Consider the following 144,179-nt stretch of genomic DNA (forward strand, 5'->3'; position numbering starts at 1 on the left):
ATGGGCCAGGTTAAGTAACTTTCTGGTGCCTTTGCTGGTTGCTTGGCAACTTCGCAGTGATGACGAGACTCTAAAATAATAGTCATTTTTGTATGGATTAAACAACGATAACCAATATGTTAATTCATTTGGATAGGTGGATTTGCAGATATTTTAATGACTTTTTTGCCTTTATTGACAGGACAGCTGTAGATTGATGGGAAATGTGAGTGAGAGAGGGAGAATAACCTGAAGCAAAGGGGCGTGTGTTGAAATTGAACCTGTGCCACTGCAAAGGCTTCAGAATATATGGGGCACACACAGATAAGCTACAGGGTCACCCTGGAATTTGTTAACTTTGAAATGAGCCAGACTAGCTGTTTCTCTGTTTCCAGTCTTTGTGCTAAGCAAAGCTAACTGGCTGCTGGCTGTAGCTCCATGTTTACCGTACACACAAGTGCTGTGTGACAGTCTTTTCATTTAACTCTGAAAGAAAATCTAGAAGCCCTTTTCCAAAATAGTCAAACATGTCCTTTAACTCTGATAAGTGATACTGCCGCTTTATTGACGATAATTTTATCTTTTTAACCTTCAAAATCCCTCTACTGTTTACTGCAGCATAACTATTTGCTCCAAAACATCTAATCTAACACATAATATAAAGTGATTTTACCATTTTAAGTGCAGGGGATTCAACCCCTCGAAGTTTTCTCTGGCAAACGAGAGACAGAAGCAAATATTTGGCAAACGCAAACCAAATGTGGGGCATATTACGACACATTTCAAAACCTAAATTTATGGTCTTCATGTGAAAGCACTTCACACATAAGAGGAGATGTGGACCACTGAAGTGATGGGTGTGCCTTTTAGTGAGTATCATTTAAGCCAAATCATATACATAATGGATTATTCCTACTAAATTATGAAGGATAACACCTGCCACACTGTGATGTTGGCAGTGTTGTTTCATACTTCAGAAACCAGAGCGGTGCTTGTTGAAAGATCTGGTTCTTTAACCAGTGTATCATGATACTCATATGCCATTGTGAACATGTTCGAATGATGTTAGAAAAAATGTATAAGATGAAATAACTTATAAATGATCGTAGCCTGTAGCCCATTGACTCCCCCCTAATGCAAAGCCTTGGTTTTCATGTGCATCTCTCATGCACACACACACTCACACACACAGACAGGTCACTGATGTCCTAGTGCCTTATCATGGTCTTGGCACTGAGGCAAATCAGTGCTTTCTGTCAACTAACACTCGACCTTTGATGATAGCACAACAGGCCGTGGGTATCTGTGTTGTGTATTTGTGTGTGTGCATGCAAGGGTTTATCTGTTTCCTCTTCCTGCTCTCTATCATCCAGTCACATTCCAAAGCCATGACCTCCCCTTTCATTCCCAAACAGGCTTATGTCTCTATTTGTTGTCCTTCCTCTCATTTATTCAGCGCTTCAGTATTTCTGTCTTTTACTTTCTCTCGAGAAGCTTGAAAACACCACTGAAAGTGAAGCTTACGCAAAGCAGCTCGTTCAAAATCCCAAATTTCCTGTCATTCAGTGCTCACATCGGTCATCCAGTAACCCAGCTTTCTCTCAAGGTCAAAGGCCATCTCTCGGCTATTCCGGCAACATTTTTCACAAGTGTCAAATGTCACATTCACGTGTTCGGTATGTCAGTCTCACCTCCTGAAAGGCTGACTCTTTAGAGTTGGAAGGCGATGATTTTCCCCCATCAAACATTACCCTTCAGAAGAGGGCACTCAGCACCACTTACTGAATTTCTTTACAAAGAAAACACACACGCCTGCATAATCCCTCTTTACACGCCCCCCTGTGTAGCACATCTTTGTTTTTGCCTGTGTAAAATTACAGATGTACAGGTGTCCAGGCGGCAAAGCGATGCTGACAGACAGGCACGCAAGAGGACAGCCAAGCACTTGTGTTCACCACAAAGATCTTTCTTGTCTTACAACTGGCTGTCCTGCCCAGCATGTGGCTTTGGTTACAAAAACCCGCTCTTCAAGCAGGAGCCCCCTTCATCTCCCTGAGGAACACAGAGGACGATTGGAAGGTGCTTTCTGAGATGAGCGGCAAAGTGGCTTCCTCTTTCAAAGGGCCGTGGATGTACATGGCTCATGGATTCCTGTGTTAGCTGTGAGATAGCGCGGCACCTGGAGAGGCCAGACAGGAAGAAAAAGGACTAGAGACCAGAGGAGAGAGATGAGGGGGGGGGGGCAGAGAGAAGCCGCTTAGATTCGATGCCAGAGAAGGGACCGGCAGCTCTCTCAGATTTCAAATGTCCGTTGTGTGAAATTGTGGTTTCAAACGCTAACAATCTGACTGCCTCCCACCCCCTCCTCATCCTGCTCTCATCATCGGCATATCATGAAATGTGTAGATTAGCGCTTTCACAAAAGCATGCCGCACAGAGCTGACTATTGTGAATTTACCTGTTGGACAAAATCCCCTCTGTGGAATAAATCTACAGTAGTAGCTTTTTTATCTCAGAGAAAAAAAAGTGTTTTCTCTTGGAGCCAAATGTAAAACAGAAAATTCATGTGTTTATATCGCACACAAAGACAAATAAGACAGAAAGGACACGTCTTTGTTCTTGAAGCTTGGGATGGGGGTAAAACAAAGGGCCTTTGGTGATTGACACATCCAGAGAGTCCCCCTGCCAATCTTGTGCACAATCCATTTCCTCAAGCCAAAGTGTTCTCTTTGTGTGTTGAATATGTTTTGGAACATGCCGGCCATTGATTGACACGGGCGCAGGGGCTGGTAAAACATTACTGTGGTGTGAAGCAAACAACAGTCCGTCTGTCACACGGCCTCAGATGTTTGGCCTGAGGGGGGTATTCTGGTATAATAGTGGTACAAAAATCTGGACATTCTCTCTCTTGTTCTCATTCTCTCACCTCCTTTTTTCTTTTGCTCATTCTTGCTGCATTCCCATTTGTGTTTTTGCCCTTAAATTATCTTTGAACTCTCCACCTGTTCTTTTGACTGTCAGCGCTGATCTGCTGCTGTAAGTCTTTCTCTCATGCTTTGCCTTTGCTTTCTTTTGTTTCAGCACGACACATTCGGTCTTTAAATTTCCTTCATGGCCAATTTTCATGAGCTGATTTGGCCACATGCAAGAAGCTGTTTCAATTTTGGATGCAGGTTTAAAAGCACATTGGCAGTCAGAGTACTGCATCATTCACATGCCCTGTGGGAAGTGGAAGTATACCAAATTCTCCCCTGACTTTTCCTAAAGCAATAAATCTTAGGCCACTTTTAATCATGATCACAACATTAACAAAACCCCCAAAATACATTGATAATTGTCCCATTTTTGGTTTTGCAACCGCCGTTCTTGTGGCTTTTGAGTAACTACTGTGAACAACATTGACAGTCACATATTTCTACTTGTTTAGGATATTGAAACTTCCCTTTTTTTCTCCCTTCAAACAGTTGGAAGGTATAGCAGTGACACCCAGTGCTAGTCACCACCTTGCACCTTTCTCTTTCCAAATGAAAACAATAGGAAAAAAATGCTGTATATATAAAAATGTCCTGATACTTGTGTATTTCCAAAATGTCATATGGATTGATTCAACACTGGCATTACAATTTTAATCAGCGGTGTAGAACCAGGTGTTAAAACGCATGCGGCAGCCCTCCGGGCCATAAGAAATTGGACAAGGCACCAGGAAATTGTGTCTCCTCCAGAAACAAGTGTTTTGTGATTGTTTACCCCATGTCTTTAAATTGCATTTCTTCCTTTTTAATTTAAGCACCCCAGCTATGGGATTGAGAGAGGGAAAGAGAGAGGGAGGGGTGTGTGCGAGGAATGGGGAAACCTTTTTCACAGTTTTTTCTCCTTTTTTTCTATCCCTCCATCTTCTCTAGTATTAACCCTGTCTGATGTGATTCCTGTCAAATGCAAATGTCACGACCTGATATGGTCAGCCCACAGGGCACTTTGACTACACGTTCCACACCCAAATTAAAATAAGAGGTCGAACGGCGTGTGTGCGTTTGCGTGTCTGTGCCGGCAGAATGTGCTGGCTGCGCGTCTCTGCATGTGTTTGACTGGCTGATCTTGACATTCTTGCAATTACAAAAAATGTAAGCAAAAACATGATTGCTGAGAGGACAAGGAGAAATCATGTGTGATAAATAAAGTACAGCTTCCAAAATACAGCAGCTTTGTTCACATCCACATGCTTGAGTACCTATATGAACATGTAGTCTAATCAATAGGTTTGTGAATGGGACACTTGGAAGACTGCTGCGCACGCACAGTTCAGCTTAGAAGCAATGGAGTAAAGCACTGTGGTAAAGATACATGCTTATGTTAGTTTTTCTTTGTCTTCAAAAAATGTGTTGAAAAAGTAATGCTAGGATTTTAAGTTGTCCTTCTGAACAATTTTTGTGTTTGATGAGCAGTTTCTTCACATACAGTGACAGCCAGGCTTTTGTAGTCCAACTGACAAATTTACTCTGAAATACTTGAGTTTTAGTGTCATATTGCCATGAGTTTAATGACATCCTTTCTAAACACACAATAACATTTACAAAACCTCCTTCACTTTCAATTCAATAAGAAACAAACTTGGCAAGGCAGTCAGTCAAGCAGGATGGTACGATATTGATTTAGTCAAAAAAAAGACAAAAAATTAGGTCACTGGTGGCATTTATGTTAGATTCCACTCAAAGAAAGGTAAAAAATTGCTAATACTTCAGGATGCAATAGATGACAGCTTTCATCTGTGGTTATTGTTCTGTAATATCTCTCTGATTAAAGTAAAATACTTTTGTGCTTAAGAAAATCACCCAGAATCAGGTGTGATAAATGCAATATGTTTGTAGCAAGCCATTAGACTAAAACTTAGTAGTAGTTTCATCTTACTTGATTTTTATTCCATGCACTGAGTAATTTTTATGCCTTTAAAATATATGTTTGTTTTTCAGCCGGATGCTTTAAATTCAGTTGCTTGTGTTTTGAATAAAACGTATGTCTACATACTTTGAAGGCTACAGCTGTTAAAAAAATGGCAGTATCCCATGCTTTGCTTAGAACATAAGGAAATATTATACCTATTACTATCAGAATTGCTGCCCATCTCTTCCATATTAATTAAGGTGTGACAAAATGTATGGTGAAGTGGATTGGTTGATCCACATGAGCATGCTGATATACAGTAGCTCTGCATGTAATGTCATATTTCCACCACTAGAGGGAAGCATATTATCAGTTATGAGGAGCCATTAAATTGAAATAAGATGCAATACTAGAAGTAATATGAGAAAAGGTATCAGGCCTCTGTGTGAGATAAGCGCAAATTGTCAGGTTTCCTAGGCACTATATGTAGTATACCAATCAGTGTGTTATATAGTGATGAATGCATCCATATTTTCAAATAGACTCCATAAATGTTTTTTTTTAGGGATAATCCATCAATTAAGACCTTATTTTGCTGTGAAACATTCATGCAAAAGTTCAAAGTCAAATGCCTTCATGTTTGGACTTTATCATGTAAGTTGGTTTCCACAAAGGCTGTAACGTCACAACTCCCCAGGAACATTCTGTAACAATTTGGCCCATATTAATTGAAAATGGAGTGATGTGTGTCTGTAGGCCTATCAACTCAGACACAAATAAGCTAAACATTTGGACTCAAGAAACTGCTGAATATCCTGTGGACGTACTATATTGCTCATTGTTGTTGTGAGTCATTTCACAGAGCCAGTGACTGCACACAGCATTACACCCACTCAAATACTTCTGTGTGAGCATACACACTCTCACACTAGGGGCAAATATAGCTCTTGTGGACCGTACAACCCACTTTACAGCACAATTTCACCTGAGCCAATAATAAACACCAAGTTTTATGACTCACACTCTACATAAAGAGCCGGACAGCAATTGTAGTCCACTAATAATAGATTTAACCTTTCCTTTTGTTACAAGTAAAGCAGGCTGCACTGCCTCCTCATTAGTGGCCTTATCCACCAGGGAGCTCTGCTAGTAAGTAAATGGATGGATAGATAGATGGACAGATAGATAGATAGATGGACAGACAGACGGAAAAATTCACAGGTATTCAATTATAGTAAAATTGTAATTTATATTATAGTTTATTGGGAATGCTTATTGTTTATATCTGCCTATATATTTGCTGTAGCAGATTATTATTATTATTATCATTATTTTACTATGCTGCGTCTGTTGTAGTGTCCTGTCAGCCTATATGAGCGAATGCCAGCACACAAAATAAAGACATCTGTTCACTAAAAAACAACACAATACTGCAAATAAATGAATGAATAAATAAATAAATAAATAAATAAATAAATAAATCGACTTTTAGTTTATAGTCCAATTAGGGTTATATTTCTGTTGAGACAGTATAGTAGGTTTTAATCCAAATGTTTTTTGTTTGTTTTGTTTTGTCTTAAAACATGTTAAACCTGTGCTTTGCAAATCTGTTTGTTTATTGTAGAGCCATTGTATTGGATTATGTAAGCCTGTTTTGTTTATGAGTTTCCTCTATTTTGTCCATGTCCAGGGCCAGTAGTAGGAAATTATTACAAATCTATGTTGCAGTCTTAAAATTACGATATTTCGGTCAACTCTGAAGGCAGCATCACACCGCTCTGAGGACAATACGAGGGATGTGCTGCGCATGCGCCCTCTCAGAGGAGCAAGATCGTGGCTCCGTTAGCATCCAGAGCTAGCGGACTGGTTGGGGAGCACGGTGTGGAGGAAGGCGTCCTGCGCACTGTAGGCAGAAAGATATCGGCGTCTTCAATTATCCCCAGCTAATCCTTGAGCAAACCATTATCCCTCCATGCTGTCCGAGAAAGGAAGATAACGGTAATAACCCCTGCACTGCCACCAAAATTAGCCACCGTGCAAGACAGATTAAGGGAAACTGCGTTTTGCGTGAGGAGTCTTCCTTTAAACCAGAATAGGTTTCCCTTTCGGAATATTGAAAAAATAGCTTCAACCTCGACCAACGTGACTTCTTGTGAGAATGAGGTTACCGACTAACAGACACTGTACGGTGGAAGGAGATGGGAAGAAGATGGACCAAGCGCCTCCGTTCAGAAACCCTTTTGTGCACGTCTTGAAATTCACCCCTCTGGAAAAGGCAAAGGTAATGTTAAAATTGTGTTTGCATGAAAACGATTCTCTTTCGTGCATGTACGTTATGAGGCTGTTTTTGTAGTTTGCAGCACATTAACACTTCAGTGCGACACAGTGGAGAGGCTGTCACCATCATTTGACTTGGTTTTTCCTGATTGCATGTAGTCAGCTGAGCTAGTGTTAGCTGGCTAACAGTAACGTTAGCAAGATACATGTTGCTTTCTCCCCTCCTGGCTTCTTGGCTTTCTAACTCGCTTTAACGTCGCTGGAAATGGCTGAGAGACTTTGTCAATTGACGTTTAGCTGTGGCAACGAAGTTTATGCCACACATGGGTGTATAACATTAAACCTCTCACACAGAAATCTGCTAACAAACCACTACAATTGAATAGCGTTACAGCTCTCTGAGCATGGCCGCCTGTCCAGGATGGGCCTAGCTTGTTGCTCTTTAACTGTTATCGTGGCTTTCAGAAAGGAGCATGTTGTGTGTTACCATCTACCAAGAGTTAATTCGGTTAAAAACGTGCCATTAGTTACACACACGGTACCGTTTTCTACCTTTCCTTGCATTTTTTCATGCTTTGTTGGTTATCACTGTGCGTCCCTCTCAACCAGCAACCAACACGTGTGGATGAGGAGGCTGGGGAAGGATGGAAATCTGACAGTCATGTTAATTTCCTCCCATCTATAACTTATTTTCCTCGGCTGTTAAGTTCACGGGCTTTTGCCATTAGTCGCTAGATAAAATTTTACAATGTTGTGTAAAAAAAAAAGAGCAGATATGCAGGCTAGCTATCCGTCATTGCTGTTAATGATCAGTTTTAGAGCTTTTAGTCTTCCCTGCAAAATTAACTTGCTCCAAGATTGCAGCCATTGGTTTTACATTTTCGAGCTTCATTGCTCAAGATTATTAAAATTTATAATTAGGATGCAGCCGACAGAGACATAACAAAACTGTAATTTAAAATGCTCCTTTACCCGATTGATATTGCATTGACAGTTAAAGTTGTCGTTTGTGCATATATTACAATATGTCGCATTATGAAGGAAACCTCAGTTCATATGTTCTAATGAGCATCATGATCTTGCTCTTTCAAACGGGGGCTGCTCTTAAATTTAGAGACACATAAGGGACCCATGTAGTTTAACTCATGTGACCTCTGAATAGCTTAAATAGTTAGGTAAGCGTGTGTGTATGTGTGTCAGCCCTGAGCCATGGGTTTACATCAATCATTGCACTGAGTAATAATGCCTGCCTGACTGAAACATACATTTATACAGCATCACAGGGATTCAGATGAGGTTTGAGAGAAGTTTTTTGTGCCCATAGGCTTAAAATCATAGTAGCCCACATTGACACTGAGTAAAATTGTATATTAAAAGTTCAAATAAAAATGCATTCTAAATAGTTTGATGAGTGTTCTTATCACACATAGCTCTAAGATAAACAAAACAATTATCAAATCTTGGCAAAAACAGTTTGTATTCCTTTTGTAAAGCTTCCAGATTTGAAATTGGCAGCAGCTTTCCAAAGTTGCTGTGTGATTGATGTTCAGTTGTGCCCGTGTTGTATTTTTTTTCTGTAAGAACAAAACAGTTTAACTAATTCATTTCTCGTACAGACTGTTACCTACCCAAATGGTTACCATATAGATAACTACATAGATTATAATGGACAGTGTTAAAAACATTGTGGAATTGGGAAACAGCTGTGAAGTATTTTCAGTAACAGAGTTCAGTCCAATGGGAGAGCCTAAGTTTAATGAATGGCGCTACTCTGGGATAGCAGGCATAAGCAAGTATCTGGTTACAAGTGAGAATGGTGACCTAGGGAAGTGCACACGTTCCTTTGGGCTGTTTTGATAGAACACATAAAGGTGGAGTTACAGGTGGATGAAAGCCAAGGGAAAAGGCAGACTGTGTTTTTTTTGTTTTTTAAATGCAACCTAATAAACTCAAGCAATACAGCAATCAACTGATTACAAAATCTTCTGCTCTGGAAGCTTGTTTACCACACTTGATTATGTGCAATTTACAGTAACAATTGCAGAATAAGTAATTTTGACAACTGTGCCAAAAATAAATGGCCAAATGTTACACATGGCTCCCTCATTTTCCCCTGCAGTTGCATTTAATTGTCATGTTCTTGGTAACTGAGCTTTTTTTCAGCACTACACACACATCTGTTGTAACTTTGAATTAAAGACATTTTAAACTTCTTTCTTGTAAACACTAAGGGCTGTAGCAAAAGTGGGTCATGACATGATGGAAATGAGTTTCCTAGTTGTTCTGATGTAACTAAGAACAACTGTTTCCAGCATGTTGCTGTGGTCTTGCTTTCGCATCCGCAGCAACATGAGGAAGACACAATCTGAAGTGAAACACTAAAGACTGGAGCTTAAAGTGATAGTTCTGCCCATTATTTAACTCTCCAACTGATCCCTCAGAATTCTTTTTTTATGGGTTTAATTAGAAAACAGATGGTTGTATGTGCCCCTTAAATGTTGTAAAGTTATGGTGTAAGTGACAGATTGTTACTGAATGGCATGCGATGACTCAGGATTGTTTCACCATTGTTGAAATACTTCAATGAAAGCTATGCATAGTAGGTTTTTTTGTGGTGTTGTGACGGTTGGTCGAATGGATAATATTGTCTGCACTGTATTTTGATGAACTAATGTAATTAGAGGATCCCCCATATTGTCTACCAGAAGGGATTACAGATTATCATAGGAACAGATGAGTTTTGTTGGATTAACCCATGCCATGAGAGTATGTTCGGAGTTAAGGCCCTGACACACCAAGCGGAGGGTTGGCCATCGGTCAATGATGAGCCCTTCTGTTCCCCTTGTAGTGTGTTCAGCACCGTTGGCCCTTGTTGGCCCTTGTCTGCTGTTTACAGTAGATTCAGCATGTTGAATCAGCGATTGAGACATTGGAGCCCTTCGCTGAATGAAACCACTGTTTGGCAGTTCAGTTCAACGCATTAGAAGAGAAACGGTAGTAAGGATTGTAAACAAAGGACCAAAGTCAAGAGGGTGTGAGATTGAAACAAACTTGTAAGGTAAGAATGTGTTACTTTTGGCTTTAAGCTCTTAAGCAGAAAGGTTTCCTGATAGTTTATGTTATTGTTCACTTCCACATGATAAATATGCTTTGTTCTTTCAACATCGGATTATGTTGTTAATGTGCTTACTGGCCAGCAAGTGTCAAGACAATCTTCTGGTTTCCCTTTCTGAATGCCATTACAGATCACCGCTGTCTGCTGGTATGAATGCATGCAGGTGCAGAACATACGTGCCGGTTGGTCAGTTGAAGTCTTTGTGGTGTGTTCACATGCAACTTAATGGCTGAGGAACAGGCAATGTGAGGCGATGCAACAGTTGGTTTGTTCAGCGCTAGTTTTTTAATGTCGGTTTGGTGTGTTTGGGCCTTCAGATCATAAAGCTACATTACTGCCTGTAAGCCCTGGAGGCTAATAGGCTGTACCTGAATTAAAAAGATCCTGTTTGAAACGAGCCAAACTGGCGTCGTTGCTCACAGTGAGGTGAGACTGTGCAGTAGACCCTATAACTAAGAGGAGCTTGGGACTGATTCGCTAATCTGTGACTTTGAGCTCTTTTTGAGACATAGATGTTTGCTGTTATGAAAAGAGGGCACAGGTAACGTGTGGATATGTCCGACTTACAGACATCAGTAAATTGACTCAGATTGTTGAACAACTGTGTAGACTTGCATTTTCATTAGTAGGCTACTGTATATCAGTATCTTGATCTTTCCATCCATATAAAGATGCCCTTGCAGTTTTGCGCCTTGATGAGCTAATTAATTGATCTACAAAGTTGATTATCTTAGACCTGATGCGAGAACATATTGCTGCATTTTTGTCCAGATTGTAGGTGTATCAGCAAACATTCCAGCCTAATCTAACCTTAGAGCCTAAATGTTGGAGATGTGTCAGAGGGCAATCTGCTAATGTTAAAGTTGATGAAATTCTCAGCTTAGGTTTGACCAGACTACTTTACATTCCTTGTGTGGTTCCTGGGGAACCCCACAAAGACCTAAATCTGTTTTGATCCTGCCAAAGCAGCAATGGATCAATAGCTTATTCCCACACTATATACATCAGTATTTCTGTTGATTGGCATCATAAGCGGGAAACTGATGTGTTCCTCACCAGTATTGTCATGCATATTCATCAGGATGTGTTTTGAGGCGCAGTTTGCTCAATTTAAAGCGCAAGGTTGAAAAAGTTCAATAACTCCTCCCAATATCAATTTGCATCGCTTGTCATTGAGAATTGAGAAAGGAAGGCAATCCTAAAAGGTCTCTACTATGAACTTGCCTTTTCTATTCTGTTGTATTTTTCTTTGTATTGGCCTAAGCCTTTCAAACTCATGAATGTATTACTAGTTTTTAACTCCTCACAAGGACTTGAAGCAACATGCCCACACCAGCACAAATCCTTGATTCTTATTTTCTTTTTCATTTTTTATTTTTTTCCTTTTTGACACAGTGCTGTTTTGGTCTGAGTGTCTGCTAATAGTGGAGTGACTGGCATTGATCAGTAACTGTTGTGAAGTTACTAATAATTGCCCTTTTAAGTGGATAGATGGAGGGGGGGCTATTTGCTAAATCTTTCTTTATGTGCTCCACTACCACACAGAATAACCATGCCAATGAGGTTTAGAAACTAAATACTGTACTGCAGCTTCGCCCTGACTTGTAATACACTCTTGACAGTGTGAAATATCTGCATTTTGAAAATAGAAAGCTCATACACATGTCTACTGCCAATAAAAAGGTTAGCACACAGTTCAAGCTTTCTGTCAGTTAGATATTCTTTTGCAGTTTTAGTGTGGATTTAGTCAAGAAGACATGAATGAATGAATCTTGATAGAGGGCATAATTTCTCGTCATAATTTATGTTTGTCATCAGAAAAACATTTTGTCAGATTAAAAGGAGGATAAATCGGCTACAGTATGAGTCCTGTTGGTCTGACAATGCACTCAGAATTAAAGGATACACTTGTAGTGTACTGGGAGGTCAGTGTGCGACTCCAATGAAACAGTTCCTTGTATTCACAAACAGTAGGTCTACTCTTCTAACATTTGGTTGCATATTAATGGTTAAATCTGCAGACTGGTTTCGAGCTTGCAGGGTCATCACCATCAGTGCGAACATAATAACAACAGACCAGTAACATCTGGTTTACAGTTGACTGCAATTGCTCGTTCTCATGTTGATGGTAAAACCGACAAATGGCTATGCTATGAACACAGAGTGGAGATCTACAATTTTGGAACTGCCCAAGATTTTGATACTACGAAGACCAAGTTAATTTGTACATTAACTGTATTGTTTCAATGTAGAACCTTCTTGGCAATTACAATACCAAGTTGCATCAGGCCAAATGTTGTTTTTGTTTTTCACTTTCCCTTTTAAGAATGTGACAAGCCTTTATTGCCTGAATTTAAAGATGCCTTAGTACAATGCCTGAATTCAGTCTAATTCCTAACTCTTATTCTAATTCTAAGTGACATTCATGCATTCTCATGCTTTGGGTCTGAATAAATCTTTTAACAGATGCATTATACAATGGCTCTCAAGCATTCCTGACAAGGCCCTTTTTATTATAGGGGAAAAAAGTACTAGCTGCTTGTTCTTTCTTGTGCAAAACTGTATTTACTTCGTATTTGTATGAAAAGAGAACTATGTCTGGTAGAAATGTTTAACTAATTTATGTATCTTAAGAGGAAAGTAAACAGTTGGGGGACTATGAAAAGAGGGAGAAACTAGAGTGGTGTGTCACTGCAATAACAATGGTAGGATTAGTGTGTAATGTTATTTTGTGACTCGCTGAAAACCCATAATAATGTAAACTGTGGTTATTTCAGACTAGCTGTATTTTTGGGGGATAGAAAAAAAAGTCACACCACTCTCCAGTTAGACTCAAAATTTGTTTACTGCTTTTTGTCAGTAGTTAAACAAGCAAGCTTCAAAATGATTGATTTAAATTGGCCATACTGTCAGACAAGAACTCTCCCCAGATAAGATAGGTGATAGATGCAGATAGGCCTCATGTTCTGGTTTGTTAGCAAGACAAATATTGACAGAAGATAAGTGCTGCTATCACAGAGTCATTAAAGCTGTAAAGTAAACAGTTACCATTAGACCCAAACAACACAAGGTTTTGTCAGAGCCATCTAGAATGAAGAACATGTTATATATAGCATTTACATGATGAGAATGTATACATAAATAAGAGCCATATAGTTACCTAGTAACCTCAGAGGCCATGCTGCAGGCTTGCTGCACTCTGTACTATGTAGGATGAGGAAAATCATCTTTCAGCTTCATTACACATTGAATGTTAAACTACATCCTGTTTTTATTTCTTTACACCAGATGCTTGCAGTTAATTACTTACTCACAAGTTGAAGGTACTATTGTCCTTTGATCTGCTTTTTTTTATGCGTTGAAGAAGTAATACAATCAGCTAAGTTCTTGCATCTTCCTTCCTGTGCCAACATGTCAGTCTATTTTTAGAGTATACTTTTGTGAATGTTGTGATTTTTGGCTTTTATGACAAAGCGTTTGTTGTAGAGCAAATTTAAAAAATAAAAGTTATGAAGTTGGCATCAGCAAAGGCTTAATACTGTGGACACTGAAGTTAAACTAAGACAGTAATGGTACCAAGATGACTGACAAAACATTTGGGGTGTAAATCACAAGTTTCATCATGAGACGATATTGTATTGATTCTTTGGAAAACAATAAGATATTTGCTGATATCTCGAAGTCTGCTGTGATACAGTTTTGATTCGTTTCAGGGGCCTACAATTGATATGAGATGATATTAGTCAATACTCCTAATTGTCTTTTTCTTGTGTGCTTACCTCTAGCCCGGTGGTAGGCATTAGCATTGTTTGAATGTTTAGGAAGTTGGTGTGCTTGGATGGAAAAGGTGACATAGATGTGTCATGGGAACATAAAAGAAAGTTGTATTAAAGATGATGATACATATCAATGTTACACTTTGCATTGATTATATTGGATTGTTGATCACTGAATTAATATACTGATCCAGATCTATGTGTCATTACACCCTACAGAACGTGTATTTTTGGATCTGTTTCTTTAACGCCTTTCATCCTCTCTTCTCCTCAATCTCTTGCAGATTGCATTAATGACAGTCACACTGTTCCCCATCCGTCTACTCATAGCTGCATTCATGATGCTGCTGGCTTGGCCTTTTGCCTTCCTGGCCTCAGTAGGGCGCTCAGAGACCACCGTCGAACCCCAGTGCCTCTGGAGAAGGTGGGTGCTTTGTTATGCATTTTTTGTGTCTGTCTGTTTGATGCTGAATTTTATATTTCAGGGAGGACTGTAATTCTTACAAGCAAGTAATACACCACATCAGCAACAATAGAATTTTAGGACCACTTAACCACAAAAGAAACAATTCTGCTATCAGTATGAATTGAAAATCACATGGCCTGAAGATTTTACTTCATGCATGGTTTATAACTTCAAACATTAACACTTTAGTGTAGTATTTTCAGTTTTTGTTTTTTTATATGCAATGGGCCACAGATTGATTTGTTTATTGATACATTAATTTAACAGTCTGTTTCAATAAGTCCTTTTTCATCTGTGACAAATACAGCTATGACAAGGGAGCTGAAATGTCTGATATGTACAAGCTTTAGGTTAAAAGAATCACTATTATATGTTACAAAGCTCAATTTTATTCTAAGTAATTCTTGAGCTTTTATAGTTCAGTTGTCTCAGTTTGTTTCTGTCTTGCGTGTAATGCTCCTTAATTGCATAATAGTCTGTCAGAGAAACTCAAGTTCTCCTCTTCTTAACCACTTCTTAACCACCACTGAATGGTTAATGAACATGCAGCAGGGTTTCCCACGCATTCATTCATTTATGTTGCACCACTACAGTATCAGCATGCACTGCAACATATGGATTTTTAATTTTTGAGCTGTGTTTCTCTCTTGTGCTCTCGCTCTCTTGCGCATGGCATTTTCTCTGGGCACAGACGAGGAAGCAGTGCACCAAACACACTTAAAGTAAAGCTTAATCGTTTGTTAATATTGTCAAATAGCTTTTGTGTCGTCTATGGTTTTTCCAGACCTACTTTAAATAAAATCGTCTGCATTCCCATGGAAACCCTGCAACCTGCAGTCAAGAGCTGGGTCCAACCTGTGCAGCAACAAAAAGTTTTCTTTACCTTACCACTGCAGCGGCTACTTCTCTTATCTGCTCTGATTGCTCCAACCACAAACTGATTGAAAGGAAGTCTAAAGTGTGATCATCACGCAGTTCGTTCCTCAATTCTCCACGCCACAGCTCAAAACTCAGCAAACTGCTGCTGAGAAAAAGAAGATTAATTAAGTATTCTGTCTGCATTTACAGACCACCAAAAACCTCCAAATTCAGAGAGGTGACACAGGATGAACACAAAGGGACACACACACACACACACACACACACACACACACACGCAAGCATGCACAAAGGCAAACAAAAAAAACCAAAACAAAGTCTGCTATGCAAGTTTAGCTTTTGACTTGCGTTGTAATGTCCAGTGGGGCAGAGACAGAACAGAGTCAATGAGATAATCTGCACTATTCTACACCTGGAATATAACTGTCTCACAGGGTGTTACCGGTGTTATTTCTTACTCTTAAATTCTTTTGTTTTCACTCTAGTCACAACTCACTGATCCTTTTTATTTTATAGCACAATTCATAACTCTAAGGCTAAAGAACCTTAACCATTTACTTGTCATGTCATGTCTTTGGACATACGCATCTATCAAATTTTCAGTGTTGGAAATTTTATCTCCATTTGGAGTTCAAATGAAAAGTGACCCCTCACATATGCGTGATCTTGTTTGCAGACTGGTGGACATAATTCTGAAGATCATCATGCGGGTCATGTGGTTTGCGGGGGGTTTCCATTGGATGACTGTGAAAGGACGAAGGGCGTTACCTGCAGAAGCACCCATCCTCACCCTGGCACCCCACTCATCTTACTTTGATGCCATCCCAGTCACAATGACAATGGCCTCAATTGTCATGAAGGCCGAGAGCAAGGATATACCTCTCTGGGGCAGTAAGTAACAAACCTAATCCAGGATATATTACTCTCATTGTTTTCTCCATAACTATGACCTAAATTGTGAGCAAGAGAACAGGTGTTTTAAAGACTCAAGTCTGGAAAAAGAGTGATCTCATTCTTCATGACAGCACTACAAAATCTATTTGATCAAAGTTCAGAGTCTCCATGAATAGGTATAGTTATTACCCAAACTTGTTCAGCCTCATGTGGGTTTCAGGGAAGGTTAAGCATATACATTATGCAACTTGTGTTGGGATGTGGTACTTTGTAAAGGGCAGGTCACAGCATTTCTCTGATTTGCTGCTTTGTCGGTAAGCAGAGGGGATTGCCCAATCAACTTTGCAAAGTGAAAGTCAAGTACAGCTTAGCTTATGTTCACAGCAGTGGTATGCCACAAACACTCATACAAAAATACACATACCTTGCTTTAGTTGGATCACAAGACATTTCCAAAAATAATAACATTGACTTGTCAACTCTGCATCAGGAAGTTAATTCTGTAAATCATTATGACCTTTCAACCTTCTGCATGGTTTTATGTTGTCCCAATGACATTGGTAAAACCATCCATGACACGAGGAAGCTGAAATCAGACATTCCTCTACAGTTAAATGTTTAGACTCACACTGGAAAATGAACAACAGTAACTCCCAACATCCCTTAAAGACTTAATTTTGTAGATCTCAGTATTAAAGGCTAGCCTATCAGACATGATAGCCAATCATAATGACAAATGATTTGACAAGGGATAAGAAAGCTGCTTCATTATGTCATTTAGGTGGACAGCATTAAGGCTGAAATCCTACATCAGCTTCACGGTCAGCACATTTTATTTTATTCCATATCTCTAGCTCAGTTCCTACAAATCAATTTATAATGTTAAAAATAAATGGTATCTCAAATATAATTATCCACCTGCCCTTGTTACCACTAAACTATTAAAGGAAGACTTAAGACTTAAGACTTAATTATGACTTTTATCAGCTGTTTTGTTATCACCACTGATGGACACCACCAATCCATTCAGATAGCTAACTGGAGTCACTGTCGGCGCACCAGATAATACTGACTGCTCAGTAGCAGTCAGTCGCTCACTAGTTTAACAGTAGATCCTATTAACTAGCTTGCAAGTTCAGTTACCTTGGTAGTTGCCAGGCATTTGTTCTTATGCCTCTGGCAGCAGGACATGCAGTAAATGTCCTAAGTGTGTGTGTTATTTTAGCCGTCCTTTCTCCTCCTCCTCCTCTGCTTTCTAAGTCAGTAATTAGCCACTTTGCTACCTCCAGGCCGAGTGAAGCTTGCCAAGTTTGCGCAGCCTTACTTGCTTATATTGCTGGATTGATAACTATAGTTTGGACACATTTGCTCATAGATAAATTGTCATTATTGTCAACATTATGTTTTGAGGGAACAGAAGTACACATAAAAAATGGTTACATCTTACATTTTCAGGGTTTAGTTCAAGGGTTATCCATTAATGTGTGTGTTCAACATAAGTTTGACTTCTCATGCTGGCCTTGAAGTAGGAACCAGTCACCATAGCCAAGCAAGTGAAATCCAGAATAGGCATTAAGACCTGATCAGCCACAGTGACGTGTGTAGAGTGTCTCTCAGGGTACCAGCTACAGCCCTAATCCCTTCCTGCCAGCAGACAGGCAGTTGGAATCAATTTCTTCTTCTCGTGGCCTCACTCCCTGCTTTATTTATTTCCTGTTATCCCCGGTCTCTTAAACCTGTGTTTCTTTTTGAATGGCTCTGTGTCTCAGAGCTACAGGAAACATTGCTTTTACTATTTTTTCTATTGATAAAGAGGGGACGTACAAGAAAAGGCTTCCACTAACTAATGCCCTCTGCAATTCTAATACAGACTTTTCACATCCTGTCTCTTCTGATTACAGGTCCTCTTTCATTTCCTCGTACATTGTTCCTTTGTAGTTGCGCTATGCAGATTAGTTGTGGCCGTTTTTTGTTTGTTTGGTTTTTTTAAAATATATTTTCATATCTTCCTGACATAACATTGCTGTTCAGTATATGACAACAACTAAACATGTAAAAGCTGGTCAAAGAAGACATTGCAGCTTGTATGTAACTGTCAGGCCTATAATTCTGTTTCTATGCAATTAGCCCACTTACACAAGTCTTGCTTAGTTTAAATGCTCATGGCCCATAGAATGATAAATAGATGGGAGGAACCAATGACACTTGTTGCAGTGGCGAATACCTACACATCAGCTGGCGAAACGCAGCTGATGTGTCTAATAAACTGTCTTTGTTGGTGGAAGAGGTCATCTCAAGTTAAAGTTATATAATACTCTCAAACAGGAGCTGCGGCATCTTTCTTTTTTAACCAGTCCTGCAACATAATCTTCACCACTTGCAGTCACAGTTTTTGTTAGCTCTGCTGCCTGTTTCATCAGAAGAGACTCACCTCTAATGGTGCATGCTGTGCACTGCAGTGCCTCAATACCGCATCTTCATATCAGTTTAAGAAAGAGGTGCATCTGTGTTTTTGCAGGTATTTAAGTTCAGTATTTCTAAATTCCACAGTATACCCTAATACCTTGATACTACTGAAGTCTAATGCAAATATATCTTAGTTAAGTTCTCCTCTCATAATGCACCAACTTTGTGTTAGTCACATTACTGACTGTTTGACCTTTAAAGAAGATTACCTTGGTGTAACACAATTAAGTTAATACTATGGGAAGTGAAATTGACAGAAGTGGTTTCACTTTAGTGAGAAAAGTACTATAAGGCTTCCACATTGCTCCTCGGAAAAATGAAAGTTGTATAGTTTTGAACTGACTTTTGTGAGTATGATTTTGTAAAGTTAGAAATCTGGTTGTTGCAATGGTGCGTTTGTTGTAAAAGTAAAATTTCTCAGGTAAGTACAGTTTGCTTGGGTGATAAATTGTTAATCAATATCACTATAAATCAGGTTTTTGTCATGTGTCAGTATCAATCATGCTTTTGCAAATGTGTAAAATGTCTTTGATATTAATCACTAAAGATTTAGTCTGTTGATGCTTAACCATTTTTACATTAGAGGGTCACAGTGTGAGTAAATCAACGATTTTTATGATTGATGATCATCAGCCCAGCCAGCAGTTTCAGACTCTACCACTGCTATTGGTTTTGCTGTGTCATTTATTTTGATTTGTTCGATCACCCCATTGGCCCTCAAAGCCCTGAGCATATTGTCAACATTGTAGCTGGAACTACATCACTCCTGTAATCAGAGAGGGAAGCCAGAAACTTTTCTTGCATTTGTAATCAACATGTGAGACTCATCTGACTTATGCAACCAGCATCAAGGAACGCATGATCCTGTGTTAAGTGTGATAGATGTAGCATCTAAATAAACATTTGTGGCTCATGTTTTGCCTTCATCTACAGCAGACACTGTTATCTATCCATATAACAGGCTTTTTATTCAACTGTGCTTTACAGTGACATGGATATCACATTAACACAGACGAATGTTTCAGGACAACCACAGTCTCCCACTCTTCGCTGCTTTGTATCTGTATTGCATAGTGATTTTGACTTAAGTGCTTTGTTTAAGAACACCATTAGATGGTGGTTGATGTAAAGAGGAACTATGCTGTCTTCCCTTGCTGGCTTTTTTAGCCTGTGCAATCGAGTTTGTGCTACTGGATATATCAGATTGTTTTAAACATATGATCATAATGTTAATTGCAAAAATATCTATTTCTGTTTCAGGCATTATTGATATGGCCTGTATTAAAGGGACGAAGTACAAATTTATATGTGACTGACTGCAATGTTTTAAAAATTGCAGTTTGAACTAGACATCTGAGCCCCCCCCCCCCCCACACCCCCCTTATGCATTAAATGCAGTAAATACAGATCAGTCGGAGGTGCTTTAGTTGCTGAGCTGTCAGAGGAAATAAAAAAGTGTTTCTGTATTCATTTGCATTTTCTCTTCTCTTTGTCTGCTTTCTTGCTTCTAGCTTTGATTAAGTACATCAGGCCAGTGTTTGTATCACGGTCAGACCAGGACTCCAGAAAAAAGACTGTGGAAGAGATCAAACGCAGAGCCCACTCTGGAGGGGAATGGCCTCAGGTAAACTGACAGAAATTTTTGTGTACACTTGTATATGCGGTTGTGGGCACACATACAGAACAGCAGCTGATTTTAACATTAACAGACTCTATTTGGAATTTTTTTACTACATTTATGCCTAAGGGAGGACAACAGTATAATGTTAACAGTTATCTTAACCGCTTTAAAATATGACTCAGTGACCTTTATGACATAACAAATGCATTATGTTATATTTATTTTATCTGTACAAAACACCCTTGCGGTTACAGCTGTAACCCTAGTTCTCTGCTAGCATATGTGACATATGGTAGGTCCATAGTAAGATCCAGAGAAAATGCTTAAAAAAGAGATGGGCATCTGACTGCAACTTGCAGTAGGATGCAAGCTGAAACACACATTTCTGCTTTTTAATGTTGCTTTTTTAACGTAAAATGCTTTCCTTTCTGTATGGGATATTATTACTCTTTATGTATTTATTTATTTTTGGGATAATTTATGAACCATTTTGTTTTTTCCTACAGATTATGATTTTTCCAGAGGGAACATGCACCAATAGATCCTGCCTAATCACCTTTAAGCCAGGTAAAGCTCTCCCGCCATAATTTTTCTTCTTAATGAGGTTTCCTCCTGTTTTTCCTCCTCTGAAGTCATGCTGCCAGCTTACTCGTATGGATTGATATTTCATATTTAATCTAGTGGCCATAGTGACATATCATTTAAATTAAATTACTCATTGAATTAATGCCTAATTTAGCTTTAAGGGTGATGTGTGGTCTTAATTGTTGTGGAGTACAGCTGGAAATTATTGTTGGGATTCCTAAGGTTTTAATTATGATGTGAAAGTTTTAAAGGTTCTGTATTCAACATTCAGAGCATTATTGTAGCAGCAAACCACTGTGTGCTGTTTGATTTGATTTAAATTTATTTCGAACATGTAAAAAAAAGAAATAGAGAAATTATTATACAAAAGCAGACAGACAAAAAAGTCCGATTTACAGACAATGAAAAACATAAAGCAGAATAAATGGTCAAAGTACAAACTTATTTAATCCCACCCCTTCTCTTAAAGTAATTGAATTTTAATTAATCACCATCATTATTAATTTAAACCTGTACTCTCATTAAACAAACATATATGCATACAACCACATACCCAACATCATATATTTACAATTTTTTATTATGATTTACAGAAGAAAAAAATAAATATTAAGTAACCAAATAAATAAACAGCTATCCTGAGCAGAGAATACATTTATGCTACCTCTGTGTATGTTGTAATATGAGCTTCTCTGTGGTTTGTTGTGGTAGACAGCCCAGCTGTGTGTGCATGTTAGTGCATAGACATAGACAATTGGTTGTAACTCTGATTTTATTTGGCAAACTTTTAGATCACCAAACAATTAATATTTCTGCAGTTGTCACACTGGTGTTTTTGACTTTACAATTGTTTTTTTTTTTTTTTACACAAGCCATTGCTATTCTAATTTGTGTGCTCTTGTCCTTAAACCAATGTATTGTTGACGCAGATATGTCAAATTGAGATGAATCTGTCTTTTTTACTCTTGCAGGGGCCTTCATCCCAGCTGTACCAGTGCAGCCTGTGGTGATACGTTACCCTAACAAACTGGTAAGATTGTTCATGGATAAAGTAGTTACACAGCTTAGTGGCACAACTATTTTTTAAAAAATCACAATCCCATTTTTCTTATAAACAAACACTAATCAAGGACAAAAGTACTTTTGTTTATTAAACTTGGTTTAAAAAAATGACCAATAAATCTGCCTTTTACCTTCTTCTACCCTCCATTTAAATGTTATCAAAACACTTACGGTATCCCAGCTGTATCAACATATATGCATGTTGTGTGAAGTATAAATTAAAAGCAAAATTGCGGTAGTGGTAGGAGATTAAATAACGCAAATAGCCCGCGACACTAAAATGTTAGCTCTCTGTGTTGATTTTTTTTTTAGACATTTTCATGGCCCATATTGTGTGTGTCTGTATGTATACTATGCATGCCCTCTAGCCCGTTTGGCACCTTACCAGGGTCTCACTCAGTGGGTAGGTAAAGATCTTGCCGGTCACATGGTGTAAAGAAAGAGATTGCTGTTATATATAGTATCATGAAGGAGAAAATGTTCTGAGTGATGCAGAAAGAATAGCAAACTCAGCAGAATCCTACACGGTACTGTGAGATCCTCCTTCAGTCAACACTGAGTGTCGTGGTCATATTGTGTAAATATTTTGAGCTTGATTGAAGAGTTAAGCAGAACTTGTTTGTATAACTTGTCAACTTACCTTTTTGGAAATCAAAAATGCAACGCTTATGTGGGTTTGTAGTCCTCTTTAAGGCTTTGTAGTCCTAATGAGTATAGTAATTATGAAGATACAACATGCCGTGGGCATATGGGACACAGCCGCAGTGACTACATTATTTTGTTTTATTTATGAATCAATGATTTACATCTGTTTATTGAATTTATGATTCAAATTTACCTCCCCTTGTGCTTCACAAAAAGCCCAAGGCAATAATTACATAAGCTTTTACTGCGAAAGCATGCGTTTAATCTGTCCTAGGTGCTATGATGAGTTTGTCAACTAAACTCATTTGTGCCAGACATTCTTTGCAGAGTGATGGACGTTTGATTCAGTGGACACCTACTGCCAGTCTAAAGAGGCTGATTTAGTTGACGTCATTTAAATCAGGTTATGAGAAGGAATCAGTGAAGCGTGCGGAGACACTTTCTGAAAGCTTCACTGGGAATCTGGCTAATCATGATGTGACTCAGAAGGCAAATCCAATGCATGGCTCGGGCTTGTTGTTTATGAGTCTGTGGAAAACCAACCGAGGACATTGCAAAAAAGAAGTGTTTCTCTCTTATAATCTTATAAATCCAGCAAGCACTTCAGTGTTCTTCAATATCTGAGGTTACTTGCAGACATCACAAATGTGTTTGCAGAACTTAAAGTTTTCCACTCCTTAAACTGTGGTTAGGCTATTGTAATCTTTTGAGTCTCATGGTTGACACATATCTTGAGTTTTAAAAAAGATTTTGCTGAGTCACTGTGTTCACATGCGTTTTAGTAACACTAGTATCCACCACTTTTTGCAGTTATCTGATTTCAGAAATGTCGATTTAAATGGGAAGTTAAAACCTGGTTAACCCAAGTACATTTCTGTTAATGTCTTCCTCATGCCTTCTTCACATCTTCTCATCATTACCTCTCCACAGTTTGTTGTGTGATAGTTATATGGATTAAATGAAGCTTTAAGGAATCGGCCCTACACCTGATTACAGACTAATCTGTTATTTGGTCACCAAATAAGGATAAAATGTTTAGTGGGAGAACAGCTGCAGGAAGGAGTTTAAAAATTGGTCTTGAAATGCATCCAACAAATATTTTGTATTATCATGTAATACATGTTTTTCTAATAATATATTTGCTTCATATATTTTTGCAGGACTCGATCACATGGACGTGGCAAGGGCCTGGAGCGTAAGTACACAATTTCTTAACTTCATATATGGTGGGCTTCAGTTTCTACTTGTTTTTAAAATACAGAAGAAAATATTTATGCTTTTTAAAATTAAGATTAAAAGCTGTAAATAAATACACCTTCATGTTACTGGAATATACAGAAGTTATTGAGAGTTATTATTACAAGATCTCTAAAATTATACATAGAAAGTTTTTTTTGTTTTTGTTTAATCAAAGCTCTCATTATCATGTATCACAGTAAAGGTTATCATTTATTACATTTTAAAACTAAAGTGCTACTATTTTGGAAATGAACATTGTGGTTTGAACTGGAATCTCAGTAATGAGATCTCAGACTGGGAGCAGATTAGTTATGGCTGGAGGAAAAAGATTGCCCTTGTTATCCGTCTGTGTAGTGTCCTCAGAATACTACATCCTGTTTTGGCTCAGCTTCCTTCATTATGGTGTGTCTTTGAATGCGGTTGGCTGTCCTCCCAGCTCAGCTGAACAAAATAAGGCTATAGATTTTTTTACTAAATCTCTAAAAGACACACATAACCTTTAACATATGCACATAGAGTATAAGGTGACATTTCCTTCCAAACATGTCATAGTAAGTGTGAGAGTAATACCACATTTACATATATTTTCCTACTACTTGGAACGTGAATGCATGTTCTTACATTTTTGAAAACATAAAAATACCTTGAGCTCTCTGTCCAGATCCAAAGCTGTGAGAAACACTGCACTAAAAAATCAATGCATATTCACACTGTCATTTTTGGTTTTAAAGTAATGGTAATAATAAATAATTATGCGAAACAATTTAATTCAAATTTGCAGAAAAACATATTTCCTTGTTATTGTAAGATGGCAAAAACATTGAAGTCAACAAATTTCTGGGGGGAAAAAAAAACAACAAAAAAATCCCACCGTATATTCTTGTTGTACATACTTTTTAATTCAAATGCGCAATTGACATGGACCACAAAACACGCAGTTTGTTTATTGTTGCTGATTATGTCCTGTTATTATCTAGGTTTGAAATCTTGTGGCTGACACTCTGCCAGTTGCACAACGAGTTTGTGGTCGAGGTAAGCTTGAAATTCTCTCGCCAAACTGCATATGTTAACGTGACTGCAAGTCAGGCCCTATTTATGAACATAGGTCAGTGCACTTACCAAATTAACGTGCGCTATGTGCAAGGAAGTCATGACTGGTTTCGTCATGTCATTTATGTTTTGAAAATGTTACCTGTGCAACAGTTAAACAGCAAAGACACTACAGATTTTTTCTCCTTTCCGTGTTGTATAAATTCTTAATTTCATGCTTGGGTATACGTTTTTTTTTTCATTTTACACAAAAGAATGAGTACGTTTTTGTAAATGCATACATCCCTACAATAATCAGATCTCTTTTAATGTCTGAGATTTTTCTGATCCATCATTTCTGACTCTTTCTGCAGTTCCTTCCCATCTATACGCCCTCAGAGGAGGAGAAAAAGAACCCTGCTCTCTTTGCTATCAACGTGAGGCGCGTCATGGCTAAGTAAGTAAAAATGTGTTGTTTAAGCGATATGTGGGAGTTCATCTCGCGATTTTAAAAAAAGTCAAATTGACCAAGATAAGTCCAGCGGGGGTTCCTGTGGATCTTCAAAAGTCTGAAAAGGCATTTAATTAATTAATCTAAAAACAAGGCCTTAATTGGTTTTAAGCGGTCTTTAATCAGTTTTCAAAAGTCTTAAAAATTCTAAGACATGGGAAATAGATTTTTTTCTCTGATGTTCCATTGTACAATCCCAAAATTATTGGTAACTTATAAAAAAAAACAACTCTCACAATAACTTGACCAAAAAGTCAGATTTAATGTCACAATAAATATTTGGCCAAAATTGTCCCTAAATCTAAGTAATAGGTGTCTGTTCATGTTTTGTTTTGTTTTTTTTGCCTGAATTTTGGTTATTGTAAAATTGGTCTTAAATTTTATTACAGGTGGCACTGAAAAAAGTTTGAAAAAGTCTAAAATCCCACTGGCCTTATTCTGCAGGAGCCCTTTGTAGAATTAACAATAACTCTCAACAGTTGTTATCCACTTAAAATCAACAAACACAGTATTTGTTACTTTTGTTTTGTTTGTCCATTTAAAGAGACATACACCTTTAAAGCTCATCTCTTGTGTAGACTGTTCACCGCTCACTTATTTCACATCCTACAACATGCAAGGGAGAAAGATCTGTTATTGACCAGGGAGCAGGATGGGGCCAGGGTTTTTTGCACGTTTATCACTTTATGGCTTTGTTCTGAAAGGGGTGAAAGGCTTATGAACATTTGGATGTCCTTGATCATTTCCTCTGTGTGAGTATTAATCATGTAGAAGATCAATAATTTCATCCTGCACTGAGCATAACACCTGAACCATTATTCAAATTCTGTTCCACCCAACATCTCTATCCATGTAAACTACCATATGCAATGCTCAGGTTACACAGGCTTTGCTTGCTACCTGTGTTCTCATTCACTCCCACACTGTGTGCTTCACTACTCGATGCCAGAGATGGGAGACATAAGTTTTGCAGATGGACAAAAAAACAAAACAAAAAACTGTACGCATTGTTCTCAACATCAAAGATGCAGTATCGGCTACTACATTGGCCTTTATGAGCCTCCAGCAAAGTTTGTATTGATTTGCACATACTGATGTCCCGTCATTGTCTCCTCTGTGCCATGCTCAGAGCCCTGGGGGTACCCATCACAGACTACTCATTTGAAGACTGCCAGCTGGCCATGGCAGAAGGCCAGCTGAGACTGCCAGTCGACACCTGTCTGCTGGAGTTTGCCAAGCTCGTCAGGAGACTCGGGTGAGTCACTCAAACCTTCCAATGCGATGCTCCCATCAAAGAGAACCAAGTAAGGTGCAAAAGGGTGAGACAGGGGCAAAATACTCAGAGCAAGCCACAGGGACCCGGATTCAATTTCTGGCAGTGGTACCTCCTGCATGGTTACATTCCAGCAAACGCAACTGGTCGTGTGCACAGGTGGGAAGGCAGTTTGGGATGATGTCCTTGTCGCTTTGCTGTTGACTCCCATTGGTTGGTCAGGTGCCTGCACAGGATGGGGTCTTGAGGGAGATAGAGTCATCTCCACACATGGTTTGGTTCTGTGGTGAAAACTCTTCGGCAGGTGAAAAGAAGCAATTGGCAACAATGTGTGTATTGGTGAAGGCACATGACTTTCTCCCCGATCCAACAATTGGCAGCGACAGGGACCACTGACAGTGCAGGGGAGAGAGAGAAAAGGAGAGGAGGGGAAGAATAATAAAAGAGGAGGAAAACATGTAACTGAATTGGACAAAATACTGCAGACAATTCAATGAAATGCAGCTCAACAAACTACAGTTTAAAAAAGTGTCAGAGGAGTTGTTACAACTCAATGATAAAATCTTGAAAAACCGAACAAACAATTGCTGTGTCCCAAATTTAATATTTCTGTAAATACACTCACATGCAGTAAACTGTGAAAACCGTGTATTAACTCACATAGTGCGCACATTTTGACAGGGTTGTGTTGTCTCAAATCAAACAGCTGTTTTGAAGTTACCAAAAATTACTGTCACAAGATTTGACAGCTTTTCCTCTTCTCTGGGATTTGATGATTGGCATTCCCAAAATATGTGCTTTCTATTAGGGCTGCACCCAATTCTGGATTATGTCAGTTGAATCAGAATGGGCCATTAAATATGGGTAATTGATGCTTTTTTAAATTTTATTTTTCTTACCCCCTCATATAAAGTTTTTAATTGTGAATGGGGCTCAGTGGGATGTTCAGTGTGACAGTGGCATTCATGTGATAAAGTTAACAAGCTTGCGGTGCAAACAACAGATCACAAATTTGCAAAAAAATTTTCCGTTACTATGATGACCACAATGTTCCCAGAAGCACTGTACACAGCACACTGACTAGCAAAGAAAAACACAAAAAAACAGCTGCTCAACTTGAAGCAGTCTGTCGACTGAGGGGTCTCTGACTGATGATTCAAGTCCCCGATTTTCAGGGGGCAGCCCTATTTGCTATATCTGCTTGTTTGCTCACTTGTCCTCTGTAGTTATTTATTCATTGTTTTAAAAATAAAAGTGGTTTCATGGTCACCAGCTGATCTACTGAGTTAATGATAGCTGCCACATTTTTCAAACATGAAACTTGTGAAGCATTTGACTGCAAATCTGATACTACAGTCTTCTGCAGTGAAGATGACAAGTTAACATGCCAAATGTAATGACACCCATAAATTGTAAAAATGCCAGTGCCTGATGAAAAAAGTGCTGCATAGTGTTACTATTTGCAGTACCAAATTATAAAAAAATTCTACCAATAAACAAACTGTTGGCTTGTATCTGATAACGGTATAGTTTGAAAGTTTGAAATGTGTTTGTGGTCCAGCCTCTTCCGCTACATCAACAGACAACAGGACGACCATTGAGGGTGAGAAGTGTCCAAATTTGCATGCTGAACTTTTTGACTGTTATGAGTGCACCGTTCAGGTACACATTGTGCACTGCCCTTTGCCATACTTCTCATTGTGAACACACTTACACGCAGTGTAAGTACAGAAGTACGTAGTTTAGGACACAGGAGTTGTCTCTGCTGTACTGACTGTACTGTTTACATTCTTTTTACTCATTGTGTTTGTGACTTTTCTAAGTTTCCTGGATTATGGCCAAGTTATTAATTAACAGGAGTTTCTTCCCCTTTGCCGACCCAGGCTGAAACCCCGCAACACTGAAAAGGTTCTGCAGGACTATGGGAACAGAGCCAGGAAGCTGGAAGGTCAAAAGCTGGACTTGGATGACTTTGCTCAGTTCCTTGATGTGCCAGTGTCGGAGATGCTGCGAGACATGTTCGCTCTTTTTGATGAGGTAAAGACTGGTTAGTTTCACTCACGACTATGAGAGCTCTACAGACATCCTCAGTGGCAACCAATTAATAAAGAATTTAGTTTTATGACTGAGATTATTTCATACTTGTGCTTACTGCAAATATAGAACTGCAGTACAATTATATATATTTAGAATATATATAACTAGAGATGGGATATGCAATGGAAATTATAGCAATATAATTTTCTGTTTAGGGCACGGACAAACTACAAGCATTCAGTTAACAAAGTGCTTCTGTAAAAACACTTTTAAGACTGGGGGCTGGATTGAATACCAAATGCTTTTTTGAAACTAATCACAGCACCTTGCTTTTCATTCGGGGATGCATTTGCAGCATAGTACCCAAACAAACAATAAAGGTTTTATTGCAGCCATGTGTTTATGACCTAAACAGCAATCACCCGCAGCTACTTTTGCAAAATAAATAAATGAGTGGCCTTGCTCACATCCTCTGTCTTCATCTTTTGCAATGTTGTGTTTTTTCTCGATTACCCAGCATGAAGATAACTGCATGGATATCAGAGAATACGTGATAGCCTTATCTGTCGTATGCAGACCTGCCAAAACTCTGGAAACGATGAAATTGGCCTTCAAGGTATGTTCTTGTTTCAAGCTTTCCTCTTATCTTACCAGCAGGCAGAATAGAGTTCTCTATGCTTGCTAAGGATCAGATTGACATTTGCTACGTTAAAATGCCACTTACTGTAGGTTGCGTTTGTGTTACAGAGAAATGATATTGTTTTAACACACTAAGATGTTTACGCTGTTTTTTCCCCCCATGTTCATGGTCAGATCTCCATTTCATAACCTCAGATGAAAACTGAATTTATGCGTTATCGTTGCGACCAATCTGTTGTGACTGCACGAAAACCAAATGGCACAAGCTTGTGTCATTTTTAGGTTTTCACTTCAAGATTCAAGATTCAAAGATTCAAAGTGTTTATTGTCATATGCACAGTATGGAAACATGTTTCCCTGTACAATGAAATTCTTACTTTGCTGTCCACAGAATGCCTAACGTTTAGCAAATATAAAAGAAATAGGAAATAGAAATTAAAAAATTTACAATAGAAGAAATTTAGAAATTTACATTAGAAGTAGAAAGAACAGTGCAAATAAAACAGTACAGTGCAAATTCGAACAGTGCAATTGTGCATGTGCAAACGGAGTAGTAAACTGTCGAGGTCGTGAGTGTGAGGTAGTTGCTGTGTGGACTCCTGTCAGCAGTTTAGGAGTCTGATTGCAGTGGGAAAGAAAGAGTTGAATTGTTTATTGAAATTCTTAAAGTTGAGCAGTATCTGTGACCTTAGGACTCATGAAACCCATTGAGTACCAATTTATTATTTATAATACCATCAGTTATTTGAGAAAAATGGAATCCATTTAAAGAACATTATCACTTTCCCCATCACTTTCCCCATTAGGCATGCCAGCCCTGTCGGAGTGGCATGCCTAATGGGGAAAGTGAAAGAGATGACACCTATTTCTTCCCATTGTTTCTTCTCCAGATGTTTGAGGCCGAGGAGGACGGTGCCATCACGGAGATGGAGTTGGCAGTTATCCTGAAGACGGCTTTAGGAGTGACTCACCTCAGTGTGTCACGTCTGTTTACCGCCATCGATCCTGAAGACACGGGGAAGATCACATTTGGTGAGAGACCGAAAAAAATAAACCATCCCTGGTTCCCTGGTCAGCGATTGACCTAAATATTTCTTTATCAAATCTTTGTTTTAATGTTGCTCGGTCATCAAAGCAGTTGTCTTGTTTCTGGCCTTTTTTCAGCCTCTCAGGGGAGCAGTAGATTCACCAACCAGGCAGTTATTAGTGCAGTCTTTCTCTGGGCATTATTTTTAGGCCTTTGTCTCATGTTGTGTTTGTCTCTGGCGCCCTCCTGTGGTCTTTCCACAGATAAGTTCAGATGCTTTGTGGAGCAGCACCCAGACTTTGCTGAGGAGTACCTGTACGCAGAAAATGCAGGCCTCCAGAGCGGCCCCTGCCACAGTCACCAAACAAAGCCCAGCCCGTCTTCCCAGGACCTGCAAGGCACTGCCATCACCAAAACAGCTAATGGTATCTGCCCCGACTTCAGCCCCAATGACCGTGGCGGCACAATAGATGGACTTCTCAAGAAACACAACTAAAAGGGTTAAAAATTGTAGTGGGAGGAAACAAACACCTCTCCTGGTGAGAGCGTGTTGTGTGGGCGACAGAGGGTAGTTGTAAGTAACTTGTTTGAACAGTAAGGGACTACATTTAAGTAACCACAACTACAAAAATGAAGACGTTTACCGTACCCTTTTTTATTAGTATTGTGTCCATGAAATTTCTGATGTTATTTTCAGCCTAGTAACAAGTTTATTTTGTTATTAATTCCTTTTTTTTTGTTAATTTTTTCATAGCAAGGATCGTCAAAATGCCAAATCATGGCTGTTTCAGAAACAATGCTTGAATACTCGAAGGGCAAGCACTTCTAAAAGTTCCTGGGGCGAATTTAATTTCTTTTATTTTCTCCTCAACATAGTGCTAACTGTGCATGTTTTCAACATGAGGTAAGCAAGAAAAAAGGCAAGCCCTGGACAGTGAGGTGAACTAATTTTAAGTGTAATCAGTGTTGGATTCTCTTTTATTTGTAACTTTTATTTGTTTCCTCTCTTTAATGGTAGCTGCCTTTTTATCTGAAAGTGCAGAATGCATGGGCTCACGTTATTTTGAGCAGTTGAGGATTATTTATCTATAGAAGGGAGGCCTGGAGGTACCAGTGACAATTGTGTGACTACTTGAAGTGCTGAACTACAGTAGCCACATTTTGAGGTGAACTCAGGTCTCTGTGAATTGACAGTCATAATTGCTATGAGCCTGTTACATATACAGTGATATTTGATTTAGCTCAGGGTTCAGTGACAAAAATGAAAAATTTAACTCGTATGATGTCATCATTTTTGACGCTCACTGGGTTACGTGCATGTTTTTGTTTTTTACAACATCAGTACTCTTCTGCCCAGTCATTCCTCATTCACATTAACGTCACAGATTTCTTTCAGGTTGGCAAATTCAAGTGTCTTTTTTTTATTGTTGAAATTACACAACGTGGACCAAAAATGCATTGGGTGATTTAATGTCACCTGTCATGTTTGTACTGTCCTTTTCAGTTAGTGGTGTAACGACTGTAAAGGCCGGGTGGATTCACAATGTGTGGCCAGTGAAAGCACATTCAGTCAGGTGGCTTTGTTGGGTATTCTAAAGGTGAGGTCACACTGCTTCCCTCTCTGTCTTACACCGCTACATTGTCATTCATTCCTACCATTTTCACAGCATATCCTCAGTCTTTCTACTCCTACTGTTTAGATGTTAAAGGATGTAATAATCCGACATTGGCCCCTTGGTCAAATTTTTTTTTTTTTTTTTTTTTTTTCTAATTGTGGACAAACTGGCACACAGAATTGTCACTGATTGTGATTTGATTACTTCTCAGTTAACTGACATGCAGCCAGTGGCCATATAGTGTGTCTATAATCACAGGCTGGATGGGCCTATTATAACTATTTAATATTACAAATTTTATCTCTAATTGGGCAAACAGTGGAGCTGTTCATTAATCTTAAGTGGTTTTTAAATAATTACCCTGATTCCAAAGAAGTTCAGACGCTGTGGAAAAGGTTAATAAAAACACAATGCAATGATTTGCAGAGCCTTTTAGATGTACAGTGGGGGAAATAAGTATTCAGCATGTTTTTTTTTTCTTATTAAAACAAAGTTCCATTGCAGCTGTTCACATGAAATTTTGACCAGCCATTAGTATTACTTCAATCAATCTACACTGATTTCAGAAATATTAACATTTCAATCCATAAAAATGATGTGCAATAAAGTAGAATGACAAAGGGGAAAAAGTATTGAACACAGCAACTAAAATTTGTTGTGATTTAGAGAGTCCCTTGTTTGCAACAATGACACCAATCTCTGTGTTTCGATGGGATTTTGGACCATTCTTCCACACAGACAGTCTTAAAATCTTTAAGATTCAAGGGCGCCTGCATGTGAAACTTGAGGAAGACATGCCACTTTCAAAGCGTGAACATCCTCTGTTCCCAAATAGAGAGTGTTGTAAAGAAAAGGTGATGTAACACCGGTCCAAATTTTTTGGAACGTGCTGAAGGCATTAAATTCAGAATGTGTATATATTAACAAAATCTTTAGAGGTTATTTTTTTGAACATTAAATATCTTGTCTTTTTATTGAATACAAATTAATATATTTCAAAAAGGATTCGCAAATCATTGCATTTTGTTCATAATTATGTTTTGCACAGTGTCCTGACTTTTTTGGAATCTGTTAATACTTTTACGACATAAGTACCTTGATTAATACTGGAAAAAAAAGTTGGCAGTTCTCTCCCTGACTTTTTGGACGTTATCCAGTGTTCTATTTTTTTAAAATCTAATTTTAATTCTAAAACTATATTAAATTACAATCAGTTTGTGGATATATTAGCAAAAAATTCACACAGTGATGCACATTTCAATCATTTGCCAACAATTAATTGGCTCTCTGAAAACACACAAAATAAAATAACAAGTGAAAAAAAAAAAAAGCAAAAAGATTATTCTGAAACTTCTCTCAAAATGTTAAGTGCTTTACATTATGTCATTTTATAGGACAACTACTTGTAAAGGGAATACCTCTCCTGAGCAGATGTAATGAAACACATTAGAATCTGTTTGTGGCCAGTTTTACTTGTGATCTTTGCATTCATGGTTTGATTCCATTGACTTTTTGTGTATGGAAATCACACAAATAACGTACAACTTTAAAGTGTGTTCTTTTCCCTATAAGTTCATCGTGTCGGTGAGCCTCACATTACCATCACATTCATGACCATGCATACTGTACATGTATCCCCATTTTGGCTTTCGGTGAAGCAATATTTCACATCTCTGAAGCCTTCTCAAGATATATGCTTTTGAAGAGTTCTGATATGTATTTTGAATATTCCAAATGCAGGACATTTTGTGAATTTTTGATATACGTATATGAATGATTTTTATTTTCACTGCCATGACAAAGATCTGTGATCTTCTCTCCTCTGCAGATTGTATTGATGGTGAAAAATGAGCCACATTTTCTTTGTTTCCTTTGTATAATACTGCAGTTGTTTTGTGCTGTATTCCTCCTACACAGTGTAAAGTTTTATTGTTGTTATATTATTACTATTATCGCTGAGTTGACTGCTTAGAAACAAAAATGCAGATTTCTTATGGAAACCGATAGCCTTGAATCTATAGAATTTTTTGCTAAAAAAGAGAATGTATAGACAATCTTGTCACAATCAGAAGCTACTCAAAGCGCTGATCTACAGTGGACGTTTTCCGAAAAAAATCATGGTTTTCAATTGTACACTTTTTATCCTGTTTGAGCCCTCTCTCCATTGATTTTTTTTATGTTTTTGTGTTTAAGGCATGCAGGTTGAAATAAGCAAAGTGGGAGTGTGTAAGTGCACAAGGCCTTGAGGTGATGTCTGCCACCACATGACGGGCCGCAAACGCACAAATACTCCAGACTGTATGCACATATAAACTAACATAAGTCAAATTACAATCTTTTAGTCTATCCCCCCATACTACCTTGTCCTTTTTAAATTATACGTATTTGTGCTTGCACTTTAGATTCTTTTCTTTATTTTTTGTTTGAGAAATATCACATTGCTGTAAAGCATGTTAAGTTTGTAGGTCACAGTATTGTAGCTCAGTTTTGTTAATATGAATAGGTTTTGCATTCATATATTTGCTGCAATAATGGGAGCACAGAGGAAATTAGGGATCACACATTTAAGGAAGCTGTCTCTTATCCCACATTTGTTTTTGTACTATAAGAAAGAGCTCGGTTAGTTTAAACATCTGAAACATTTTTTAGACCTACTTTTCTGCCTTTTCTCAGGATTGTGGAATTTTTGTAGCTTGAAATGACTTTGTAAACTTGTAAGACTTGGCAACAATATACTGATTTGAATGAGTAAAACTGCACCGTGGAATCGCTAAGTATTAAATGTACTCCTAAGTGATGTGAATTTTCAGCAGGTGGTTAATTATACAAATCACTTTGTTTTTATGAGGGAGACCATACTGTTTTTGTATATAGGTGGGGAATCTGTGAATTTCAACTGAAACAAAGCATTGATATTTAAGATCTGACCCGGGATGAAATGTATTGAGCCACTGTAACTCTTCATACACTTTTGTTTATTTTAAACTAAAATTTCCATGTGAAGGTCTAAAGTACTATACCATATTTCATCAGCAAGTGAAATATTTACATTTATATATGTTTAATTTTTACATTCAGAACAATTTGGCTTTGGGGTTGTGTAAAAACACAGGGTCCATTTCTTTTCACACTTGTTTCACTCCCCTTTATTTCAAATACCTCTGTAGAGGTGCATCTCCAGTTTTTTGTACTTGATATCAATCTGATAAAATGTAGACCTGCAAGAGATAAACCTGTATTTATGCTACTGCTGCCCGCTTACCACAGTTTGTCCAGCAGCGTGCCTAAGACGAAAGACTTGTGTACTCTTACAGAGCGATATTGTCTTTCTGATGGCTTGTTGTCTAAGGACCAAGAAACTGAACTCTCTGTTTTCTCTGTAGCTTTACTTCCTGTCTTTTTCTATACTCAACAGGTTTTATTTTATTAATGCATTTTGATGATAAAGAGTCATTACCGCAAGCTACTTTGAATTGTCTGTTCAGGACTGCTATGATATAACTTGTTGATGTGACTCTTGGATTGAATTAAAAAAGAAATGTTAACACAGTTGTGTCACTGTCACAATGGTGATTGATGATGTGTGTGTTTGGTTGCTTGATGTAGAGCTAGAATGTATGTGCATTTAAGTGTGCTGTATGAGAAAATTAATCCATTGTGCTGAAACTGAATTTGTCTTTTTCTATAGAGTAGTGGAACTGAATGTTAATGAAAGTACGAATGCTTTTGTTGCTTAAAACTTCAGTCGCTCTGCATCCTCAGTTTTTCCCTCAGTGCTTGCTGTCTTTTTGTAGAAATGTCTCCCCCTTGAGGTAACATAGTAGCAGTGCAATCTTGAGTGTTGAGTGTAACTGCATCAGGTTTGTTGAATTTTTTTTTTTGCCTACAAGTCTTATCCAAGTTTTTGCTCTGCATCGAATTCCTATTTAAGGAAATGTATGGGGCAAGTGGTATTGGCAAGACCCTGGCAGCAGGAATCCATGTCATCAATTTTAGTGGACGTGACTATCAATACCTTTTAAACGAAACGTCAGTGATGTAAAGTGTGGATCTCGATAAGCAAATTAAGTTTACCATCATCAAAGTTGTCCTTTACTAGACTTGTGTTTGCTGTCACTGATTACATGTTGATGTCTATAGATGATGAATCTCACTGGCATGCAGAGGGCCGTTATGCGGCATTGGGTGGAATTGTTTTTATATTTTTATATTTTATTTTTTATGACAGTGATGGGAGGTGATGTTTCCACTGGTAATGTAGTATTTTATTTCTCATTGAATTTGTGTTGATCTCTTGGTTGCCTGGCTGTCATCGGTTTGTGTGTCTGTTGTGTCTCTTTACCTGCAGGTTTGCGTGAGTGGCAGACTCACTGGCATTATATTCATGGCTTTTTCATCAGAAGTGCGATTTTTCCACCGCTTTAGTCTAGACTGAAATTTCTTAGCAGCTACTGGCTGGTTTGTCAATAAATTTTGTGCAGCTAATCGTGGTTCTCAGAAGATGACTCCTATTAACGTTGGTGAAACCCTTACTCCTCCTGTATTGTCACCAGCAGGTCAAAATTTTCATGTGAACAGATGATATATCCTAACATTTTTGGTCAGCACTACAATCAGTGTCTCTATTTGTGGTTCCTTGAAATGTCTCAACAGATATTGGATAAAAATAAATATTGTTAATATGGTTCTGAGGATGACTCCTATTGATGTTGGTTAACCACAGAATCTTCCTCTAAGGCCACCGGCATGTGTTTTCACCTATCCTGACAAATAGCTTCACATTTACTACATGGATTGTTAAAACATTTTTAGAGACATTCCTGGTTTCCAGATGATGTATCCTAACAACTCTGATCATTACCTGCCTTTTCTCTAGTGTTACAGTTAGTGTTTCTATTTGTGGTATGTTTAAAATGTCTTTAGAGTTATAGGATTGTTTGTCATTAAATTTTGTGCTGCCATTCATGATCCTCAGGGGATGCTTTCTATTGACCTTGTTGATCCCCTGATTTTTCATCTAATGCCACCAGCAGGTCAGGTTTTAATTTTTGACAAATATTTGTACGTCCTCTACATAGATCATTACAATGTTTTGTAGAGACATCCATGGTTTCCAGATGATGTATCCAAACAGCTTTGGTCATCACCTGACTCCTCCTCCAGCCCTACAATCTTTAAGGCTTTTGGTGTCTCACAGTTATTGCATGGATTGTTCTGAAATGTGGTTTTTCATGTCCCCCTTAGGATGAAGTGCAATAACTTTGATGGTCCCGTAACTTTTCCTCAAGCGGCATCATTATCGTTATTCTTTGGTTTATGACCGCATAGCCTACCTGCAAAACATTCTTATCAGCAGCCTCACAGAGCTGCTTGCATGGAGTGTGTATAAGTGGAATGTGATCACTAATATTGCCTTGTGTGTTAACGGGCCTTAGCTGATCTCATTCTTGGCATGTAACTTCAAACAAAGCCATTGTGGCGTTCTCTTGTTAACTCAGACAATGTAGACGATGTAGTGAATGTTTGAAGCGAGCACTTGCTAATGAAATGTTTTCTTTTAATCAAGAACTATTCTCTCTTGCAGATCTTATTATGCATCATTTATGACTGAATGTGATTTCATTAAGAGTCCCCACAGCATTGCTCAGCAGGTAAAATGTTAGTCTGTGTTTGGGGTAAAAAGGTTCTAATTGTCTAGAATCACTGGTTATGGTCATGACTCAATAGACAAAGAATTTGTCCTCATTCCTCTTTTGTGTCTTTTTCTTCTTGCAGGAGTAAGCAGACATGCTCAGACAAAGCAAGACGGGCAGAAGGAAATCGTGTGGTACTACACTAATTCTCAAAATATATTTGCTGCCTTTTTAAGATTCAGTACTAACAGCTTGCATGTGCATTTCACTTCTTTTGAAGGACAGCAGATGACAGGGGGGGTACTGTATGTGTAAGCTAGACAAAGCTTTAGTTATTCACTTATAAAAGCTTTTGCTTTGAAGGACAGATCATTCTTAAAGGCCCAGGATTACATTATTTGTACCATATACAATGCACTCTCACTTTTGCCTCCACTTCTTGCCCTTCATCCCTCTCCCTCCCCTGCCTCACCCACCTCCTGCTCGTTCCCCACCTCCTCCTCACACTCCTTCTCTCTGGGTCTCAGCTGTTGCATTTATGAAAACAAGACACTCGATTATGTTCACCTCATCGTTCTCCGAGCTCCATCGGAAAACCCATACATCCACTGCAGCCTACATCGACCCAACAATTTCTGATATGTGCCCCAAGGCTTGATGGATGATTGCACTTTAGAGGTGTGTGTGTTGTGGTGGCAGCGGCGGTGTTGGTGTTGGGTATTAGTGGCCGATTGATCGCTGCAATCGGCTCGGAAACAACGAGCTGTCATTCTAGACATGAGGGCCATAAATCTGTCCGTGGGGAGCAGGCTGATTGGGTTATTTAAAGCCCTGGTCCTGTTTTGGTTGAGTTTGAAATGGGAGAGGTCTGGGTGTCGGAGCTGATTGTGTTTAGGCCTGTTGGACATTACAGGTAATAAGATTTCTGCCTATTGACAAGGTAGGTGGATGGGTCATTGGGGTCTTTTGAGGGGTGGAGCAACAGGAGAGGGACAAAAAAGGTAACTGTGTTTTATGTAGAGTGGTAGGAGGGACTGTTTGATGTTTTACAGAGTAGATTTATCAGAAATGAAAGGCCCTGGAAACATATTTTCTCAGTGTCTTAGCATCTTGCTAACAGTGATGGGGTCTTACTGAACTCTCAAAGTTATTTTTTTTATTTCAGTTGGGCAATTTCTGTGTTTTTGTTTTGACGAGGTCACAGAGCGTCACTGTGACCCTGTTCGTCTCATTCTTGTGAGCGTGATATCTTGAGAACATCTTGAGGGAATTTATTTAAATTTGGTACAAACATTCGAGTACACTCAAGGATGAGCTGATTAGATTTTGGTGGTCAAAGATCTCAGTGACCTTTCATTTGTCTCATTCTTGTGAACACAATATCTCAAGAACACCTTGAGGGATTTACTTCAAATTGGGCACAAATGTTCGAGTAGGCTCAAGGATGACCTGATTTGATCTTGATGGTCGAAGGTCAAGGTCACAGTGACCTCACACAACATGTTTTTGTCCATAACTCAAGAACCCTCGGGAACCACTTTGAAACTGTGCCGATTGTACAGATCTTTTGTATGTTAAGGATACATGTTTTCACAGACAGTGATGTAAACTGTAAGTACATCTTGAGTGTGGTGTGGAGGCATACAACCCAGTGGTGGTATATCTAGTTTTTCCAGGCTTTTTTCATGGGTTTGAAGTGGGCAGGGGTCAGTGGGGAAAAGTTGTTCACCTAATCCCACAAACTAATCCTAAAATTTAACCATATTTAAGTGAGAATTAGATCAGTTGTTGGGTAGTTTGCTGAAATTGCTAGGACACTGTCAGTCAAATTGAGCACACCACACTGAAACCACAATCCAGATTTATTTCATGTTAAATGGGGTTTTATTTTATTTTTAAATATAACTTTAACTGCAATTACTGTTTATTTAGTAAAAAGTAGTTCAAGTGACTACTGAGAAAAATTCATTTTATAAACCAAGTCCTTAGTGTCATTAAATATTTTTCAATTCCTTTCTTACACTATTTACAGCTAAAGACATAATTTATCACAGACAACATCCTACTGTATTGATTATTGATTGAAGAGTTTATAGTAGTTAACTACTAGCCCTGCCACAGTGAGACACATTACTTGAGGCACTCTACATGTATAAATACCAAGAAGATTAAGCCACAACTCTCAAACCTGTGGATTAATTGTGAATCAAATCAATATAACATTTGATTTAGAAATATATGTATTTTTCATATGTTTGCATCAAATCCAAGAACAAGTCACTATCTTTTACTTGTGAGTAAAATTAGAAGGATTAAGATTACCAAGGAGTAAATTGAAACTACAAACATTGTTTAATTTTTCAAATGTAAGATGTATTTGTTCTGATTTGCCAGTGAAAGTTGCTTTAACCTTAATGAAAACATATCATCAAGGGACTAACTGGATTTATGTTTTGTTGTTTTTAAAAAAAAAAAAAAACATTGTCAGGTAGATTTTCACATTATATCATGTTATGAACACCTTTCCACTGGTCTTTATGTTATGAATATAAATTCCTAATCCAGCCAGCTAAGCTTCCGCTACAGTAGATATCCTTGGGTGAACATAGATCCATAATGTTCATAATTTGTATACAACTTAGAAAAAAAGCATCATGGTCAGGTCGCTGATATTTCAAATATTACACTTGCAAGGAGTCTCGCTGTATCTGGGTGGTCATGTTTGAATATATTTCATTATAGATTTACTTCATCCAGAAAAATGCTTAAATCAGGTGAGGAAAAAATGCAGTGATGGGAAAGAGAGGAGGAGGAACAGACGAGGCTCGGGTGAGGAGGGAGGGAGGAGAGTGACGGCGATGGGGGGGGGTGATTGATTCTCATACAAGAGTGGTATCGCAGACAGATCTCCATAGCAGACCACAGGGTACTCTGGGCTCTGTGTGAGACTCTCACTGGAGGGCTTTCTACAACTCCTCATAGATCACCAGTTCCTGTTTTTTTTCTGTCTTACTTTATCTCTCACCATTTTTTTCTTTCAGTTTCCCTAAACAATTTTGCCTCAGTCTGGTTGTAACTTGTCAAGGACGGTCTGCGTAAATATGGTCAGCACCAGTTTGCAGCGCACTGAACAACATCAGCACAACTGGGATTAAATTGCCCAAATTGACAACTGGAGGAGCTTTAACCTGTCATATTTCAAAGGTGAGTGTTTCATATCTGAGAAAACATTTTTATCTTCTCTAGTATTTTTTGTTATGTAGCACTTGGCTTTAACCTATAGTGTTATCTCTTGTCTTATGATGACAGGAAAATTACAGAATAAATTGTAATCGGGTAACATATTAAGCAAATCAGTTGAGTAATAAAGGTTAAAGTTATGTTGAAATTGTTCATATCATCCTTGCAAGAGCAGATGGCTATTCAGATTTCTGCAACAAATTTAAGACTTCATTGAAAAAAACTCCCAAAAAAACATGTTATCACAAAAATGCATTTTTTCCCCCTCTGTTATATATTTTTAAAACATTTAATTCTGATCACTTTCTGAAAAGGGTCCAATACTATCAGTTTTGTGAAAAGTTCAGAACAAAAATTTGGCAAAATCCGGTGGAAAACGTGGTGATGAGACAGGGTTAGTAGACGCTGGACAAATCTGTGAGCAAAATGGCGATCAACAAGTGTGAATTGAAAGGAGCACACTGTGATGGCCTGATGGAGACTGTTACCCTCAGCCTGGAGCCCACTCTCTCCACTCATCACTCTCCTCTTGCTCTTATGTTTCATTTAACAACTACATCTTGAGATGAATTAATATATTTAATGACCCATACTCCTTGTGCAGTTATCTCCCATATAGTCTGCTTAACATGTTGATTTTATCAGGCTTTTTTTATTTATTTTAATTACAGCTTTTAGTGCTGAATCTCTCCATATTTGTTGTGTTAAACCCCATTAAGTCTCAGTGTGTTTGCAATGAAGGTCCAATTTCCCAATCACAGACTAATAAAATTCCACCATATGTTTTTCTCCAGACACCTCAGCAGCACCTACCGTCCTTCCTCCTCCTCTGCAACCACTGGCATTTCATTGCCGAAGGCTGTGCACCCCTCCGTGCTGACAGAGAGAGTCCCTGTTGGCCTCATGTCCTCAGTTGCAGCTCTGGAAAAACCCACCTCCAACACCATGGGCCCCAAAGAGGTCAGTGCAGATGTGACACACGCAGTGGATTAATAGCATGCAATTCAGTCTGATTAAGAAAACTTAATTGAATCACAGCATGGGGTTAGTGTCTTAATTAAGTGCATTTCTCTCTGATTTGGTCTGTCTGAGTCAATTCATGCAGGCCAAAAAAGCATTGGGTGGGAAAAAGAGAATCATAACGCTAAAGAAAATTCCAATTTCCTGGAGGCTAAAATGGACTTAATGACTTCTTGAGTAGAATTTTTACCATTTACTACAGAATATAAAGCCTTTGCTGCTGCATGAACAATTGATGAAATGAAGGTGGTTTTTATCTTCTGTAAGGTGTGGAATGTGAGAGAATAATAAAATGATGGTGAGACTTGGGTTATTTAATGACTCTTCTAGTGACTAGTGACTAATCACTAATCACAAGTCATTAAATAACCCAAGTTTTCAGAACCTTTGCATCCAATTGATTATTAACTCTATGACCTCTAACTTTTTAGGTGGAGCTGATCCTTGTGAAGGAGCAGAATGGGGTTCAGTTCACCTCGACCACCATAGTGGCTCCCACTCCTCCTCAGACTAACCCCAGTGGGGAGGAGGAAAGGGAGACCTGGGGAAAGAAAATCGACTTCCTCCTGTCTGTGATCGGATTCGCCGTTGACCTCGCCAACGTCTGGAGATTTCCCTATCTCTGCTATAAGAATGGAGGAGGTGAGATGGATTTAAGCGGTGAGGGGAGGAGACTAATGTTTGCTAAAGAGGGTGGACAGAGAAGGTAGAAAGGAAGGGGAGGAAGGATTATGTAAGTTTAAGATTGTTCTCCTCTCCTACAAGAGTCGTGAAGGAAGAAAGTGAAGGGTTGAGGGTGGAGTGTTTGTGCATGGTTGTTTTGAAAGGAAAGACAGGAAAAAAAGTAAAACATTGGAAAAAGGAGAGAGGAAGGTGGAATTTATTCACATACGCTTACATGCTGTATAGTCTCAGCTGCATGTTTATGTGCATGCACTGTATTTACACATGTATGCAGGTGTGTGTGAGTTCCTTGTGCTCACTGGTTGTTGTTGAGATATTTTTTTTTCAACCCCTTCACAGAGATCAAAATAGGGGAAAAACCACCACAGCTGCTCTGAATAGATTAGCTCTAACAATCACTGCCACTAATTATGGCTGTTTAACATAGAGCTTTCTCCCCTTTTAAAAGCTTTAAATGATACTGTAGCCTGAGTCCAGGCTGACTATATGCCCCTATATTTCCCCAAATCCCATATGTTGTCATTTAGGGAAAAACATTACTTTAATTTGGGGCTAATAACCCACAATATTATTTTTATTATTTTGGGGGCATTTTGTATGCTTATAGTAATAGTATAGTATACAGTAAATTAAAGAAGAGAGAAATGTGAAATGACATGTAACAAAGGTTCCTGGTTGGATGCAAACGAGGGGAATTTTGGGTCATGGACGGCTTTAACCCCTGAGCCACCAAGGAGCTCTAAATCTATATTATTTTTAAGATAGTAGATCACAATATCCCCAGTTCTGTCACTGTATTAATGCTATGTAATCCAATAATTTGTGGAAATATCTCCATAAACCCTGCAAAGGCTGCTATACCTCATCTAAAAAAGGACCTGTTCTATTCACTACATTGCATCTACAGATTCAGTTTTACTTGTGTGTCTGTGTGTGTGCAGGTGCGTTCTTGGTGCCCTACCTGTTCTTCATGGTGATAGCAGGCATGCCTCTCTTCTACATGGAGCTTGCTCTGGGACAGTATAACAGAGAGGGGGCGGCAGGCGTGTGGAAGATTTGTCCCATATTCAAAGGTAGGAAGGACACATTCTTCCACAGTCATGAAATTTCTGGAAAATGTATTAAATTCGAAAAAAGAACTGTTTTCCAGGGCTGGAAATGGTTTGGAATTATTAGAATCTTTTAGAAAAGTTTTGAATATACATTTTTGGCTTTTTAAAAAAATATAATAATAAAAATCCCTAAATATGTACAATGTTAAATTAAAATTTGTTCTTTTGTTGCCAATTTCCAATTATGTGCTGAGTTACTGTTGCAATGTCACCAGTATCACATAATATACATGGACAAGACCAGCGCCGGTGTCGTTGCCATGGCCAAACCCCTTTTTTGGGGATAAAGAAAACAGATGAAAAGTTGTTGTGTAGTTGTTTAACAAAGGCTTTCACTCTGAGATTTGAGGAACATAATATACATGAATATTCAGTGTCAGTGTGGAAAATTACTAAATGATGCTCGTGACAGTTACTACTGATGGATCGTTAACATTAGTGGGTGGCTGCTGTTCTTTTAGTCATACAGAACAGCAGCATCAGACTGGTGTCTCCAACTAAATCTCAGCTGAGATCAAATAGTTGGCCAACAACAGGTTGGTTATTTACACACAACACAACACAGACTAACGATACTTGGTGATTCAATCAAATGTACATAGTTTATTTAATCACCAGGTTTTATGATCCAAACAGATATCTATGAAATATCCACCCATTGTGTTGGGTCGTTGATTCACTTGGAGAGGGGAAGACAGACAGGACTTGACGCAGATCGACGTCAATTTATTGAGGTATTACGAATGCTCAGGTACAAGCAAGGTTACAAAACAATTATTTGACATGTCTACAAAACAAACGTTTGTTTAACAAGAAGTAAATCAAATGTGCCAAAATTATAATCCAAAACATGTCAAATTGCATTACCATCTACAGGAACTTTGGTTTTCTATTCCCCAAAAATGGGCACAGCTTTGGCATTTTGCTAAGTACCCACAAGTGGCAGAGCAAATAAAGTTATTTAGTGCTTTGGCACAAGATAGTTTTAAATAATGTATGGTTGTGTTGCTATATAGTCCTACTCATTTTAAACTACTTAACAGAAGCCATGACAATGTTATAAATTGTGGAAAGTTCTGAAAAGTTTTGAAAGTTTGGTAAAACTGTGTGGGAACCTTGACATATATAGACTGACACATGCCCACGCTGGGCGGACGTACACATGCCAATTCTTGACCAGGAGTGCCCCACATATATTTGAAATCTGTCTGTCATGGTATGTAATGCCTGTCTGTCTGTCTGATGATAGACCTCTAATATCTACATGTCTTTCTATCTGCTTGTCTGCCCACATTGCCTGTCTGTCCACATGCCAGTCTCTTTTGTCTGCTCATCTCCCGTGTTGAGCAGGGCGACAGGCATTGTTTATCCTCCCCAGAACATCAGGTTCTGTTGGCACTCAGATGGAAAGCAAATGAAAATTGGGCTTTTAGACTCTTGTCCTGATTGTCCAAATTCTTCTGTCAGACACTCTCTTGGGGTACTTTTCAACACATCGATAAGCAAAGCGCAGTTTAGGAAAATGGCATCCAAACGTACACTAATGGAGAAACAAATATTAGGAGCAATTCACGTTTCAGAACAAAGTCATTGGTTGAAAATTACACTTAACTTGGTTCAACTTTTTATTCTCTATACACAGTTTACAAGCTGTGACTGTGTGTATTCATCTATTTCTGTATCTGTATATCCTGCTCTGGTAAAGTTATAGTCTCAGTTAAATCCATATTTAACACCTCACGATGAATCTAAAGATGAAACATAAGTGCAACCTCAAATACCATTATTACCCACAAACCAGCTGTCACTTCACAGCATGATCCTGTACTGCAGTGTTTTGTTAAATCATGTCCCTGCTGGTGTGAAGGTGGTCCACAGTGTGGACTGTACTGTGCTCCTTCGTGGTGTTTCTGTTTCTCTCTCTCTGTGTGTGTGTGTGTGTGTGTGTGTGTGTGTGCGTGCGCGTGTCTGTGTGTGTGTGTGTGTGTGTGTGTGTGTGTGTGTGTGTGTGTGTGTGTGTGTGCGTGCGTGCGTGCGTGCGTGCGTGTGCGTGTGCGTTTGTCTCCGAGCGTGTGCCTCCTGTGTGAGAACATGTGCCGTCTGTCAGGGACCACACTGAGTAGGTTGACGTTCTAATCACACGCTTCACTCTCTCTCTGTCTCTCAGCGGGGGGATAACAGTAATTATTCAAATACACACACACACACACACACACACACACACACACACACACACACATGCCCATATCGACAGTAATTATTCTGATCAACAAGCTAGTTTCCTCCTCAGGATCAATGCATTTGAAGAAAATGACTGAGAAAGGCAGACTGGAGAGAGAGAGATGGCACATGGCCGCATGTGGCGCTAATAAGAGGCATCGCTCGCTGAACAAATATCACATCCACATCACAAAAGGAATCAATAAGGCACACTTGTGGTCATGGTTCTCAGAAAAGGTTAACAATTAGATTCAGTCTTAGAAGAGTGGACTCGTTTTGGATTTACAGAAAGGGTAGATGTGTTGATAATTAAGGCATAAAGAGGCAGTCTTTGGAAGTTTCTGTGAGACTGCGGGCATGTTACAATGCTACTGTCCCCATACTGAGCAAAAGATTTTGTGCTTTCTAGTGTGTGCTCTGGTGGTGGAGTCTGTCAGGAAGTAGTCACTGTTCAATACAGCAATGCCTAAGATTTAATCTTGTGTGGAATCTATCACTTGTTTGACTTGCAAATGTTTCTTCACGTCTAAATACCAAAACAAACAAACAAAAAAACTCTCAAAACTTGATTAACTAGCACTTTCTACATCAAAGATTTGTAATTGGGTTCACTGCATGATGAAACCATACATTACGCTAAAGCTGTATGTGTGAAAAGGTGAAAGGTATCATCCAAGTGTAGTCAAGTGTAACATATGGTTGTTTTAGCAAGAAGGCACATTACTTCCTGATCAGCTTACATAAAATAAAAAAGACATACAACACTAATTTGTATACTATTTTGATTGTGTTTTATATGTGCATCCTCTCACCTTTACATCCTCAGTGGTGAAAGGAGTTTTCAGGTCTTTTTCTTAAAAATACCACTATAGCAATATATGAATACTTCATTTCAAGTAAAGTCCTGCAATAAAATACTACTTGAGTAAAAGTGCAGAGGTATTATTAGCTTAGTGTACTCAAAGTATCAAAAGTAATGACACTAGTTCTGTAGAAAAATGAGACCTCTGTGACAAGTGGTGTAGTGTAGCCCTCTTTTTCTGTCCGTTTGCAGTATACTCACCTATCAGCCAAAACGCCTGGTGACCTGTCTACTTAGTAGTAGGCCCACTTCGGCTACTATCACTGCACTGCCAATGGCAGATTTGTCATTATATATATTACATAATTAGTGTTGATGATGTATCAGTGTGCAAGCAGCTGTTTACTATTGTAGCTGGCCACGGTTTATCTATTTTTACCACTTTGCATTCAAGTACGTGAAATGAAAGAGGAAAAATTTCATTTGTATGTATATTCTTGACTTTTCTTTTCTTTTCCGATTTATGTGAAATAATGGAAAATTTTACCCCATTGGACCTCAAACAGTTATCTAAATGTAGCTGTCTGCAAAGTTAACAGCTTTTTGGGGGTGTTTTTTGTGCCACCATTTGAACAATAAAAGTAGAAAGATGTTAGACAATGCGGAGAGGGATGTAACCTGGCCTTTTTTGTAAGGGATTGTAAGACAAGAAGGTTGGAAATTGTTGGTTCAGGTTTAAGCAATGCGTTGTATCTCATAAGCTTATCATATGTTTATCTGAAAACTAATAGTAGTAGTAGTACTATGTAATTGAGGAAAAGTACATGTTGGATTCCACCCAGGTGTCCATTTTAGTATCTCAGGTGCTAATATGTGCAGTAAGCATATCTGTGTTTCTGTCTTTTATGGCTATAAATATTGATTCATTTGTTTCCTTCTGACAGGTGTAGGCTTCACAGTGATCCTCATCTCCCTCTACGTTGGTTTCTACTACAATGTCATCATCTCCTGGGCGCTGTTCTACCTCTTCTCCTCGTTCACCGGCGAGCTGCCGTGGGTCCACTGCAACAACACTTGGAACAGTCCCAACTGCTCTGACTGGGCCGACAACAGCTCAGTCAGTGACATTTACAAGGCCACCCCTGCTCAGGAGTACTTTGAGTGAGTTGGCCTAAGGCTTAAACATTTATTTATCATATTTGTTTAGTATCGTTAGTTGTAATTTAGGAAATGCAGTTCGACAGATTTGTAGCAGCTAATTGTAGGGGGTCATGTGAATTTTGGGACCTAAAAGTTGGGTGATGAAAAAGAAAAGTTTGAGAAACCCCGCCATAATGGTTCTACAACAATGTGACTGTTTTGATAAATGGAACTGCCTTTCACTTGTATTAAGGTAACTTTAAGAATATATGTTTTAATAAGAAGACTTTGCAAAACTTTATGCTCATGCCTTCAAGTTAAATCTGTAATTTTCTACTGTAAATTCTCTGTCTTTTCTTGAGGTGTTTGAACTAGCAGCAAACATGAAACTTCTAAATCAGTGGAGCCAAACATACTTTGTCAAACTAAAATATTGGTGCAAAGCTTTACTGTATATCACCCACACATTTCCACTGCAGGAAGTGCGCATGAAAGCGCAGTACTGGCGTGTAATGACATGGAGGTGGCTGGGCACTCAATCTACAGAAGAACGGAAGTTACTGCAATTACTATTGGCCCTACACCTAGATTTAGTAATGTCTTATATAAATATATATCTATGGACACTTATGAGATAATTAAATGTTCAAAAATGAACATCAATATTTCTTTCCTCAAAATGGATCCAGAGTTTGTCTGCATTGAGCCGATGCTGCCTCCCACACTGTGAAGCTGACCAGGTGTCTTGTATTCCAACAAGTGAGGGGTTGTTCTGTTGTGACAGATGAGACATTTGATCCATGCTCGTTGAAATGGCAGTGTGCTATTGACACAGAACCACCTGCAGACAATTTGACCACAGCGGTTGATCTTATTCAGTCTCAACTGTTGGGCTTTCTCTGAAATTATCCGAATCAAGGCGTCAACAATGTCCAGTCTTTCAGGTGACACGTTATTCAACTGTATAGAATATAATAAGAAGGTACACTTTTAAATCTGCTACCTTTTATTGCCAGCTCGGTTTTCCTGTCTTGGCAAGGCTCTCATGATTTGTGAGACCTTTTTGATTTGCTAAAATGCAAAATTGTGTGCAACAGATGCTCCAACACATCATGGAGCATCCATCTTGCCAGTTTGCCATAGGGTCTTACATGTCACCTGTCACTGATGAACCCCCAGGTTCCAACAGCTTCCAACAAGGCCAGCCTTTGATTGTTAGGCCAATTTTATGCAGGATATCAAGATCCAGGTGTATAGCTCAACTGATGTTGTGAATAATAATGTAGGGAAACTACACTTACTATTTCATGTTCCTACTATGGTACCTTTTGTAGCCATGGGAAATATCCACCATCTCTCCGATTGCTGTCCACACATTGGGTTAAAGAGCCCTGAACTCTGGAGCACACTGTCCTGTAATTGCCTCAGAGATAATGCATGTGTGATGATGAACTGTATGCCCTCTCATGAATATATGGAAGAAGGGGGACAACATGACATGGGGTGAAATTTGGGATGCCAGTTAGGGTTTGGCCGGGCGTTACATTCAGTGTCAACAATCAGTATCAGTGAAACATGTGAAGTCAAAATTCAGCAGTGAAATGTATTATCTTAGTTCCATTTCTTAAACATTTTTCATATTCCAGGGAGAAGACACTCAAGCCAAAAGTGGGGGTTTTACTTACTCTTTAATTTAATTAATGTGTTTTGGAGCCAGTAGTGACCGAATTTGGATGAGCCGTGGAGGCTGATCTATTACAGTCCCTCTTATTTTTTTTTTTTTGTAAACTGTAAATGAAGACTTAGGACTGGTCTTGGCTATTACTAGATTATTTTTTTTCCCTAGACGAGGGGTGCTCCACATCCAGGACAGTAATGGTATTGGTGATCTGGGTCGTCCGCGCTGGCAGCTGACTTCCTGTCTCGCTGTGGTGATTGTTCTGCTATACTTCAGTCTCTGGAAGGGAGTCAAGACCTCTGGAAAGGTGAGTGCAGGCACAGTGGCCATGTTTCTTTATGTGAAAACCACAAAAGTACTATAATTATCCAAGAGTGGCTCAATTTTAAGCTTTGGAATCACCTTAAAGAAAAGGAAATCCTGTGCCCTCTAGTTCCGTTTAAATCCACCAAGCAGTTTAAGATCATATTTTGTGTGTATATAAATGTATGCGTACATTTTCACTTTCTTGGATGCATGCATATGTTTAGATCTGACTCTGTGCGTGTGTGTCTTCTTTCTCTGTGTAAACGTGCGGTTGTTCTGTTTGTGTGTGTCTGTGTGTGTGTGTACCTCGTGCGACCCTTTCAGGTTGTGTGGATCACAGCGACAATGCCCTATGTGGTCTTGACTGTGCTGCTGCTCCGTGGAGTCACTCTGCCCGGAGCCATCGATGGCATTAAGGCCTACCTCTCCGTGGACTTCCTGAGACTCTGTGACGCCAAGGTGAGTGTTGACCGGAGAGAAGGTGAGAGTAGTGGGGGATCAGGAGAAGAAGAAACAGAGGCACTGGGAGGCAACTGTGGCTGAAAGACACATTAAAGGAATGCGCAGACAAGTTTCATTAAAATATTTTACTAACATTAAAGCAATTTGTGAAGAAATCTCCAGAAGTGGGTTTACTCTAAAAAGATTTGGCTTGTTTCTTGTAGCACATCTAGTCAAATAGAATAGAGTCGACCTCATATGTTACATAATACAAATATAGATATACGACAAAGTCACTATAATGCTAATGTGCTAAGCTAGACATACAATGGCTATAAGTACATCACAGCATGCATGTACATCACAGACCAGTAACAACAGCAATAGAAAGCAAGCATATAGTGTAGGTTAATATTATGTCATTACAAATGCATATTCAAGTGGGATAGAATATATTTTACAGTAATGCTTTGTGTAAATTCCCTTCAACTATTTAGAGTGGCATTATTAATCCAAAGTACAGGTACAGTTTGAACTAACTTTTGCATTTACACGTGAAACTTTTTGAAGGAATGGAAATGGTCTTCACTGTGAGCTGACAACAACCTGTGTTCAGGATTTTGCTACCAACAAAGAGTTGCTGCTAAGGAAGAGCTAAAATCATACCGATGTTGTTTTCAGTGTTGATTGTGCAGAAGGTGTTTGATGATTACATGCTCAGGAAAAATATGTACCCCTCAAAGCCATAGCCATGAAACGTTGGGGGATGATATATCTGCCGGGGGATCCTAACCCACAGCAGTTGAGTAACAGCTTCTGGCACTTCGACAAAACACAAACAAAACACTGTAGCACTGGATCTGGTAGTCATAATAATGGCCATTTGTTAATTTTATTTATGTCCATAATTACATTTGTTAGTGATTGTTTTTTGTTTTTTAAAGTGCATCGTTAGCCTGTTGAAGCATACATTGCATATATAGTAAAGATAATGAAGTGTAGAAAAGTTATGCCCAGACAACACACAACAAAGCCACAGACAGCACAAACTGCACATCACTTCCCTGGCAAAACGAAACATCTTTGATTTAGATCTAAGGGGTTGAATGACAAAAGCTTGAATGTTTAACTATTCCTGTGAACTCAACTTACACAACTGTTGTGTTAATGCATCAAATCTGAGAGATGTTAACGGTCCGTCTCCTCTAATTGTGTGCTTCAGACTAAAGATTCAGAATTTCAAGTATTGATAGAGAGGCATTTCCTGAAGCCTTAAAAACAACTGAGATTGTTTGTCTAAACGGTTTCTAATATGTTCCCTGTGTGTCAAAGCTGCTATCACAGCGCTGAGGAGCTCAATAAGTAAGCACACTGGACTTAAGGGCTCAGTTATGGAGACTGAGAGAGAAAGAAGGAGAGAGATAGAGAGATGCATGGCAGCAATTGGAGAATTAGATTAGATAGATTCATGGAGCAGTAATTTGCAAAATTACCCCCCGTATTCACTAGCGTCTTTCATCTACTGCCGTTGAATGAGTTTCCTGCAATTATCCCTAATAATGGCTTTTTTCCTCTCCTGTGCCTTTTGTTTGCCGCTTCACACAAGTGTGCTTGTTCTGTCGCTCCCCAGGTCTGGATCGAGGCAGCGACACAGATCTGTTTCTCTCTGGGAGTTGGGTTTGGTGTGTTAATTGCCTTTTCCAGCTACAACAAATTCAGCAACAACTGTTACAGGTAAAGACATACAAGGGGAGGAAAGAGTGGATTCACGGAGACACACATACACACACACACACACACACACACACACACACAGACATACACACAGACATACACACGCATACACACGCATACACAACATAAGCAGGTGAATTACAATAACCTTTGAAGCTCCTTGAAACCTGCTATGTCTTTGACACCATGCTGTGCAACAGACAGCCCTAACACCAATCAAAACTGTCGCCCTCTTTGAAAATCATCAGCGTCCCACAGGAGGCTTTTATCCGCTTTTTTTCCCTTTTTAATGTTTCTAATAACTGACACATGACACCATCCACCTTGAGGATTCCTCCTTGAGCATAACACTAGATCACTGAAAATATATTTCAGCTAAAAGCAAAAAATAATCCAACCTTAAAAGTAATAAGGGATTGCACATTTCCTATAATGTAATATTCCTAGAGCTTTCCCCAATTCTTATTTAATGGTGAACAACTCATTTATTTGTTGAATTTCTCTTCTCACTTTATCATTTCTGCCATTGAAGGAGGTATTTCCCAACAGAAGGCAGGAGGTTGACCTGCCAGTCTGTCACATAATAGGCAAATTACTGACTACCTGACTAATCCATAAAATCTATTAAGGGTATTAAAAACTATTCTGTGACCCAGACTCCTTCCAATGTTCTCGTCATTTAAAAGCCAAGAGAAAACAGGCCTTAAACCATCCATGACACACTCTTCAATCGACTGACTGGTCAGTTATGCTGATATTGACTGTTTGCTGATGATTGATTGATGAACTGTTTAATGCCTTTTCTTTTTTTTTTTTCTCTTATTTGATTTTATTGATCCAGAGACGCCATCATCACCAGCTCCATCAATTCTTTAACCAGTTTCTTCTCCGGCTTTGTGGTTTTCTCCTTCCTCGGGTACCTGTCCCAGAAGCACAGTGTAGACCTGGACAAAGTTGCCAGAGACGGTATGGTATTATGTGTCTGTATTTGCAATGTGGTTTTTATATACAATATATTTATATACAATATTTGGAGGTAGGCACCATCATCAAGTTTGGGCTTTTCCTCCAGCTTTCAAAAATGTATGATGAGAAAGAACACAATTTAAAAAGATATTTTAGCACGTCAGCTCTACCAGATAAAGTTTAACAGAACACACTGAGCGTTTCAGGAAAAATATCATATTTCCATGAGCACATTTATAGAAGCCATGTCCCATAGGGGTGGGGGGAGGGAATCAATACACCATAGTATCGCAATATTTTTTGCTTGGTAATATTGTATTGATTTAAAGACACAGACTATCATTTTTTTCATTCAGAAATTGTAATATTACAAGTTCAAATTAAATTTTTAGTAGCATACTAAAACAATAAAATAAATTGCTTTTTCAGTCAGCTAGATACATTTTGCTGCACCTTAAAATGAAATTAACTGAGATAAACAGACTGAAAAAATTATCTTACTACATAAAACAACAAAGTTTGCCTTTGGGGACACAATTTGCGGTACAAAAAGGGTGCTAAATTGAAATATATAATAACGTATATTATCACAATACTTTGCATATCACAACACGTTTAAAATCACAGTGATGTTGTGTCATGTGTCACAATGATATCGTATCATTGGGCCTCTGGTGATTCCCACCTGTAATATTCCATGGCATTTGTTGTTGCACTTTGTACATTTGACTCAGAGCCTAACCTACTGTTGTAGGTTCTCATCACATCTTAGTAATGTGGTGTGTGTGAAATAAGAGAATGGAGGGTTTATATTATGATATATATATATATTCCACAGCAGGCTTTTGACATCATTCTGCGATGGGTGCTATTAAATGACACTGCAAATTTAATCATTTTGCATAAACTCTTCTTCTAATATACCATTCTTTTTTCACGTGATCTTTTACAGCATGTTTTTATATCTCTTTAACCATGTATTTTGCTCTTTTGCCTTCTGTTCTTTAATGTCTTCTTTTCTCACACAGTTTGTGAGCTTATGCGCTGTTTTTTTACTCTCCTTGTTTGAATGTTTTTTTCTATAGGTGCTGGTTTGGTGTTTGTCATTTACCCAGAGGCCATTGCAACATTACCGGGATCATCAGTGTGGGCAGTTATTTTCTTTATCATGCTGCTGACACTGGGCATCGACAGTGCTGTGAGTGCACGCGCCCACACACACACACGCACACACACAGTTGTTTCAATTAAGTGACGTGCCTTTTCCTTACTTTTGACATAAATTCTCAAATTAGCTAGGGTGTTTATGGGTATTGTAGTCCATATACTATATTTTCATGGTAATAGGGTAAAATGTGAAACGGACAATTTCCATTTGTAATATTTATGTTTTGGAGTGTATGCAATACAAAAGTGAGATATGTTCAGAGTTTTGCTGACTTTGTTTTTTGTCTTCTGTTTTAGATGGGTGGGATGGAATCGGTGATCACAGGGCTGATTGATGAGTTTAAATTCCTCCACAAGCACAGGGAGCTGTTCACTCTTTTCATTGTTGTTGCCACCTTCCTCATGTCCCTCTTCTGTGTTACAAATGTGAGTAATGTACCGGGCAAACACACAGTTCCATACAAACACTTTCCACAAACTATAGCTGTAAACTGTCCCTCTTATCAAATGATAATAAGTATCTGCAAATGCCATGAACTGAACTATCAGATTTTTTTCTGCTTGTTTTTATTGTGGCCTGTATTTAAATATTATTATATTAACACAATTTATACATTCATCTTATTGACTCTCTCGCTCTCTCTCTCTCTCTCTCTCTCTCTCAAGGGTGGGATGTATGTCTTCACTCTGCTGGACCACTTTGCCGCAGGAACATCGATTCTCTTTGGAGTGCTTATTGAAGCCATTGGCATCGCATGGTTTTATGGTGAGAAAGATAGACAGGAGGGAAAAAAAAAACAAAAAACCAGATGATTCGTGTCTTCATGGTCGCCAAAGCTGATGCTATATTAAGAGTTTGATGAGAAATCTCTAGGTAGAGCTGTGCTGTGCCACAATGCAACATAGTTCTATTAGATGTAAGGATACTGCAGCTATAAGGGCTGTTCTCATTAACGGTTTCAGCCTCCTCAGTCTCTGTGCATGTGTTGTTAAGGTACAAAGGATAAACTGCAGCTGTGGTGCTCAAAAGAGCTTGGTGAGGTTAAATGGCCCGTGTTTTGAAAACTGCCGGTGTTACCTCTGTACGCTGCAGTAGTGAGCCGCCACATGAAGAAAACTGCACCTGAGGAACACGCAATTCATGGAGTCAAGGAGTCAGCTGTCTAATAGCTGGGTTGTAGATTGTTGTGGATGGCGAATGGTGGTGACCTCAAAGTCAGTTACTCTCCAGATGTCTAAATTATATTGACACTTGATTTTGCACAATTTTGTCATCATTCCTACAATGCTATATGTTTTAGAATCTATCCTTCCTCCTCGACACAGAATCACTATTAATTACTGGTTATCTCTACAGGAGACACAAGAGTTTTCTCAAGTGAATTACATGCCTCCACAGTGATTATTCATGTATATGCACTTTCTTAACATGACATGAAAGAAATACTTCAGTTGTGTAAGAGTAAAAACCTCTTAATACTATGTGTTAGGGCCTCAGAAATAAATTCTTAATGTGCTGATGGTTTTAGAAATAATTACAGTAGAGTTAGCCATTTGGGTTCTTCTTTACTGTTTCATTTGTATATTAATAGCTGAAGACCAACTGCTTCACGATAGATTATTACCTTTGCACATATTTTCACATGCTGCATCACAAGCTGAAAACAAGAAAATTTGGCTTTTCTTAGAGTGTGAAACCCCCCGTCATGAAACTCCAGCAGGCACAAAATATTATAAAAAACAATCTAAAGGCCAGGAAAAATGGTTGACCTGAACTTCCGTATTGAGTTTCTTGTCTCATATCTACTGAATCTGACTGTGGAGGGATCCATAAAGGGCTAAATACTAAGCAGGCCCCAGGCGGTGGGGTCAGCATATTGCCCCACTTTGGTGGGTCCTGACCTTGGCAAGCCAGATAAATCAAGCCTTAGGCTTCAGTGGGCCTTTTTTCCCATCCTCATAACTGCTGACAGGAACCCTTGACCCCTGGCCGCTGTGGTCTTTCGTTCTGCTGTCCACTACGTAAGTGCATTTAGCTGTGCTGAATACCTGGTCGTCAGTCTGGATATAGTCCTCTGCACTGAGAGATGCCTTCAGGCAGAGCGAAAAAAAAGCACAGCCAGGTTTATGAGAAAAAGAAAGTCATGATCAAGTTAACATGGTGCAAAAGCTTATCACAGTTGGCTTTGGGGAGCGATTTTACTCACTGCAAATGGTTAAATTGTGAATAGTAGCTTTCAACCTATTGTATCATGGGTTTCTATATGGCCAATTTTTGATTTAAACTTTTGAGTAAGGACGAAATGCACTGACCAACCACAACATTTTAAAACACTGACAAATGAAGTAAATAACATTGATAATTTCATTACAATTCAATGTTCTGCTGGGAAACCCCGGGTGCTGGCATTCACGTGGAAGCCACCTGACGTGCTGCACCAACCCAAACACTGTTGCAGTCCAAAGTACAACCCTTAATGGCAACAGGGCTCTCTTATGGCAGTGGCACCTCCCAGCAGGACAACACCACACCACAAACACTGCTCAGAAATGGCCGAAGGAATGCTCAAGGAGAGCTCAGGGCATCAACCTGGCCTCCATCAGAGAGTGCATTTGCCTTGAGGGGTTACTTAGTATGGAACAGTGTTCTGGTAGGTGGAGCATGTCTGGTGGCATCCACATGAACACCAGTTCACCAGTTTTCCAGCAGAGCATTGAATTGGAGCAAGATGATCAACGTTATTGGCCTTATCTGTCAGTGGTGTAAATGTTTTGGCTGATCAGTATATAGATGCACCAACTGCCTTGATAATATGGTGATATATAATTTTAGCAAAGGCTGTATTTAACCATGTCTTGAAATAATATCAGGTATTTCCATGTGTTTCAGGAGTGGACAGATTCAGTGATGACATTGAGGAGATGATTGGCCAGCGACCAGGCAGGTACTGGAGGTTGTGCTGGAAATTTGTCAGCCCCTGCTTCCTCCTGGTGAGTCTGTGCACAGACTTATTGTACATTGGAGCCAAACCAAGGCAAGTTGAAATAGTTTAACCTCACTAATATGATTTTGGCTCATGCACACCATATTTGCCGTGATGGCCCAAGGACAGAGGGTTGTTGTATGGTTTAAAGCCCTCTAAGACAAATTGTGATTTTTGATATGGGCTTTATGAATGAAATTGACTTGAATTGACTTGACTTGGAGAAGAAACAGCTAAAAAAAAACAAACATTTTTTTTCACCATGACTCCAGTCTCCATTGTAATTACTTTTACTTTTTTTTTTAACTTTTAGACTGACAAATGTATAAAGTCATTTTTTTACTTACAGTATATCCAACAGTTTGCCAATCCAGTGGTAACAGAAGAAAGATCAAACACACCAGCCCAGATTGGGTTTTTTTCCTCCACACTTTTTTCTGGTCTGTACACATTAGCAGTTATATCTTTGGTATAAAAGACAGCATATCATAAGGATCAGCTGCAACCAGTACCTGAAATGCTTTGGCCAAACATAAAAAAGTATTTGGAAAAAATACTCAGAATTAGAATTAGAATCCTCTTTATTGTCAAGTAAGTTTTCACATACAAGGAACTTGCTGTGGTGTATTGGTGCCTTACAGTACTTATAGTAAGTAAAAATGAAAGCATTCAGTCAGATTCTTGTTTTTGCATATTTGTGTGATGTATTTCTCTGGGGGACTGAGAAGTGTGATTTAATGATATTTGGAATACATCTTGGCATTCAACACACCCACCACTTCTTACTATGCACTGTGGATGACTTTATTGGTTTGCCAACAGAAATATTGATACTGCTTTTAGCGGTAGTTGAATATTTCTCCTCCTGTATCAGAAAATACATTAGACTGCTGAGATAATTCGCTTTAAGAGGACCTGGAATGAACAGTGTATCTCTTGAAATGATGGTTTCTAAACTATTAAGTTTTTTTTTTTTTTTTCCACCACAGGTTGTCGTGGTGGTGAGCTTTGCCACATTCAACCCTCCAAACTACGGCACATACATGTTTCCTCCCTGGGCTAACATGGTGGGGTGGTGTCTGGCCATTTCCTCTATGTCCATGGTGCCCCTCTATGCCATCTACAAACTCTGTACTCTGCCTGGAAAGTTTTGTGACGTAAGTAATAACTTTGGCAAAAAATGGAGTGAGAGGAAATTGGTTATTAGAATTTCTAGTATAAATGTTAATGGTTCATCTTTAGTCAGCTTTGCCTTGATGGAGATCTTTCATTATATTGTAAGTATTCTTTGAAATATTTAATTTAGAACTTAAATAAATATTTCTTCTGCCTTTCCTCTGAAACAGAGACTGGCTTATGCTATCAACCCAGAGACAGAGCATCACTTGGTAGACAATGGGGAGGTTCGGCAGTTCACAGTAAGTACTGACTTAATTATTAAGTATTTTTATTGTATCTAAAGAATAGTTTGTCGCTGTTGCTGAAACCTCACGTCTGCAGGTTTTGGACAGATATTCAGATATTTTGCCTATTTCCATTAAAGCTGGAGTGCGGGACTTTTATATATAAAGAAGCATTCGTAACAATCAAGCTCTTAACAAACAAATTTGCACAATGCTATTTAAGCCTGTTGCCACCAGGGAGTGGCGTAGCGGTATGAAGTATACCGGAGTTGTGGTATCTGGTGTCCCAGGCGCTTGCGCACCAGAGGTGATGGGTTTTATGTTAACCAGCCTGAGCTAATGGGGGGCAGGAAGAGGGAAAAGAACACATGCCACGTCCTATTTTCCTCTGAAGTTGGCGGTCAGAGCTGGGACTGATGTCACACCCATTTTGATCATGTTCTAGTACAACAACAAGGAAAACCAAGATGTATCTTGCAATACCAGTTCCAGCCATGTTAGTAAATGTTAGCGATTCCAGTTGATAACAACACATTAAGCTGTATTTTGCGCATATAAACACTGTAGCCACATGTCCACAGATAGAAGCTGGACAAGACTGCGTGTATGACTGTCTCAATGACACACGCATTAAAGACAAAAATGCTAATAAACAGTATATTACTACAGTCTGCGCAGAGCAAAAATTTGAGGCCTGTGGCTGGTGAGCAGTAGCACACCAGCAGGCATATGCAGGAGTTGTATGAAGTACGAGCGCTGCTGCGCATCGACATAGCCTTAATTTGTCATTTTTATCTCCACTACCCATACCTACCTTAATTACTAACATTGCATTGTTATAGTTTAGTTTAAAAGATAAACAGACCTACCGATCACAACACAACAGAGTGACATTACAAAAATGTAACACATAGCTTCAATGCTTTATTACAGAAATTGTTCCCCCAAAAATAAGAAGTCTAACAGTAAATATAAAATTTATAAAAATAAGAGTCAAATAAATAAATAAATGAGCCTGTGTGAAAAAAACAAACATTTTTAACAGTTTTATAAATTTGTTTGAATGCAAAATTAGTAAGGCTAGACACTACTCTGGCACATTACTGTATCTCAGGTTTAAGACTGAATTGCACCTATAAACAAAAATTCAGTTTATATGTCAAACTGACAGATGTCACTTGGGGTGGCCAAAAAGATGTCAGGGGTGGCTTGTGCCAGCCCGGGCCAGTCCTTAGACATGTCCCTGCTGGTGACGTTCCTCTGACAATCCAAGTTAGAAATATGACTGTAAAAGTTCTGCACTGCGGATTTAAGTAGTAGAATGATATTTTGCGTTATTTCATGGGCATATTTTCATTTTTCCCACAGCTGCATCACTGGTTGGTGGTCTGAAAAGCACTGAGAGATAAAGAGAGTGAACGTGTGTGTGTGTGTGTGTGTGAGAGAGAGAGAGAGGGGGAGAGAAAGAGAGTATGGGCACTGGATGGATGAATGCATGTACAGCAAAGGTCTGAAGAACTAGGAAGAAGTAACTCACGGCCATTTAAATCGATCACGGTGGTAGTGAAGGTTCGAGCAGTTTCGAAGTGCAGACACAAAAAACCCATAGACATTGTAATGTGCTTTAATTTCAACAGTGGATGTGTGAAGCTGTGCATTGACCCTCTCCAATATTGTGTTGAAACTGGTGGATGGGATTCAGTCAAACATGTGACGTGGTGTTCAGACTGCTTCTTCCATAAATACAGAACTCTTCCTGACGTAAATTAGAATTATATTTCTTTGAGGCAAGAACAACAAAAAGATTTAAAGATTTGTTTGTGTTTATAAGGTGAAGTTGTCGAGCTATTTTCGTATGGCAGTATTTGTTTTTTTAAGATAATTTGTATTTATTCTGTATCTACTTTTTAATTTGTCATTCCGTATGAAAACACACAAACAACATAATAAACATTTTTGGCAGTCAGATTTAATGACTGCCACATATTTTACTGAATCCCACTTGTTTATTATATTTTTTTATTTGCTTGCTCTCCTTTAAGACTGTTACATTTTTCACAGTTATACAAAAAAGCACCTACTTTCGTTTACAGCAAAACTATTTATACATATTTATATAATCGTAAAACAGATTTATCAATAGGCAAAAACAAGACATCATCTGAAAGTAAATAAAAACTAAAATGGTTTCTAAATAAATGTTACATAAGCTGTCTCACTGAGCAGATTCCAATGTTTTCATTAAAAATAAATCCCCACTCACAAATCAATAGTATTGATTATTTGAAAATGAAAGTTGCTTCCTCTCACCATGTTCCTGCTTTTAGTAATGTTGGATGTACCAACAAAACACAATCTGACCCGTAGTGCCATTGATGTGTGTTGCTGAGTGCTGGTATATGAAAACACTGTTGTGCCATCACATGGTTAAATACATTCTAAAAATAATATTATTAATAATTAAACCTAAACTTTCTGTAATCAGACTTAAATCAGTTTAAACAGCTACTTTGAAGCCATATCAGTCTAATAAGTGAACAAACACTCCGTTCTAAACTTGTAAACTACAAAGTTGTTTTTACTGACACAAAAGCATCATCCTTCATACTGCTGATTTAATCAACCAAAGACGAAAATAATGTTCTTTCTTTTAATCAATAGACCACTTGATTGTTAACATCATTGTATCGGGTCAATCCCTTTTCCCCATTATAACAAATATGTACTAATGCACATTTCATTTTTGTTCAAGGGGGAACACCACCTAAATTAAGACATACAGTATGTTATTTCCGTTGCAGAGGAAAGTTTGATATTTGTGGACATGAGCTACTCTCAAAGCCAGAAATCAGAGAAATAAGTCTCTAACTTGTGATGTCAGGGAATAAAATCTGGCATTGCTCCATAGAAAATAAATAGGAATGTGATTTTGTGGACCCACTGACTGATTTTCTTTATTATACCATCATTAGCTTTATTCTACTGTGTTTTCAGCTCTGAAACAGCAAATGTACTATATAAAGTGAATTACAATATTTGCTGGCAATAACTTTTGAGTAGAAACGTCCGGTCCAGTCATGTTTATAAAATCAAATGGCTAAAATCAAAAGTTTTTAGCCACCTAAAAAATGCCAGCCTAAAAAATTTGATATTACTTTAAGTGTGTGCTATATCTACAATACTTTTACCACTTTACCTTGGTGTCAGATAGCCCCTGTTGACAGGGAACTGAAGTTGAAATCTCAGAGCCACCAGACTGAAATTATTTTTTGTTAATGGATAATAATAATGGATAATAATTTTACTTCTGAAACACACGAGTTGCTGGTCTCACGTTGCCTCGATTGGTTAGTGTGTAAATGCTAAAGTGGTGAAAAATATTTATGAAAAATGTAAATTTCTTTAATTTGCAAACAAACGTTTTGCTTCAGATTGACATTGACCAGCTTCAGTGTTGCTAGATTTGGTTTATGAGAGATGCTTCCAAAGCCACACAGTCCATAAAATAATCACAGCAGAAACATAAGTTTGGAAGGGTAACGGTTGCAGTTACAGCTGAAAATATTTTTGCCAATTTTACTTATCTCCAAAGCCAAAATCACTTCCCGGTGTTCTAAATGGAAGTGATCATTTTTGTTTCTGTGACATGTATTTGTTATAAAGTCTATACTAAGAACATTCCCCTGGATGCTCAGTGTCATCCATAACATCTTTCTGCTTCTATAGAGCAGTTTCAGACTTCATACCCGATGACATCACAAATTTGTGTGTTACCTCTCTAGATTTTGGATTTTGAGAGAGTTGTTTGTGTTTACTAATATTTATGGACTGTCTCAGACCACTGGAATAAAATGTGTGTTTTTTGAAAATGGGTGTAGTTTCCCTTTAATTGAACATTAGCTGTGTGATTTTATCCCCACAAAACTTCCTGTGGTGATTTAAAAGCTATGACTGTCACATTTCCAGAAAGCATAAAGCTTTAATTTTACAACTTACAGAATCTTAAGTGTTTCAAGACTGTTTAAAAAGCTGCTTTTTATTGAACTGCAAATGAATAGTGTGTTCTGTAATATATGAAGTAATTTAAGTTATATATCTGTGTAAGTAAATGTAATGTAGAGGGGCTTGTATCGTATTGTACTGTATTATATTGAATAACAAGACCACCAAGATTATATACTGTAAATATATGGATTATTGCTTTGTTACTGTGAAGTTGATAAATATTAAGAATCTGGCAAATTTAAATCTTATTCGAGTACGAATCTTAAGAAGTATGTGGCAAACCCATATGAACTTCCTTCTCATAAACTTTTTCTGTCAAATTTGAGACCATGAAAGATTTTTTTCAAACTAGTCAGCAATGGCTTGTTGTCACTTTGTGGTACGTGTAACTGATCACTGAAGGGTTAAATATGTCCCAAATTGTATGCCTGTGCTGCTGTACTGTGCCTTGTGGTGTTTCTGACTGTATGACTTTGTTTTGTACTGTCAAATAAAGTATCATTAATTAAATTATTACATTTAAGATGTTAAAGAAAAGCATTTTCCTTTATTTTATGATGTCATTAAATTAACATTCACAGTTGGCTTTCTTTAGAAGCTGAACAACTATACTCAAAAGTCTCGAAATATCTCCGTCAACATGCAAATACGACCCAAAACACTGGGACACTCCAGACATTCAAAAGTTTTCCTTCCTTTCCTCATTAACAATAATTTCACAGAGAAAAGTGTTCTACCATCTGCTGGTTTGACTGTGCCTGATCCAAAACTGTAGTTTCAAGTGAATTTTAAATCACAGACGCTGAGGTGGAGCAAAAACATTGGGTGCAGCAGTTTCCTCTGCTGACCATGAAGTTCTGCAGAGATACTAAGTCTAACTGTAAATTAGTTATTAGACCAAGCAGTGCTAACAAAACATCAGCAAACTTGTGTTTTGTCATCACACAAAGCAACAATGGATGTGCACAAATTGAGGATATGAGGTCCTCATTTCCAAACACTCTGTTTTAGGGCTGATAACCACTGTTATGCTCAGTGTTGGAAATATACAGACACACACACTGAACCTTTTGTCTGTGATTTTGTTCATGTCCTCCATATTTGCGCATGTTTTCTGAGAGCTTATGGATAGGAATAAAATGGAGCAGTACCACCGGAGATCAGATGGCCAGTGTTCTAGCGAGAAGCAACAGTATAGGACAGCTACGACATTTTAAAAAATCGTGGAACGTAAGGACTTAGTAATATAGTGAAAAGGATTATCCTGCCGCATGTTGTGATGAATTTAATGGCCTCACAGACCACCACAACCTACAATGACGCTTCCGTTAAACTTCAGACTCTGCTCTCTAGGGCCATCTACTGGCTGTATTGATACTACAGTATCAAAATGGACACAAGGAAGTATGAGAGCAGTGATGTTTACAATGTTTGAAATGCACACATCTATTTTCAAATGTAAAGGTGGTATAAATTAGCCTTTACGTGTCCAGACAGATAACCGCAAGCAGGGTTTTGGAATTTCTGCATCATATAAAAATTCCCCATTTTAGTGACCTAAAATTGCGTTTGTGTGTGGCCAAAATGTAGAGGAAAAAAATCTGTTTATAAAAATATCTGTATACCTTTAGAAATAGCCAGAAAGACCAATAATCCATCATAATGTTATGCAGCATTACAAAATGAGAAATTGGTCGTGGAACCTCTAAAAAGATCTATATGCGTGCCTAATGTCCAAGCAGAGTAAGCACAAATGGGGAAACATAAGGAAAGTATAATGTAGTGAAGAGTTGATAGAATTGTTATGAGCTTTTTTTGAGATTGGTCAGCATGACCCTGAATCAACAGTGTTCATTACAGTAACCAGAGAATCAAAACACAGTGTCTCTGAGACAATCCGCACAATAAGAGAACCCGATATCCACAGTACACGACATTTGGTGGTGATTACTGTCTAAAAAGCTTTCAGATATATTGACATTTGTTCTAATCAGTGGGTGACCTGGCTATCACTCTTGAGTTTGGTATTTTTAAGGTTTTCACTATTGACCTTATGCACAAAGGAATCAGTCATATTTATTTAGGGCACGACAGTCTTACCTCCTGTTGTGTGTGTAGGTGTAGTGTCCTATAATAACAGTCCAGCTCAGTTGTTACTAATTATAGGGATATTTTTTTTTTATTGGACTCTTAAAAGAGGAAAAGACAGGAATAAATACTTTGCAGTATATGCGTCATCATTGTCATTTCACCCTATTTCATCCTTGACCAAGCGCAAAATCCCCCCTTCACAATTTGTCACTGTGTGACCACATTTGTTTGATCTCTTTGCAGTATCCTTAAAACACACTGCAGCTGGGAAGGAGGAGTTATTACTGCAACAAATACATTTGTATTTAATTTTGAATTATGTATCCTCTAATGAGGGTTTTTTAAATGTAAATATTCACTTTGTAATTGTTCTCTGTAACCCACAATAATTACCCACTCAGCATGTCTCTAATGTTGGCACACTACAGCTTTCATAGATGAGATCAGATGAGCTGAAAATGGGCATTAGCACTGAGCTACAGTCAAAGAGAACAAATGTTGTAACAGCAGATATACAACTTACAAACCTGTCAATGTCACTCATACCATCTTCTTCCAGTTTATATGACATGGAAGGGGCTCCTTAATTAATCTCAGTGTGACTTTTTTTTCACCTTTCCTCCATTTGTTGACACTTGTAAAGGGTTCTGAAGGCTGTGTGGTTTTTCCAAATGTTGTCAAGCTGGGACAATTGCAAAACAATTTTGGCCATGCAAGGATCAGGAGTAAAAGGTGCCATTACCACATCCAATAAACAACAGCAATTATGTATAATTTCATGCCTTGCCACAGACAATGAAACTGAAAGGATATACACAAGGAGAGATGGGAGGAAATGGGATTTTCTTATTTAGAGGTACACAGCACTGTATGGTGTTAGCCTTGTTTTAACATTAACCGGGTTCTCATACAAATTTAGGAAATACAGAAAACTGGTCAAAGACAATGCAAATTTTTACACGTTTCAATGCAAAAAATTAGGAGTTGGTTAATTGAGATAAGCAGCAGGAGGCACTAATTCTCCAGTCAGGTCACATTACACTATTGCAAAAGACAAGGGAGCAATAAGATGACGTAATTAAAGGGGCATCAAAAAATGTAGACAACAAATGGCATTTATGCTTGATTCACGCATTAATTTGATAAAAATGACAGTCTACTTATCATACGACATATGTTTTAATCTGCCACCAGTTTTTGTCTCTTCAGAGAAATGGGACCTTCAGTGGACGTTGAAGTCACATGCTTTATGCGTTTGACAAGTTTATTTCAGTGCACTCACATTTTCCACCTCATCATGCATTTGTTGCTCCAGGTGCAAGGCACAAGAATACTGTTCTTTTAAAGTTATCGCTAAACTTAAACTATGACTGTTTCTTGGACTTATTGGACTTTAAGATCTGTGAATACTGCAAACATCTTCGTAACACAGCACAAGACACACTTTTACAAACTTGCTTTTATTACCTTAAAAAAAAACCTTTTATGTTTTTTCCGTGTTTATTTTTTGCATTTTGTGTGTTGCTCTGTAATTTATGTATTTTTTTTAATCTTTTATTTTGAAGCACTTTGTTAAGTTTGCCCTTGAAACGTAATTACTCACTAGATACCATATAAGCTTAGATAGGCATGTCATTTTGAGAAAGAGACAGGATAGAAAGAGAGCTCCAGAATTTAAGTTTTTGACCTTCAGACTGATGAGACTTTGGCCTGTTTGAGGGTTCACACTTGTTTGGTTAATTTGATAATTCAGGTGAAAAGGGGGAAAGCATTATGTCCATGAGGTTCCTCACCGGTAAAAAAGTACAGAGTTGTGTCTGTTGACCCTGTATGAAAGCTTGTTTATTGTTGTTGTACACTGCCCTCTACTGACAAAACACCTACATTAAACATCACTCCTTGAGAATATTTTTGCAGTCATTGTCACACATACCTAAATAGTCAAGAAGTTCATGCAACACTGAGTCTTGAGTCCTAAAAGAGAACACTCTTTGAAGTATCTTTGCCAAAGGAGGCATGAATAGAAAATATTTGTCAAGCTACTCTCTAATAATCAAAGTTCAATCAGTTCATGAACTGTGAACGTGACATAGACCTACTTATTTCATATTTCTTCAACTATGAGATATCCCGATACAAAACATAATAACACTCACACTTTAAAGCACATTAAAAGTGCATGCATCAAAATATACAGCAGCAAAATGCCATCCAAAAATCCAAAAGGAAAAAAAAACCAACAACAGCATATACTTCCCCCAAAAGTATGCAGAGGCTAATTATTCACAACGTTATCCATAACTGTATGATTGATAATTCCTTTACATATATGAGTTGCAGGATCAGGATAAAACACAACCCCATATTTCTATCACTCTCTGCAAAAAGAAGCTCCATAAAAACACACCTTAGCCTCATCAACAGTATCTTATGATCAAAATCCAGTGATGCATTCCTGCTGCCCCTCTACCTACTTTTACTGTGCACAACTGTCTTAAAAGTAGCTCCCTCAAAAGGCATGACTACAACTTCTAAGGCAGGCAACACTTTAGTGTTGTATATATTGAAACATTTCTGTATGATCTTTAGAAATAATTTATTTGCAGCTGCTCTCCTGCTTTTTTTAATTCTTGAATAGTATATACTATAGCACCATCGTGTGGGCTCAAGAGAGAAACGCATTTTAAAAATGTACAGTAGTTATGGAGTGCAGCTGTGCAGTTTATCCACTGTGTTGCTGCTGGCAGAGCTGCTATAGGTTAACACAAGCCAGATAATAAGTATACATCATATACATTATACACTATACTGTATTACAAGGCTATATATTGAATTTCAAGACTGACCTTTATTGTTAGCAACACGCAAAGCAAGTCCCAATGGAGCAGTAATTCTGCTGCTGATGACGATAAAAGAGGCCATGACGACAATAAGGTGAAAGGGAAGGAAAGAGGTCAGAAAAGGTTTTGTTGATGATTTGATATCTGGCACCAAACAGCAGCTGACACAACTTAGAAGTTCACACTGAAACAGTCTTGTCAAAACTATTTTGTGCAATAAATAAAATCAAATAAACAAATAAAAGATAATATTAATTGGGAAATATGTACAGGCATTCGTGCTGGGAAATTTGAATAAAAATAGCTAACTGATGCAGATGTTTATATTAAAAAGTCATCTGGCTTTTAGTTGCTGCCAAAGCAATCGTGCCACATGACAATAATGTGTGAAAGGACATAGAGTACAGATCTTCCTGTTGTTATGCAACACAATTATAGTGCACAGAACAAACATGTTTTTAGTCCCACTTTCGGGATGTCACCGCCGGGTTTCCAGTTGGTCTCTTGATGCCCAATTAAGCTTCGCACGTGGCTGTCGGTGAGTTTCACACCATCTAAGTCTTACAAAAGTTTTATTTTCTCTCCGCTTCAAGAGCTGTTCGTGCATCTCTGATTATGTCTCCCACATCATATATAATACATGCTTTACTTTTTAAATTTGGCTTTGTTTCTCATCACTTAATGATTGACTACCTGTTGATTGCGGCTGTGTGGGGTTCCTGGTAATCGGTGAGAGAACAGTGGCGTGTTCCCATAGATACATCCCAACAGATGAGCTCCCATGATACCCAGCCTACATCGTGAGGAAACTACTGAGACCCGTTTGGCTTTTTTTTTTAAACCATCGCCTGCTGCGTTGCGGTGCACACGAGACGGACAACTCTGCACCGTTTTCTCTGTAGTGCTTTCAGGTCCTGCAAAACCTATGGATATCGGGTATTTATAACGCTGGAACAAAGTGATATTTTCATGCACGTGCTTGTATTTTTATCCAGCAACCTCCTCCTTATCCAGTGAGGAGTGTTTTTCCCTGAATGCCCCTGAGTCCGAACTGCTCTCCTCCACTGCGTGCAGCGCTCACCTCCACTTATCCCTCAACATTTAACCAGGATGGAGCAGCTCTAATGTAATTATAATGGCCTGTAAGCTTTTGTCTCGCAAGTGGGATCAACGTGTTGTGTGTTTATTATAACAAAGATCTCTACTCCGCCACGCGCCAGTCTGCTTTTACGCGCAACCATGAGCTCGGAGAAGCCAAACTTTCTGTCACAGCCCGTCGTGAAGAGCATTTACATGTACCGAAACGGCGACCCTTACTACGAGGCGCGCCGGATTGTGATCAACCAAAAGAGGGTTTCCAACTTTGAGACTTTGCTGAGAGAGGTGACCGGCGGGATACAAGCCCCGTTTGGAGCGGTGAGAAACATCTACACCCCGAAAGGAGGCCACAAGGTGGACTGCTTGGAGAGCCTGCACAGCGGGGAGCAGTACGTCGCTGCTGGGAAGGAGAGATTCAAAAAACTGGAGTAAGAATATTTTGCATAACTTTCAAATGTTTTTCCCACGGTGACTAAGCTTAAATACTATGTGCACATATCCTTAAATACCGATGTTTTTCACAGATACAACTGTGGTTGAGGTTTAACACATCTCTACCAGTGGGCTAATTACGTGCATAATGGCACGCTGCTCAGGTGTAAATGTTTAATTTAATTGTCAATAATCTCCGTTGAAATTCTCTTCATACACTCACCTGGTTCGATATTGTCCGCCAGCCAGTTTTTCACATACATCAACTCACTGAGTATCAACACCTGTTGACTCTTAAAGTTTATGTGACTCAACATTTTTGCACCAGCGCTGAGTCCCAGCATGAAGCAGATGAGATCAGCACTCTGCTCTAGCCTAAAAATAAGTGGACTTATACTGCAGATAATGAGATTTGTGCAGCGAGTTATTTGTAGAATGAGGTGGAGAAGGAGATGAGTGGGAAAGTGTTCTGGGGACACAGTTTTGTTTACTGTCACCATGATATTTGACATTGTTATTTTTAAACTGCCAGGGAGAAATGTGGGTACTATACAGTATTCTCTGCTGCAGAACTGATTAAATATAAAATGCACCTCCATAGTCATCACCACTCTGTTGTCCCTCTCTCCTGCATACCAAGTTCTTTGCTTCAATACCCAGAAGATCTGTGTGGAAAATCACAGATGATAAACACATAAATGATTCACCAACAAACCATTTACTTACAGTAAATGTTTCCTTACTTTTGTATTATGAAGTCCTACACACTACCTACACTAATGTAACTAAATTAGAGATAGCTATTACTTTTAGTTGTTATGTCAGCACAGCTAGCAGCAATGACAACCCAAATTTGGTGTATCGTACTATAAATTAACATGTCCCTACATTCACATCCCTAACAGAATATTGTAATATTTCTTGTGTGTTACAAAAGAACTGTTAAAAATCAGAGTGATGTGTATGATTAACTTTGACTAACTTCACTTTCTATTTTGTCCGTAGTTACCTACAGATTGGCTCAAGAAGGAAGAGGATGATGCAGACTCTTCCAATGCAGGTGAGGCAAAAGTGCTGCTGAGATAGGCACATCCTCTTTCAAGTCATTCATTCATTCATGTGTCAAATCAGTCAAGAAAGATAAGTTCCTGTTGGATACAATAAAATTTGTTATAGTCCTTTCCACTCAAAAATCTGTGTGTCTTATGTTTATGTCTAGTGTTGTAGCGGTAGTTGAGATGGATGTACTACCAGGAATTGGTTGGTCGCGGAGATACTGATATATAGCTTTGAGGCTAGTATGTGGGTGTACTGTTAACAGCCAGAAAAAGAAATGGGTATACTCAGTAAACTTGAGTATACCTTCCACAACACCACTCTTTATGTCCCTTTAAATGTCTAAATGTGACTATAATGATTGGTATCTATGTTAAGGATTCATGTTCCTCTACTGAAATGGGAAAAAAAATCTGTACAGTTCTGTAAAATTGGAGATTCAGATGTACACGTGGCCAATGCTGGCCCATTGTAAGCTAATCACTGTCTACTACTGGACACACATACCGACGGGGTAACTGACTTCAACACAGTGCAGGCAAAGAAACCTGAAATCCCCAGCTCGCAGTGGACTTGTCAGGATAGAGAGCTCAGTCAGCATGCTTCCTCTAACGTTAATGCCAGCCATCTTGATGCGCACTACACTTTTACTGGTCAACTGCATGAGCAGCGCTGGGGAGAGTAATAGCGAAACATACGCAAGCGGTGGACAGGGTGGAGACCAAATCTACAATTTCCCAATAGGGGAGAAAGAGTAGATCTGCCTTTGGACCCTTTTTGAAAGTTTTTTTTTTCTTTTTTCTTTTCTCACTACTATGAGGAAAAACCATGTTCACCAAAATACAATTTTTATTTTGAGTATTATATGTAAAATATGTAAGGTGGACTTAAAGAAAATAGTGCATTAGCTGTAGTGAATAGTAGTGTGCTCACGTGTGTATTTGCTTGACCCCAGACTTGACCCCAGCTTCAAAAGGTGAATCCATACAGATCAAATAGGCTACGAATCACTATTTACAGTGAACTGTTTCCTAGTGGAATGTTTAAGTGCAATAAGACACGTGTGTAATGAGAGAAAAATGATGCCTACTTTTAATACTTTGAATTCCGGCATTATGTACACTCAATTTGCAGAGATGGAGCCTGTTTACAATATTCATATTGTCTTGTCAATAAGCCAGACAGTCTTGGGTTGTGGTACATCCTCACATGCCCTTGACAGAGATGATCCTCAGGTTCCACTTCACCTCCCGATTCTTTTAGTTTTAGCAGTAAGAAGCATCTGCAGCTTCACTAGACTGAATCTGTCTGTCAGTCACTCCCTCACTGTGAACATTTTCACAGTGAGCTCGTATGTGCATGACGGAAATCCAGTATTCAGTAAAGTCTTTACCAGATCACAGAAACACAGATTATGCTGAATGGGTTTCCTTTTTGTTCATTTTTGTCTGTGTGAGCTCAGTTAAGGTCTGAGAATGAATGCCTCAATCACAGACACATTGTTTAATTTGCTTTTCCTTTACTCTATTTTAATTGTTTGCTTTGGAGATTAATAAAGCTCTCTCACAGGCCAGTGTTTGTTACAATATCCTCACTCAATCCAACTCTTCAACATTTGAAACTGCTACTAAATGCAAGATACATGAGGATTCGCCTCTGCACTCCTTCCCCCACCCACAGTGTAAAGGTTTTCGAAAGATCATTTAAGCAAGGTGTTATGTTTAGCATTCCCCTCTATTGTTCTCTGTGAAGAATCACTTTGTTGTTGTCTCAATGGCCATGCATTATTGATTTATGGATCATAATCATCCCTTCTTTCAATGCATCTTTAATCACCAGCTATGAAGTCACAGCCACAACAAGAGCGGCTTAAAGCCTAGATCCAGGGTGTATTGTTTCTATTTTGAAAGTCAACTGCAGGTCGTTTTTCCAAATGGGAGGTGCAAGTTTCATAATAAAATTAATTCTAGTGAAGGCACAGATATTGGTTCTAGCAACAGTTACCAAACCTAATAAACTCTGTTCATATTCTGGACACAATATGCCAGAAAGTAGGGAGGTGCAAAAGTTTGACATGCTGATTCTAGTCTAAGAAATTATTGGACACGTTGAAACACAAGGTCTTTGTCAGGATACTCTTTTCTTCAAATGTGCAGTCCATTTTATTCTTTAACTTTACCCTTTCGTCTCTGGCCAAATGCAGCACTGGCTATGTGTGCCCTGCCTCTCTCCATAGTAACATGTTAATCATACAAAGTGAATCAGAGACTGCTCTCTTGATTTCATCTTATCACCCCACTATAAGCTCATTCATCACAAGTAACCTGGAGGGCTTGTTGTTCCTGCTGTGATTACGTAGCAAGCATTAAAAGAGCCAATTTAGTTTAGAAGGACCCTGCTTCCCCTTCGCTACCCCACTTAACCTGCCTGATTGTGTCGATTAATGATGAGAACTCTTAGCCGTCTGGATGGTGATTGATTTTGTTTCTTGTCCAGATGATTTTGGAGCATTGTAAGAGCACTAGGAACGTGCTTGAATTTATGCTTAAACTTAATGGTTACAAAAACGTTGGTTGGTATACAAATGGAGTGTTAAAGTGGAATGATTACAGGTAATAGGGATTTCCATCACCAATTGACTTTATAGACAGTATAAAAACAATGAATGTAGCCATTGCTATGATGTGACATCACCCATTGGTTTGTGGGCTTCTTTTAAGCAATTTGATCATCAAAAACTTAACATATGTCTTAGAGGGTCTTTTAGTTTCAGTCAGATGCTGAACAGGACTTTTTTTAGGTTATGTTTTAATTACCTTTCTTGATCGTAAAACACACTGAAATAGCAGCCTGGTCTTATTGCTTGGGCACTGTCCCCGGTGTCACTATATTACAGCAGAGCCACCCTTCAGTGTCTGTAATATGTACTTGGCTTTAAACCAGATCTAATGTAAACACATCTGCATCCTAACTTGATGGAGCAACTGACACAGTATAAAAAGTGCAGAAGTCTGCTTAAGGTCGGTGGTTAAGCACAGGATGTCAGGATGTGTCTCAGGGTTTGTCGTGTCAGTCATTAGTCATGTAAGTTGTTAGTAACTTGTTAGTCAGTCATTAGTCATGTTAGTTGACTCTTGTGAGTCAACTACAATAGTTTCTTTACCCTAACAAAGTAGTTTTGTTGCCCTAACCTAATTGCAAACCCCTTTTCAGTCATGTGTGTCAACTCATTTGTGTAAAACAGACCCCTTCTGCATCAAAGATACATCTCAGAAGGCTTCCCTGGAATTATTGTAGTGATGCCAGGATCAAAGTATGACAAGTAGGGATGAGGTGACATTGGAAATTACAACAGCTATAGCTATGCCCGTAGTCAGGGAATCTCGGATTATGGCACTATGTGGGGAAATTAGTTATAGTGACCAAAACCGTTTTTTGGACAAGGCTGTAAATATGTTTATTTTGGCTTTGAAGTCAGGCATCTTAACATGGGGGATCATGGAGATCGAGCCAGCCTCAAGTGGACATTTGAGGAACTGCACAATTTTTTACTTTAGCCCCGGAAGATGTAGAAACTATGCACAATCCTTACATCATAAATTAGCCCTGGCTTTTTGCCTTTTTATTTAGCTGCATCTACCTTCTGCACTTGGATTGAATCAAGTGGGTGTGAGCTGCAGCAAAATGCATGAGCTGCATTGAAAGTAAGTTTTATTTTCCTGGTCTTACTTTTCTGTTAAAGGTTAAAAGTACCTTCTTTGGTTCAAAGTAATTTTATTTTACCAAGTAATGTGTACCTGAAGCATGAGGGAAGGGGGATTTCCCTTTGGTTCAATCAAAGATCATGTGCTTATAAAAATAATTATTAAAAGGAAAAAAAAATAGTTATTGTCTAATAGTCTAATAGTTCCACAGAGAGTGAGCCATGCCTCACCTCGCTTGTTTCAGTTTGTTTTCAGCTTAGTTAACTTTGTGGTTTGTTCTAGTCTGTATCATTTGTAATGCATATAGGATTAGATTAAAAGTGCTACTGCTTTTTTGAATGAGCAGCACTGATACTTCAGCAATTATGTAACTTAAATAAACTTTATTAATAATAAATGGTCTTCTGTGTTATAAGAGCCTCACTATAGTATTTTATGCAGTCAGTGTATGTGTCCTTCATGGCTTTATGCCCTCTTATTCGTATACCTCCTGAATATGTCCCACGCCTTGCTTAAGTTTTTGAATTCTACTTCACATCTCTGTTGCTAGGGTGCACTCACAGGCCCCCACAAGACTTTCAATATACCACCTTATTTCTCTCTCTGAGGATCCAGATCATAGTCTTAGAGTCACAGTGGGTTAGGTGTTATGGGGCGGGGCCTGCAGTGCTTGCTCTTTGCAACCTCAAAACCTCAAAGGATTACAGAGGGCTCATTCTTTTGCTGTCACAGAGATGAGAGACAGATTCTTTTAGGGTGTACAATAGCCCTTTATCTTTGCCATCAGGGTCAAAGCTTTTCATGTCATGCAATCTTGTTTTTTTTTCTACTATGGACTGCAATGTCTCATGTTAAAAGAAGAAAAAAGTACCAAAACAACTTGAAAAGTGGATGGATTTTTAAACAAATAAACATAATTGTCCACAATTAACACATTATGCTACATCAACTTGTTACCACTTGTGGTGGCTCTGAGTCTCAAAGCAGTTTGGCAACACAGTATCTGTTGACCGCCGTGACATGGGAAGCTATATTTAAGAGCTTAAATCATGTCCTTATTAAGTAGAATATCATCGGTGACCCCAGTGTTTAGGCTGGTCCCTAAGTTCCTGAATTTTGCACAGGTCTGTTGCTCTGAGTCTCTGCTTGTAAAACCAGAGCTGTCCTAAATCTGATCTGATAACAAGCTTTCAAAGCACTCTTTGGTTCCCTGTCAGCAAGACGGAGAAAAAAATGTCTTATATAGAGTTCCCACACACAGTTCCCACACATTTTCATGGACAAAACTCCAAAACTTTTCCATGACTTTTGAAGGAAGAAATAATAAAATTTCCATTTTATAAAAGCATGTGCTTTACTGTGTCTGCAGCACTTGCTAGTCCAGTTACGGTACTTTTCCAGCGAGCAGATGAGAAATAAATAAATAAATTTATATATATATATATATTATATAATATATTATATATATATATATAGAGAGAGAGAGAGAGAGAGAGAGAGAGAGAGAGAAGGCAAAATGATGAACCAGAACTGGCTTTACTTTCACTTTTACTGGCAAGCCTGTTTTCAAACAGTAACTAACAGTCTGTTAGTTACTGTCAGCTGTATAGCTGTAGGATTAACGTGCTTTACTTTTTTTATCCCACTTTTTCAGGCCAAACCACTGCCACCAAATCGAATCATTGTGTCAGCTCGATTCCTGAAACCTATCAAGGAGCCATGTGCGATATTGTAAGTTTGATTCACAACCATTTTACAATGCTTTGATTTTGCCCTCAGAGATTTCAGATTCCCTTATAAATATACATTTATTAACCCCTTCACTCCAGTATAATGAAAAATGTGTATGTAACTTTAAACTCTTATTTTGACTGTGTACCCAAGTGCCAGATAATGCTACAGACTGCTGATTTCTGAACTCAGAGGATACACTTGAATTTAAATAGATACCATTGACTTCAGAGGAATACATGTGACATATCTGTGACAGTGTTTTCTTTAAACACGTGTGTTCTTGCTGTGTGTAGTGTGGTAGCAAATGGTGACGTCTTGAACCCTGCCATGAGGCTGTTGATTCACCAGAGGATGCTTGGCCAGTTTGACAGAATACTAGAGATGATCACAGAGAAGATGGGTTTGAGAGTCCTGGGTGGTGCCCGAAGGTATGGCTCAGTAAAATGCTTAAACTTCAAAGTACTTACTGTCAGAATAAAGAAGTAGATGACGATTATTATTATTGCTTTTTGAATTATTATTTTAATATTTACTTATTTGATTATATCTAGAATGGGCTGATGGTTATTGTGCTCTTCGTTTTTTTTTGTTTTGTCTGCGTTGTCCTACAGTTAGGCCTACTACAGTAACTATAACATTACATGTTGTCTGTGTGAGGTGATGGTACAGAGAAAGATGCAAGAGATGAATTATGTTTGAGACTAATATTGTTTAAGGGTTGCACTGGTGAGAAGCTGGTTTCAATTTTTGGGGTTAGAAATAGGAGGACTCATTTATATGCAAATGAATTGCTAGAATTGTGTTTATTTTATTTTTCTGTTTGTGAGTCAGTTAAAAATAATGATAACTGGATAAGTCAAGAATAATATATAACAGAAGTTAAAGACTTTTTGTAGCACTTTTCTTTATAAATTTGAAAAAAAAAAAAGAAACAGATTTTCCACAAACTGCTTCATGTTACTAATGTTAACATGGTCTCTTTTTTTTATTTTTATTTTTTAAATTTTTGCTCTTGTGGTATATGGACACAGTAGGTTGACACACAAAAACGTGAAGATATTCACAAACTCAAGTATTTCTTATTTTGACAAACTGGTACAAACACATGATGGAAATAGTGGGGCTATTGACTTTGTGTCTGTTTTCCAGTCTCTACACCTATGAAGGCCAACAGATGACTGATGGGAATCAGCTTGAGAGCGGTCAGCTGTATGTGGCTGTAGGAAGAGAAAAATTTAAGAAGCTGCCCTACAGTGATCTTCTCTTCACTAAACCCAGAGGGACACGGAGGGTTAATGGGTGAGAAAATAATCCTAGAGTAATGTGTTGTCAGTCACACATATGCAGTTTTCTTATTTTATGTCATTAATTGCCTAAAAAGAAAAACTTCTTTATCATATTTTTGAATATCCTTGAAAACTGTTTTTTTATTGGTTACTTCATACTGACCAAGCTGTCTTCCTGGGTCCTTTGTAATGAGTTGGGGAAATTTAAATATAGAGTACTATGGCTACCAGTGATGGTTCTTGGAGACCGTTCAGTTTTTGTTTGTCTGTGTTCCAGTGTAGCAACTAATTACACCTCCGAGGCCAATATCTGCCTCTCCTGAAACCAAATAACCTTAGCTCTGATACTATTTTAAGGAAAGATAATTTGCTGCATGTGAATTAAAGAGTTGCCTTTCTTACTGCAGTGTTTGAATATTTTTTTACACCATAGAAATGAACAAAATCAAACAGAAAATTTATATTTACCATACCATGTTTATATACAAAGTTAAGAATCCGGCATTGAAAGTACGTGGTCTTGAAGTTTGCAATATTATGTTTGGGATAATGTTGGAACATTATGTATTAAACAAATATCAAACAGTACAGTGTTTAATCCTCCAACTTTTAATTTTCAAATACCTGCACTTTACCTGCACTGTGGTTTATATAACCACATGGTTAATTTTAGTTGCCTTTGTTGATAAATATGTGTTGTAACTTACTTGTAAGGAAAGCACTTCACATAATGTATGCTAATAAAATTAATTTTGTCTTTTTTTATTGACAGAATGAAAGCGTACTCTCTGCCACCTATCTACAGATTCTCCAAGCAAAATGGAAATGTGAGAATCGCACATGGCTTTCGCATAGATTATTTAGATAATTCCATTGATTTCTCTGCATTTTGTTGCTTACACACTGTTCACTGCTCACATTAACCACCTTGCATTTTTGCACATACAGAAAATAAAGGAAACTATTTGTTTTTCTCTATCACTTTATTGCTTTTAGAGAGAGAGCTAGTTAGTCTTCAAATGTTTAAAATCTGCAGTGTTTGACCTTGTGTTTTGAATGCTTAGTTAACATAGTTCTCATTTCAACAGCTCTTGTAATATGTAGTCTCAACTGTCAAAGTCAGCCTGAGCATTTATGTCAAAATTCCAGTTCATGAACTGATGATACAAAGAAGCACTGTGTACATTTTTTTTTATCTACGTTTACTGGTTGTTGGTCTTTTTATTTTACACTTGCCGTTACTTTTTCTCCAAGTCTCTCACCAACTGAATTAGATATGTATTTCTTGCAGAGCAAATCTATGGTCCGATGCAGTGATAGTGGAGACTCCAAGGGCTCTCCTCCAGGCCACAGTAACAGCAGTAACAAGGATCACCTGTCCTCCATCGTCAGAGAGATCTCTCAGGCCAGACTCATGTCCCTCAGGAAGAAGAGGAGTGGACAAAGCATGACCCTGGGCATCTCTGACTATGGTAATGCAAAAACAAAAAGACACACAAAGAATGTTATATTTCTACAACAATTTGTTAGCTAATTTGCCTATTTCCATATTCTTTTGTTATTTATTTGATTTAGATCTATATCAATAATATATCAGTAATAATTATTAGGCCACTCACTCCACATGAGGATATAATAGTTGTGATGTTAAAAACAAAAAATTGCTTGACAAAGTAAAAAGGATTAAAAAAAAACTATTGTATTCTCATTATCCTAAAGATTCATCATCACTGTTTTGTTAATATTTGTCTACATACATACTCCAGTTAAACTGCGTGTGTGCGCGTGTGCAATAGTGTATGCTTACATGTGTGGTTGCATGTGTTCATGCAATCAAGAGGATTGCCTGGCTTAAGGACGCCTCTCAAAACAATGGCACACACTGGCCCTTTAATTTCTGAATTAACGTCTTGCTTAGAAATACCATTCCATGTGCACAAACAGAGCTTATATACAATTAGATTTATGAGCTATATAGATATATGATGTAATGCATGACCTTTGAAATCTTATGTAACCTGCTGCATTCTTAAATGCCCACACAGTGGCACTGTTGCTCTGCAAAAAAATGTAGCAAGAAATATTGAAAGTAGGTCTAGCATGATGACACTAACTACTACTACAAGAAACACATTACGTCATCTCCTGGGCTTATGATCAGTGTGTTATAATGCCCTGCAGAAACTCAGGTTAGTTTTTACTTTTGTGCTACCTGGCAGCTGGCATTCCTCTGAACATTATGGTGGTTTGTTGCTCTGGAACCCTAACAGATGTTTTCCGTGAATGATATTGTATATAAGACAGTGAGGGGGAATTGAGAGCATTTTTTTTTCAATTAAAAAAACTACAACAAACTTTTACAGTAAAAGGGATTTTGATTTTCTGCAGACTGCCGCTGACCTTATTATAACTCCCACTGCGGTATGAACCACATTACGTCATCTCGTCATGATAGATGTTGCCTGTTTGCTCCTCTGGCAGGAGAGTTGACAGCAGAAGCCCAAAGGAGCGTGGAGAATTGTGTCTGTGGTTCAGGGGAGCTGGCATTTTGCATCAAAAGAAAGGGATGAGGAATACGTGCGCGTGTCTTTTGTCTGTGTGTGTGTGTTTGAGACCTGTAATGTCACCCTCAAAATCCTCTGCGCATCAGATTGCATGGCATGTCGTATTATTATAGGCAGAGAAAAAGCATGTTGCATTATTGGTCCCCTTGGGTGACATTGACCAAAGATTAAATTAACAGACAGACAGCTCAGAAAACAAGATCAGGCATTAGAAAAGATCGTTTGAGTGGCTTGGAGAGCATGTCACATTCTCATGCACCCTTCACAGTTTGACCTATGAAGTCTTTTTCAAGTGCTGTCATGTTTACAAGAAGCAATATTTCTTTATTTGTCTGGCTGAGTAGTGAGGTGTGTGTAATGCAGTCTCTGCATGGCAGTTAGACTGTCTCTGTCCATGGTGCTGAACACACTTTTTATACAGCAGGTTTCCCAAACGTATCTTTACTCTTTTAATACATCTTCTCTCCCAAAGCAAATCAATGCTAACATATTATTTGTGCATTTGGCCTCTCAAAAGTAAACAAGAGCTGAATTCATTGCTGTCTATTGCAACCAAAAAACAAAAAAAACTTCTGTACCCATTAGCTGCTAAGTTAAGTGTTGTGGTCCTGTTTGCCCAGTCTCTCCTCTCAATAGGGACACAGTGTTCATATCTCCTTTTGTTTAGTGATTCACATCAGCACAAAGGTGTTTTTTTGGTGTTATCTTCCCTTTGGGAAACCCTGCCCTGGCTGAGGTAAACACACTTCATGCCAGTGCCAAAAGGAGCACAGCCAAAAAGTTATCTGACTGGCAGAGGCTGTGGAAAGAACACAGCATGAAAACCACACTTCAGATCTCTGGTGTGCTGGAACGTTGGAGTGAAAACAAAAAGATAATTATGAAGATGTCATGTCATTATCAATGTATTTGTGAGAGAGGGAGGGAGAGGTAGAGAGATGTACAGACTTAAAGGCTTTGAAACAAATGATAGAGTAAAGAAAGAGAGACAAATGAGACAGAGTGACCCCGTAACTTGAGATTCTCCCTCTGTTCTGCGGCGACTCTGTTGTGACAGGGAGGTTAGATTTTGTGTGTGTGTCCATGTGCATGTGCTGGTACGCCAGTCCCCATTATTCACTGTCTATCAGCTGCTGGGAGCCAGACTGAGTTTTAACTCCAGCACTTTCTGTCTGGTGTATTGTAAAGCTTCTGACTTTTCTGCTTCATTAGAGTGAACACAGCAGTGAGTGACAGCAGAGACGAGGGGGGAGGCGGTGCGACAACTCATGCAGCAAAGGTCATGGAATGAATTTGAACTTACTATAACAAAGACATTCGGCTTAAAAGACTTAACCAACAAGATGCATTGCCTGTCGTATGCTTCGCCTAACAGTTATGGAAGCTCTTTTAAATAGAGTAAATTATAGGTCCAATTTGGCCAGTGATCAAAACACATCCATGTTCAGGCTGTATGTAACCAATCAGCTGTTGTTGCTAACCTCGAAATAGTAATAGGATGTTTATCAGTGTTCTCTTTCTTAAAGGGCCTTTGTGACCAGTTCAGTTAATGGCTCCCTTGAGAAGAGAGGAGAGAAGAAGAGGAAGGAAAAGAAAAGCAGTGGGAGTTGAAAAGAAGGAATAAAAGGTGGATGCAAAGAGAAGGGATGACAAAAAAGAGGGAATGAAAGGATGAATTGATGGAGGGAGGAGGACATTGTAAGAAAAAAGAGGTAGACTTAAATAGTGAGCATGATGAATAGCCTAGAATGGTGAAGCATGATCATTGAGTGGAGGCAAAGAGAAGCACAGAGATATTTAAGGGTAGAGGGATGGGTGGGGTTTTGGATAATTGCCTTTCATTTGGCTAATCTCTCCATTTAGAGTCATCAAAGCAGAATTTTACTTGCCTCTGCCCCTTGCTGAGGCCAAATTGCTATTCTAAAAATCAACAAAAGAGCCATGTACTTCAAGAAGGATGGACAGACAGAAAGGTATGGACAAGAGGAGAGGGAGAGAGGGAAGGCAACGAGAGAGAGAGAGAGAGAGAGAGAGAGAGCACAACAGAAGGGGAAGGAGAAGGGGGTCTGCTGATTATTTGGTTCCTTACATGCATTTTAGATGCATCTGTGCATGCATTAGTGAAAAGATTTGATTTGCAAAATGATGTGTGTATGTGTCCTTGCCAGGTCATTCTGGACATGATTGGTATCTGCCAAAATAAACTCTCTTTAGATAACAGCAAGAATTCAGCCAAAAACTCTACAGCATTGATATATGACATACAGGTGTTGCTTTAAGACACATAATTGCTCAGCTCAACTTTTGGCACAGACAAACATGCGGTTATTATAATTGAACTGAACAATGATTCCTGAGGCACAATGCAAACAATACAATAGACATATATCACAATGTTGAGAGCATTCTGCAGTGATTGCAAAGTGTGTGAATGTACCTCCATACTGCCCTGCTGACACTACTCCAATATGACGTCAGAAAGACATTGTTGACAAGCTCCAAATAACTCATTTAACTCTGCCCAGGCCTGCGCTGAAACCACAAGAACATCACTTTATACGAGATCTTATGTTTGATGTACCTTGTCATCTCTTTTCATCTACAAGGCTGCATCTTTTAATGAAGCGGGCACCAATTTACTTGCCATACAATGGATCCACATTATATCCATTCTTATTATTTTACTTGAAGGGACTTTATTTTGAAGTCAAGGAAGTGTTAAGTTTAGGTATTTTTCAGGAAAATAAATTTCTCAAAACGCACAATGGAAACAGTCTTGGTATTTTTTGATAATTTAATGTAAAAGGAATGAAAATTGCCCCATGTGGTCATGTTTGTGTGTTTTCACATGCTTTTGCACATGCACAAGCCATCCAAGCCAGATCAACCTTCTGCCTCTGGTGTCATAAAATGTGATTCTGCCTTGGGGAATTAGCGCTGTTAGCATATGTAGCTATAACGCCTGTCAGAGTGAAATAAGGTTCAAAACAGTGTCGGGAGGCAGGAGACATGTACACAAAGAGGCTGCTTGTCTGAAAACGTGTGCCTGTGTCAAAAAAAAGAGGCTCAGCAGCAAAGGATGAGAGATGGCAACATTTAAAGAAAGTTTTTTTTTCGAAGTTATTATAAATTGTGGTTTGTGAGCACTGCGTTGAAAGTATTTATGTGTGTGTTATGTGCGTGAGTATTTTTATGTGCACACACTCGCAAGTCACATTTCAGACAACACGGCCTTCCTTCCCAATCCCCTCCTTCATTCTTCCTCTCCTTTCATCTCTCCTTTTTCACTAGAGCAGTAAAAAGGTTCTTCATGACCCTTTGATGCAGGATTACTGGATTAAAGTGCAGGGTAGCTGTACTAATCTGCTACATTAATCTGTTAACAAGTGTTTCAGCTGTGACATACAACAGTGCCAGCTGTGACATGTAAAGTATAGGGTTAGGGTAGCATGTGACACTTTCAGTGACACAAAATTTCTTAATTTCTGTCACTTTTAATCTAGCCTGCTTTGCGCGTTTTACCATTTTTATTATTTTTTTTTAGGTTTTGAGCGTATGCGCACATCTGGAGTAGCTGTGATAGGAACATCAGCATTTGCAGGGTTTGTATCAGCCTGACATTCAACCTAAATGGCACAAGGAAATATCTGACATTTGTGGAGATCTGAAGTTTACATCATGTGTTGATGCTGAGCTTAGGAAGTTGCTGTGTTGCCAGAGCAAAGTGATTTGTGTTCATGACTGTCAGTTTATAATGCGGTCACACATGCACTTTGAAATGCTGTACATTTCAGTCAGTCATTTCAGTCAGTTTTAGTCCAAATAATGCTGTTTAGGGTGCAAAGAAAACATGAAAGCACATAGCAAAAATGTAAATGACTGCAACACAATGTATATTTTAGATGATAAATGGTTAAATTAACTAACTATAGTTCACAGAGGGTTCAGCTTGTGTAAATAAACCTAAGACATAGTTTTTTTTTGTTAGTCACCATTTTTGTCAAGACCTATTTTATTTGTGAATTACACCCCATAATCAGTTATTCTGATTCTGATTACTGGATGTTACCCAAATTATTAGTTGGTAAGACTTTGGTCCATTTGCATTTATTATAACAACTTGAAAGCATGCAATCATATTTTTTGTGTTAAGAAAGAAAAATCTAATTTTAATATTCCCTCATATTACACTGATTAGACAGAAGCCATTTGGAATAAACCTTTCATATGATGAAGACACTGGATGGTAAGGTTTCAGGCAACTGTGGGAAAAGTGAGAGAGAACAAACTCCATGAATTATTAAAATATTTAACTGAAGCCATGACCTTTATAAATATTACTCTATCTGTCTGGCTGCAACATCGTTAAGCAGAGCTTTTCCTCTGATTTAATGTCAAAGCCATCTAAGCACACGGCTGCACACTGCCGTAGATGAGAGGCTTTTTCTACACTACTGAAAAAGTTCACTCTACAACTAATGACGCACAGTGTTCATATTATTCAGATGCATTTTGAAACAAACCTTAAAGTATATTATGCACTAGAAATACTTCACAGTATAACTGCAAATGTCCTGCCCACACACAATATAAAAACTGTACATCTGTTTTCAGCTCATTCAAGATATTTAGAAAAAAATATGTGTTTTATAATTTAGTCCTAACCACCACAGTTTCCACCAGGCTCATTGATTAAAAGCTTTAAAGGGACAATCTCTCAATTTAGCGGTGCACATCCATAAAGTTTGGGGACTCCAAAGAAACATGTTTTTTAAAGAAAGGATGGTTCTCATACTTGTGTACTTGCACAATGTAGTCTGACCATAGGCTGTATTTGAAGAGGGACCACGTGTCTCTACTTACACCCATTGTACAAAAATGAAGCCAAAATATCTGGAAAATGGCCACTGCCATCTTGTGCTGTTGACATTATTTGGAGCCACATTCACAGTAGCAAACTCCATGGTGTTGAGTTCCTGTCTCCGACCGACCATTAGCAGCGCTATTAACGGCTAGCACACTGATTTGCATACACAGCTGTCAATCATAACATCAAACCCACCTTTTATACGGTAAAATAAATACTTATAATCAGACTTATCAGATGAACAATCTTGATCATACATCAAGGTGATACAACCTAAAATTGGAAGAAAATTATTCAATGTGTACTCTGTGTTTTTATTTTAGCCAGGTCCCTAAAGTTTAGCTATGCTATGACCTGTACTGCAGCCAGCCACCAGGGGGTGATTGAGATGTTTTGGCTTCACTTTTGGGGAGCTGTCATGTCATCCATCTTTTTAGTACAGTCTGTGAGTGACATGTAGATCTGTTTTTCAACTCTACACTGATATAACTTTTACCTCCAAACTAAGTGATCACAGTACTCTTTCATCCTTAAGTTGGTTACTTCACTTTTTACCATCAGCTTTGTACACACTGTTGTACAGCTGGCTCCTTAAAATGAGTGCTAGACTGACTAGCTAACACTGCTAAAGATAACCTGGTACTGTTATTTTTATGCATTGAATATAATATGAAATATTCATAAAATATGTCACTTAGCGGTTGGGCACCACTGATCTAAGACACTGAGGTGACTATCCAAATTATATACTGTATACAAAACCCAACAGTAAATACTGTAGCCAATATGTTGAAGCTAGCAGTGAAAAGTAAAGTAACTTGCTAACCGATGAAAAAGCACTGCGCTCAATAAGATCAGAGGCTCTAGTACTGACAGGAAGTTAACAGAAGTGCATACTATATAAAACAGATATATATGTCACTGTCATTGTGCAAGGACAGAATACAACTCAGTGGCATTTGTGATTGGAAAAGGCTTCTTCCAAAGCCACAGAAGGCCATTTACAACTGCAAGTGGTGCTCGTAATGACAATCAAATTTAACTTGTGTAAAATTGATGGCGTGCCCCTTAGATAGAGTTATTATGGTGACCCCTGAGTCAAAAATGTAGAGTCTACGCAGCATTAGCATTGCAAATATAAGTTGGATGTGCTCAATTGTGATTCGCCAGATTGTTGATTGCAAAACATGCATCACCGTAACCCCAATGATTCTCTTGATACCTTCACTGTGTGCCACTTTGTCTCATAAACCTATGACTTACATTAAAATATATAGTGTGTATGCATAATAGAAACAGATGAACAAGCAAAATGTGCAGTCATCAGATTTTAGAAAGCAGCTTGATAGTTTTTCTGTGTGTTACATTACCATAAACCCAATACCAACTGGGCCTTTCTGATGGTGGCCGGCCATACAGTCATTAAATGTTTTAACAGGACCCTGCCAGTGACTGGAGCACACTTGCTGAGTGGCAACATTTCATAATTACCATTCAGAGTTACTACCCATGTTGTTTTACACCCCGCCATAACTCAGCCATGTGCTGAGTGGGTTAAATCAGCTGGGTGTAAATAAGCAATATACTGTACTGTATGGTGATATACAGGCAGTGTTGTGTGAAGTGATTTAGGTACATTAAGTAGTACGTCAAGTGTTCATTTAACACAGCATGCCTAATCCGCTGAAAGTGGAGTTGGCTTGTGAAGGCCATGTCAATGATTTTCCATGCTTTGCTTTATAAGCATTAATACACTGATTATTGAAATACGGTGGAATAAGAATTACAACCTTTGCCATTTAGATATTGATTTTTCAGGAGTGGCTTTGAAAGACTAAAGATTCTGCTCCTCTCCAGCCAGGGTTGTTGTCATTTTGTGTGTGTGTGTGTGGGGTGGGGGGGGGGGTCACTTTGAGGTATCTATAATTAATGTAGGTATGTGTATGTGTAATTATAATAATTTTTAAGCACTTTTACAGGTAATTTACTTGTTTTGTTTTTAACTTCATTTTTTCTTTTGTTTTTAAAATTAATTTACTTGTACTTTTCACTTATTTCTCTGCAATTTTTTGGTCATTTCTTCTTTCATTGCTCATTGCCTTCTTCTGATTTCAAAAAAAAAACATTGACATTGTAAACCCCCCCCCCCCCAATAAGTAATACACTGGCAAAACAACTTATTTTGATTAACCTGAACGTTGGATGGTCAGTGCACGTTTGCAAAGTAAATGCTCAGTGCAGATACTTTCCTGATGATTTTCTTAAAAGTAGTACAATAATAGGAAAACATACAAAAGAGGCAATGTTTTCCATTATTTGGTGTTTTTTCTTTGACATTTTCCATACTCTCTCTGAGCTGAAATGCCTCACTAATATGGTTTTCTAGCAGTGTCTCCAGAATAAGAAAAGCTTTATTCAGTTCAATAGCTTTTTCCCAGAAGTGTCAGAGCACTGAGAGCATCTTATAATCCTAGAAAAAAAAGACCTAACAGCTTCCACAGAAACTGGAAAAATGATTTGCACAAAATTAAAAACACAGTGACTTCACAGCTGTTAAAAGCAACATACATCCTCAACAGACCTATTTGCGGTTCCATTTGCAATGAAAAAAAAATTGTATTCATGTCCTTGGTCTGCTACACATTTCCTGTGGAGTCAAGAATTTGATTGCACTGTGGGTTTTACTCAGAAATCCTTCCTGCAGGAGTGGAAAAGCTTTTAAACATGATATTAGACCCTGCGAGTCTCTGCTAGACATTATTGCCCAGTCCAACTCGACAGTAGAGGACTGAAGAAAACACTGATGTAATGCACATCAATATTGTCACATTTGCCTGCAGAATTACAGTTTTTTTCATGGAAACAATATACAATGCAGCTCTTTCATTCTGTCCAACAAAAGAAAAGCTTTATTCACAGGTCGGTTCATTACCCAAACCCCCTGCTGAGTTTAAAGTCATTGCTAAAATTTTTGTAAACAAGAAAGAGATTGTCAACAATACTTTATACCCTGTGGAAGAACTGAAACAATGCATCTGTTTGCTTACACTGTGCAGGGAGATGGATTTAAAAAAATAAAAAAATCTCTTGTTGACAGTGTAGTTCAGGTTTAGGGTTCATCTGAGCACAGGAAACCACGGGGGGGTTGTTTCTACTGTGATACATATTGTTGTTTTATTAATTGAGTTGATGAATATAATCCATACATATTTCATGGAATAGTATTTACATCATGTTACCTGGTGTAAACTGCACACTGGATTCCCCCAGCGTGTTCTAGGGCTACTAGAATTGGATGAGCACATCAAATGGAAACACAGATCAAAGCAAGGCTGCACAATGTAACCGTATGCAGCCGACATGTGGAGACAGGGATCACAAAAGTCCTGTTTTTTTAGTTTTACAAACCAGTCCCCAAAAACTAAAATCCTGCAGCAGTGTGCCAGAATGTGTGTGTGTAAAGAGAGATGGAGTTTGCTTGTCAAGGAGTGGGAGGTTATTGTAGTTTACTGCGTGCTATCACTTCATCTTCAGTTGTGCTTTATTACGTTTCTGTGGAACAACAGTCATTTATAACTTTACCTTTCATAAGAATGGCAGGGAGAACCATTTATATGAGTAATTATACACACTTACAGCTGCATCCTTGTTTTACTTCACACTGATGGATGACATAGCATTACCTTGGAAGTGTGGGTGTGCTCTGTTGGAGTTTGTGTGCCAGTAGTGTGTAAGGGAGTGTGTGTTTGCCCAATTATAAAAAAAAACCCCATTTACATTTACACACACACACACACACACACACACACACTCACTGTCAAACCACACCAGAACCCAAATCTACTGGATTTAACGAAGAGCAAGAAGGGGAGATTCTAAATATTGTGTTTAATTTGATTTAGCATTTTCATGAGCCCGCGCCTCATCTTCAAATCACATTAAGATGTTTAGAGTCGGCTCATTCACTGCTCGCTGCTTACACTCAATCGTCCAGCCCTTGCTGTTAATGAATGCGGGGAATTTCCATAAAATATTCTTAAAGAGGTTCGTTATTATTACCATAACGTTTCATCTCCCACCATAGCTAAACTTCAATCAGTTTTGCATTTGAAATGCATTAAATGTCTCCATAAACTCTTCTAATCTCTACCCGAGTCATTTTTCTTCTTTAACTGGGATGTGTAGAAAGGGAAACTAATATTAAAGACATTAATTACACTGTTCTCTTTTTTTTTCTCCCCACTATTTTTGCTGCTTATTTCTGATTGGAAATTTCAGTCTCATCCAGTGTTTCAAAACAAGTGTGTAATTATGTTGTTTATCAGAGCGTATAGTTGTATTCCTCTTATGATGTTTAGGGTTAATTACTCAGAGGCCTTTGATGCACATGCTCACATGGAAACTGAAAAAGCTCATATTAATTTTGCACTCCAACAAACCTGCCTTGCAGAGCTGATTGCTTCAATAGAAATGCGTTTGTAGCTGGTGTTGAGTTGTAGTATGATGTCTTCATTTGAACAACAAAATCCACAGTATCACTATGCAGTGCTTTAGACAGTAAATGATGACAGGTGTTTCCTCGAGGGGATGGGGCAATATATGTTCTTGTAACCTTGCAGACTATTATTAAAGCAGATTTTTTTCTTATGTTCAATCTGTCTCTCCTGAAGTACTTAATGCAGTCTGTCTTACACATTGTGTCTTCAGTAGAGTAATATTGGCTGAAGCTTGAAACAATGTTGATATAAATGTAGGAAACTGAAAAAGCTGCCAATTAAACTGCTAATCTCTTCAAATTACAACAAAAACGTGGGGCCCATTTCTTACTTCAGGTCAGTTTGAAGTGCCTAATATCGAAAGCCGATGCCAGGGATCATCATCAGCACTACATGTGGGGACCTGAAGGATTCTATTGAATGTTTGTGTGTAGAACAACATCTACCTCAATTCCTTTGGAGATTATTAGGATGATAACTGTGATAAAAATGATGATTTAATGTGACATTTGTATTCTAAATCTTCTCATGACCTTGACCTCCCTGATTAGATCTTTCCACCTTATAAGCGCATCAAAAATTTTTCCTGTGGCTCTCTCTGCCACATTTCCATTGTCTGGGGAAGTTGTTTACTTCCCTGAAATAGTCTGAGGTGTTTCTCATCTTCACCACCAGGTGTCACTCTTGTGCTGTGTCTTGCTCGAGGGAGACTGAAAACACAGCTGTGGTATAAAAGACGTATAATTTCAACAAGTCACTTACCAGAGGATGAATAAAAGCTCCCTTATTTATTGGAGAGGTTTTTTATGGATTTCTCAAATGATGTAATGCACTCTGACTGGGTTTAGGGTCTTGAAAAGTAGTCAGCAATATTTCTTATATTAAAACTGTAAATTTATATTAGAGAATGAAAAACAAAATAATGGTGTGAGGATTTTACATAACAAGACTGGCATTAAATTAAGCTGGATAAACTCGCTCATATGTATTTGGGATTGTTTTACGTTAAAGTCATACACAGTAATGTATTGTATTATTTTCTGCTTTATTTAGTCTTGTTGAGCTTCTACAAAACAAAATGTTGAATTAAAGTAATATATTTCTGATGCAATTCATATCATTTTATTACCTCAATGTGTCTGTTTTATCCGATTTGGCCTTGTCTCTGTCTAAACCTGTGTGAGACAGAATGACTGTCAATGTATTTACACCAGGATGACACCTATCACTCACCTTCATGTTATATTGCCCTTAACAAGCCCATTCAAGACACAATATATCACACATTTAGATGAAACACTTCGATTTCTATATGTCATATTGTCACTCTATTTTAAAGAAACAGGCTCCTTTTCTGTGATTTCTCTTCAGTTATTTGCAATCAGTGTAGTTGCTTAATATAACTGAATTTTCTATCTTTTTCTAGATGACGTGGAATCAAAGGCTGGCGAAGAAAAAACTGAGGACAAAACCGCCCAACCAGCTGATGAGGTATAAACACACAGACCTGTACATAATAGATTGTTATGGAGCAAGCAATGACGTCTGTTAAGAGATGTAGGTGCACAGTCTGTGTGATGTGGCCTCTCATTAGGGCACACAGCAGGCCTTTGTCCTGATATAATTCTGTGAGATTAGTGCTGTCGCATTGTACCAGGAGAAAAATGATGTGTGTTTAATAGTTTAGAAGATGCATATGTTTCTATAAACGAGCTAAAACATCAGTTTCAACTACTTAAACTTAATGCTTTAAACTTTTTTATGCTTTCCCCTATCTTCTGTTAAATACATCTATATGTTTAATGTTATGATGTCAGATGTTCATATTTTAACACGGCAAAAGTTTTAGATAATGAGGAAAATGTGTAAAAATAAACCCCGCGAGTCAAAACCTCAGCTGCAGACAATTCTGAATACTCTGTTCCCAACATATATATGTATATATATATAATTTTATCTATTTATTTATTTTTCAATTTTTGAGACAACCTGATGTTAAGTCATTACAAATTTCTGTATATGGTCACCGCAAGTGTTTACATTATGTTGCCATACACTGCTGGATGTAGCTACATGCTAATGTCAGGGAAACACAGTCTTGGTTGCCGATACTTTAATCTTTCGCAAATTTTGGATCAAATTCCCGTTGGAACTTGTCTAGTTGTGACAAATTTGGTATAGAGGTTTATACTGGTGATTTTTCATGTTAGAAAGAGTCGCTATACTCTGTTAAAGTCACTCCCCTGGCTGTAAATGAGTGGTGTAGGAATGAGTTCTAAAACCTGGGAATGTGTTGGCACGTTAGCACTCCTGGGTCCCTTATTTGAAATCAGTGGGTTTTATGAATTCACATGTGGTTAGATGCCTTAAATAAGGTCCATGGTTAACACATGCTTGTGGGACTTTTGTGTTTCATTCTATGGCATAAAATGAGTCAGTAAATATTCCTTTTGTGAATTTTTAAGCTCTAAAGTGTCATGTTGTAACAACGGTTGCTAACAAGTGGCTAAATGAGACTACGAAATATCATCGCGCAGAACGCGTCCTAACAGCTTTATTGTGGCAGGGATGTTTGGTCATGCAATAGAGTTGCTTGATTATAGCCTAACATTAGCTTTTTACCTCTGGTGATTGTATTTATGCTTCAAAAATCATAAAAGTGGTATTAATTTGGGAAGATTACCTTGCTGAGCAAAACGTGTAAATATCATAAACTTCTTCTTTTTCTTATTTTCTGCAATAATCCAAAATCCAATGGAGAAATTAAATTGGCATTTTGACAATGAAAGGAGGGCAATCCTAGCTTCTGCATTGGCACACAAAAAATCCATCACCAGTATTTCCAGATTGAAAATTTTAAACTATACCACCAGAGGCTAAAAATAATCAGATTTTGAGAAAAAATCTTGTACGCCAGTCACAATCACGAAAACAAATAGGTTAAATTTATTTAACTAAATGACCTTTTTACACATCTACAAATCCTTCCATACCCACTGCCTTAGAGAGGAGGCTTTTCTCAGTCTACATGGCTCAGACCACAAATGAAGTCTGTTTTTGTTCCAGCATGCTGACGTAGTATTGGCTGTAAGGAGATCATGTTAGAAGTGATACGTAAACACAAATGTAGCAGCCAGGAAATTAGTTAAAATGAGGCGTGTAAACTATAAGTGCTTATTGTAAGAGTCACAATGATCAGGTCGGTTTTTGTATGCTCCTGCGGAACTTTTTGGCTGAGACATGGCGCATGAGGTGACACAGCAACGGTATTTCATCGCTGCTAGTTCTCTGATGTCGGTTTGGTGCGTCTGGGCCATAAAATAGAGTATCTCAGACAGAGGGTGAACACAGGTGCTCCAGCACAGACAGTATGAAGAAAATTGTGTCTTTCTACCTTTAAATCACATATACATATTCTAGTAGAAACCTAAAATACAAGGATAAAAGGTATAAAAGGGATAAAGGCATAAAAGGTCTACTTTAACATACAGAACTGTATACCAACCATATGTTATGTGATTAGTTTAATTCATATATGCCAACTAATGGATTACTCCATTTACTTGTTGCATATTGATTGACATGCCATAAAAAGGGTTTTGGAAAAAAAATGCTTTGGCTCCACTTGATTTGTAAGTGCTCATGACTCAACAGGCTGTTTCTGTCTTTCAGGAGAGTGTAGGTCACAGCGAGAGTTATTGTAAACAATCCAATTACACTGTGTGCCTGTTAAAATATTTAGAGCTATAAATTGTTTCTGTGTTATTATTGCATTACAGAAACCTGCAGATGATGATTCAAAAGCTGCAGAGGAGAATGGTGAAAGAGCAGGAGAGGCGGAGGAGGCCGCTGCTGAAAACACAGCAGAGGAAGACACGAAGGAAAGAGACCCAGAGACAAGTGGAGAAAAAGAGGGAGGGGAAGAGAAAAAGGAAAATGACAAGCAGAATGATGAAAAAGAAGAAGCAGCAACAGCAGGATCTGAAGAGAAAGAGGAGGAGGTAAAAGAAGAAGTAAAGGAGGAGATTGTGGAGAGTAAAGAGGAGGTTAAGAGTGAGGAGCAGGGGTCCAGCAGTAGCAACAGTGATAAGACCCAGGACGGTAAAGACAAAGAGGATGGAAGCCATCCATCTTCAGAGGCTGAAAAGGATGAGCCAGACAAAAACATAGAAGAAGAAAAGCAAGATAAAGGCAGTGGAAAGGAGGAGAAAAGCAGTGAGGAGCAAGTTAATGATGTAGACATGGGGGAGAAACAGGGAGAGACAGAGAACAGTGATGACCCAGGGAAGTCAGATAACGAGACAAAAGAGAACGATAACAGCAGAAGTAGCAGCAGCGGCAGTAACCAGGAAGAGGATGTGAGCAAAACCAAAGAGGGAGCTACCAAAGAGTCAGGAGTAGGGGAGAGAAAGGTGAATGGAGAGGTCAGCAGAGGAGATGATGAGGTGGAAAGTGGAGCTGAGCCAGACGTGGACCAGAATTCAGCCAAAGATGTTGCAGCAAATGAAGAGAAAGGGGTGGATGGTGAAAAAGACAGTCAAGATAAAAAGAAGATGGGGAAAGAGACGGATTAGGGAAGAGAGAGAATGTTTATAGATGAGCAGTGCTGAAAATAGTGAGCAATACTTAACAAAAAAATCATGAAGGTGGTAGAGGTAATTCTCAGCAAGCAAAACAAAGAACAAGATGCACTGCACTGAAAGGAAAACTACCCCAAATGTTGAGCAAATAATGGAAGCTTTGAATATCTGCTACATAATGCCAGGTTCAAAAACAGTATCAACATTTCGGGTATGTATTCCACAGCTATTTATTCAAAACATTCATGAATATCATATCTGAAACAGACAAAAGCTAAAGTGATGTATTCTTATTTTTCATTCACATATACTATTACCTCTTGGCCTGCTTTATAATTTTAGTATACACTGTCTAACAGAAATGTAGTGAGTGATGCCAGTGAATTGAGATATAATTATAATCATACATTAAATATTTTCAAAATACATGTTCATTTTTAACAGGTATGGTCTAACTAGTTGTTTTTAAATGTTTTTTTGTATGTATGATATTTTTATCTATTTCCCAAAGGAAGTTATATCTATGGACTTTTTTTTTTAAGTTGAGTACAAAATGTGTATGGAAAGCATGTGCTATTTATTTAAATGTAATTTCAATCCAAATCATAATCCTTTATCACATAGTCATTATGTCATGCATATTTGTTCATTCATATCTATCTTCTACCATAAAACATGAGACAGAATTACATTGAGGCACATGTAAACAACACACAAAAAAAAGCTTTAAAACAGACTTTGCTCGCTGTCACTTTATCATAGAATGACTGTAATCAAATTTGTCAAAATATAATAAAAATAAAACTTAAAGTGTGATAATGCTAAGTTGTTGTGGCACTGGATATGGTCAGTATTGACTTTACTATAGTCAGTGTCTGTCAAAGAGAACATTATGTAAAATGGGTGAATAGTAAATATTTGTTTTCACTTCAGCCATGACTGCTACAAGAAGGTGCTTCCTTGGTAAGTACTTCTTTACATTTCATTAAGCTTCACTACAGCTTGATTATTGGAATTATGTACTTTCATTTTGGGTAATTTAAATCAACAGTTTACCCCAAAATTACAATTACATATTTTTCCTCTCACCTGTAGTGCTTTTTATCAGTCTGGATTGTTATGGTATAAGTTGCAGAGTGTTGGAGATATCAGTCATCGAGATTTCTGCCATCTCTCAATATAATAAAACTACATGGCACATATAATGGTCACATTATATATTCCATAGATAATGTGACCAATAACTTCAAAATTGGGCAACACGCAGCAGAAAATCTTGATATAGCACCATTTTTGATTACGGGTGAATTGTCCCTTTAAGACAAAAGTAGTGAGCCAAGAAAATTATTTTTGCACTTTGAATAAAATAAAATTTGCTACCTGTCATTACTGTACTTCTGTTGTGGAAAAGTAGTTGTATCCCTAAAGAAAAAATATCAATATTTCAATTGAAAAATGCTCCACTAAATTCATCATTTTCTTGCAAAAGTGGTGCCGACAAAATTTATTCAGAGCCTGAAATTCAAAAGTACTTGTCATGTGATACGTCATTTTAATGTTGTAGCTCACTGATGTGAGGCTGCTCTTATATTTTGCTGTAGATAAACTGTATTACAATAGGTCATGTTTCATATGCACATAATAGGTTTCTAAAATGTCACTGTGCAAAGTAACTTCAGCTACAGTGATGTAGCCCATGTTGCTAGGACAACTATTTGATTAATTGAATACAAGATAATGATATGTGCACAAAAACTTGAATGCTAGTAATATAGTAAAATGTTGCAATGCTTATTGTACCAATCAATACAATAATAACGCGCATTAGCCAGATCTTATTTAGACATAAAATTAAATTAAAGGAAGCAAGATGCAAAGGTTGGTAAGTAGTCTTTACTTAACACTTTTCTAACACATCTCAGTCATTTTAACTCTCTGTTTTCCAATGAAACAAGGTTGCATAAAGCCACTTTAAACAGCCTCCCACAGGCAGGAAACTATAGTGTGAACTGTGATCTAATTCAGTGTCTGTGATGGCCTCGCTGCCTTCTCATCCCTGCAGCTGTTCAAATTGGGATTCATGTAGTGAATGTGTTTGTGAGTCACCATCCCACGAGAAAGGGAGAGACATTGGTGAGAGAGAGGGTGAGGTAGAAGGAGAGAGCAAAGAGCAAGGGACAGAGGCAGAGGAGGTGGGTGTGTTAATGTGTGTTTGTGCGAGAGTGTGTGTGAGTCATATGGCCTGACTGGCTGGGGTGATGATCCTCAAGCAGCTATTTCTGGAGTTACCATCAATTCTGTCTTAACTCCTCCATTGGCTCCCTTGTGCATGTGCGTTTGGTCGTGTGTGTCTGTGTGTGTGTGCGTGTGTGGGTGTGTGTGTGTGTGTGTGGGTGTGTGTGTGTGTGTGTGTGTGTATGTGTGTGTGTGTGTGCGTGTGTGTGTGTGTGTGCGTGTGTGTGTGTGTGTGTGTGTGTGTGTGTGTGTGTGTGTGTGCGTGCGCGCGTGTGTGTGTGTGTGTGTGTGTGTGTGTGTGCGTGTGCGTGTGCATGTGTGTATGTGTGTGTGTGTGTGTGTGTGTGTGTGTGTGTGGAGGGTGTTAATAAGCCCTTACACCCTCCTGCACTTCCCTTACCTAAATGACTTTACTGATTGATCACAGTAAAGCTTCTCCACAGTGTAATGAAGGCTCGGTATGTTGGAACACCATTGACAGATTGAAGTGTTTCATTAATGAAAACCAAATCCTATAATTACTCATTCTGTCTCTGTTTTTCTCAATGACGCGAAGGAGATCATCTTTATCTCTAAGATATTGATCAACTAACCCTGTTGTTTCATGTACTTTCAAAAGGAATAAAAAATATTTTTGGCACACTACCACATAAAAACAGTGATTTTACATTGATCAAAAATGTAAACACGTTTTTGTTTTTGCTCTCATTTTTCATGGTTTGAAGTAAAAGATCTACTACTTTTCCTATGCACACAAAAGACTGAGCTCCCCAAATATGCTGACAAAATCCATTCCAATGAAATTTCAGAAAATTTGGCAGCACATTCAGTATAGTAAGCCAGCCCAGGCCCTCCATATCCGGCTTATTTACCTGCAAGATGGTCTGAGACCAGCCACTGAAGTTTGTATTGAAATTCTCTGGTCAAACCTACTGCTGGTCTCAGATCATCTTGAAAGTAAATAAACCAGAAGTAGATGTCCTGGGCTGGCTTGCTAGTCTGATTGGATTCTGCCAAATTATCTGAAATTACATCTGAGACTGCTTATGGTAGTGAAATTAAAATTCTGTTCACAGGCAACAACTCTGCTTCACATTCCTGCAGTCAACATGCAAATGGCACTCTCCCTCAAAACTTGTGACATCTGTGGCATTTTGTTGTGTGATCGAACTGCACATTTTCGTTTGGCTTTTTATTGTTACCATCCCAAGGCACACCTGTGTAATAATCATACTGTTTAATCTGCATCTTGATATGTCTCACATTTCGGTGGGAGAATTATGCTTGCAAAGTGTTTTTACAAACACAGATTAAATCAAATTTGTGAACATTTTTTTTTGTGTGCATAGAAAAAAGTATTTGATTCTTTCTTCAACTCATGAAAATTCTGAGCAAAAATGAAAGTGTTATGTTTACGTTTTTAAGTTAATAATGACAATAAGTTTGAGAGAGCTGTACTAAAGAACAAGAATAAAAAAAATAGAAATATATAAAATAAATATTCACAATGAATACACTAAATTTGAGACATTCAGATGACCTAATATGATTACTACTTAAGAACTTTGATTTCTGAAGTCGAATGTATGATGCATATCCAGCTAAATTGATGGTGTAGAGATATGGTTTTGTGGATAGTTAATTGAGTTTTAATTAAAAGGATAAACACAATAGCACACATTTTGAGCTGCGGATATTTCAATTTTATTGTGTTCTTTGAAAAATAGACATACTGTATATAGACACTGATATATTTGTTCTTTATCCAATCCAGCCTCCAATAAGTACGGTACATTTCATTTTTTTTAATTTCCCAGGAGAATCCACTGTTACATCAGGAGACACTTAAACTGGGGAATGGTCAGATTAAGAAAAATAATATCTATTTGGGATTGTAATGCAGAACTTTGGTCAATGTAAAGATAAAAATTAACTCACAATTCACAGCATGGAGCTACAAGTCAGCACATTTATTTATCACTTAATAACGCTCTGACCACATATGAGGGTTTGTTTTTAACAGCTTGGTTTCTTCTCTAAAGTGTAGGTTTGCAGCTTAACAGTGGTAGTTCCTCGAAAATGTCTGAATTATTAGTATCTTGTTCTTCATAGCTATAGCTACATGTTTGTGTTGTGTTTGAGACCAAGTGTGTTAAAATGACATCACAGAATAAAGTGGAGGTTGTCAGAATAATATGAAAAGATCAACTTACATGAACATAAGTAGCCCGCATAGCTATAGCTTATATAATGTATTTTTATATAAGCAGTATATAAAAACATATTGTTTTAGACAATATGTATCTGGCATTGTTTATGCATGGATTCGACGAGGATAAATTGTTTGCTAAAACCTGCAGCCTTGATGCACAGTAGGAGGCATGTTGCTTGATGGCACTTGGACTGTGACTACCACAAAAACATTGTTCTAACCAAGTACAAACAAACAACCAAGAACAGTAAAATGCTGTATTTTTACAGTATTTGTTTTGTCTGTGCAGTGAATTCAAAACATAAACAAACAAACAAACAAACACAAAACAACAAAAGGACAATTTAGAGTGCTGTGGTCAAACTATTTTAAAAAATATACTTAAATACATATAGACACATTTTAAAGGCAGCAAAACATAAGTATTAACAGCTTATGCTTGTAATTTACAGTGCATGTCAGTGCCAAGCTTGTATGGAATAAAAATTAAACTAAAAAACCTTTTTGATGTATGTTTCTCTGCTAAAAAGCAATTGAAGACACAATCAGTTGAAAACAAAAAAAGCTTGGTGATGCTGTTTGCTGTTCACCCTCATAATGAAGCTTCAAGTTTTGTGTGTGAGCACAGGAAGGCAGTTATTGTGTTGAAAGCATCTGCGGATCCAGACAGACTGTAAACAATAAGCGCTGTCAAACACGATGTATCTGATGTGATCTCACTGGAGAGCTGAACGCTCTCCCCTCATCCCCCTGTTATGTAACATAATCTGTCACATTGTCTGCCTCCCTTGAAACGCCCTTGCTCCATCTTCATTTTAACACACAGCACCTGCACATGTCTTGTCTTGCCAAATTATGACTGCTAGCTGAAAAAATGCGCATGCTTGGATGAAAAGGTGTGTGTATAAATACTTGCGTTTGTCAAAGGGAGAGAAAGAGATTAAGAAAAGAAGAGCCCGGGTAATGAAGTGTTTAGGAAATCACACTTTTTCCAGGATGGAAGGAATGATAAATGACGTCTGTTACCTAGAATGTAATCTGTTTGATAATGATATTGTTTAAGTGGAAACAGAGAAGATTTTTGATTGATTGATAGATTGATGACACAAACAAGGTGCGTAAATCATTGTGCAAACAAATCAGGAAGAGGATAATGTATTTGTTTTCCTTTGTGGCTATTGGTAGCTGTCTCACATTACCAAAGACGATCAGTCTAACTTCTTTGCAGTTACCATTCCCGGTAGCTGGCAGTTGGTGGAACATCCAACTTTGGACTATGGTGGCTGCTAAGCTCAAAAGCGATGTGGTTGTCTTTGCGACAGTGGTGCCAACAATAATACCACTTGGAAACGTCTGTTTCCATTTGATGTGACTGACTATGTTGTTCTGCATGTTCCATCTGGTTCAATGTACCTTTCATCAGTCTGTCTGGTCTAGGCTATTGATCTTGTCTGAAGATTCACTGAAAGAGACAAGGTCAGAGGCCTAATAAGACAGATGAAAATGTCAGTGTGAAATCTACCCTGAAGGTCCGTTCTAATGTGTGTTTATCTCTAATCTGTCCTGATGATGTGTGAACTTCCAGCAAATCATCTGTCAAGACTTCCTCTGGCTTTTTGTTGCATGTAGCACAAAAGAAGTATTCCTTTGCTAATGCACACGTCACCATGTTGTGTGTTTGTGATTGCCTGCTCTCCCCGTGTGTTGTAATGAAGTTGTGCTCCACACAGCACACACAAAATATTCTGCACATAGAAACACTCATCCTCTGATGTCCTGTTAGACACCAGGCAGAGATAATGCTTGTTATGTTCAGTGCTTCTTTTGATCATTTTCTGGCAATAGGGGGGCAATCACCAATAACTTCAAACTATGCTGCATCTGCTGCCCTGCACCCTCCAGCTGTAACAACATCCTCTTTTACAAAATGTTAATCCTCGCGACAGAAACACACTTTGTGGTGTTGTTAAGCAGCTGTGTTCTATTGATTTGTTTCTGTGGTTTGTGTTCTGGGTTGGGCTCAAGACCTGCATGTGCTTTGTCAGATCAGTATAAACTTCACACAACTGATGCTGAAACAGACGGCTTAAACTTTGCTTAGCTATATTAACTCTGCACCTATATAACCTTAAAATGAAGCTTTAATGTCAAACACAGCAAATGAAGATGAAGAACCAATACTATCAGTCATGTGAGTTGACCTTTCAAGAGAGAAAATGTACACGTAGGTCGACACACGCACACATGTTTGCACTCACGCACAATCTGCACACACTCACTTCTCATCACACACTTCTTCACTTTATGCCTTCATCTGGACTTCTGTCAGGTCTCTGACTTCACTGGCTGGATGTTCTGGACTTTGGAAAGTGTGACTGGCACCTTTCCCTCTCCGGGGGTCGGTGCCCTCATTATAGGGTTACCTGTGACAAAAGCAGTACTGCTATGTGGTATATTTATACAAAAAAGCTCAAGTACAGGAAATAACTCTTTCATTTACTCTTTGGCATGTATTTTTTAACATCCATTCCCTGATGTGTCATAACATCATAGAGGAGAGTGAGACCTTACCAACTGTTGCGTGCAGATCCGCCAACCTCTCCTTAAACTTCTGCTGCAGGTACAGTTCTTCTTTGGAGTAGCTTTTGGCAAAGGCAGACAGTAGGAGACCCGCAGCCATGGAGGTGCCTCCCACACAGAACAACACAGCGCCAGTCAGCTTACACACATCCAGCGCACGGTTGAAACTGACAGCGTGGCTGTTCAAGAAAAGGACAGTTAAGTTAAAAGCATTAATCAAAAGCCCAACATTGATGTTTGTGCAAACAATAACCAGAGGAAGGATGCGCCCAAAAGTTACCTAGTAAGAAAGCCTTTTATTTTTACAGTTATCTTAAAATAGTAAACTCTCTGTTACTTTATTGCAATTTTGTTGTCCTATAGAATCTGCTGCATGTGCATCCCTCTGAAAACAATGTGCTTATAAGCACACGTTCAAGGAAAATATAGAACATGTAACAACTGTTAATGTTAGATATTCAAGAATAGCTGTGTAAGAATATACATTAATCATCTGTCATTAATAACATGCATTGTTACTACCTGTCAACAAATAGAAGATCATCTTCACCGAAGGCTTCGATCCTGGCAGGAGTGGCATATCCCACCAAAACAACAATAAGGCCCGCAAACAAGATCAGGGTGCCAAACGCAAGACAGACCTGGCAAGGTAAGAAGAGGATATTTTGCAATTACAGTGTGGGTTACCCAAATATAGCAGGGGAAATGTAGTTTGGTTTGAGCCTGCTGAACATCAACCTCACCTTCCAGAGTAAAGAGCTCCACCTGCTCGGCGATCTCTGAATCTGAAAATCTTCATCACGTTCCCAGATAGAAGCTGTGCACTCCTCATAAAACTAGGGAAGAGATGAGAGGAAGGGAGAGGAGAGAGAGGTTTCCAAATATGTAACCCACAAGAGACGAGATCTAAAACCCTCAAGTTTCAAGTGACTGCAAAATGAGACTTTAAAGATGAAGATGAAGGTTTGTGATAGAAGAGAATGGTTGATATTTGTAGAAGGTATATAGAAAAATATATTTGTGTATGTGCATGTGTGTGTGTGTGTGCGTGTTTGTGTGGTTTTGCACCTGGTGTAGGTAGGAGCGGACTCCATACTGCTGGCAATTCCCACTAGCTTGAGCTTGCTCACCATACTCCGACCCACAGATCTCTGAGCAAGAAGTCATCCTTCACATCTGTCTACCTGCTTGAGATCACACACACACACACACACACACACGCATGAATGCATGGCTGCACCTTTGCTTTAAGAAGCCACCCACAAGATTTGTGGACAAACTGTCTCTGACTTTTACCCATGCATAAACAACACATAACATAAACATGTGCACACAGACATTCAGCTCATTAATACATTCATACACACAAGCATGTTCCCTCTAACACACACACACACATCGCCCGAAAGTTATATAACATTGTACTGTGAGGGCATTGGTGCCTCAGTACATTGAGATTAATGATGCATTCTCCTTGTCTGCAGTTATGAAATAAGCCATGAAATGCCCTCCCTTTTAGTTTTGATGTATTGCGGGCTGATTGCAGAGACATATAATATGAAGTTTGCCATTTACATTGCATATATAACAATTACTTTTTTTCCAAATAAAATTATATTTCTCACAGTGCACGCAATGTTATATGTGGTCAGATTTACATGTTGTAGGTTCTGTGAAACTAAAACTTGTAATGTAATGGATAAGCAGAAAATAATTTACCCAAACCAATGCAGTTTTACAGGATTCAAATATTTTACATAAAGCTCATTCAATTAGGGAATCTAACTAACTATTTAGTTACAGCTTACACTATCTCATATATTAACCCTGTTATCCTTTTCTTTCTTTTTGCTGCTTTACAAATAAACTCTTTCATCCAGATAAAAAACAAAACAAAAAAAAAAAATAAACAGAAAAACCCCACAGTAAAAATGATGCTCAAGGAACTGATATTTTACACACACTTGCAATTCCCCCAGTATCCATCTGAGATCCAGATGCATTTCACAGCTCAGTGCCTCTATACAAACACATGTAACAGCGTTTCAAGTTTCTGTCAGCTAGCACTAAATCTTCACTGCTGTTTATGTTGCACCACAACAGAAATGGAGTGGGGAACAAACTTGGTACTAAACACTGATCCCAGTGTGGGCAATGGTTTTAAAAATGCCAAAAGGATTTTCAAAAAATGAAGACAAACATCCAAGAAACACATTCATTCACAACATCTTATGGCTCCAAAGTATGAACCCCTATAATACACATGACAAATGGACACAGAAACAGCTCTAAACCAAGAAGCAGTATTTGTAACTTAATTGGCTCTCTGATTTATCAGGATGGTGATGTAAATCAGTTAGATCTATTGTTGATGTAATATACTCTGAAGTAAGACATGATAGCCCAAAATATTGTTGACTTAAATACTGTAGGAAATAAAATTGGGCTTGTATATGGAGGCACTTTCTGGTTAACTAATCAGGGAACTATTTACCCAAGCGTATGCAAGTGAGATTAGTTAGGGTAAATATTATTAGGGATATGTGCTGATGCAAGCTGTGCAGTAATAATAGGGAACTTTTAGACCTCTATCCTGTGATGCCATCAATGTCATTATACAACTACTGTGTGCTGAAACTGACTGTGAAAGAAAGGCATTGTTATTTAGGCCCCAAAATTAATCAGTCACTAAAGGACATAACCAGTAGCATGTTTATTGTTGCTTGTCATTGACAGCCGAGTGTAATGCTATAGTCACATCATGTCAATTACATTTATAGCCCAAAATCACATCAAAAGTCAATCAGAACAAAGGTAAAAACAGCTTTTTTTTTGAGTTACTGATAATGTTAACATTTTGGAGGGATCATTTAAAAGATGTCAGGACACAGCTAATATATTTACATTCTATTCTACAGACTTTTTTGTTTCAGTAAAAATCCTTACAGATAATACAGATGATAGATGTTCATATATGTGTCTCACTTATATAAATGTCTAACTGTTGATTCATATAGTATATGGGAGATGTCAGCGTTCTAGTCAGATAACATAAAATGAGTGTGAAGAGTGAAATACAGCATTAAGATGAGACACGCTGTTCCCTGGCACCTTGTGTTAATCATATTACCTCTTAATTTGTACCTGCTGAGGACTGTCATGAACATCTGGCTCTGCCCAGATGTTGTCAAGTCTCTTTGTACCCATATCTGCATATATTCAAGACAGCTTGAATATTCATCATCCAGGCAAGTAATGGAAAGCACAAAATATGGAAATATGAGAGATTGCTGGTTATGAACTGCATACTGTAGAGACTTCACTGGGGTTTAATCTATTTCCATTCAAACACTGACTTTCAGTAGGTAAAAGGTGTAATACATTTGTATTTTAAAACTTTAAAACTTTTGAAATATAAAATTGGCTTAATTTCTCATAGACAGTGTTCTTGACCTTATATGGCCCAACAAAAGCATAAAGAAAACACACATGCATCTAACGTAAATGGCCCAAGCTGACTTAGAGATGAGGTTTTTTGAATGAGATTGCTGCAATTTAATGTTACCACTGGGGGTAAATTCTAACAATACCACCAAAACAAATAGTAAACACTGCCAGAGAAATTCAGATGAGCTAACAGCTTTTAGATCTGTGTCTCTCTTGAGGTCATTTCCAGTGTTATCCAGGTGCATCCTCTCCTCTTTTGACATTTTCCTCATCCACAACAAACAAACTAAATTCACATCGACCTATCTTGACCTTAGTTTCGGTAGGTTGGTAGGTCTGCATCAATACAATCATCAAAATAAAAATGTAAATGCCCACATGTAGCGGTAACCCTGCCTACAACATATCCTATCGACCGTTGAACCGGGAGCTGGCCGTGGTGCTGAACGCCATTATTGTCATCCAGCCCTCAACCCAGCAGGAAAACACACGCAGACGTCATATGTGACGCCAGTCTGAAAACACACCTCTCCCCAACCCCCAATGAGACGCAAATAGAAACATTGCACGCCTTATAATAAAACTTACAGTCTTTGCATTAAAGAATTCGAACTAAGTCAGGTCGACCGACGTCTTAACCACCTTTAAAAACGTCATCTCGAAATTTGACATCTGCAGGTACAAGCTTCGGGTGGAAGTTTAATTTCATTTGATTAGGATACGAACGCCCGAAACACTCAGAAATTCGTATACAAACCAGCGCATTCGGTAAAAGGCGACAGCACAAAGTTTTTAAAATAACATGTTTGTGCCTAGTTTCTCCCTGCTACATCCAGATGTGCAAGATGACATCGCGCGCGAGGATGACACTGTTAAAGGAGTCCATGCAGGAAATATGATTTACCGAAATGTTATCATTTGAGCAACCTACAATCGCAGAAATATTGTTGAAAATCATTCAAATCGTCATTTACCTGTCATTCCCAGCTCGGAGAGTGATCGCTCGCTGCTGTTCCCTCAGCCGGGTCCCATCACTCTACAGTCACCTCTCTCTCTCTCTCTCTCTCTCTCTCTCTCTCTCTCTCCATCTCCATCGATGATTCACATTTTCAAGCTGTCCACTGCGCAGGCGTCACATCCATGACAACATATGATTCAATGGCGAATATAAATAACCAGGCAGGAGGGCTTGAAGGGCTAACTGAACAAAAGACACTCATTCAAGATTCAACATTGATGCCTAGATGAATGATAGATAGATAGATAGATAGATAGATAGATAGATAGATAGATAGATAGATGTTTCTAACTCATTTCTTCTGGAAGCAATGTCAGTGGAAAGCCAAGGGACAGCCTGACAGTGTATATACAGCTCCATCATATTATGTAACTATTCCAATTCACCTTCACCCAAATGCACATGTTGGAACAGATACAAAATGGCAATGTCACCAGCTTGAAATACAGCTCTTTGAGCACAAAGCCTGACTCAGTGGGATGTCATGCCAGTCACAGAAACACAAATGAAGACCTCCGGGTGGGGAAAATGCATCTGAGTCATTCATTAAAATCCACAGCAGGTACACAATAATGCAAATCACACACACACCATTTTCCAGAATTCCAGGCACATTCCAGCACAGTCTATTTTTAGCGCTGTCAATGACGTACACTGTTGAAGGAAGTGTTAGTCACCATCTCAGTGCTCCTTTAGAGAAAGGTACGACTAACCCACATCACGACTCCAGTACAAAGCACCTGTTCAAGAAAGATGCTTCCCTCATTCAGAGTCAGTGCACTAAAATGTGAGAAACTTTTTTTTTGACTTTTCCAGTATCAACATAAAAATGTATAAGCTGTTTCTTGGAAGATCAGTGCCACATGTTCACAAAGTTTATTTCTTGAAAGTGGCCAACCATTAACTTGTGGTGTGGAATGAGCCTTGATTGTGTCTATAACTTTATATACTGTGTATAAAATGTAGGGAAGTTTGAAATGGCCAAGTGGTGAGGTGTGAACCCTAGTATCATTTCAGATTTTTGGAAAGACAACCTCTGTACAAAAAAACCCCCATTGTGGAACAAGTGAAGGTTGTGCTAGCCCTGAAGACAGATCTGAATTCACTTTTCTATATTCCCACTGGACCTCACCATGAGCACATAAGTAGAAATTGTTATAATGATATCTTTTTGAAAAAGTTGGCTTGTTTTGTGTCTGGCTTTGGAATTTCATGTAAATGACACAAATAGGGCTGGGATCAATTTGCATGCCAATTACTATTCTCTCTCTCTGAGGTTCTGACTAAGTGACAGCTTAAATGAGTGAATCTTTCTTGCATCTCTGCAACATTAATCAACCTTTATTTAATTTCAATGGCTGTTTATTGAGAGGGAGAGAGAGAAGAGGAAAAGTTGTAACAGGATTACAGATCTGGAGGCAGAACTGATCTCGTTAAGTCAGTCTTTTTGATTGAAATACAGGATTTTAGCCAGCATCTCAAGCAATATTCAGAAGGCTAACCCATGCAGGTAGTCAAGAATAAATGCTAAACCACTGAGACAACAGCCAGTCAACAAACACCTTATGACAAATGAGAAGCTGGGTGGACAGGAAACAGGGTCAGGTGATGAGCTGAGGCAAGACAGACAACATTACAGCTCAAGGGAAGATGCTGAATGGTCTCTGTTAGCAGGCAAGTCAAGACTGGTTATGATGCACACAATACACAGTATGCTTGAGTAGATGCAGAGAAGGGAAATGAGAAGCTGGGAGCAGCAGTCAGCTTGACAATTATATTGGCTATTCTCAGGTGAAGATGCTGTTATGTCTCAAAGGAGATGTTGTGTTGCTTCTGATTCAGATGAGCATCTCAGTTTGCTTGTATGAGGTGTCATTTCATTAATAAAAAAATCACTAATGGTATTGAGGTTTATTTAGTTGTGTTATGTCATTACTTTGTGTTGCTTTGTAAAGAGCAAATGTGGCTCAGGGGGGAGAGCGGGTTGCTCAGTAATTGAAAGATCAGCTTCCGACCCACATGTTCTTATACTGAAGTCCGAAGCATGCGTGCATGTGAATGTTAAACTGAGTAGCAGCTGGCACCTTGTAGTTTGGCTTTGGTCAACCTCACTCACTCCACATGCGTCAAAAACCAACACTTGGTCAGTGGCCTGTTGGTGCCAGGTGATGAATGTGGATGGTCAGACTCTAGACTGCTGTTCATGTCCCGTGTGAAACCGAAAGTCAATCAAGTTATTTTAATAATAACTTAATGTAGCAGTATGTATAGCATACTATGCTAGTGGCACACTTCACAAAATGTTATATTACATTAGTAACAAACCACAACGTTTTTTTTTCTAAACCTAACCACGTGCTTTGGTTGCCTCAACCTGAGGAAATAAATCTACAAATGTTTTTTTTATTTTTATTTTTTACCAATGTTTGAAGTTTAATTTGAGAAAGACTATATGCATTTAACGAGTAGAGACTTAACATTTCCCAGTGAAAATTAAAGTTTAGTTTGAAAAGAGACGATGTATGCAGTAAGCCTACATTGAAACATCGTCCCTGAAGTTCAAATCTGATGCAGGAGCGTTACATAGTGCATCAATTTTGACGTGACGGGCCACCGACCAAGTGCCAGTATTCAAAGAATTGGGAGTGAGAATGTGTTGGAGGGGCTGGAAGCCAGAAAGGCACAATACAAGTGTAAATCCAGGAAAGCTGTTCATTATACACTTGAGATTAAAAAACAAATTATTATGTATTTTTGTGCACGTCAGAGATGAGTTTGCAGACATTGATCTTCAATTAAGACATTCTTTTGTTTATTTTAGATGTAAGATCAATAAAGGAAATAAATTCACTCTAAGTGTGTGTTTAGTGTATCCTGTGTTACATATGTTGGTTTGGCCTTTACATATTAAGTCAAGCCCATTGTGTTCAGTCAGAGTACAGTATTAGTGAGTGTTCAGTGACAATGCATCTCACCTTATTTGCCATGAGTGAAGTGGCACATACACATTTGTTGTTCTGCCAATGAACCACAGATGAGGATATGTGAAGGACTGGTGATCTATCAAGTGGGTGTCCCTGCCTTTTGTCTGATGTATGTTTTCATAGGCCTGGGCTCTATACAAAGCTAAAAAATATTTTTTAAAAAGTACAACAAAAATAAACACATGACTTGATGATGGACCGCTGATGGCACATAAGTGATAACATGACATGCTATTGAAAAGTAACTCTATGTCTCTCCGTTTACACATTTCAAAGCCCTGGCGAGTTATTGTTTCTTGAGTGGTTTCACAGTGTATTTTTAGATATCCCAGAATACCTTTCACAGCATCTACTTGCTGTAGCTAAACACTGACAAATGCATGCATTTCTGTGTTAAGGCACACACACACAAACACAGACAGTGGGCAATATGTTTTACTGAGGCCTTTACAACTTACCTTATTATTATTTCATGGGCGGGAGGTTGTTTGTTTGGTTGTTTTTGGAGGCCAATCCACATAAAAAAATGTGTTTATTAAATCAGCTCACAGATTAGTAAGTGTTTATGAGAACTGCTTTCAGGCCACAGGAACTAATAGACCTTTTCACTCCCATTTTTAAGATAAATTAGATCCAATTAAGTATGAGAAATTGAAGCTTTTCTAAGCTCTATGTTTAAAAATAGGTGATCTCTATCTGTTTGTCATTGGTTAACAAACTAATCTGTGCTGCCACATCATAAAATGACTTGTGCGTGTGCTATCACACTGCAGCATACTAATGCACTTTTGTGTGGAAGAAAATGTTCTGTCATTCTCTCTCTCTCTCTCTCTCTCTCTCTCTTGCTTGCTCGCTCACTCTGTACAAGCTGAGCATCTCAGAGTGGAGAGAGGCGGTTTCTATGGAGACGTGAAAAGGTCACCTTCAAGGAAGTTCTCTGTGAGCGTGTGCAGAATGCCAGTTGGATAATCAGGCTTCCTGTAATGACTGATAACAGACCACGGCTCATTAGAGAGAAAGAGGGAGATGTGGTGGTGGTGGTGGTGGTGGGTGGGGGGGGGGGGGGTCGGAAGAGATTATTAGTCATAGAGCAAAGAAACAATGGGACAGTTATTCTAATGGTATGCCGCAGTTTTAATGTGAAATGTAGTACAGTATTCAATCTTTATTCACACATAAAGTGAGACAAATTGCAGATATAGTAAAGCAGCCAATATGATTTTACTCTCCCCTCTAATACAGGTAGATTGTTTTCCATATACACAGCACTTACTGTCGCTACTAACATGAGAATTTTTTTTTTTTTTTTTTTTTAAGGTTTCCGGAAAGTAGGCCATATTTGCCTGTTTGACAGAAACAAGAGGACTTTGCTGTCATGTGGAGCATTGCTACCTGGCTGTCTGGCAGGACACTGTGACCTATATTAGCAGCAAGGCTACACTGCAACATGAGACACCACCTCTGTACAAAGGCGATAATCATAACCAGCCACGGTAACCTGCTCAGAACAGTTAAATGATGATTATAATAAGATGCACAAATCAAGATCCTTTGTCTGAACTTTGCTGTACATCTGCTCATCCAGTGTCTCAAAGTATCATCACCCATTTTTTTAAATACAGCTTTAAGTCTATTTAAATCATTACTTCGAGAAAGCGTATCCTTGGTTTCCACATGCATTCGTGGTTGGAAATGTTTTTCATCACAACTCTAAAATAGGATGTGGGTGTAGGCCAAGATTGTAGCCATTAGTTTTCTGAGTTGGGTTAACTGGGGGAATGTTTCCCAGTTTTAGTAATACCCAGTTTTAGCTGCCTTTAAAGTTATTTAAATTTTTTCTTCTCTCTTTTTTATCCTCAAAGCCAGTCCCCTGTTTCTGTGCTATCTGTGCCCTTTTATGTTTAATAAATTAATGACGTCTTTACATCCACAGTAGCCTTTTTTCTATTTGTTAGTTTGTCCATATTGTTTATGCACTAACTGGTGAATAAAGTTTTTTTTTTTTTTTTTTAAACTGTCCCCACCCACTAGTCTACATTAGTCAGGTGTGCTCTTCCACTCAGGTGTAAGGGGGCGTGGTCAGAGGGGACAAAGGAGGGGGAATTGTTTGTGGAGGGCATTTTGATTTGTTTGGTGGGGAAAACAGGGAAATGAAGTTGAAGCTGTGCAGCCTGCCACAGAGAAAAAACACATTTCATTCTTTTATGGTGGTACCTCAACCAATTGCAGAGAGCAGTGAAACCAGTGTATATGCTGACCCATAAAGATGAAGCAAGCCATCAAACTAAGGCAATTCAACTGCTGGTGAGTTTGACTCTCTTTTTGACATTTTCATATTGTTTTTTGCCTGGTTCTGATTGCTGCATTTTGAAAGGAGGACATTGCGCATGTTTGTTTTGGTTGGATTAGTCTGCCATGAAAGTTGGACAAATTGGACAGTGTAGTGGACATTCTGCCTGTTATACCTCTTGTGCTCTTATTTGGGAAAGGAGACTGCTATATGAAAAAAATGTGGTCAAGCTTACATTTAAATAATGTTTTAGTTGTGTCTTTTGGTGGTGTCACTAGGAAATTAAAGACAGTTTATTTGCTGTCCTTCTTTGACCCTAGTCACTAGCTCTGGAATTTAACTAGGTTTACCTTTTAAACTGATTGTTCCAAATGGTCACAATAAAGCTGTAACAAAATCATCATATTGGCAACTTAAAAGACATAGCTGAAATGAGAAACTTTGTGTCCACAGGGAGAGATTTAGATAAGTTCATTTATGGTCATTTCTTGTGGGGTGGGCTACTTTAATGCACTTTCTGCTCACCTCCCCAATGAGACCTTTTGACAGTTTCAATTAATACAAAATGCTGCCGCTAGAATACTGACAAACACAAGAGAGAATACATTTTTCCAGTTCTTAGATCCTTGCAGTGGCTTCATGTTAAATATAGAGCTGACCTTAAGGCCTTACCTGCTGACTATAAATCTGACAGTTGTCTGGGCCCAAAATAAATTGCAGATATGTAGAGTTCAATCCAAATGTGGTGAAAAGGCTTGGCAGATCCCCTTTAAACTAAGATTCACCCCTACTGTAGCCATTTTTAAAACTAACTTTTATGGTATATTTATTTATTTCATTAAATTGATTTTTTTTTTAAACAAAAAACTCACCTGTGCTTTTATTTTTCTTATTTTATACTTACCTAATTTTTAATCCTTTGATATTTCTTATCCTTTGCCTGTAAAGCACTTTGAAAAACCACTGTCTATGATAAGGTGCCTTCTCTGCTGACAGACAAAACAAAAAAACAAACAATAGCCAACCACAAAGTCAGGTCTATGTCATACATAATCTTACTATATATATATATATAGGATATATATGCACATATAAAATAATTATGTGCATGGACCAGGTTCTTCTCTCTCATACATAATCTTACTATATATATATATATAGTATATATATGCACATATAATATTATTATGTGCATGGACCAGGTTCTTTATCTCAGTATTGATCAAATTGTTTTACATTTTATGCCCTATATTCTCTCTACACTATCTTGTTATGATTACATGTCCTGAGATAATGGATCCCATAGGCACACTATTATGATGGCAATGATCTTTCTTTGAATGAGATTAATTTATAAAGCATTTAAGTAGTTTGACACAGCACATACTTTGCTGTTTACGGTTTGTACAACTGTAAACAACAGCACTGGAGTCTGTAATTATTTCCTATTAACAAGGCTGACATCTACTGGGCATTGTGGGCTTTGCATCAACTCTGAATAACTGCTGTGCACATTTGGTATTAGCTGAGCCACACACTCCATAGTATGTTTTGCCACTTATGTGTCATAAAAGTTTATTCAGGCGTTTTGGCTTATTCTATTGTATGTACTGTTTGCCCAGTCATTTTTAAATAAGATTGTAGTGTTCATAACTTCCAAACTATGTTGGTGTAACTTTCGTAACTCAGTTTGTCAAACATTCTGTGTCTGAGTGTTTGACATAAAATCAACTCAGCCTGTAACTGGAGCTTTTTTTTTTCCTATAGCTCGAGGCTTGTGCAGCTCTCAAATTATATAAGATTTATGTCATCAAATTACTTTCTGTGCACATCATAACAAGAATGAAAGACATGGAGTCAATGACAATATGTTTTAGTTACAAGTTTTGCATCAAAACTGAATCAATGCTATTTTTTTTAAGTCTTCCACTCAAACCATTGATTAATAATGCTTTATTGTGGGTATTTGTATAACGCAAGTACACATGTTTATAGCTGAACTGCATTAGCCCTTCCCACCTTATACTTTATGATAGATGAGAGCGAGGGACACCTGATATATTCATCTCAGGAACCTTAGCCTCGGTGTTGATGTCCATTCTTCATCTTATTGATTCCTCTGTCACTGTGCCATACCAGGGCTGGGAGCTCGGACTTTCCACTTTTGCCATGCTGTATTTCATAAACCATTGACTGGAGGGGCCAAAAAGGTGTTGCTCTGATGGAAGTGATCTTTCTCTGTGGGACAAAGCTGTCAAAGTTATAGCCATACAGACGTTAAAGTGTGGCAACATTTATACAGTCCCAAAGTATGTTGGCACAAGTGAGTAAAATCTGAGCAAAACTTCAATTTAACTTCAAATTTAGATTACTGATAATAAAGTTGGATTTGCTGAAATTAATTGTGTTAAATCAGTCTTTATCCTTTCAATGTGCCCTGTGTTAGAATAATGGAGACATGATCACAACAAAGAGCACTTAGATTGCACTATTATACAGCTCTTACTGGAGATAGTCTGGAACCAGTTCTCTAATTTTTCAATAATTTAGAATCGTTTTAGCAAATGAAAGCTCAAATTTCTCCTAAAAAACATACAGCTGTTACACAAATGTTTTTGTTTTTTTTAAATCCTAATGCATCATAACTAACGATATCCATTAAAATTGTGGCCAAAGGCTATCTGTTATTCTTAGCCTTCAACAAAATCTAGTTATGAGAACACATTGCTCATATTTCCTGTAATCATGTATTCACAAACAGAGAAGCTTCAGGGGGATACAGGCAATCAGGTTAAAATGGTAAAGCCACAGTTGGGGATTTCTAAACACATCAGTCACAAACATACTCTAAGGTAGGCGCACAGCTATATGGGCAATCGTAATTTTATAATATTTTTCTGTATAATGAAAGTATAACAGCATTAGACACTTCAGATACAAATTAAACTTATACTGTGTTTTGTTATAAAATTGCCCAGATCCAGTTTCATCATCCATACATTAAATCATGCATAAATCCTCATTCAGAGCATACAGCAAGTGTTTATGTAAATCAAAATTACATTATACCATGTTAAGCACCTCATTTTTTGTCTTTTTTTTTTCTTTACAATTCTAGTAAAAAGAAAATGTTTATATTTGAAATGCAATAGTACATGGGTATCAATCATTATCATACATCATTCATAAATAACGGCAAGCGATTTATTAAGCCTTTGTGACAAGTCTTTACCTACAGGCCACACCACACATGTACACAAACAGTTTCTGGGGCTATAGCCTTGTGTCCCTCCAGTGATCCTCAGCTACCCCCGTATTTTAATTGTACCATTTCAAACATTTGCACTGAGTGGTCATCAGTCACCGGTCTATGGGGGTTGATGTATGAGTCTGAGCTGTAATAGTCTCTGCTTTGCTCTCCAGGCACAACATCACTTATGAGAGACACACTTAATAGCAATTAATCATGCTGGATCACACCCCACAGACTCTCGCGCATGTACACATGCACACTTAAACACACGCGTGAGTGCGCACACACACTATAGAACATTTGCTAGGGCAATTTTGCAGTGGTCGGGCTGATTTTCGGCAAGTCTGAGGATTAGTTGGCTTTAGGTTAAAGGCTGGGTCTAGGTAGATTAGAGATGGCTTTGAAGATGTATTATTTGGTGGTTAGAATCTGAGGATCTTCAGCAGGATTTGAAAGAAGGCAATGTTTTCCAAAGGCTTATAATTTCAAGTTCTTGATAGCATCAGCAAACTGTTTATTTTCCCTACATAAATCATGTAGTGGGCCCGCCACACAGTTTGAGAACCACTGTTTTAAACCAAACCCAATCACCAAAATAATTGCTGGTATTTTACATTTGTGCAAATCATGAGTATGTAACATTTTTTAAGTTATTATGCAGCAGATATTTTGAAACTTCATAAATCAATAACGCTTTGGTCAAAGTGTGGTTATGTTTAGGCACAAAAAACACATATAAATGAAATCACAACTATGTAACTTGCAAATGTAGTGCATTCATAGTTTGCAGAAATGTACAATATCAATGTTTTCCTGTCTAAACATAGTCACTATATAAAGTTTTTACTCATTCTTTGAATTAAACTTACTGAACCTGGCTGCTTCATGCAATCTTGCACCTGCCTCACAGTCAGAGAATGGGGTCCAGCACCTCTTCCATCTACTGCTCTTTTTGTAGTCTGAAGATCCATCTGCTGTTCAGTTTACTCTCAACCCCCTCTACTCTGGTTCTCTTCCCCTCTCTTTCTCCACGTTTCTCTGTAATTGGTCATTTAAATGAAAAAGCTTTAAATTGGAGGATTAGAGGTGCATGTCTCTCTCTTCCTTTGAGAGAGAGAGAGAGAGAGAGAGAGAGAAAGAGAGAAAGAGAGAGAGAGAGAAGAAGGGAGAGAGGGGAAGATAGGGATGTCCTTAAGAACAAAAGCATCTGGAAGAGGCCTCCTTTGCTCTCTCAGTTACCGTGGTTACAGGCTGGCAGCTTGTGTGTGTTTGTATAGTATGTGAGTCTGCAATGTAAGTATTTACTATCCTGTGCAGTTGAAATATCTTGATTGAAAGAAAAAATCATGAAAGATTCATGATAAAAACTTAATTCCAGAGATGAGGTTGAAAATCACATTTTTAGGTTGTGATGAATGTACAGTAGCAATTGGTGTGGGGAGAATCGGGACTGGATTAGAACAAATGTTAGTCAATGGAAGGCACTCAGAAGTTTAAACGTCTGCCCGAGTGTGTATTCGTGTGTGTCTGTGTGCACGACTGTGTGTGTTTGTGTGCAGGCTGGCAAGCAACTGTCACCACGTGGCAACAGCCAACCACGCTTCACTGCTGGCTGCGCCAAGCTCTCCAATTACAGAGGCCAGCTCTGCCAAAAGCCCCCTCTTTTCCTCTCAATAGATGGGATGACTGGGCTGCATCCTCTGACACACATACACACACACACATGCCTCCCTCCCCTCCCCTCCTCTCTTCTCGTGGTGCACCTGCCTCCCTGCTCTCCAGGCCAGCTCAACTCCTATCAAAGGAGCTGAGCTCTTTTCTTCCAGAAAGCTAATCCAACACCTGTCTCCGGGCTTTATACTGGGAATAGAGGACTGTGTGCTGTGTGAGTGTGAATGCAAGAGTACAGTGTGTGGACAGGAGAGTGTGTGTGTTTTTTGGGAGAGAGAGACAGTTTGTGTTTCTGCTAGATCAAGAGCAAAAAAGAAATGGTGTGTGTGTGTGGCTCTTTTATGAGAGGATTTAAGAATGGACATATGGAGGCTACAAGGCAGACTGCATTCTTTTAGTAGTAATGGAGTATCAAAGGGCATTTTGGGAGTAGATGGGGTTTTATTTTTCAGGGGGTCAGATTAGCAGTAACACAGAGACCAAGAGAGCTTTTATTCTGCTGTGAATGAATACTCACTGTAACTGTTGAATGTCTGTTTTTGGCAGAGTGAAGATATATGTCCCAGACACATTTTGCAACAAATAATGTTACACAGAAGGCATTCAACAAGCATAAAAAGTTGCTCCTACAAAGACCAGACTCCAAGTCTTCAAACACTTTTTTAAAGGATTTCCTTGTCATGAGGGTTGTTCATTTACCATTTGAGGCAGTCTTTTTTGCCCTACTTCTGCCTCAACTGTGTTGCCACTGTGTTTAGCCTCTTTGAGTTGCGCTACTTCTTGTGTCATTTGGGAACTTATAGCTTTAGAAACCACCATGCTAAGTGTTACAGACGCTCTGTGTTCATAACATGGATGGTGTTCTGGTGCTGTTGCTCCATAAACATGGGGAGCCATTGAAATATTTTGCCATTTTTTACAGACTTTAATTTAACAAGACGACTCACATCAGACCCTCTGAAGATTCGCCTCCAGCAGCAGGGGTCTCTCAAATTGGAAATTGGAGGTAAAATAAATCTAAGATTGCTTCCCTCCCTGTAGAGTCCTGAAAATGGCTGCAGGGGAGATATTAGAGAGAGGGCTGAGAAGGAGAGTTAGATGGATAGAAGGCGAGGGCAAGGAAGAAAACATAAAGGGAAAGAGAGGAAGAAAGAAACAGCCAAGACAGGGAATAAACAGAGAAGGTGAGACAAAAATGGAGAGAATTGCAGAGAGAAAAATCGAGTTAATTTAGCCTTATTCACTTTAGCCATCGGGGCCTGAAATAGTCATTTTACCAGTAACGGGCTCTGAAACCTCTGGTGCATGTCAGGGAAAATGCATGAGTCTGGATACATGTCTGTGCTTGCAGATGTGTCATGGATTTCACAGCATGTGGGTGTGTACATACTGTTATATGTTCCTCCAGTCGTTGGTGGAGCGCAATGATTGGACATACTTAATCGCGGCATGCCAAACTCCTGCAAACATGTGTTACTGAAAACAAAACAAGGTTTATTTGAATGTGCCGATGTGGCTGCAAGTGATCGGTCACACCATGCACACGTGATTTCAGCACTGACAGTTTGTCTCTGCCTCAACATGTCCTGACATGAAAAGTGCTCGTTAGATTATAATCTAAATGTGTTACTGGGTCAAGTATTGGAGATAGCAAGATGCATGTCCAATTGATTGGCCACAAGAATGGAAGATAAACTCATAGCCATGTGATACGCAATTACAGAGTCTATGGGTTGTCGGATATTAAAGTTCTGACCAATGATTATGCTTCATATTTAGCAAAAAGCATGGTTTGTATGTCATTCAGAACATCTATAGAAGAGTACTGGACAATGCTTGGCTTTGTTGAACAGGCTCAATAACTTTAACAGATTTCCATTTAGAGTAAATGGAAATCAGTCTTTGCAGAATTCAAAGTCTGATGGAAAGAGACAAAGAGGAAGCTACAGTGGGTGAACAAATGCAAGCAAACATATAAGATAATTGTTTATTAATTGTTTTAACTATGTTGTCATTATTTGTATTTAATTTGTGTGTAACTCTGTTGTTCCATAGGAAGCAAATCCCTGGGGAAGAAAGATGATGACACCACCTCCAAAGGAAGAAACAGGAAAACAGGAAACTCTGTCCCCCCTGTAAACCCAGTTGTATCCCAGTGGACATTGAGGTGCAGATTACTGGGCCGACCCTGGAAAGGGATGCTGTGACATCTCAAATGAGACAAGGATTGGTCAGGTGAGCTAAAATCATATCCCCTGGGAGATGGATCATGAATATTTTGGACACTTGGAGATTTTTTTGCACTATCCCAACTGCCAAAAAGGCATATCATAATCCAATGCAAATTAGCATTCATGCTCCACAGAAGATAAACCACAGCTTTTCCTCTAAAGCCACCCTCAGGATAGATTTTAGAGTTTTACATTCACTACTAGTTGGGAACAATAGCAAAACTGTTTGTTTTGTTTGTATGTGAGACTTTAATTTTTACGGGGTATAAATAATCAGTCTGGTCTCACTCACAGGGTGTCAAAATACACCCCATAGGCAGTGTCCCACACCCATGCCTAGCTTTCCACTAACTCATCGAATTTTTAAAAGTGTGAAAGTACACTCATATGTGCCACCCAAAGCCAGGGGTTTTCAGCAAAATCTGCAATCTTTTCTTCAACATGACCAAGTACTTTTGTTGAATAAATTAGCAGCTGGAACCTTTTGTGATTTACCTCATGTGACTAGAGCCTACAGCAATCTTTTCTTAACCATGACCAAGTACTTTTACAAGCTTAAACCTAGGTAATAATACAAAAGGCTGCCCCTTGGCATCATTTCAGTAACACCTGGGTTTTCAGCCTAAGCGGCAAAATATGACAAGTAGATGAGATCACTTTCCGTGTAGCCTGTAGAGGCTGTAAACCTAACATGTGCAGCTCATTCACTTTTCGAACGAAAAATAGGTTAGACAGGCTAAAAGTTGTTTTTTTGGTAACGAAATACACAATCATTTAAGTTTTGTTACTCATAAATGTGTCATTTCAGCAAACAGAGGTTGCCATTACTCTGGCTCGTCAAATGAGCCAAAAACAATGTTCTCACTTTAAATCTATCCAGGTAACATGTGCCATGTGAAAATAACACAACAGCATTTGCATTGCTTTTAAATGAGCCTGCATTACTGCCTTATGGAATTTATATTTATTAAAATGAGTTACATCAAAAGTTAAATCAATCTAGATGTTTAAAAGTATTTCTGAATTTCAGTGTCTGCACCACTGCTTCAAACAACAATGTCAAGAGTAAGAGGGTCAATTTTTTGTTTGGAACAAGCTAATCAAAATATCTTCATGTTGGTGAAACAACACTTTTGCCATGATGACATAGAAACACACTTATGCCTAAATGACCTCCCCCTTAAGCTCCAAATAGGTATATTTACTATCTGTCATTTGCATCTGATCCCTCTCACATAGTCACATAAATGCATGCACACATTAATCCTTTCCTCCATGGAAACAACACACTTCTACACACTTTTATCAACTTCCACACGCACGCACGCACGCACGCACGCACGCACGCACGCACGCACGCACGCACGCACACACACACACACACACACACACACATACACTTTTCTCATGTTTACCCTTTGCGCACACAGTTGCATTTTGCTGAGTGCCTTAGAGGTAATTTATACTCACTTTTCCATTGCAATGAGATTATAACTGTGTCATCCGGTACTGGCTAAGCGGGGCTGGTATAACTGGAAGCATGATGAAAAAGGACAACTGGGTCTTTTCTCACACTGAAGCTCACACACACACACCAGCCAGGCTGTTAAACTCATATCAACAGAGGCTCACTGGATTAGCATATCTGGGTGAGATAAAGAAGCAGACGATGGTTACTTAACTTTGACTTAATGTCCCCCATCTGCCTCTTTCTATCTCTTGCTCCTGCTGTCTGACTGTCTTTGTCGTCCCTTCTTTCTGTTATAAATGAATGGTTTTTTTATTCTCGCTCGTGCTCATTTTGTCTGTCATTTTATGACTAATTGTCTTAGTATCTGTCTTTCTCTCTGTTTCTCTGCGCCACTCTATTTCTCTCATTTTTTGCCTCTCGCACTCTTCCTTCCAGCTTTTGGCAGATGATGATATCAATGAAAGCACATTCATATGACAATAAATTCCTTATCATATTGCATCCACCGCCAGGCTGCGGGGATTATCTATTTGTGCATTAAACTGGTCTGTCTCTCAGTGCACACCACTGACACTGCAAATCAAGGACATCTACCGAAAAGTACATTGAAAAAGTCCACCTGCACAAATAGACACACGCAAAACACTCACAAAACATGTGCATAACAGTGGACATATGCACAATAAACACATAAGATTTCACACCTATGCATAGACACACAACACACAGACACAGGGATAAACAAAGTTTATACCCCATGCTCAAGAAATGTCACGGGTATGTACATGAGATAGAGGACCGTGACATTTTATTCCCATTTTTGGAATTTTGGATTATCCAGATAAGGATGAGATGGAAAACGTTGCATGGTGTCTACACAGCATATCAGCACGGTTTAAATGGGATATTCCTTAGTCCCCTAGTTTCCATGCATGAGTAAAATACCAATTGCTTTGCTAAGGTTATACTGCAACATAGAGAACTGCAATGTGGTATACTCTGTATACCGCTTGTATTCTGGGGAATTACAAATAAATATACTATAAATGTATTATAGTTTGCAATGAAATAAAAACATCAATACATATCTCACAATGCGTATCATCATTCCAGTCTTAAATTAGTTTGTCTTTATTTAGTATGTCTTTAATCGTCAATTAAAATTCACCTAAAATGCCTATACATGGCAGACCCCAAGTAAACTAAGAACTGTTCTTGTTTTATTTTAAGTGCATGTAGTTATACATACATAATATCATTTGAAAGGTAACACTTAGTCATATTCACTCTAAGTGCCTGTCTCATTGAGTAAAATAAGTTTCAACACACTGACATAAAAGAGTTTTTTAATCTTAACCTACATATTTTCCACTGTAGGTGACTAGAACTGAGAGGATAGTATGAAACCTCACCAAATTCAAATTAAAAGCAGATATCAGTTAGAGTTGAGGGATGAATTAATATCACAGAAAATGAACATTTGCTAAATGTTTTTGAAGGTTCTGTCCCAGACCTTTTCAAAAAGAGGGTAAAAAGATGTGCTGAATGTGTGAATATGAGTGGACAACAAATCAACACAGACAGAAATGTCTTTTTAGGTGCGTATTGTATATATCTAGGAAACCTAAATTGGTAAGGAAGAATGTTTTTTACCCTTAAAGACAACAGAGGAGCCTTTTTTCATCCACTGCTGTTCATTTACAAGTACAACAGACTGTAGTGCTGATTGGCTCAGTAACCTCAGTCAAAAGGTCAAAGTTCAGCCACCATTTTGACAGCAACCAATCTGCATCTTTACATGCAAATTGAAGAAATTATAAATAAAATGTGGAGAAATATTAACATTTGAAAGGATGCAATTGCAGTGCATGGATATCTATGGATGTAATGATGTGTTTGGACTAAGTATTTTTCTGGATTTAGATAATATGTATATATGAAAATGCATGAGAATAATGGCAACAAATGTGGATCTCTGGATCATGATAACACATCATACGCGAGTTATAACTCTTTATTTGTTTATTTTTTGTCTACAGAAGCATTTATTGAGCCTGCTGTGGTGATTGTATCTTGGATTGGGCCGCATCAATCGATCTGCAAGGAGCGTAACTTTTGAATAATGGGTTGGGTGAGTAAACCGCTTAAACACAGCAAATACAGCAGTTGTTTACATATCATAAATCATGAAATAAAACCTTAGGGGCCATGTGGGTGGGCTGTTGGGTTTCTAAAAGAAAGTATTAAGAACCACGAAATATGTGTTTTTAATTATGCTTTGAAGTGACTTGCTCTGCGGTTTTTGAGTCATTGTACTTTTATATTCAATCAAAAAGCATGATAAAATTATGGAAACACTCCCACTGGTAGATATTTCAGAAATGACCATTTCTGTATTTTAGTGTGGAGCAGTTGCTCAAAGGGTACCAACTTCCCTTTTGTTTGTGACAGTGCCCATCTTATTTTTGTGATTTATTTTTAGTTTCAAGATATGCATAGATAATGAAAGCAAGGATATGAGTGATACATGCCATTGCAGTTAAAAAAAAGAAAAGCTATTGGTACGTTGCTTAACACATTGTTCAGCACTATATGTTATGAAATCCAAAAATTCTTGCATAGAATAATGCTCTCTTTGGTACCATGCATCCTTACTACTGAATGTTTCATATTAAGATCAACATACACATATCTCCAATGGGATTTTGTAAACGTATGTGAAGGACCAAACATAAAGCAAGCTCTTTTTTTTTTTTTTTTTTTTTTTTTTGCTGCAGTTAAACCAGCTAGTAATATTTGTCTTTGATGCTGTGAAATATTTAATAGACAAAAGTCATTAAGGAGCAAAACAGTGAGGGTGCTTGCTACTTCACAATTGAGAAAACTAGTTTCCAAACAAAGAGATGCATCATCACACGGCCAAATCCATGTGCAGAAAAGAACTGATGAGACCATCTGTACATAGGGAGCAAATTGATGAAGAATTAAGCTTAATCAAGAAATGCTTCTTAGAGGTGAGATAAGTTCTGAGTAAGATGTTAAGGTGGCTCTATTGATGAATGGGATTTTTGGAAGTGTCAGGTTTACATTTCCAGATCCTGTCCCAGTCCTTTGGTTTATTCCCAGTCAGGTGTTCAAGGTCTTCAGACCATACTTGTTCAATATACAGATGCTTGTAAGACGATACAGAAAACAATGAATGCAGTTTTCAAACTGCCCATCCCAATAATGTTCAGCCTGTGTAATTTTGAGTTTAGTCCAATTAGATAATGTCCATTATAGCATTCTAAAATATTGGTCTGAGTAGAATTAACCTTCCCTGATTGCCTGATCGGAGCTGACTTTCTTCTGCATTAGAGCTGGACTTCACCAATCACCTATGATAATGAAATCAGCCCGCATTACATTCCACAATTTCACCTCTTGCACAATCTGAATAACAGTGATCCATGGACATGAATGCTCCATTTGAATCAATGGCGGTTAGAAATGTCACAGCCATACATAATCATAAGGTTGACCCAGGAGTGATGGTTAAGAAACCAACTGCACCGAAACATATGAATCTCTATTTTGGACTAAGTTAGTGTTTTCATCTGTCAGGACTTAATGGTGCTATTAGGCAGCTCATTGGCATTTGCTGCATCTCAGAATGAATGCGTGCAAATGGCTGTTCGTCCCACAAGGGGACACACATGCACAGGCACCCACACAAACATATACACAGACATATACACATGTACAGTCAGTAATACATTTGGCTGTACTTTGTAGGCATAATGATAATTTATTCAGTTCACTGTCACCTGTCAGTGTAATTGAGATTTGCTTGCCACTGACCACCCATACTGTCTGACTGACTAAGTCCCTGGGGTAAAATAGTGATTGTGGATGCAGCCAGATACAGTAATTCAAATAGATAGCTACTTATTAAAAGGGGTATACAGGCATGTTCTGTACACGCAGACAAGAATGTGTTTCCAGGCACACATTAATGACTGTAGATGTTGCAATGACACAATCATTTCACTGGATGGCTTCAGAGAAAATATGCACACGTACAAACATGATTACATCAACAGAAAATGTACACATTCATACATACACACCTACGCACACATGCGGAGGAAAAAATAATGACTGGAAATTTAATAATTCTGTTGGATAGCTGCACGGTGACACAAATATACATTGACATACCTTATGCAAATGCATAAAAAACACTTTCACTCACCATCACATGCACATATATAAACATGGCAACCTCCATAGCAACAAGGGAAATTCAGTGTTGGCAATGTGAAATGATTTACAGTAATTTCACCAATAATGTAATTCCCAGTGGTGCATAGTAAATGCAAAATGGAAAGCATTGCATTAAGGGCACATTGTGGTGGCGCTTCTTTAAGTTGATTTGCAATTATCCTTAATACAAGACACTTAAAATATGTGTAGCTCTACCTGTCTTCCCACTGTTACTATGCAAATGACTGTCTTAACATCCTTACCTCCTCTCTTGGCCTTTCTCTTCTCACTTCTCTCCAATTTTTCTCTCTTCCCCCTCCATGTCTTCATTTTCCTATCACTCCTTCTCTCTCCCTTCTCTCATTTACCTCACTGACGGATCCCCCACCTGCCTCAGATAATAAGATACTCCCACTGGCCTGCGAGACTCATTCCCCCAGCATCCATCACTCCCCGAGTCACATTACTGCCCTTTACAAGCACCAGGATGTTTTTCGCCTTAATTGTAGCCGTATACATACCTCACCCCCAAGTAATAATAAATGGTCTTGTCCTCCATTATGGCCATTAGGGAACTCACACTGAGAGTAGCATGCCGCCCACAGTGAGGACGGCTTGTTTGGAGTCAGGTGTTGTAGCCAAGGAGAGGAAGAATGTCCCTTCGTCTTAAAAACGCATGTTAGGGCATTCAGCATTTTTGTCTCTCTGGCTTTGTCTCTTTCTCTTACTCCAGACAAGCACACGAGTATCTAGAAACACCAGGTTGGATCAGAGGAGAGCAAAGAAAAGACTGAGTCTCCAGGGATTGAGCAACATTATACGTCTGGAACCAGATGCCTCAGACAGAGAGCCAATTTCTAACCAAGAATATGACAGTTGCCCCCCTGGCCAGGAGATGGCAGTATGTTCCCATCATATTGCAAACACCATGCCTTATACTGTAGTACTAGAAGAGCAGGATGTTTTACAAAAAAACATTCAAGATTGGATGCTCAGTAGGGCTTGAATGAAAAGGTAGAGGTTGAATGACTGACTGTCTACAAGCCTATGCTTTTTACTGATCTGGCATTTATACAGTGCTGGTTCTCTGATCATGCAAATATTTTAAAATGCCAAAACAGTTAACTAATGCTGGGTTTTAGGAGGTAATGTTGCATTCCACATTGAAAAGAGAGACTATGAGTGTGGGTTTTTTTTGTTGTTGTTTTTTCTCTCCAAAACTCATTTACTTAGCATTAAGACTGAAAATATTATTTGGAAAGCTGAAAAACACACAACAGGGTGCATCTGTAATTTTTTATTATGCTCTTTATGGTGTATGCAACAGTTATATTATGAGCATTAGTGATTTACAGCCCTTACAGAATTTTTAGGGGGCTATTGCTGCATTTTTGCTGCAGACAGCAGCTCTATGGGTTGCTTGGTTGGTCAGTCGGTCAGTCAGTTAGTTGGTCATTCACAAATTTTCCTATGCTTTGACAGCCACAGTTTTTGTCTTAAGAGGGTGAAATTTCACGTGGAATTACTCTGTGTGTGTGTGTGTGTGTGTGTGTGTGTGTGTGTGTGTGTGTGTGTGTGTATGTGTGTGTGTCAATGACTGACCTATGACAAAATAGAGCAGGACTTCTCAGACTTTGGCTCATTTACAGTCTTTCCACAAAATCTTGTTAAAGGACAGCTGACCAAACTCTGGTCGCAGCTATTGGGATTTTGCACTTGTTTTTGTTTTGCACATGTGGCTGACTAGAAATTATGAAAAAGGCCACGGTATGTGCAGCTCTAACAGTAGATGTTCTTATAGCATCTTCATTCACCCACTGAAACTAACTTTGTTGTTGTGATATAGAAAAAAGGTGATGTAATCTCCTGGTAAAGAGAAAACAGGATGTGGAGTCTTTGCAAATTATGTCACACTTACTATTTATTATAATACTTCTGTCAGGTTAAATCTGTTAAAATACAGTGTCATGAAGGTGGTAATTAACCATCATCTAAAAGTATATTAGTAGCCTGGGGGAACTAGCAATTTTCTGGCTTAGATGATCCTTCCATGTGTACTCAGTGTTTTGTTAATGACCCAATGGATATGCTTATCAATATATTGAATTGCACTGTATTCATCATGTCGGTATAGGTAACTCTCCTCTTCCCACGGATCCAGTTTTGCCTTGTTTGTAAGGTTTTTCCTTATCTTAGTAAACAAATTTTTTAGGAACAATAAATGGCATTAGTCTTTTCAGACATTTAGAGAAAATCAAAACCCAATGAGCATTCAGAAAAAAATCCCACATTTTTAAAAAAATACTTTGTGGACAAACTGCCAATAGCAGAACACATTTTGAATAATTTAGCCAATATTTAATTGCTTTTTTTGTTCTTATTTGCGATTAATAGCCAATTCTTTTCATATTTGCAAATACACAAGACTCTATTTAAAGTCCACACACTGCTTAATGTTGTGTTCTTGTCCCTTTTTCTCCTTAACACCACCCCCACTTTCTTTATAGATTGATTTCATGTGCTACACTAAGACATTTCATCTCTTTTTCAGCAGTCTGCTGTCATGTCCGTCGCTATATGTGTCTGATACCAACAGGCCAATTTACAGATGGCGACACGAGAAACAGACAAGGAAATCATTACGGACAGATTCATAAATATCGGCTACTCTGTTTCTTTTAATGGTCAGGAGTCAGAAGTTTAAGGAATGGGAGTCCTGGAGCTAAAAGACTCAAGGATAGATCAATGTCAGTCGTCAGGGGGAATGAAAGCCAGTCTGGTGGAAAAAGGGGGAAGAAGGAAGGAGCTTCAGGCACTGAAAAGTCATATCATAGAGTCGTCAGGGTGGGCTGTGGTGGTTTCAAATCATGAATTCTTTAATGTACTAAGTCCAAATGGTCCCCTGTGCCCCCGCAGTGCCTTGCCTGGCAGTCTGAAAATAATTGAGGACTTGAGCTAGAGCAAAGGGAGGGGTGAGTAAAGAGAGGGAGTGAGGATGCGGGACAGGGTGAAGAGGAAGAGGGAGAATGAGAGAATGAATAAACGACAGAAAGAGAAAGATGGAGACTCTGCTCTTTACAAAAATTACCTTACCTCTACACTTACGCAGGTCTCTTGTGACTCACGAGCCGTCATTTGTTCAGTCCTCCAGCCCCTGTATCACTCACACTGATGATAAGCTCTGGTGGAAGGTGGAAGGTAATCTAGTGGCATTTCAGGGAATGGACCTCAGAGGAATACTTCTTTCATCTGAGGTCATTAATCGCAACATCCAATCACGTCGCTCGTAGATCAATAGCACAGTCCCGTACTAAAAAAAAAAAAAAAATGAAAGCATGAAAAGTGATGCCGAAGTATAAAACATGTGGCATATGTTCCCCCTCAGCGAGTTTACAGCTGGCTGGGTCAGTGAGTTGGTGCTGCTTGGCCTTTCAGATCATCATGAATGAGCTGATCCAAGAGGTTTAGTTTTTTTCAGCTGTGATTAAGGACTCCAAACTGCTTGCATGTCAACTTCTGATAAGCCCAGATTGGAATTTCTTTCTTTTAAGTGAGTGTACTTCATTTATACATCTGATTAGCAGCTGCTTTGGAGGATCAGATTTTAGAAAGTATGTCCCTGATAAGAGTGTAATGGCATTTGTTTAATAATGAAAACTGCTGCAAGGCTGCTGCAGTAAAATCGGGCTTCTAAAACCAAGGTTAAAAACATTGCTCTGGGCAGCAATCCCCGATCAGTGCTGTTTGGGAACCTTGATAATTGCCTTTCCTGGTTTCTCAGTTCAGTGAGTACCGGCCACTAACTCTCTTAGCCGGTTGGGTGTTCATTAGAAGTCCTTATTCAGTAGTTAGAAGGGATATGAGTTTTCAGCCAGCCCATTAAAGGCCAAATGTCACCAATTTAACTGTGCACAAGGCTCATAAAAGAAGTCATGCATGCTATTGATGTTCAGTACCTTTCCATTCTTCATAACGAGCTGCCTGCACAGAACTGCAGTGTGTAGAATGGATATTTCTGACTTTAAATGGACGGATAATGAGCGTGCCTATTCTTTTACAATCGTGTGTTTGCCTGCTATAGATAGAGCATTATTTTAACCCTTGTTTGTTGGATTGGCTTTCACTTAGCTTGGAAATATATTGCAAATAAATTGTATAATCATTATTGTAGGTCAGCCTCAAAAAGCAGCAAAGAAACGCTTTAATATCCCAATTTGCACGGTGTTTACTGATTTCATTGTTCATGGTGTAATTTGAAAAAGTCTGCAGGTAGGATCTTCTTTTCACCTATATTTATTTAAACTCACGGTATTGTTTGGTGTTTCACGATGTTATAAGCTTCCTGTACTCTACCTGACATTGTAATAATATATGGGTCTATGGATGTAAAGTATTCTGAAATCATAACAAGTGTAAAGGTCTTGACACACCAAACCAACAGTCGGCTGTCAGTCAATGTTGAACTATGTCCCGCTCCGTTGGCCCTTGTTTCTCCTTTGATGGCAGTTTTTCAGCCGATGCAGCATGTTGAATTGGTATCAGCGATGGCGGAGCCCGTCAGTTGATGATGTCACTCTGACACTTCAGCTCAGCACACAAGAATAGAGACAGAATTGAGGAAAGTAAAACAAAGGGCTAAAATCAAGAGAGCAATGTAGAAACAACCTTTTTTATAGGTAAGATTGTTTGTCCTTAATCATTGAGCTCATTAGGAGAAACATTTCCTGATGGTTTGTGTTATTGTTCACTGCCACACAGTAAATATGCTTTGTTCTTTCAAATTTAGTGTTGTTAATCTGCTAAGTGGTTAAATAGCGTCTAGATGTCTTCTGGTTTCCCTTTTTGAATGACAGACAATGGCTGTCTGCTGGTATAAATAGTTATTTCCTCTCATGCAGGTGCAGAACATACATGGTTGTTGGCTGTTGGTTGGAGTCTTTCTGGTGATGTGAGGCAGCGCAACATTTTGCTTTTATTACCGCTAGTTCTTTGATATCAGTTTGGTGGGTCTGGGCATTTAGAGTCTGCAATTATGCTAGTGCCACTGAAAGTGGTACTTTAGGATACATTCTATATCAGCATGTTAACATGCTCATAATGACAATACTAACATGCTGATGCTATGTGTAATACCTTAGTTTGGTGTGAAAGCATGCTAACATTTGCCAATTTTGCACTGAACACAAAGTACGACTGAAGCTGACAGGAACATGATTAGTTTTCCAGGCATTTTGTCATAAACCAAAGTATTGGACAAACTTAGATTTCAAGCTGGAAGTCAATTTACACTCATTAGGATGCATTGTCTGGGAACTGTGAATATCATATCTGAACAAAATATTTTGTAATTCTATATTGTAGTTGCTGAAATATTTCCGTGTATAAGTGGAAACTTTGACTTGCTGGTGGTGCTGAAGAAAAAGACACCGAAGGAGACATTTAGGATTGAAAAGTCATTAGCAATCCTCCTCTGGTCACCATAGATATGTGTCCCAAATCTTATGGTAATCAATTTAATTGTTGTTATTAAGATATATTACTATACATAACCAAAAAATGTCCACCTGCTGTTGGTGCTAGAGAAAAGGTTAGTGTATCCCCAAAGTCAATTCAGTTAAACCCCTGAATCTCTCTACAAAATAGCTTACTAATTTATTGTTTACTGTTTGAGATATCTCAGTGTGAAGTAGTGAACTGACCTATCAACTGACATTTCCATCTCTGAAGTCATGCCACAGACAAATATTAGCAAGCCACACAAAAAAAACTCTAATATTTGGTCCTCCAATCTGCTGCAATAGTGCAGAGTACACTGCAACGACATCAACCCAAATACACTTACTTCATGTGTTCAGCATGAGGGGACAAATAACCCACATCAGCAGGCCTCTCAACATACCCACAAGGGGAAAAAGAAAGAAAGGGATTGGGTTATTCCAAAGATGAATGTGCCTTGCAGCTTTTGGGCACACAACACAAAACCAGCGAAAGGGAACATCGGCATCATTTGATGAGGCATTCCAAATGTCTCAAGGGGACCAAATTGCCAAGGGCTAAATGACAAATATATGTTGTTGGTGGTAGAGAGTGATTCTGCTGGCTGCCCTACGGTGCTCTGTGGCTGCCAGCACTATTCCATTTGTCCTTGAAGATGCTGGCTGAAAATGTTGTCATCTGCTGGGGTTGTCTTTTGTGCCTAGTTTGTGTGTGTACACTACCTACCTTAAATCTCTTTTCTCTTGGTCTTGGACTCTTTAACTCTCTATGAGATTTTCTGTCTTCCCTGCTATCTTTACTCCTCCCTGTGCTTCCCTTTTGCTCTCTATTTGTCCTTGTAGTACTTCTAGTTTTTCTATCACATTGCCCACTACAGTATGTAAATATGCAAAGGTAGACAAGCAAAATTACACTTCTACTTAAGGTCTTTAAGTTACATACATATATGTGCTGCAGTTATTGAACAGAATCTGCAAAGATACAATCAAGATCAAGAAGTTTATTTTCATATGCACAGTAAAAACAGCGGTTCACACCATACAGTATAATTCTTAATTGCCTTGTCTCCCTTCGGGGAAAAACAATAATAAAATTAGACTAAAGGTTATATTAAAAATAAAATAAACAATGAAATATATACCGTCAAAGACCACATTGTACTTAGGTGGGGAAAAAAGTTCAACTCTTATAGTCTTCAAGTTAAAGTGTGCTACAGAAATGCAATGAAATTCTTATGAAACAGTTTCCACATAATGTTAGACAGCTGCCTACACACATAAAACTTACCATTTTCATAAACTGCACCATCTATACTATGCAAGACATTGTTCCCATTTCAAAGTTTTATAATTCAAAAAGGCTCACATTTACAAAATGCATGGACATGAATAATTCTACATGGGGAGACTTGCGAACGTCTTTCCTTTTTTTTTTTATCTACCTATACGCCTGAATTATTGATATAAGTCTCGGAGAATTTTCTTCTCTGTGTGCAACCTGGATTATCTATGCATATGCCTAAAGACAAAACAACATTGTAAAAACCTCCATCAGAGAGTGAAAGCGAGTGAGATGGAGTCTGAATATTTACAGTCAGTTAATGACATTTCCATTCTGTGGGCTTGTCAGAAATAACAAAGCCTTGCATTTACCCTCTGCATCTGCTTAAGTCTCTTTTCCTCCTCCCTGTGCCCCAAGTGGCTCAGAAATCCTACTTTATAGCGGAGAGGTGTCAGAATTTTAAACAGGCCCCGTCTTTATCCCCTGCTTCCCCGAGCTCTTTCCCTTTAATTCCTGGAAGACTAGGCCGCGGTCGCCTTTTAACCCTCACCTGCTCCTCTGCTAGAATAATGTTGGCTTCTCTCTCTATTCTGTGTGTGTGTGGGGGGGTGGAATGATGGAGAATGAGGGGAAGGGGAGGTATGAGGGAGAGGAGAGTGTTCCAGACAGAGGAGAGAGATAGGGTTAAGATGGGCGGGAAAGGGTGGGAGGTATGTGTGTGTGCTGAGGTGGGGAGTGTCTGCAAAGGACTTAAAAAAAAAAAAAAGGAAAGAAAATGGAAAATTCTGGCAGAGGTAAAGACAGGAGGCATGGACAGACAGCAAAGGCAGGAGTTATATTATTCTCTGGTGGGACGCTGACTAGCCATTTATCACGCCTCACTGTGAAAAGAAAAGAAGAAGAAGGACAGTGGATGTTTTTTTTCATCTCTTGTCAGACAAACCTGATGACAAAGCACTATACACACACCAGGTAACTTCCCCATTGTGGAATTGGAACAACTCTATACAAAGCCAAAATAAGGGGAGATGATTGGCTTACATTTTCGTGGAAATAGTTGTGTTCCTTTTGTCCTTACAACAGTAGGTACACTTGGAGTGATATAAATGTGGATTATGTAGTATTTAACACTGAAATGTCATAAAAGATCTCCTGTAAATTTAAACACATTTTACATAATTTCCACTCCAAGCAGAATTTGACTGACTGGTCCGAGAGCTAATCATGTCAAGATTTGTTGTGATCTTGACATGTCTTGAGAAGAAATATCACCATTACTAATAGTTATTATTATAACTAATACATTTTTTAAAAATATATTTTGTGGAAGAATCTGCTCGACACTAAAAGGAAATAAATTGGCAGAAGTTTCCAAATGAATTGTCTATAAATGATATTCTGCTGTATGAGTAATTGCCTGCAATTCACTCCCCTTTGAGTCAATCTCATGTGTGAAGTCAACGCTGTTAATTAGACCTGTTTTTATGTTCGGGGAACCAGCTGAGCCTGCCTCTTTCTCTTTCTCTGCCTCTCTCGCTCTCTTTCTCTCTCTAGCGTTTGTACTTAATTACTGAGGGACTGCTGTCTGCACCAGTGAGGCATAACAAAGAGATGTAATACCATTAGCTAGTACAAAAAGAGGAGAGAAATTTAATAATTTCTCTTATTCTCATGTCTTAAGAGAGTAGAGTGGTTAAGATACACTTTGTAACTAGTGATATTTCCTTATGTCGAGCATTAGAATTGTCATCATATTACTGGGAATTGTTTGGTCTGATTGTTGCACTTGCTGTATGTAATAAATGTGTGCAGTTGGCATAAGCTAATGCTTAAGTAAAGAAAACTTTCAAAGTTAATGATATATTGATGTTGATACAAAAGTCTGTCTGTTAGGAAGACGTGAACAAGTGTCCTGTGGTTGTAAATAATATTTTAGCAATATAAAATGAGTCTTTGCTGATTGATTGTTTAAGACAGAAAACTGTACCTACCAATAAAAAAAACACAAAATTTCTCTGCTTTCTAAAATTAAGTATGATTAATATAAGTGAATGTAATGTTTAAATGATAATGATGTTAATGCAAAATATAGAGATGAGGCACATAATGACACCTACTGGGTGTTGAAAATTGGATTTGCACCACAGCAGTCGCCTTCTTTTCGTTGTTCAAAGAGCAGTAAACAATAGTGGAGATACTGAGTGGCAAGATAAAAGTACTCACATGCACAACCTCCATGCAACCACACACATCCTCCCCACACACACACAAGCCGGGAGGAAGTTTTACAGGTTTTGACACTTTTGATTGCATTTGACACCGCAGAAGTCCACAGGACATGTAACATGGAAATTATCCATTGATTACAGGCCCCTGTCCCAGGTTTTTTATATGTTGTGAATTGAATCAGCCGTGGCTTTGCTAAGCTCTGCAATACCTGAGGTTATGAAAGTAGAGTTCGTAATTTAATGCAGCCATAACAGCTTGAACAGCAAAAGCAAAGGCAATCATGTAGTTGGGAACTCATATGTTTGGCTCACTCAGTTCCCAGAGGTCCATTGCAATAGCGTGATTTTGTTGATTACAGTAATTGTATTGATTTCTGAAAGATCATAGTATTCTTTATTACATTTAGGTGGCTCTGATGGATTTAATACATTTAAGAACAAAGATTGGACCGGACATGTGTCATTATTACACATTACACAACAGTCTGTGATCTGGGATTTACACTGCAATTGGCAGCCTATATTTTTTACTTTCTTCTTAAGTTGCTTATGATTTCATTAAAAAAAAAACCAACACCTTTATGTTGTGTTGCTTTCTGATCTGTGTATTTTTTTTAAAAATATCTATAATCTTTTTCTTTGCGTCTTTATGTCCATTCTCTCCCCTGTAAATAGTAACATTTGTTTGCATGTCAAAGACTTAGTGACACATGATCAGCTGTTTAAAGGCTGCATCTTGAGCTCACCTCTGAATTTTGGATAATGGTTGGACTCACTCCTTTTTCTGGAGATTTTTGGAGTGAGAGGTAACGAGCAGGTGGTGAGGACACTCGTGAGGCCCCAGCTGAGTTCTCAGTGTTGGCGTTTGTCCATTATAAGAAGGTCACCTCATTGCTAATGTGTGTTGTGGGGTCCTTGTAAACACTCCACCTCTGGACTCCAAACAGTAATTCAACCATCAGAATGCAGTGTTCACATTGCCAATTAGAAAACAGTACAAAACTACACCTTTCTGAGGATACCTTGTTATTGCACTTTTATCTAAGGCAGGATTGTCCATAATCATTTAGTTCAAGCATGAGATGAGTCAGTTCTCAATGTAAGCGTGAAAGCCTCATCTTAAAATTATGTGATTGGCTAGTGTTTTGGATCAGATGGCACTTGAACAGATATGGTGAAGGTAAAAATGCAGTGAAGGTGAATGCCAGAAGGCTTTTATCCTTAGAGGGAAGCTAATTCTCAGTTGGTGTTGGACTCTTCTGGTGATTACGTCACTATTGTACAGTTCTTTGTCAGAAAAGGTGCATTATCAGCCTAATCACCAGAAGAAAATGTTGGCATTATGCAGTTTTGCAAATCACAAATGTGTTACTTTTGGAAATTTCCTATGTATCATATCCAATTTGATGAAAAATATAAGCTGACTTTGTCATCAGGAGGTGGAGGTTAGTGGATGGCCTATCACCGACACAAGACAAAGACGAATGTTTGTGACCAACCAAAAAATCCACCTGTGATTTAGCAAGTCATCGCTGTGGTCTCAGTGACTATTTAAAAATCTAGTAAAAATTCTGACTGATTTTAACTCATTGTTTCTAACTTGTTTTAATTAACTCATTGTTGTATTACATTGCTTGATAATAATTTATGATTTTTTAAAACTTGCTTTATATGATTTTATTCACTGATATTGTGTATTTTAATAGTTTGTTTTATGTTTTTATTTTGAACTCAGATCTCCCTTGAAAATGAGATCTCGATCTCAATGGGACTTACCTGATTAAATAAATAAAGGTTTAAAGGGCTAAGAACCATTTCTGGGTGTTCTGTAGTGACCTGCGACTGTTTTTCCAGCAGCTTTTCAGCCCCCAAATGTGGGTGGTTTTAGAGACCTGACGCTGTGTTTCGAGCGACATTTTAGCCATGGAAAGTGTTCATTCCCAAAACATTGCTGCTTTCCCGGTAGGGATTGTGGTACAAAAAGCAGTTGTTTTCTATCAAGACACTGATGCTTTTCCTGCTGCAATTATGCCCTCAAATGAGGTATATTAAGCCAAAAAATGATAGCCATAACCAAACTGTTTTTGTGCCGAAGCATAACATCATACAGCCTTGTTTAAAATAAAGTTTAAACTAATGCACTATATCAGTGGGTTCCAACTGGTGGAGTGCAGTCCAAAAGGTGGTCCATTCTGAGTGGACCACAAGTGACTTGTGAACATGCCAAGTTTGTGGAAAACACACTTTCTCTTAAATATCTGGCAAAGAACTTTTTGAAAGATGCTTTATTTCCTTTTTATTCTATGCCAACGTGTTATTACCAACGTGTTAGTTAAAATTAAATTGAATATGTGGTCATATATCTAATGTGTGGACCTTGAACTAATGACTTAGGAGAAATCTGGACCCTGACCCCTGAGTATCCATGGTTTTCAGAAATGTACAATGCCAACATATTTTCTGGTGATTGGGCTAGTAGTATCCCCTCTGGGCTGAAGGTAAATTCCTGCCAAAGACTTAAACCATCTCCGAGTTTGAGATTCTTACTGAGAGCTGTACAGAGTGAGATCGATAGTAAAGCAGTCTTGTGGTCATTATACTGGACCAGTGTGTTGAGGAAGGAGCCTGAAGTCAATGTATTTTAGGTTCTAACCCAAGGTTTGTTATTGGCCAAAGGACGAAATAAGCAGACTAAATTGGTCAAATGCTGTGTGTCTGTGCTCACCTTTTAGGATAGACTGAGGAGGTCAGAGTAGGGTCAGGGCCTCTTCTCACTGAAAGAGTGCAGGCAAGACTGCCTCAAGACTGAGGCATTTGATCAGTATGCCTCCCTGATGCACACTGGAGGTATTTCAAACAGTTCTAACCTAGAGGAAACCCCAGGGCAGACCCACACTGGATAGAATATACATCCCAGGTAGCCAGGGAACACCTCAGGAGCTGTTTGATGTATGAGGCTCTAACATATACTGCACAATAAAAACCACAACCTCCACAGTTCCAACCGTGAACCTTCATCACATCATTTTCGCCTCCCTCTCTCTTACAATATTTGATAAAACTCTATTAAACATGGAATAATGGAATGGAAAATACCCCCAAAATCTTTAATTATGTCACATGCATATACATTAATGAGAAATTAAAATTAAAGGCTCAATCAGTCATTTTTTTGGCCACATTAGTTCCTATGTTGATGCAAATGAAGGGTTTGACTAAGGGGCTCGTGAGAGGGAAATAAAAGCCCAAAATTCTGTGACAGTGGAATCTCTCTGCAGATTATGAAGTGATGTGCATGGTTATTTGCCTGTTTTTTATTTGTTTATTTACACATCCATACAAACATGCACACACAGATACATCGAGGTTGGCAATCACACATTTGACTCAAGGTTATATCGTCAAACCATCAAAATATCTCCAGACTTTAATACGTCTGAACCTTTTGATTGATGGCTGGGACTTAAATAAAGCTATTTAAATTTAAAAGGGATCATGCAAACTATACTGAAAGAAGGTATTCCATTGATTAGGCTCAGGAAGTGTTTGAGGCAAATTCCATTAGACGCTATGTCCTATATACTGTAAAGTGAGCGTCCCACAATGCATGACTGCATTTCACACTTTCAAATGTGTGACAGTTTTCCATTCATCAAATGCTAAAATAATACAACCTGCCACAGGCAACAAAAGATCTCATGGATCAAACTGAACACACCTTTTAAGAGAGACTTCAGGGTGTGTGCTTTATGAATTGTTTGCATACATGAATGGTTAAGTTAATTCCTGAGGATATTATTACAATTTACATTAAAAAAGGCAGGAGAATTTTCCTCATCTGTAAATGCTGGGGCTGGAGGATCGCCACCCAAGTTGTGGAAGGTGACATCAGCCAATGAATTAAAAATAATGATTGCCTAGTAATGAATATTTTTACTGCTCAAAAAAATGCTTGAGATCAGTTAGAATTCAAGGCTATTTTTAACTATTATATTTTTGTTGGCACAATAATGACTTGTGACTGTAACATTTGCTTCATTTTGATTGACATAAAGTATCAGATGTTAAGAATAAATTAGAAAAAACTCAGATTGTAATTGGAGTGCTAATCACTATTTCATGTTAATCAGAACACCTGCTATTTAATATGTGCAGTGTTATTAAGAGCTTAAAAGTCTTAGTCTCAGTTTTGCCAGAACTCTGTGTCAATCACACCCATTCTGTTCTCAAAGAAAGTCGATCTGTCACTATGAAAAAAAAAAGTTGCAATCTCATTTTGCACATTTTTGCCAGAATACTAATATAATATGTTAAAACATTAATGTGAAAAAAATAATGTCAGGTGGGCGGGTGAGATTTTTGTTATTTTAAAAGAGAAGTTACTGACAAAGTAGTCACTACATTGCAGCTTATGGGAGTTGAGGAAGTGCCCGTTCTGTTTTGTTTGAGGCCGTCCTTCATACTTTAATGGTGCAGTGCCTAGGATTTCGGGGAATGTATTTGCAGAAACGGAATATAATAAAGAATGTTTTCTTCATTGTATAATCACCAGAAAATAAGAACTGCTGTGTTTCCATTACTTTAGCATGAGGTGTTAATATCTACAGAGGGAGCGGGTCCATATCCACGTTGCTCACCATGTTGCGCCACCATGTTTCTAGAGTGGCCAAGAATAGACAAACCACATACTGGTTCCAGATAAGACCATTTGCGTTTTCCGATTTTGCTGTGCCCAACATAATTTGCAGCCCCTCCAGGATGAGCTGTAGACTGTGGACAAACATTGACTTTTTTTTAAACACAAAACTGCTTCATTCAGTGCATTTACAGGTTTAAATCACCAGGTCCGTTTGTTTGCGAGATGACGAGATGTCTGCGAATAATTCAGCTCCCAGTTAAAAGCTCCTGAAACACTGAAAAAATCCTAACTGGGACCTTCACTTGGGACATGGGAGAATTTTCAGCTGGTTGTATTTTGCAATCCTATCCACTAGATGCCACTAAATCCTACATACTGTTCCTTTAAGTCAACCCCCTTTCAAGCAATCCAGCCTAGGGACAAACAGAATAAATACATGAAGAGATACACAAAGCCAAGACAATTTCCTCCATAATAGTCTAGTTTCTCTACAGCCATATTACTATGCTATAATAAGTAAGTGGAGAATGTTATATTGAGGTGAACCATATGAGCTTTAAATCGTATTCTTCATTATGTTGCTTGCTCTTAGCACTATTTGTAAAGATGTTGCAATCTGGATTACATTTACACTATATAGAACATTATTCACAGCCTGATGATCTCTGTATCTTCTGCCAGATATAACACTTTTCATGAAAACAACACATTAGTCAGCCTTCACTTTGCAGCCTCTTTCTACAGGTAAAACATGACAGTAAAGATATGATGGAGTGGGACATGGTTAGTGCCTTATGCTAATGGCTGGCTGCTGCTGTTTATGACATTAGCATATGTTGAAACGCCTCATTTTTCATTTAGTAGGCATTAGTAATGGTGACCTTTCAGTCTAAACTACTAACGGGCATTTTGATTATTTAGATTACACGATAATTACAGTTAGAAAAAAAAATGATTCTGTATGAGTATTAAATCATACCCATGTAATATGTCCACGGTAATCCATGCAATATCCTCATAATGCCATTAGCAGTCATGGTATCCTTCTAGTGTCAGTGTTTGGACTGTGATCTTGTAGTGCATGCTCAGGAATTTGTTTTAAATGAGCCAAAAAGCTAGTCAGCAAGCTAAATGGCACAACAAAAAGGGCCTACTAGATTTCAACTACTTATTTATACAGAACAAAGAACTTATTCTACCAGGATGAGATCAATAAGATACATAATCGGAGAGTCCTGAACATTTGCTTGCTAAGAGTGTGTAGAGGAGTGTGCAGTATGCAAAGCAGTCGGGTGCATTTAGCTCAAACTGTACTAAAGCTGCACAAAATTACAGGAAACGTTTCCCCTGCTTACTCCAATGATCCTCTGCCTGCATGTCTAAGTGTGTCCCCCTGTGTGCTCCATCCACTTCCATGGCCACATGTCGGTGTGTAATTTACTGGATGTTTTTAAGGCACAATGTATTCATTCAACTGAATTCATTCAACAGTACAATAAGTCCTTACTGTCGAGACAGCATTACAGTACAGTATATTTTGGAACAGTTTTTTGAAATGTATGTGTTTCCACCATATGTGTCCTTGCAGTCGAGTTACGACCCTGATGGAACAACACTTCTTTGTATGGATATGTCATTGAGGGTGAGTGATGGAGTTTGGGGAAAACACACCTCTGCTTTACACACAAGTGCATACACTTACACTCAGATGTGATTGTCTGTATGTTGTGTGCACAAAGACTAGCCTCTGTCATTGGTTAGTCTCTGTCTGATGTTGAGACAGGCCTATAAAGAGCATTCTTATTTATTATAATACTGCTGTATCACTCAGCCAAACACTTTTCCGCCATAGCATGCTTGTTGCCAGTATTACCAACATTGTCATTTTTACTGCATTGTGTGGCTGCTACTTGCTAAAACCTAACCTGCATCCTGCTGAGCTGTGGTTATGACTTTCATTACACAGCAGCTGGAGTTGGTTGGGCTTGACGTGCCAGGGCAGCTAATACACAACCCCAAACCTGTCTGGTCTCATGTGGTGTGAGACTGTAGCCCATTACCAAGGCCTGGGGGACAATAGACCAGGGGAGAAGACTAACAAATCAACTCCAAAAACCTCCAGAAGACAGAAATGGTGGATGGTTTGGCTTGAGGCTAGCAACATTATCCCATAACAAAAGCTAATGCTACAGAACTACGCTGTCCCTGACCTGGCATAAAGAGGATTAAGTAAGCAAGTTGGAAATGTTACTGAAAACAGTGACACTTTTACAAGCAGCATGTTTGTTGCCAATATTGCCAGAGTTTTTTTTTGTTTGTTTTTTTTTAACTGGTCTTAAACATGTCATTAATGCCAGCATCTATATAAAATAAGTATGGTAAAAAGTGGCTTCATTTCAGCTGTAGACCTAAATGAATCATTATATGGATGCTGCAGGAATGATGTCTGTCAGTAGGCCAATATGGATGTTAGCATTGCCCTGGTTCCCCTGACAAAAAGCCAAAGGGATTTTTCCATTTGATTTTGGATTTTTGCAGAAAATAAGTTCTGTGGCAAAAAGTTATGGTACTTACACATTTTGTTCAGCAAGACAATCATCACAAATAAACACCACTTTGGTCATTTTTGAAGTGTTAATGCAATCGCCAGAAGTAAAAAGATAAAGTTAGGCAATGAACAAACTACACCATGGTTGCATGACTTCTACATTGCCACCACAACGAGGCTGTAAAGCCATGTTTGGTGGGGTTTGGTTTGATGTTGCTGCGTATTCACATTTAGCCATTTGCAACTCTTTTTTCTAAAGTCGCAAACCTGAAGACTAGAGAGGATATCTGTGGTTACTGGTTGTAATGGCAAATGCAGTTATACACTACAGGTCACAAAGTCTTGGAGCAGTAAAATAAACTATAGTTTAAGTCAAGCAATAATTGGTATTTTTTCATCATTCTGTGATCAGTCGTTATCTGACTTTATGCTGCACGCAGCATGATTCTGCAGACAGCAGGGCAGAGTGAAAGTGAAAGTTGGCTAAAGTTACCTCACCAAGTTGGAGGTGTGCAACCTGTTGCCTGCAGCTCTTCATCTAACAGCTCACTGTGGCTGCTGTTGACTGTTCTATTAATCCCTGCAATATTTCACACTTATCTGCTGTCAAAAATGCTGAAAAATGCAGTAGTGCTAATCTTACTGACAAACACATTGCATTTCCTGTTACTACTTCATAATAAAAGTCAACTCATCTTAAACCAGCTAGATGCTTTAATGTGAAGCTGCAGCAGTAGGAAATGTTAACAGACATTTGTTTAAATTAAAATGTCTGAAATTACTACTTCAAGACTTGTAAAGGCTTCAAAATTTGGTGGGGTATTTACTAAGGTATTTAATGTCATACAGCAAAACGTGTAAGTCTCTTAAACTTGTGTTAATCTTATCTTACATTTATTATCAGGCATCTAACCAAAAACCCATTCATGAAACCCACTGACTTCTAGACAAGGGAGCCTGGAGTGCTAAAAATGCTCACTCATTTCCAGGTTTTAGGATTAACTCCTGCAGCACTCCATATAAGTCACATACTGAGTAAAGTAAGTAAGTGTATCATAGCGCAGTAAGTAATGGTAAAACCAATATGGTTCTTTACAATGTTGAGCGTACTGGTAAAATCATTGTATATTCATGAAAAAATGGTGCATACTGCTGTGTGCATTTTATCGGTACAGTCATGAGAAAAAAACATAAAACAACAGCTATATAGTAAATTTACGTATATATTTCTTAAAAAATTAAACTTAAAAAAAAAAATCCACTTTGCTCATTCAGACTAGTAGCCCATGGCCCTGTAAAGAGCCTCTGCGTGTAGCATAGAGTGACGGTAAAAGGCATCCTTAGGAGGGTATCTTAAGGTCATCACCATCCCTCGCAGCTCACTGGAGCCATAAGTTGATAAATTCAGAGGGGCATTTGCCCTTCAAGCCACACAATTTGCTAGCGGCCCTGCCTCTGTTAGGCCTGCCCTAATCTAATGCCAACTGTCTGCCTGTGAAGAAAAATGGAAAAATTGTTTGTGAAAAATGAGCGTCAAACCCTTTCCTCCGCCCCCAGCCCCTAATCAGAAATACGGTCAGCAGCAGCATTTATTGGGCCTGGGAGAATTTCTTATGTTTGGCCCTCTAAGGAGAAGTAAATGCAGGCAATTATAGATGAAGTGATTTAACATGCCAGCGTTCCTTCTCTACATAAGTGGCTCATTGTAAAGAGCAGGCTAAGGGGCCGGAGCATGCTAAGCACCCTATAGAAGTGCTGCTGTTATGACTGTGGCCATAGCAATAATTTTTGACAATGTCTTTAAATGGGATATGACAAAGGGAATTTTTATTCTGTGCCATATTTCTTGGACGTGGACTGTGGAAATGGCTAGTTGAGAAAGTGAAAATATGAACAGCTCCACTCTCAGCTGAAGAAACCCCCTTTGTAAGTGCGTACATTTGCCAGCAGACTCCATCTGTCCTCATCTGTGTGTGTGTGTGTATGTGGCTCAAAACTTGCGCTTAAAAGAATCAAATGAATATTTAGCCAAGATAATCTAGACAGCATATTAAAGTTAGTATTTCTGGCTTTTGTCATAATCTTGATTTCTAATAATTTATTTTATCTTCACATTTGAGCGCTTATCCTGTGCATGTATGAGTGAATTTTGACTAGTGTGTGCTGTGTTGTTTTTTCTCCAAGAGCGAAGTCTCACAGCATGGCAGTAGCTTTGCCTCATGTCAGCTTTGGACATGCTTCACACAAACACACATGCAGACACACAGGGCAGGAAACGTACACACAATTTCAGACAGAACACACAGACACACACACACACACACACACACACATACACACCCCTACACTATAACCTAACACCCCCATAAGCGCCTCTTCTGCATGCCTCTGCCATAACTAACTGGATTAGTCAGCCACAATCGATTTGGCACATGCTATCAAAACCAAACAGCCAATCTCCTCTCCCCGTCCATCTCAGCACCCCGCTTTTCCTTTCCCTCTCTCTCTCCACCCCTCCATCTCCTCCTATCTTTTGCTCCATGTCTTTCCCTTTCCTCACTCCATCTGTCCCCCCTCCTCATCTCTCTCCATCCCTCCTTTCTCCTTTCACCAGCATTACTGCCTGCTCCCCCTCTTTCTCCCCCTCCTTTCCCTTTACTTTCCTCTTGCCTTGCTCCATCCTTTCTCCCTTTGTCCCGGCACAAACTTTCAATTCAACCAGCTCTTGTTTTAATCCCCCTTTCATTCGATTTCTGTCAATTCCTTGCCTCATTACTCCTTCTTTAGTTCACCCCATTCTCTCAACCCCAAACTTTTCATTTTCACACTCCTGCGCATCCTTACTGTCTTTTCTCCTGTCTCACCTCCACCTACTGCCGTCTCACACCTGTCCTCGCTTCTGTCTCCTACCTTTTTAAAAACTTTCTCACTCTTTCCTCTCCCGTCCTTCACCGTGACTTCTCCTCCCGTTCTCCATCCCTCCATGCCAGAGTGCCACTGCTCCTCTCCTCCTCGCCACACATTCATCCATCCTTTCTTTCACTTCGGCAGCCAAATCACTCTCTAACAGATGCCGCGCTCATTCAGTCGCTCTCCCAAGTGTACGGGTGTGTGTCTGAATGAGTGTCTGTTGTGTCTGTGTAATTATGCATGTGTGTGTGAGGGAGCACTTGTGGGCATGTGTGCGTGTGTGTGTCTCAGTGGAACAGGCCCGGCCAAGGCTAATTGCTGCCTCCTACCTGGTGGTGACAGGCCTAATCAAGGATGATGAGCTCACTGTTGGTCTCTCTCTCTTTCTTTCTCACTCGCTCTCTCTTTCTCTCTCCCCTCTTTTGGCAGAAAAATAGATAGACAGCCTCCAGTCCCCCATTATGGGTTGTTTTTGGAGAGGAGAGGAGGATGGGAGGATGATGGCGGGGGGAGCGGGAGGGAGAAAGAAGGACAAGGCTTTTCATTTCAGCTCTTTCCTCTTAAGGGGACAGCATGGGAGCAAAAATTGGCCAGAGTGCTTGAGGGGTTGAGGTACACAGGTTGCAACACAATGGGCCTATTCACCTCCTCTCAAATAGTGAAGAGGCCAAAATGATTGGATGAATGAATAAATGAATGAATAAATTTTGTTTCAGGATGTTTTGGGGGCAAGGTGACGAGATGGGATGGAATGGGGGGTCTACATGCATGTGTGCATGCATGTGTGGTGTGTATGTGTGAGGGACAGACTGTGTGTCATGGGCTTGAAGGGTATGGCTATCGAACAACTGCCTCTTCTGGCCCAGAACTGCTTGAGTCTTGAATTAGAATAATGGCATTTGGCCTCAACAGTACCATAACAGATGTGTGTGTGTGTGTGTGTGTGTGTGTGTGTGTGAACCTGCAAAGTAGATAATACTTTGTGTGTGGATGATGCGATGGCTCAAAATGACCCCACATATAACATACTGTAGTAATAGTAGTGATTTCCTTGTTTATACGGAAGTACACCCTTTCTCTCTCTATTTTTCTTTCTTTCATTATAAAACACACATATTGTCCATACATACTTGTATACACTTAATTGCAGAGACATTTATAAATGTATATGTGGCATGCTATATCAAAATTAGATTGAAGTCACAAATGCTCATTTCTTGATAAATCCAGATTTAAGTCAACATCTCGATTTCGGGTCAAATTAGGGTTTTGTTTGTATCTAAATGATCAAAGTCCTGACTTTCAGGATATAAATCTCTTATTGCCAAATTCTCATGATAAATATAATTTTAATGTCAAATAAACACATTCTTGGCTCTCAGTATATTATTAAAACCCACCTCATGACCCACTTGAGCTAGTTCTTTGCAGCTTTTATCACTTTTGTTAATATGGATATGCTGCACATTGTTAGCTTGGTTATATTCTCCACAATTCAGTACTTCAGTTCATTTTACGGAAGTAATGACCACCACAATGTGATTTACGCAGATTTGTTGAAATGTAAAGTTCTTAAAGTGTTCATTCTAGGGCTGTCAGTGTTAAAGCATTAATCGCAATGCGATTAAAGTCTGTTTTTAATTGCGTTAATCACTGGCCGACATTCCTGTCTTTTATGAGGCTGTACCAGGCTGGAAAAGTGTGGTGATACTGGTATATCATTTGAAAGTTGAAGTCCTGAGGAATCTAATTGTATCATATCATGCTAGTGTCTCAGGAAGGCGGAATAGCACTCTGAATTTGGGCAAAATTTTGCAATGGAAAAACCGCATGGTCATTTTACAGGGGTCCTTTGACCTCTGACCTCAAGATCTCTGAATGAAAATGGATTCCATGGGTACCAATGAGTCTTCCTTTTACAGACATGCCCACTTTATGATAGTCCCTCAAAGTTTTTTGCTGTCATTTGACTCCTAATCAAGAAATTCTGGTAAGAATTGCTTCATCTTAATAGACATAAAAACTTTTTTGTAATGTAATTTTTTTTAATTGAAAATTTGCAGTTATATGTTATTCATTCTAATTAATTATTGAAATTCTGTGATTAATTGGGATTTTAAAAAACAAAATGATCTTTTGACGG

At 38.5% G+C, this 144,179-nt stretch overlaps 4 protein-coding genes across 5 annotated transcripts; 3 read left to right on the top strand and 1 right to left on the bottom strand.

The window, feature by feature from the left end:
* Positions 1–6,689: 6,689 nt before the first annotated feature.
* On the top strand, positions 6,690–32,979 carry LOC121945648 (lysophosphatidylcholine acyltransferase 1). The gene is made up of 14 exons (XM_042489944.1): positions 6,690–7,138; positions 14,310–14,449; positions 16,047–16,261; positions 20,242–20,354; positions 20,858–20,918; positions 21,908–21,966; positions 23,804–23,838; positions 24,860–24,914; positions 25,286–25,368; positions 26,552–26,677; positions 28,579–28,732; positions 29,250–29,348; positions 30,262–30,403; positions 30,662–32,979. The coding sequence occupies exons 1-14, from the start codon at positions 7,016–7,018 to the stop codon at positions 30,892–30,894; spliced, it is 1,638 nt and encodes a 545-aa protein (XP_042345878.1). The 5' UTR covers positions 6,690–7,015; the 3' UTR covers positions 30,895–32,979.
* An 8,710-nt stretch (positions 32,980–41,689) lies between these two features.
* On the top strand, positions 41,690–59,959 carry slc6a3 (solute carrier family 6 member 3). Its single transcript, XM_042490164.1, has 15 exons — positions 41,690–41,847; positions 42,339–42,549; positions 43,533–43,664; positions 47,670–47,886; positions 49,712–49,850; positions 50,174–50,308; positions 51,921–52,024; positions 52,866–52,990; positions 54,076–54,188; positions 54,455–54,583; positions 54,824–54,923; positions 57,048–57,148; positions 58,131–58,298; positions 58,488–58,559; positions 59,913–59,959. Exons 1-15 carry the CDS (start codon positions 41,791–41,793, stop codon positions 59,934–59,936), a joined length of 1,827 nt encoding a protein of 608 aa, XP_042346098.1. The 5' UTR covers positions 41,690–41,790; the 3' UTR covers positions 59,937–59,959.
* An 8,124-nt stretch (positions 59,960–68,083) lies between these two features.
* LOC121946000 (doublecortin domain-containing protein 2-like) lies at positions 68,084–93,670 on the top strand. The gene is made up of 9 exons (XM_042490391.1): positions 68,084–69,006; positions 70,016–70,070; positions 75,425–75,501; positions 75,798–75,932; positions 76,654–76,803; positions 77,563–77,617; positions 78,082–78,262; positions 90,144–90,208; positions 92,497–93,670. Exons 1-9 carry the CDS (start codon positions 68,720–68,722, stop codon positions 93,289–93,291), a joined length of 1,800 nt encoding a protein of 599 aa, XP_042346325.1. The 5' UTR covers positions 68,084–68,719; the 3' UTR covers positions 93,292–93,670.
* Positions 93,671–98,014: 4,344 nt separating this feature from the next.
* On the bottom strand, positions 98,015–104,808 carry nrsn1 (neurensin 1). Of its 2 annotated transcripts, none has more exons than XM_042490466.1 (6): positions 104,746–104,808; positions 101,393–101,511; positions 101,068–101,160; positions 100,847–100,965; positions 100,316–100,503; positions 98,015–100,167 (listed from the first exon to the last, which is right to left on the bottom strand). In XM_042490466.1, the coding sequence occupies exons 2-6, from the start codon at positions 101,489–101,491 to the stop codon at positions 100,070–100,072; spliced, it is 597 nt and encodes a 198-aa protein (XP_042346400.1). In that variant the 5' UTR covers positions 101,492–101,511; positions 104,746–104,808; the 3' UTR covers positions 98,015–100,069. The 2 variants fall into 2 exon arrangements, with proteins under 2 accessions (XP_042346400.1, XP_042346401.1); XM_042490467.1 differs by having other exon boundaries at positions 101,393–101,508; positions 104,746–104,806.
* Positions 104,809–144,179: the final 39,371 nt, after the last annotated feature.

This window comes from Plectropomus leopardus, chromosome 7 (assembly GCF_008729295.1).
Source record: "Plectropomus leopardus isolate mb chromosome 7, YSFRI_Pleo_2.0, whole genome shotgun sequence".
Classification (NCBI taxonomy): domain Eukaryota; kingdom Metazoa; phylum Chordata; class Actinopteri; order Perciformes; family Serranidae; genus Plectropomus; species Plectropomus leopardus.

Excerpts from the sequence above, each read along its gene's own strand:
- nrsn1 (XM_042490466.1), bottom strand. The coding sequence starts at position 101,491 with ATGACTTCTTGCTCAGAGATCTGTGGGTCGGAGTATGGTGAGCAAGCT. Across the intron at positions 101,161-101,392 it reads TCCGCTCCTACCTACACCAG|TTTTATGAGGAGTGCACAGC; the intron begins GTGCAAAACCAC and ends TCTCTTCCCTAG. Across the intron at positions 100,966-101,067 it reads GGAGCTCTTTACTCTGGAAG|GTCTGTCTTGCGTTTGGCAC; the intron begins GTGAGGTTGATG and ends TTACCTTGCCAG.
- LOC121945648 (XM_042489944.1), top strand. The coding sequence starts at position 7,016 with ATGAGGTTACCGACTAACAGACACTGTACGGTGGAAGGAGATGGGAAG. Across the intron at positions 16,262-20,241 it reads GGATATACCTCTCTGGGGCA|CTTTGATTAAGTACATCAGG; the intron begins GTAAGTAACAAA and ends TCTTGCTTCTAG. Across the intron at positions 29,349-30,261 it reads CGATGAAATTGGCCTTCAAG|ATGTTTGAGGCCGAGGAGGA; the intron begins GTATGTTCTTGT and ends TTTCTTCTCCAG.
- LOC121946000 (XM_042490391.1), top strand. The coding sequence starts at position 68,720 with ATGAGCTCGGAGAAGCCAAACTTTCTGTCACAGCCCGTCGTGAAGAGC. Across the intron at positions 70,071-75,424 it reads TGCAGACTCTTCCAATGCAG|GCCAAACCACTGCCACCAAA; the intron begins GTGAGGCAAAAG and ends CCACTTTTTCAG. Across the intron at positions 77,618-78,081 it reads TCTCCAAGCAAAATGGAAAT|AGCAAATCTATGGTCCGATG; the intron begins GTGAGAATCGCA and ends TATTTCTTGCAG.
- slc6a3 (XM_042490164.1), top strand. The coding sequence starts at position 41,791 with ATGTCCTCAGTTGCAGCTCTGGAAAAACCCACCTCCAACACCATGGGC. Across the intron at positions 41,848-42,338 it reads ACACCATGGGCCCCAAAGAG|GTGGAGCTGATCCTTGTGAA; the intron begins GTCAGTGCAGAT and ends CTAACTTTTTAG. Across the intron at positions 47,887-49,711 it reads CCTGCTCAGGAGTACTTTGA|ACGAGGGGTGCTCCACATCC; the intron begins GTGAGTTGGCCT and ends TTTTTTCCCTAG.